The 144,179-nt window shown below is 40.5% G+C and overlaps 2 protein-coding genes across 2 annotated transcripts; both read left to right on the forward strand.

Moving 5' to 3' along the window:
• Window positions 1–53,046: 53,046 nt before the first annotated feature.
• LOC127415857 (heparan sulfate glucosamine 3-O-sulfotransferase 5-like) lies at window positions 53,047–108,861 on the forward strand. Its single transcript, XM_051654859.1, has 3 exons — window positions 53,047–53,547; window positions 103,191–103,325; window positions 107,182–108,861. The coding sequence occupies exons 2-3, from the start codon at window positions 103,219–103,221 to the stop codon at window positions 108,113–108,115; spliced, it is 1,041 nt and encodes a 346-aa protein (XP_051510819.1). The 5' UTR covers window positions 53,047–53,547; window positions 103,191–103,218; the 3' UTR covers window positions 108,116–108,861.
• Window positions 108,862–124,692: 15,831 nt separating this feature from the next.
• LOC127415833 (histone deacetylase 2) lies at window positions 124,693–142,412 on the forward strand. Its single transcript, XM_051654816.1, has 14 exons — window positions 124,693–124,860; window positions 125,823–125,935; window positions 131,187–131,304; window positions 131,494–131,568; window positions 131,859–131,997; window positions 132,892–133,033; window positions 133,647–133,739; window positions 135,715–135,823; window positions 136,130–136,270; window positions 136,396–136,504; window positions 137,568–137,698; window positions 138,261–138,416; window positions 139,658–139,700; window positions 141,966–142,412. The coding sequence occupies exons 1-14, from the start codon at window positions 124,806–124,808 to the stop codon at window positions 141,994–141,996; spliced, it is 1,455 nt and encodes a 484-aa protein (XP_051510776.1). The 5' UTR covers window positions 124,693–124,805; the 3' UTR covers window positions 141,997–142,412.
• Window positions 142,413–144,179: the final 1,767 nt, after the last annotated feature.

A 144,179-nucleotide genomic window follows, 5' to 3' on the forward strand; every position in this document is an offset into this window, starting at 1 on the left:
ATTATCACGAATTTGTTTTGCTGTATTGTGGTCCAACCAAATTGGACTGTTGTGCATTTTCGCCATCGCGGGTGAGACAGCAACTGAGTTCATCCATTAAAGAGTCAAATAACAAGGGACTTTTACGAGCCCCACTCGTAAAACCGCGTCTCTGAGTGATGAACACAGCTGTTTTATCTCCAGCTATCGCAAAATCAGCTTTCGGGCTGTCACTTAATCATCTCTCTCTCTCTCTCTCTCTCTCTCACTAACCACACTGACACACACACACACACACACACACACTGTCACACACACACCTTATGTGTTATAGAATTATTTTTATTTCCATATCTAATCATATCACTGTTTAGTTTGTAGTTGTAAGTCGGAAGTTTATTGACTGCATTGTATTAATTATTAATTGATATTACTGCATAAATAAACTTTGTTTATATTACAAAGAGAAGTGTTTTGGTTTGTTTTGCATACGCCTGTGTCATGCTGACGGGATGTCAGTGCTCGGATTCAAACCTTCATTCATTGTTTTTTTTCCCAAAAATCGATATTCTTCAGATGTCGATTTTCCTAAGAAAACAATCTAATATATATTTAATATTCGGTTATTAGTCCCTGATTTCAGGGTGGTGCCCCGTCAATGTTAATCCTTATTAATATTCTATTGATTTTTGATAATTGATAATTATCTTTGATTGAATTTGAATGATCAATAAGCTAGTGTTAATTTTAATTAATGTTTCATCGACGTTAACAATTAACGATTATCTTTGATAACTGTTGATTTAAAGGATTAAAAAAAGCTAACATTGATTCTCATCAATGTTCTATTGATTTTAATAATTGATAATTATCTTTGATAATTATTAATTATTGCTAATAACCAAACTTGCTCCTTAACGTAGCACACTACATTTACTGGAGTCCCATATGAGGTTTTAATGAGTTAGATACAATTAATTAATTTAAATATTGATTAATAACTACAGAAATAATTATTAATTAATTATTAATTATTAATTATTTCTGATAGTAACACTGATCTAAACAACCAGTAAAGCCCTACACGACCCTACATCAATGTCCTGCAAGACATTACTAACTTCAAGAGACCTTCTCCCAACACTGTAGGGAACCAACAACTGGCTGACGACTTCAAAGTGTTCTACTGTAGATTTGAAAGGCCCAATCTCACACCCCACACCCGCTCTGACCTTCACTTCACACAAACACCAACACCTCTTGCAACCCCCCTCCTCCCCCCTCCTGCTGCTCAACCTGCACTTAAGATCTGTGAAGAAGAGGTATGCCGTGTCTTATGAAAAAAAAGACAAGGAAAGCACAGGGCCCAGATGGCGTTTCACCCGCGTGTCTTAGATCCTGTGCTAACCAGCTGGCCCCCATCTTCACACTGATCTTCAATAGATCGCTGGAGCAATGTGAGGTCCCATGATGCTTCAAATGCTCAATCATCATTCCTGTCCCAAAGAAACCAAAAATCACAGGACTTAATGACTACAGACCCGTCGCCCTGATGTCTGTGGTCATGAAATCATTTGAGAGACTGGTGTTGGCCCACCTGAAGGACATCACTGGACCCCTTCTAGATCCCCTTCAATTTGCTTATCGAGCAAACAGGTCTATGGAGGATGCAGTCAACATGGGATTGCATCATATCCTGCAACATCTGGACAGACCAGGGACATATGCAAGGATGCTTTTTTGGACTTCAGTTCGGATTTCAACACCATCCTCCCAGCTACTCTCCAGACTAAATTACACCAACTCTCTGTTCCCACGTCTATCTGTCAGTGGATTACCAGCTTTCTGACGGACAGGCAGCAGCTTGTGAGACAGGGGAAATTCATTTCCAGCACCTGTACAATCAGCACTGGTGCCCCCCAGGGATTTGTGCTCTTCCCACTACTCTTCTCCCTGTACACAAATGACTGCATTGCCAAGGACACCTCTGTCAAGCTCCTGAAGTTTGCAGATGACACCACTGTCATCGGCTTCATCCAAGATGACAATGAGTCTGCATACAGAAGGGAGTTGAACAGCTGGCTGTCTGGTGCAGTCAAAACAACCTGGAGCGAACACACTCAAAACAGTGGAGATGACTGAGGAACACCAACACTGACCACCCTCACCATTCTTAACAGCACTGTGGCAGCAGTGGACACATTCAGGTTCCTGGGCACTACCATCTCACAGGACCTGAAATGGGAGACCCACATTGACTCAATTGTGAAAAAGGCTCAGCAGAGGTTTTACTTCCTTCACCAGTTGAGGAAGTTCAACCAACCACAGGCACTGCTAATACAGTTGTACTCAGCAGTCATTGAGTCTGTCCTCTTCAATAACTGTCTGGTTTGGTTAAGCTACAAAATCGGATATCAGAAGACTACAAAAGGACTGCTGAGTGGATTATTGGTTGCCCCCTATCCTCCCTTCAAGGACTGTACACTTCCAGAGTGAGGAAAAAGGCTGGAAATATCACTCTGGACCCCACTCACCCTGCCCACTACCTTTTTGAACTGTTGCCTTCTGGCCGATGCTTCAGAGCTCTGAGCACCAGAACCGTCAGGCACAGGAACAGTTTTTTCCCTCAGGCTATCCATCTCATGAACAGTTAAAACTGCCCCATTGAGCAATAATTATGTGCAATTCACAGTTTAGTCTTTTTATATTTATCCAACACATCCTACCTCTTCTGCCATTACATTCCCTTGCACTGTATATAACAGATTTGTATTTAAATTTGCACTACGTATGTGTATGTATATGTATGTATGTGTGTGTGTGTGTGTGTATGTGTGTAGATATATATATATATATATATATATATATATATATATATATATATATATATATATCAGTGGCGAATTATCAGGGCCAGCAAAGCCTTCTCTGCTGGCCTAACATGCCAAATAAATACATATTTTTCATCCTTTCATTCTCAATCACCTTTTTGCCTATGTATTTTTAATCGCTTTCCACTCTTAATTAATCTACAAACAAATAGAGAAAAACGAAAAGTTTATCCAGTTAGTTTATCCAGGTATCCCATTCAGCTGAAACATCTTTTAGCCATATACTCTAGATCTGTCATCATAAACCAAATGTACTACTCTCATTGTGTCCACACAAGACTTTACAATAATTAGATATATTACTGTAAATCAGGTCTGTCTTGTCTCTTACTGGTTATGGATAAATTTGATTTTAGAGAGATTCTATCTGTGATTGTGGTGATATTTAATATCTTATTGATAGTTGATGTGAGGAGGAGCTTGGAGGAGTTTGTTGGGGGTGGTGGGGGGTTGGTGGTGGTCATTAGAGCTTAAGTTGAGATAATAAATTAATCGATCAAATAAAAAAGATTCCTCTTTTTAATCATTTGTTATGAAACACATTTTCATTGCAATTTGTTTTACATATACAGTCAAAATCCTTTTATATAGCCTACTTTTTTCCTCTCACATCCATACAAGTCAAGCAGTTTTTATTTGAATAGCGCTTTTACAAAAATGATAGCCTAAAAAAGAGAAAAAAAGGAAACCTTGAAAGGAGCCAGAATCAGGGGAGCCAGTTCTCCTTTGGCTTTACAGTAAATGACTACGTTTACATGGACACCAGAAAGCGGCTTATTGCGAGAAAACAGCATTCTGGTTTACATGCACTGGATAAGTGGCATACACTTTACTCCCATATACATGTGGCTCAATCAGTAAGCAGCTTTTTCCAAAGCAACGTCTCTGCAACGCTTGTGTGAATAACAAACCTGGGATCTGAGGAAGACTTCCTATTTTATTCTCCGCTGCTTCGCTTTATTTCCAGATATTCCAGAGTTGTTGCTGTGTTTGTTTTCTTAACTTTTTATCAAGATCTGCAGCTGAATTGCAGCAGTAGTTGGGTTTCCATTCTTATGTAAAACTCTAGGATTCTCCCAAAGTACCAGCGCATACGCAAACATGAGGGACAGTCGATATTTTACACTGGCGTGTAGAAATGGGTGTAGTTCACAGTGTATGTGATTTTACCAATGTACTCCCAGAAATGTTGAATTCTTTCCACTGTGTTGACTTGTGGGCTCCATCCTATGACGTTTGTTATCATGGTCTGTTCCACGCACATGCATTCTACAAACACCCATCAGAATGACGCTTATGCATTTATATGACAACAGTCAGCCACATTCTTCAAGAGAAACCTAGGTGTGTTAAACCCTTAATCAGCGTAAGGAAATCAGTGTTCTATTTTACGTGTTTCAGAACGGCGCTTTCTGCAAAAACCCTAGAATAACCGTTTTCTTAAGTGCTTAAGTTAATGTTGTCTTCGCATCTGTAATCACATACATAGATATAATAAAACATCATGCGTGAAAAATAAATTGTTGGCAATCTGAGTAAGTTTGATTCATACGTTGATAGTTTGTTCATCTTGTTAATAATATGAGGCAAAGAGCACTGCTGTAGTTTATTTAAAATCACTCTCCCCTTCAGAATGTTCATTTTTAGCAACAAGAAAGCTCATTTCTTGTCTAATTTGAATGATATCTTGGTTTTACTGGCAATATGTCTCATCTGTGATTAGATTTTCAAAAGATATGTCCAGATGTGTAATCCACTAGTAATGTTAGAGCAGTAGGAGCACTAATTAGCGACATACAGTACAGGGACTAGTGACATCAAGAGATGAAGTCACTGTTTGTGTAAACGGCTTTATTGTATCCACCTGCTTTTCTGTCTTGTCCCTTTTACTGTAATACAGCTTTATTATTTCAGCAGGGGCTAACTGGTCAATGCTAACCAGCCAAATCTTCAACTCTTGACATGTGTGAAAGTGTGCAAGTATGTTATCAGTCTAGATCACAACTGTGTCCCTGTGGCTCATGAATGTTGCGTGACGGTCAGTCCGTGAAACTCAAAGAAGGCTATCCCGGCCGTGTCAGCGTCTCAGGGCAATTCCCGTGAAAGCAAAGTGCTGCAGGTTCACTCCTTCACACAATTCCAAACATCTGTACTGCTACAATTTATTATACATCTAAATCTAAAAACACACAGTAGGCCTATCACAGATAAAGGATGCAATGACAGCGTTTCATCGGACTTGTAATGAAGAAAACTGTAAACTGTAGAATTCACACTGCACTTTTTCCATCAAAATAAAAGCTCCAGGTGAAGGTAAATTAAATATTACAAAAATATATTGTATACAAAAATTTAATCCTCAAAATAATAATTCAGTATTGTATTGTACTAATAAACTTGGCTGTGTCCCACAGTAATAATTCAGTATTATAACAACATTCAACATTCAAGTGAGTACAGTTGTAATTTTTGCACACCCTGTTCTTTTACAAAAAAATAAAATAAAAATGTTTTAGTAAAAATAACAGTCGGTACATAATGATTAAATATCCTTCTCACTTATGTTTATATAGTGCACAGATGCTTCAGATAAGGGACAAAGCATGTTTTAAATCTGAGTTTTTATTTTTCAGTTCTAAATTAATTTGAAATGGATATATTTGTAGACAAAGATCTTAGCTAACAAACCACGTAAGTAAACAGGTTTTTATAAAAATGCTTTTTTTTTTCCTGAAAATTGACATTTATTCACTTCATAACTTAAATCTTAATACAATTTGTGTCAGCTCCATCAGATACACTAAGAAAATTGTACATTAACCATGTGTTGTACACTGAAGCCATTTCCCCCCCCTCAGTTAAAGCTACCTCTATAACCTTAAATAAAATGCCACAATTCTTAATGGAGTTGACATGTTGAAGCTGTGACTGCAGAAACTTAAACATTGTTTGTTGAAAATATACACACACACACACACACAAAAAAAAAAAAAAAAAAAAAATGAAAAAGAAAAAGAAAAAGAAAAAAAGAAAACTTACCAGAACATGAATCCTACTGTTGCATCCACTATGAGCAGGAAGTGGGAAAGGAGTACTCAAAGTTATAGCTAACAATGACATTGCCTGATTTATTCATGACAGAATTGACACAAAGTGAGGACAACTTTGGAACTTTTGTGTCTTTTTAATAGAAAATATAATTTAAAGTTTACTTTGTATATTGGCTGATATCTTACAGATACCTACATTTAATTTGAAATTTATATTTATGAATTTGTTGCATTTTAAAATATTTTGTGTGACAGTTTAACATGTGACCTCTTGCTGAGGACACGTTAAGTTTAATGTGCTTCCAAGTATAATGCATGCATTGTAAAAAATTCTAATGAAATTATTTTAAAAAAATGTGAATAATAAATGCACTGAGTACACAAATTTCCTTAAGATTAAACCTTTTCAGTATTTCTACTATTACAAATTTCTTGATTTTTAACATAAAGAGGACTTTTGTATGTAGGACTCTTTGTTCCTTATCTCAAGAATCAGTGAGTGAAAAACTGGAAAACAAGGGAGATAGATCAGCACCCCCGATAGTGCGGCACCCCCGCTAAGACGTCCAGAGATCGCCCGCGTGCATTACCCACAACAAATACCAGCGCACTACCAGCGCATGTCTTCTTGAGGCAAGATGTTCTTCAACCACCTCTTATTTTTAACATTGAATATAAAACACATCCTGAGTGAATGTTCTCAGTGTTCCTTATTTCCTAGTAGGAAGTGAATTGAAAATGCTATTTTGCCCACAATCTAAAATCAGACTGCGATAAAACTTTACACACAGTTAAAGGAATAGATCACCCCCCTAAATTAATTAACATTAATTAAATAAAAAAAATAAAATAAAAAAATAATATTTACCCTCATGTCGTCCAAACTCGTATGCTGTTATTTGATTCTGTGAAATTCAAAAGTAGCATTTTGAAAAATGTAATCATCTTTACATAGCTGCTTTCACAATAGTTCATACAGTAGTAACAACTTCTGTCAAGCACCAAAAAGGACAACAAAAAAAAACACCATTAAAGCGCCATAAAATTAGTCCAATCAACTTGTGCGCCATATTGCAAGTCTTCTGAAGCATTCATTCCTTCCTTAAGCCATACAGCTTCTGTCAAGCAACAAAAAGGACAAAAAACACCATTAAAGCACCATAAAATTAGTCCAATCAACTTGTGCGCCATATTGCAAGTCTTCTGAAGCATTCATTCCTTCCTTAAGCCATGTGTAAGGAACAGACTGAAATTTAAGTTCATAACTGAAAATCATGTCCTCCGCTGTAACTGAAAGTTAGTAAATAATGGTAGAATTTCCTTTTTTTTTTTTTTTTTGGATGACGTTTTCCTTTAATAGTTTTGCTCAGACAACACCCAACACTTTCATCACCCTTGCTTGCTTTCAGAAATATTGAACTGTGAATATCCAATGCTGCCCTGCAATTTTGTATCCCCTAGGATCATTATACAGATTTGTACATTACATTTCAGCTAACACATATACAGTATAGGCTTTATAACTATAGCAAAGTTATGACATAAGGTTTTCATAGATCCATTTCATAGTTGCTTTCTTTGTTTCTTGCTCTCTCTCTCTTCACTCCACTAGAGATAAAGCTCTCTCTCTTGACACAACAAATTGATTTAACCTCTCAAACATATCCTGTCATGGTCCTGCCACTTTTGTCTTTGTTTATTCTTGTTGTGGCAGGATCATGACAGTCTTCTTGTGTGTGCTTGTTTCTGTGTTTTAACCTCTCCCTCTTATGTTTGCAGGTGCCACGTGGAAAACGCTAGCTCTGTTGCCCTGGTTACTGCTCGTTACTCCACACTGTTCCTTATCTGTGGCACCTGCCTCCTATTACCCTTCCCTGCATAAGCTCTTCTCGTGTTCAGTCTTGTGCCAGATTGTTTTGTGTTATTTCCCTGTCGGTTGGTTCCTGTCTGTCGGTGTTCATGTTTGTTCTTATTGTTTATAGTTTATTATTCTGTTTTCTGTTTTTACCCCCTCATGGGAGTTTTGTGTTTGTATTTTCTTCTTTTCACAAATGCCCTTCAACTTGCCTCCTGCGTTTGGGTCCTCCCTCAACATTCTGTGACATAACAATCTGGCCAATACAGGACCCAGTAGAGGCAACATGGGCATTTTTCTCGACCTAGCTCCAGCCCGGAAGGAATCAGTCGCTTAGGGCACCACCCAGTACAACAATGCTCTGGTCAGCTCTCAGAATGGTCGGCCCTGTCGCATCTACACTTTGGAGCTGGCCAGTGAGCCCCACAGGTGGTGTTTTGAGACCTGTTTGAAACATCTTTTCCTTTTGGGTTTGGACAAACCATTCAGTGCCAAGGAGCTGGGTTAGATTTTTTTTTTTTGCCCATTCTGGGACTTAGTGGGCCATATTGGCCGCCTCGGCAAGATTGAGGCTCTACTCCGTGGCAGAGCTTCCTCACCTGAGCGCTCCTCTCTGCCCGTGCCCTGTCCTTTCCCTGGCTCTTCTCGGGCTTCTTACCACCATAGGAGGAGGAGGCTTGGGGCGGACTGCCAGGAGGCGGAGGAGGCGGTCGCTGGCCACCAGGAGACAACAGGTCTGCTGCTGTTCTCTGGGCAGCCACTAAGGTCCCTTCATCTGTTGCCAATCAAAGAGCCTATCCAGTTCCTCATGGCCGCCAACGAGCCTGTCCAGTCCCCTGTGGCCGTTTCCCACTCTGACCCCTCGCCAGCAGCCACCACTCAGTCTGACTGCACCCAGCCCTCTACAGTTAGCACCCAACCTGTCCAGTCCCCTGTGGCCATTGTCAAAACTGTCCAGTCGGACCCCACACCAGCGGCCACCACCCAGTCAGACTCAAAACAATCAGTTGCCATCCAGTCTGACCCCTGTCCAGCAGTTGACACCCAGAATGCCCCCAGTCCAGTAGCCGGCGCCCAGAATGCCCCCTGTCCAGCGGCCTGCACCCAAATTGACCCTTGTCCAGCGGCCATTGCCAAGTCAGTCCAGTTCCCTGCAGCCACCGATGAGCCTCGCAAGTCCCCAGTGGCCGTCAACGAGCCTGGCCAGCCCCCTGTGACCACCACTGAGGATCCTGTCTAGTCCCCTGACCTGTGTCCGGCGGCTGCCACCTCATTGGATCTCTGTCCAGCAGCTGGTGCCCTGCCTGTCCAGTTCCCTGTGCCTGCTGCTGACCTTACCCTTTGACTGTCATGGTCCTGCAACTTTTGTCTTCATTTATTCATGTTTTTCTGATTTTCCCCTTGTGGGAGTTTTGTGTTTGTATTTTGTTATTTTACAGTTTTTCTCAGTCGCTTTGGTACATTTCTCAGATCACAATTGAAATTCTTACAACTACTTGTTAAACCTCCACATCATCTAGTCACTTAAAATATAAAAGCAATTTCTCATTCTTTTGAACAAATTGCCAATGCTTTGGTACATTCACGCAATTGATTATGTACAATTGTCTACTGTTTCCGCCATTATCAATTGCTTATGCCATGTTGATCAAAGTATACTGTATTATACTGGTTCTTGTTTGAATAGTCTTACCCCCCAAAACATATAGGCATTAGTTCATTGCTTAAGTCATTAAATGCAAAATGGTTTAACCAGTTCATAATCTGTCAAGCATATTTTCTATATATTTCTATTACACTTTTTTTGTAAATGTGTCCTGAATTGATGAATTGCTCTCATGTGAATCTTGACTTCCACTAATGAAGGGGAATGTGTGAAGCGCTAGATCAACCAATGTTCAACTAGTTCAAAAATATACTTTATACAGATACATACTGTAACACACACACACACACACACGTATACATATATACTGTGTATGTATATATATTGTAACACGTCTCAGTATAAGGAGGAGGCAGATACACACTCGCAGGACTATTCCCGTTGTTCAATGAGTCGGTCTAAAAATACACAACTACTTCATAAAACAAAACGCTCAACTTTGCAATAAACTCTTCAGTGTCACAATCGGGTCTCTGATGCCCAGGCTCTCTCTCTCTTCTACCTGCGGTGTGGCTCTATTTATGCCACTCTCCCCATGCTCACTGAAATTAGAGACAGGTGTTAGACATAATTTAACTCAGGTGTAAGCGCCCTTACCGCTTTCTCTCTTTCCGGAGAGATGCTTGACCACGCCCCCGCTGCCACATAGCCCAACCGCCTGACTCAGGCCAGGGCGGCATCTGGCCTGCCTACCACTCCCCCCCCATTCCTGGAAAGGAAGTCGGCGACAGCCATCTGAGCCCCCGGTCTGTGGACCACCTTGAACTTAAATGGCTGAAGAACCAGGTACCAAAGGGTGATCCGGGCATTGGTATCTTTCATGCGGTGGAGCCACTGGAGTGGGGCGTGATCGGAACAGAGGGTGAAGGCCCGCCCCAACAGGTAATATCGGAGAGTGAGGATTGCCCAATTGATGGCGAGACACTCCTTTTCTACGGTACTGTACTTAGTTTCCCTCAAGGAGAGCTTACAACTAATGTACAACACCGGGCGCTCCTCCCTCCACCACCTGCGAGAGTACGGCCCCCAGCCCTCAGTCTGAAGTATCTGTCTGTAAAACAAAAGGGAGAGAGAAGTCAGGTGAATGTAAAAGCGGCCCCCCGCAAAGTGCAGCTTTAACTTGCGTGAACACCCGTTGACACTGCCCCGTCCACTGGACCGGGTCTGGAGCTCCCTTTTTAGTGAGATCAGTCAGTGGGCTGGTGATGTCCGAATAATTAGGCACAAACCTTCTATAATAGCCAGCCAGCCCCAGGAACTGTCTCAGCCCCTTTTTGGTCTTGGGTCTCGGGCAGGTCGCAATCGCCGCTGTCTTGTCAATTTGGGGACGCACCTGCCCGTGGCCCAAGTGGAACCCCAGATACCGTACTTCCACCCGTCCAATCGCGCACTTTTTTGGGTTTGCTGTGAGTCCCGCTCGGCGCAGCGATCTCAGAACCGCCCTCAGATTTTGCATGTGCCGCTGCCAATCATTGCTATAAATGATGATGTCATCTAAATAGGCAGCGGCGTAAGCTGAATGCGGTCTGAGGATTCGGTCCATGAGACGGTGAAACGTAGCCGGGGCTCCAAACAAACCAAATGGAAGTGTCACAAATTGGTGTAATCCAAACGGTGTGGAGAAGGCGGTTTTCTCACGGGAAATTGGTGTCAAGGGGATCTGCCAATAACCCTTCGTCAAATCCAATGTCGAATAAAATCGAGCAGTGCCTAACCGATCGAGCAACTCATCAACGTGACGTATTGGATACGCAAATTTAGACACCGCGTTGACTTTTCTATAATCCACACAGAATCGCACAGACCCATCGCTCTTAGGGACTAGAACAACTGGGCTGGACCAATCACTGTGGGATTCTTCTATTACCTCCATATCGAGCATTGCATCCAATTCTTCCCGAACGATTTTCTTCTTGTGTTTGGGTAATCGATAGGGGCGGCTACGTACCACGACCCCCGGCTCGGTCTCGATGTGGTGATGGATGAGGTTTGTACGTCCCGGTAGAGGGGAGAACACGTCCGCAAACTCCTGTTGCAACCTAGCAACCTCCGTGAGTTGACTCGGTGAGAGGTGGTCCCCGCAAGTGACCGGTGTGAACTGTTTATGTTTTGAACTCACCTCCGGTCCGAGCTCCGCCTTCTCGGGAACTACCGTAGCCAACGTCACGGGAACCGCCTCCCTCCACAATTCAGGAGATTGAGGTGGTATATTTGACGCGTGTCCCCTCTATTGGTTCGTTTAACCTCATAATCGAGATCTCCCACTCGTCGTGTGACCTCAAAGGGTCCTTGCCACTTGGCGAGTAATTTAGAGTTCGATGTGGGAAGCAATACAAGCACTTTATCTCCCGGTGCAAATTCCTTTAGCTGAGTTCCCCTGTCATACAGTTGGTGCTGTCGTTCTTGAGCTTGGAGCAAATTCTCCTGTGTTAGCTGTCCCAAAGTGTGGAGTTTTGCTCTAAGATCAAGAACGTATTGAATTTAATTTTTGCTGTTTGAAGGTCCCTCCTCCCAGGCCTCTCGCAATACATCAAGCATGCCGCGTGGGCGTCGCCCATACAGCAGCTCGAATGGGGAGAAGCCAGTGGAGGCTTGCAGGACTTCTCGTACTGCAAATAACAGGGGGTCGAGCCATTTATCCCAATTTCTAGCATCGTCGTGCATGAACTTACGAATCATGTTCTTGAGGGTTTTATTAAATGGTTCCACCAGGCCATCCATTTGAGGATGGTATATGCTGGTGCGAATCGCTTTAATATTTACCAACTCGTACAGTTCGCGTAGTGTCCATGACATAAACGTTGTGCCCTGATTGGTGAGGATTTCTTTCGGAATCCCCACCCGGGAGATTATTTTGAAGAGTGCCTCCGCAACACTGCGTGCTGAGATGTTACGAAGAGGCACTGCTTCCGGATATCGCGTTGCATAGTCCACTAGGACCAATACAAAGCGACGTCCACGTGCTGACCGTTCTAATGGCCCGACGAGGTCCATTCCAATTCTCTCAAAGGGGATCTTGATCAAAGGGAGAGGGCGCAATGGCGCTTTTGGGCTAGTGGGTTAACCAGTTGGCATTCACGGCATGCCGCACACCACCTGTGGACATCGCCGCCAATGCCCGGCCAATAGAAACGGGCTATTAGACGGGTCAGTGTTTTCCTTTCTCCTAGATGACCCGCCATGGGATTATAATGAGCTGCCTGGAATACCATTTCCCGACGGCTCCTTGGAATAAAAAGTTGGGTTGTATCCTCTTTAGTTTGAGTGTCCTGTGTCACTCTATACAACCGCTCATTTATAATCGAAAAATAGGGGTATGAAAGTGCGATGTCCGGCTGGAGTCGTTGACCATCGATGACTCTCACTTGGTCGAAGGCGTGTTTGAGGGTTTCGTCTCGTGACTGCTCCAAAGGGAAATCCCCCTCAGGGAATTCCCTGAGAAGGGGAGGGGCTGCAGCCTCTCCCCCTCTCTCGTCATTATGATGTGGAGCTGTCGAGGATGGCCCCGGCTCCGCCTCCCCTGCCAGAGCATCGCACATTACACATCTCCCTAACTTCGTACAGGACCCATCCGCGCAAATTCCCTTTAATAAAACTCTAAAATCAGGCCAATCAGTCCCCAAAATCAGCGGATGGGTGAGGCGGGAACTAACCGCGGCCTCCACTCTATGCTTTTCCCCCCAGAATTTAATCGTCAGGGTCACCACTGGATACTTGTGAATATCCCTGTGTACACATTTCACCTTCACCGTTTTAGTTGTGACCAATGCCTCGGGTTGAACCAGGCGTTGGCGGATAGTGGTTTGATTACACCCGGTGTCCACCAACGCTTGGTGAGTACCCCCCTTGACACTTACCGGTATCCGGTCAGAGAGGTCAGAGGTCAGAGACCCGCACCACCATCCCCAGCTCCATCAGAGGGCACTGATCTCGGAAGTGGCCTGGGTCTCCACACCTCCAGCAGGCCGGCCCAGGTGCTACGCCTGCACTTGCGTTGGCAGGCGCCCCCCCCCCCGTGGGGGAGAGTGGCGGGGCATTGGAATAGGGGAAAGTGTCGCCTCCCACACGCGGGGAACTGGTCTCAGGGGCTGAAGTCCTCCTCGTCTGCATGGGGCAGAAACGGGACCTGGAGAGAGAGCAGAACGAGAGGAGAGAGGAGAGGGGGAAGAGACAGAGGGAGGAGAGAAAATGTAGGAGGGCTCTTCCGCCCTCGGGATCGCCGCCATGTGGTCCTCCGCAAGCCAGACAGCTTCCTCCAATGATGCCGGGCGGTGGCACTGGACCCACTCCACCGTCCCTTTTGGCAGTCGATGTGTTAATTGCTCCAGTACCACCTTGTCGTTAATTCCTTCGACGTCGCGGTCCCCCGCTAGCAGCCATCTTTGGCAGGCGTCACGGGTGTCATGGAGCCGCTGGGCAAAGGCAAACGGGTGGTCGGAGCGCTCCAACTTCAAGCTCCGGAAGAGTTGACAACTTTCCTCCGGAGTACGACCAACCCGTTGCAAGATGGCTCTCTTTAAATCTCCATAGGCCAGGAGGCTCGTTGCTGGCAGTTGTTGAGCCATGAGCTGGGCTTCCCCGGACAACAGTGGGATAAGTCGGGCCGCCCATTGGCCGAGCGGCCAGCCCCAGATCTCGGCAGTCCGCTCAAACAAATCCAGGAAGGCCTCGGGGTCGTCCGCCGCCCCCATTTTCTGTAATGCGGGCAGGGGTAACGGCGTGTGAGTGTCCGGGGTCGCGGCTGGGGATGCCTCCTGGCTGAGGAGGCTCCGGATCGCCTGCCGGTCCTCTGCTTGAGCGTGCAGGAGCTCGACAAACCGGCGATCTTGATCTTGTCGGAGCTCAAGCAGTGTCTGCTGGTGGCTCTGATGTAGGCCAGCGAGGGCTTGGAGGATCTCCACCAACTGGGAGGACTCTACGGGGCGACTTCCATCCATCTTCAAGCCAAACTTCAATTCCCGGGTTTCAGCACCAGTGTAACACGTCTCAGTATAAGGAGGAGGTGAGAAGCAGATTTCCTGGTTCAGGTTTGTGGCAGATACACACTCGCAGGACTTTTCCCGTTGTTCAATGAGTCAGTCTAAAAATACACAACTACTTCATAAAACAAAACGCTCAAATTTGCAATAAACTCTTCAGTGTCACAATCGGGTCTCTGATGCCCAGGCTCTCTCTCTCTTCTACCTGCGGTGTGGCTCTATTTATGCCGCTCTCCCTGTGCTCACTGAAATTAGAGACAGGTGTTAGACATAATTTAACTCAGGTGTAAGCGCCCTTACCGCTTTCTTTCTCTCCGGAGAGATGCTTGACCATGCCCCCACTGCCACATATATGTATATTTGCACAGTGACATTATTTTTAAATCTTCCTCAATCTTGGACTCTCATTTATTTGGACTCAAGTTGACGCCGAGTATGGCTGCTGCGTTGCGAGCTCCGAAACAACATTGCAGTTTTTTGTTTGTTTTGTTTACAATTCTTATGTTTTTTTGTCTTGGATGTTGTCTGCCTTATTGTCTACGACAGTCAAACACTTTTGGACATTGGTTCTGCAATTACACACCGTAAACCGGTCTTCAAATTCCTCTTTTGTTTCTGGTTCGGGTAGATCCGTATTGTTCTGGTCGGAACAATGTCCTCTACGCACTTTCTGATGAAACACGTTACGCTTCAGCGGAAAGCTTGATGTCGTCATCAGAGGCGGACCGGAACATCTCCCAGTCCGTGTGATCAAAACAGTCTTGTAGCGTAGAGTCTGATTGGTCCGACCAGCACTGGATCATTCTGAGGGTGGGTGCTTCCTGTTTCGATTTCTGCCTGTAAGCGGGCAGAAGCAGAATGGAAGAGTGGTCCGATTTGCCAAATGGTTGGCGGGGGAGGGATTTGTAGCCATCCCGGAAGGGAGAGTAGCAATGGTCCAAAACCCGGTCCCCTCGTGTGTTAAAACTAATGTGTTGGTGGTATTTTGGTGCGACTGATTTGAAACTGACTTTATTATAGTCCCCAGTCACAATGAACGTGGCCTCAGGGTGCGCGGTTTCCTGCTTGCTTATAATCCCATACAGTTCCTTGAGTGCCCGGTCTGTGTCAGCTTGTGGCGGGATGTACACAGCTGTGATAATGACTGCTGTGAATTCCCTCGGTAGCCAGAATGGTTGACACAGAAGCACGAGAAATTATATATAAAGATAATTCAGCAGTCCCTCGTCTCTCGTTGGAAAGAGATCCGCGCTCTCAGCTCGCAGAGCTTGTTGTCCAGAGACTGAACATTTGCCAGTAGAATACTGTGTAGCGGGGGTCGATTTGCGCGACGTCCTACTCTGATGAGAACGCCGGCTCTGTTTCCCCTTTTCCTTTTGCGTTTCTGCAGCCAGGCAGCCCAGACAAAGGGCTCCGCTGGTGTGTTTGTAAACAGCGGGTCGGCATTGAAAATCAAATGGTACCATGTACCATTTGAGAGGAATGGTGACAGAGTGAAGGAGCTATGGTACCAGTATGTACAAGTAAAGCATCTGTATGTGCATACAGTAACTAATTTACAGTAAACAGTACAACATTTTATAGTGATATACAGTACAGTGTGACCTGTACACATATGCTATGGCTGTAGAAAAGAACATGCAATGTACTGTATACATATCTTACATATCTTGTCCAAAATGAAAATACATGTAATTCATAAAACTAATTTTGTAACTTCTGGAATATAGTGTATATTGGAACTGAAGTTGTGAATAACACAACTTCATATATCTGGATGAGGCTGGCTTCAACCTGGCCAAAAGCAGAAGTCATGGTCGAAATGTCATTGGCCACAGAGCTACTGTCGATGTGCTAGGCCAACGGGGAGGGAACATCAGTATGTGTGCTGCTATTTTAGATCATGGTGTCCTAACTCGTATTCCGCTTATAGGGCCATACAACACACAGCATCTCCTCACCTTCTTACAGACCCTCTACAGGGATCTCATCCCTGATGATGAGAGGGGTCCGTTTCAAGATGATTTACCAAAGTATGTGGTAAATGGGATAATGCGAGTTCATCGCTCAAACACCATCAGGCAATGGTTTGTGACCCACTACAGGATGCTGATGGAATTCCTCCCACCCTATTCCCCATTCCTTAACCCCATTGAGGAGTTCTACTCAGCATGGAGGTGGAAGGTCTATGATCGCCAGCCACATACTCTGATGACTCTGCTGGCTGCCATGGGTGCAGCATGTGAGGGCATCACAGCAGATGCCTGCGGTGGCTGGAAAAGACATTCCAAAAGATTCTTTCTACGCTGCATTGCAAGGGGAAGATATCCATTGTGATGTGGATGAGAATCTGTGGCCCGACATACTGGGATGTCAGGAGGTGTAGAAAGACTGCACTGTGATTCCCCATAGAGCGCTGCATGTACAGTTCTGCCTAAGGCGTGTTTCCTACGTTTACCTTTCTAATTTTTTATTTTTCCCCTTTGTGCTGTAAAACAGTCTTGTCTTTTACTTTTCTGTATCACAATGACATTTACAGTTTTTCTCAATCGCTTTGACACAATTGTCGAATGACTATTAAACTTTGTCAAACTATATGACTAACTATGTGAACATTAGGTAATTTGTTCACATGACTATAGTCATTTATAATTGCTTTGGCACAAAATGCATTAAGTAAGTCTTGCAGATCAAAATAATTTGCATTAATTTGCTATTGAATGATATTACTCTCAAATGCAATTATACACGTTCATTGTGCAAATCCCTACATGCTAAATAGAACAACCAACAATCACAATAACCTGTCACACATATATTAGATACATAATAGTTATGTGGTATTGTTGTAATAGTTTTCAGATGGATAGACTTAGGCTAGATGGGGAACAATTCAATTTCCTCACAATTTAGAGCAACCAAACGCAAATGCTGTCCAATTTAGCTGACAGGTGAAACTCATAACCTGTCAGTTCACAAACACATTTATACTGCAAGGGTAAGACTGAATTTCACAGCTGTGGAATATGGAGCAGGCAGGAGACAGACAGGGGCAAGAAGAGGAAGGGCATTAGAGTGCGGGAGTGAAAGAGGGAGAGGGGGGCACAGAGAACAAGGAAGAGCCAGAGAATGGCAAAGGCACAGAGAAATCTCAAATGAGATACGGGCAACAATTATAGACCATGTCATCAAGCATGGCCTAAGTATGACAGAGGCTGGTCAGAGAGTGTAGCCTAATCTGGGCCGGTCCATGGTGTCATCAATAGTCCAGATATTCAGGAGAGAAAACCGGTGTGTAATCAAATATTGTACTGCAATATTCCTTCACACTGGTATTCCAGTAAACTTAGACAATGCATGTCTCAGAATTTATGTAGAATACATTGACTTTACTGGGCTGTATTTTCTGTCTAGGACTGAGCGTCTGCCCCATGGTGGTGGCAGAAGATCAGTTTTCACTGCTCAACGAGAACTTGAAATTTGTAATATGGTCATAACAAACAATGCTAAAGAAATATTCAAAGTGCAGTCATACAAGATGATGGCATCTTTCAAAATGTCAAAACCATCAGCCTCTCCACAATTGATAGAGTGCTGAAGAGAAATCAGATTGCAATGAAGCAACTCTACAAGGTACCTTTTGAGAGAAATGTTGAGAGAGAGAGAGTGAAGGAGCTGAGGTACCAGTATGTACAGGTAATCATTGTACACTACACAGTGCTGTAATCTTGTCTTTCAGTATTTACAAGTACAGCCTGTATAAGCAGAATATGTTACACAATGTGGGATGTGTCACTGTATGATTTACAATATCTACTGTAAATCATTTCCTGAATTGCAAAATTGCTTTACTATCTTTTATAGAGAGTGATTGAGCTGGAGGCTGAAGAAACCCCACACATTTTTGTGTATGCTGATGAGGCAGGATTCAACTTGACCAAAGTCAGGAGACGTGGCCATAATATTATTTGTCACCGAGCCACTGTTGATGTGCCAGGCCAGCTTGGAGGGAACATTACAATGTGTGCTGCCATACGTGGGAATTGTGTACTCCGCCACATTCCCATCATTGGGCCCTAACACACAAAGTCTCAATTTCCTGGGAACTCTTTACAGGGATCTTATTCCTGAGAATGAGAGGGGGTTGGTAAGAAATGACTTGCCAATGTATGTTATAGTTTGGGACAACGTAAGTTTCCATCATTCAAATACAGTCAGGGAATGGTTTGTTGCCCACCCACGTTTTTTGATGGAGTTTCTCCCACCATACTCCCCATTCCTAAATCCCATTGAGGAGTTATTTTCTGCATGGAGATGGAAGGTCTATGATCACCGTCCTCATGACCAGTTGTCCTTACTGGGTGCAATGGATGCTGGTTGTGAGGATATCGCAGCAGATTGTTGTAGGGGGTGGCTGCGTCATGCCAAAAGATTTTTCACTCATTGCATTGCAAGGGAGGATATCAGGTGTGATGTAGATGAAATGTTGTGGCCAGACAGAGAGGAGAGATTGGAAGACCCATGAGGTTGATGAACTTGCAGCATATTTTCTTTTTTATTGCACATAATGTAGTTCCTGAATTTTGCTGTTGGGTGTGTGTGTGTGTGTGTGTGTGTGTGTGTGTGTGTGTGTGTGTATATATATATATATATATATATATATATATATATATATACACACATATATATATATATATACACACATATATAAATTTCTCTGTACAAGCCTTTACGTATTTTCGGTTGGCTGTAAAGTGTGTAATTACAATGATGAGAAATGTTTGAATAAATGTTTTGTTGAAAGTATAGTGTGTGCCATGACTTTTTGACATCAATACTATTCAGCTGCCTACATATACAATGTTAGCAATTGGACAATATTACATAGTGGGTAACTATCACACTTTCAGAGTACACTGTCATTTGACAAGATGTCTTTGCATTTTGACTGTCTTGGTCTAAGCAGTGATAAAGGAACCTTTTGTTTTGATGACAATGATTTATTTACATTTGAAACATGACTTAATTATTTTGAGTAATCACCTTTTGCAGGTCACAGAGTGGTGTGCTGAATGTACCACATGATGTGAAGATTGTACTTAGAGTTTTGACAACTGTACGTTTGTTTCAGTAAATGTGCCAGATCGATTGAGGAAAAACTAATGTTGGTCTGTCAACAAATTACAGTACAAAGAATAAATGTGAGTCCTGTCCAATCTCTTGCAATCAATATCCCACATATAGTAATGTGTAACTTTGTACTGTTGAAATTGATATATGCCATGCAGCCTTGTGCATTTTCAAACATTATCATCAAAACCGTAGCCATAGTTTACATCAGAGTACACTGTTATATTGACAACATGGCTAAGCATTTTGACTGTCTTGTTTGTGAACAATGACACAAGGACTTGTCATTCTGATGACACTATGTTCATTGACAAATATTTACTTTTGAGGGATTAAGGATTTTGAGCAAGTTACAGGCTTTTGCAGGTAATCCATTGTGTGGTGCTGTTTGTATGAATCATTTCGAGAAATGCACTTACTGGTTTACAAATATTAAGGCTGATTAGAGAAATGTACCAAAGCGACTGAGAAAAACTGTAATAAATGCCCTTCAACATGCCTGCTGCATTTGGGTCCTCCCTCAACATTCCGTGACATATCCTGTCACTCCTATTCCTCCATGGCTGAATTAACTAGTGTAATGTTCCCGATAGGTGAAAAGAAAATTAATTTCCGGCTCTACAATGATCTTAGTAATAACATGGTATAGGTACAGAAAATGGGAAGTCATTCTGGTGCAAAAAAGTTTCCTCATGTTTAATCATCTGCTTCTGTCACAACAGACAGAAAACAAAGGGAACAAAAAGAATTGTGGGCAGAACTCTGAAATGTACGCAATCCTTAATAGCGAAAGGGGAAAGTGGCTGACAAGTGACTTCTTCCTAATGTCACAGGAGAGAAGGGACAAGACGAAAAAAAAAATGTCTTACAGTCATTTCATCTCCTTGGCGAGGGCTTGGCTATTCATGCATGTTATTAAAATCCTTGAAATGTATTCTGTATGGGAAAACATGGCTTATAGATTACACAGAGAAATGTTACTTTGGGTACTCACAGACCCTGGATTAACAAACAACTTTATGGAATGATTGCTATCATTAATCAAAATGACACCTTTAAGCTTCAGTGATGTAAGAATGGCTACACAGATGAGCCTGCAGCAGGCCACCAATATCAAGGACAGCATGAATATCATTCTAACCCACTCATTTTTAAAGACAAAGCCTAGAAATGGATCATCCTTTTCTCCAGCCAATGTGGAAAGTCATGAAGCAGTGATGCAAGTTGGCTCTCTCAAAAACTTACATGGATGAAGCATTACAGGGAGTGATATTTACAATGTTTGACAAAATTTTCTAATGCTGAATTGTTTTAGTTTTGCTTGGAATTAATTTAATAAAGAAATACTTTGTGAAATTACTACATAAAGTGCAAGCAATTGCAACACTATCTGTGTTTCCATCCAACAATTTCTATGCACATTTTGAAATGGCACATAAGAAATCTTGAATGGAAACGCTTGATACGCGAATAAACTTTCTAAATTCACATAAAATTTAATGCGCTAGGAGGAGGTGGATTTTCTAGAGTTTCATATTAGTTAAAATGTGCATTAAGGTGATGGAAACAGTTTATTCGCAAAACGATGACGTGTTTTGACAACTCGTGCATGTGTTATGAGCATGCAGTAGGTTGATGTGACTGGCCCACCGAAAGATCCGACCTTGGCACACAATTCTTTGAACAGAGCCATTGTCATTCGGAAGTGTTTAACCTACAGCTGCTCATCAAAGTGGGTCCTCACAATCCGGCAGAACAGATTTGAGAGCGGGTGCTCCCAGTTATGCGGAGACTGGTGGTGTGGGCATCGCAGCCATTTCAGACCCATTATATCAAATATTATACTTATTCTGCAGTATCTCGTGAAGGAATTTAATAAAATTAGATACTTGATCCAATCTTGCAAATAAAACTCTTCTCGAAGCAGGGAGGTCATTCAGCTGCTCCATCATGACAAGGCGGCTCCCTCATGATAATGCGCATTATGTAGCGGATGGAAATGCGCAACAATTGGTATTTTCTTAATTCAAATTTTTAGAAATGCGCTTAAATGAGAAACATTTCAATGGAAACCCAGCTACAGATATAGATTTAATGACAAATGGTTGCATTTTAAATTGGTTCTCTAAAAAAGAAAATTGTCTGCAAAGCAAATTGAACCTGTGACCTCTTGCACTTACCTCAGAGACCTCTAGATCACATCATCTTATTTTGCAATAGAGGGCTGAGCCCCCGAGACTGAAAACTTAGAATTGCCCCTGTAGACTGCTATAATCATTTAATAGTTATGGCACGAATCACGAGCAGTGAGTTCAAATGAAACTTAAGGCGCAGGCACAAAAGGCACCTTTCATTTCATACAAGTACTGCACATGCCATAAGCAGTCATTCTAGTGGAAACATCAAAGGGGAAGGCTGCGAACTTCTGTGATCTTATGGCACTTTTCCACTGCACATTATGGTTCGACTCAGCTCGCTTTACTTTTCTGAGCTTGCTTTTCAACTGCAGTTTAGTGCAGCTTCAATGTGGGTGGGATTATAGGCTGATCATCATAGTTGCATCGCCCCATCCAGCTCTCGTTGGATCCTCTCCTTGGCTACTAACGAGAGGAATGTCTGCACCTCGTTTACTGACCATGGTGTGGTTTTGCGCACAGCCATTTCTTTTTACAAATTGAAAGTCACGTGAACAAATGATACCGCTATCGCTGTTGCTAACTTTAAAACTTGCAGGTTGATGTCCCGTGTCGCAAATCCAGTGATGCTGGTAGTGACGATTCTCTCTGACCAATCAGTGAACTGCAGGGATTTGACGTCACATTTAGTATCGGACAAAATTATTTTTATACTGTACGAACTAGAGATTCTATCCCCTAACCCTAATCCTACCCCTAAACCTCACAAAAAAAACTCTGCATTTTTACATTTTCCAAAAAACATAATTTAGCATGTTTAAGCGATTTGAATTATGGGGACACTAGAAATGTCCTCATAAACCATATTTATAGCATAATACCCTTATAATCACCAGTTTGTAACCTAAAAAAAAAAAAGTCCTAGTAAACCACTTAAACCTGTTATCAGTCATGTCACAGGAGAAGGGAAACGCACTTGAACCGATACAAAAATGTCTTATGGGAGATGACAATTGTAAGTAACTCCACATAATAGGGCCAAAGTCAGGGTACTGGAACATTGGTAACAACATGCCGACTTCGTGTGATTTTGTTATAGTGATGTCCAGTTCGTGAACTAATTGTTCTTTTGAACCGATTCTTTTTAGTAAACGAATTGAACCAGTTCACCAAATTGGACTGAATCGTTTGAAACATTTCACGTCTCGAGTAAATACTGATCCACAAGTTATCTTAACCTGTCTCTCGGACATGCATGACATACCGACTTGAAATTAGCCGATAGCCGGGAGTAATATGATCCTAGAACTGGTGGTAGCTGCTTTTCCCAACTTTTCTTTGCAATGAACCGCACCAACTAGTTCACAAATCGGACTGAACACTCCGGTTGCAACAGTTCTCGAGTCAAGAGTACACTGAACTGAAAATCGCCTCTTTTGGAGGTGTCCGACATACTGAAAACCGATGAGCTGCTGACATTGAGCATGCATGTAATTAAGGGGCGAAATGTATGTTTCTGGTGTATTTTGCTGAACAGCGAAAGTATAATGTGGTGGTGGGGGCGTGGTTGAGCGCCGGCTTGTGGAGGGAGAGCAAGATCAGGAGATGAGAATGGTAAGGATCATCACCTGGCAATAATTGTCTCTAACAGCTGTTTGTCATTGCAGTGAGAGTGGAGATGGGTTTTAAGGGAGAGCCAGATGCCAGTGAGAGAGCGACCCACCCGCGCACGCACACCGAGAGATGTAAATTAATTTTACTATTAAGTATTGTGCATGCAGATTATATTTGAAGTTGTTATGAGCTGGGTCATGGTTTCTGGATAAAAGGGTGAGTTAAAGATTAGTTTAATCACTTTATATGCTTTAGAAATGTACAGTGCATCTGGAAAGTATTCATAGCGCTTCACTTTTTCCACATTTTGTTATGTTACAGCCTTATTCCAAAATGGATTAAATTCATTATTTTCCTCAAAATTCTACAAACAATACCCCATAATGACAACGTGAAAGAAGTTTGTTTGAAATCTTTGCAAATTTATAAAAAAAATAAATAAAAATAAAAATATATATATAAAAAAAAAATCACATATACATAAGTATTCACAGCCTTTGCCATGACACTCAAAATTGAGCTCAGGTGCATCCTGTTTCCACTGATCATCCTTGATATGTTTCTACAACTTGATTGGAGTCCACCTGTGGTAAATTCAGTTGATTGGACATGATTTGGAAAGGCACACACCTGTCTATATAAGGTCCCACAGTTAACAGTGCATGTCAGAGCACAAACCAAGCCATGAAGTCCAAAGAATTGTCTGTAGACCTCCGAGACAGGATTGTATCGGGGCACAGATCTGGGGAAGGGTACAGAAAAATTTCTGCAGCATTGAAGGTCCCAATGAGCACAGTGGCCTCCATCATCCGTAAATGGAAGAAGTTTGGAACCACCAGGACTCTTCCTAGAGCTGGCCACCCGGCCAAACTGAGCGATCGTGGGAGAAGGGCCTTAGTCAGGGAGGTGACCAAGAACCCGATGGTCACTCTGACAGAGCTCCAGCATTTCTCTGTGGAGAGAGGAGAACCTTCCAGAAGAACAACCATCTCTGCAGCACTCCACCAATCAGGCCTGTATGGTAGAGTGGCCAGACGGAAGCCACTCCTCAGTAAAAGGCACATGACAGCCCGCCTGGAGTTTGCCAAAAGGCACCTGAAGGACATTCAGACCATGAGAAACAAAATTCTCTGGTCTGATGAAACAAAGATTGAACTCTTTGGCCTGAATGGCAAGCGTCATGTCTGGAGGAAACCAGGCACCGCTCATCACCTGGCCAACACCATCCCTACAGTGAAGCATGGTGGTGGCAGCATTATGCTGTGGGGATGTTATTCAGCGGCAGGAACTGGGAGACTAGTCAGGATTGAGGGAAAGATGAATGCAGCAATGTACAGAGACATCCTTGATGAAAACCTGCTCCAGAGCGCTCTGGACCTCAGACTGGGGCGAAGGTTCATCTTCCAACAGGACAGCGACCCTGAGCACACAGCCAAGATATCAAAGGAGTGGCTCCGGGACAACTCTGTGAATGTCCTCAAGTGGCCCAGCCAGAGCCCAGGCTTGAACCCGATTGAACATCTCTGGAGAGATCTGAAAATGGCTGTGCACCGACACTCCCCATCCAACCTGATGGAGCTTGAGAGGTCCTGCAAAGAAGAATGGGAGAAACTGCCCAAAAATAGGTGTGCCAAGCTTGTAGCATCATACTCATAAAAGACTTGAGGCTGTAATTGGTGCCAAAGGTGCTTCAACAAAGTATTGAGCAAAGGCTGTGAATACTTCTGTACATGTGATTTTTTTTTTTTTTCATTTTTTATTTTTAATAAATTTGCAAAGATTTCAAACACACTTCATTCACGTTGTCATTATGGGGTATTGTTTGTAGAATTTTGAGGAAAATAATGAATTTAATCAATTTTGGAATAAGGTTGTAACATAACAAAATGTGGAAAAAGTGAAGCGCTGTGAATATTTTCCGGATGCACTGTATAACATCTGCATTTGTATATCACCAACTACGTTTCCATCCAAGGATTTTTTGCGAAAAGTTTTAGCGCATCATAATAAAGCTGATGGAAATGCAAATTATGTGTTGACATATTTTTCCATTTAACTCTAGTGCATTAACTACGTCGATACGTCAATTGTCGCGAAAAACTGGTTTGGAAACACTTTGTCGAGAAAATTGGCATTAACGCAAAAATGTAGTGTCACATGGCAGAGTTTACCCAATCGTTGGCCTGTGTTAATCATGACCACAAGGTATACATCCTTGAAAGCCAATATATTGTACGTGATTATGGATTGATCTTAACGGCATATAGATCCAATGCTGCAAACATGACACTTCCAGGAGTGCCAACACAAATATCTCGTATCATGCACATCGACAAGTGCACGGAGAATCAATGCATGGCCACTGTTTGTGATTAATCGTGGTAGCCATCCATTTATTTATTAAAGTTGCTTTTCCACACCATTCAGAGTAATAGACGGCAGTCATGGAATTAGCCCATAATACAAAAAAGATCATTTCTGTGCACAAAGATGTTTTAAATTAAAAATAAATACACAATACTAGGAGAAACGCTATAGTGTGCTTTTTTTGGAACACTAACATGTAGCCCAATTCTATAAAATTATTGTTTAGCTTACTTTTGAAAAAATGCCGGCAAAATTCCCTGTGTTAAATTACCAAACGAAAAAAAATAATATTTTTAGACCTATATATGCCTTTTCTTTACACAAATTTAAATTAGCTTTACCCTGTTCTGTAGACAAAATAAGTCAGCATTATGATGCTAAAATTAATTTTAGATGACAATCAAGTTCAGTTGGTCATTAAAAGTTGCTGGACAAATATGCAGGACAAAATGCAGTTGTGATGGCAATGCTTTAGATTAGATGATTGTTCAAAATAGCCTATTGAATATCAGGAATGTATCATATGTAAACCCTGATATTACACCGCATCAATTTTTCTTTAATAGCGGTTCACACAGCATATACACATCAATGGATGGTCCTTATACTAAGACTGAAAGTTTCCCCCACTAATTGGTGCAGGTTGCCAGCTTGAACAGGGCCATGACAATTCGCTTTCAGGTCGAAACCGGTGGCAACTTGCGATAGGCGCAACATCAGGAGGACCAATATTACAGTCCTATCAGAAGGGCAACAGCTCTCTTTTGATTGCAATTCCTCGTCTTCTGATTGCTTTTATTTGTGAAATTAAAATTACAGTAAGCTGGCTAATTTCAATGAATTGTCTCAATATGCTCCCCATTTTACCAAAACTAATTAGGGACATCTGGGAGGCGAATTAGGGATAAACACACATTTCTGTATGGAAATGGCTTAAGGGCAGATTTCTTTTGCGATAAACCAAAACTTGTGCGACAGTGTTTTTAGGCATGACGTCATCACACACACCATTTTTAATCGATAAAAGGCTATTTGAATGAAGTGGCAGAAGATGGTAAATTTAGCAAAATCTGTTTTACGCATTTTCACTTTGTCTAACAAAATAGCGCGAAAAGTGGATTGAAACTAGCCTAGTGTCAGTAGTGGGTGCTTTAGGTGCAAAAATTTGATGTAGGATGTATTGTAAGATCACTGAATGAAACACTGACAATAAACAAACACTCTCATTATTGAACTTGATTAAACAAATGTAATATTCAGCAATATGTGCTTACATATGGCTTTATTGAATGTGTTGGAGCGTATTCTATGCCGGGGTATAAGCATTATGTACAGTGACATCATTATGCGATGTAAAAGAACTGGTGAATCAGTTTTTTTAACCGGTTCATTGAAATGAACCATCCAAAAGAATCGGACTTCCCATCACTATTTTGTTACCTTTGTAAATATTGCATGCCAGCTCAAGGCAATTAATTAACTAGTACCACATGTTTCAAACCGTAAGAGGAACATAGGACTGGCCAAAATGATGGACAGTTATACTGTAGATGCTTGAGTTAAAATGGAGTTTGAATATACCAAATATTCCTACAAAGAATTCCATTCACAGAATTTTCAAAGAGTGTTTATATTCTTTGGATGTTGGTTCTGTGGTTTCCACTAAGTTGATTAGCATAATAATGGGGGCTCATGGGATAGCTGTGGGCAAGGAATTAATATTGGCTGTGTCAGAGTTTAAAAGCTTCCATTGCATGTTGTACGGTGTAAGAAGAAACATTGGATCTAATGTTCCCAAGCAGTGTTGTCTTTGACTGTTTGAATGAAAGTATAGTCACACTATATATCACATTTTACAGTACATATATTTAAAAATTGTCTACCTCTTCTGGAATGAATCTTTTCACCTGTGATTGTCATTCTCATTCTAATGACTACTTATAATTGGTGCTATCTGAGGATAGCATGACTGAGGATAGCTGTTTGACAGATTTGGTCATTCACTTTGATTGCCCTCTTCACTTGAAGCTCCATAATTACCCCCAACACATACAGGCCCTTTACCCTCCACTCACACACATATTCCCTTCCTCTTCTCCCCAATGGGGCCTCATTTGAATTAGAGAAATGCTCCACCACTTTGCAGGAGTAGCCAGGATTTGATTATTTCCCTCTTATTTATGATGAATCCTGATACAGGTGAACAAGAGAAATTCACTTATTTCCTTTGTATATGTCCATACAAACTGATTACCAGCCCCTCACTGACTGTTAATCTAAAAAGAAACAGAATAGTGCTGATGTCTGGATACAAGTACAGAGCATTCTTGAAGGACAGGGGGAGATTTACATGAAATTGGATGAAGCATGTTGTGATGACAGCAAGAAGTGGCAAAGGTGATACCATGGACGCAAACACGTTACAACTAGTGGCTGTAAATGTAAAACCTGAGTATCTTAGTGGTGTTTTTAAAAGTAGACATAAATGTTTTAAAATCACTATCCATCAAACATCTGTTTTTATTTCCACTGTAAGCGATTAATTTTATATGCTTTAAGCTATCTAGTTACTGTAAAATATGAGAGTGTCCCAAGCCCATAAAGCTATGGCTGATACAGCTAATGGGCAGAATGGAAATGGCAGTCCATTAAAAGTCTCGCTGGCAGTGATGAGTGAGTAGATGGATGGTTGCCTTGTACACTGCAATGTTCAAATACACTCTCATATGGTTTATTGCCATTTATGTATTGCTATTTGCACTCAAAGCCTCAAAAAGATGATTATTGATTATTTAGACAGCCTGATCCAATGAAAATTACGTGACTGTGGCAACTATTTTGTAAAATAAAATTATGTGGTTCATTTCACGCATCACTGTAATTTAGGTGAGATGCCTACTGTGTTTAGGGTTAATGCTCTATGGAGATTTAAATAAAGCAAACCTAACCTAAAGCTTTAAACGAAACCCAACCAATAGTGTCATAAAAAACAAATGTGAGATTATAAAGCATTAACTTTAAAAAATCTCATCTGTCTTTCTAGTTTTAAATAAACAAAACAAACATCCCTACAAGGAATGTCATAAAGTATCAATACATTGATTATTGATTGGCACATTACTTTTGATACATTGTTATATTAGCATTAGCTGACATTTAAAGTAATTTGTGTGCTTTTCCAATGCCTTCCGTTTAATGTAGTCTGCTGTAATAGCTTTGAGACCACAAGTGGGTGAAATAACATTTACTGTGAGTGAAAAACACCGATTACAAGCCTAGTACCTACCCTAAATCCTACATCTAAACATAACCGATGCCATAAAAGCAAATGTGAAGTGAACGAAAGTGACCTCTGTACCAGGGATGTTTCTAGACTTGTATCATTACTGGGGCACAGGCCCCCCAAGAATACATAGTTTCACTTTATTTTCTAGGGGGGCGCTGGGGGCATGAAAAAAAAAAAAACACACACACACACACACACACACACACACACACACACACACACACACACACACACACACACACACACACACACACACACACACACACACACACACACACACACACACACACACACACACACACACACACACACACACACACACACACCTGGTGACTTTGTGAGCAGTATTTTTACTTCTTATTTTCCTTTAATACTATTAATATACTGTACTGTAAAATACTATTGTATTGTATTTTAACTATGGGTGACAAATTATTTTACTAGCTCAATTTTACAGTTGAATTTAAAATAAAAGGGCAAAATGGTTACTCTTTGGTTGATGGCAATGACAAACTCCATACTTGAATACCTTGGAACTTATAAACAATGACAAATCATGTTAAAAGCAACTGAATGGGATGCCCTTCCTCAAAGAATTGTAGTTGTCTTGCCACAGTCATCTATGTTCTTAACCTGGAATCTCCTCTCTGTGTAAAGGTTGGATTGGAGAGAGAGAGAGGGCGAGGACTCAAAAGCAGGGTTGGAGAAGGGGAGCCTCAAGGTCCGGGGTCAAAACAGGAATCTCCAGTGAGTGTGTGTGTGTGAGAGAGAGAGAGTGTGGAGACAGAGAGAGTGCTTCACCGTCACGCACACAAAATGCCCCTCTCTCCCCACACACACCCAGATCAACAGTTTCAATTCAGTGCATTCAGGAGTGCCTTTCCCAACTGGAAATGGAAATCACTGAATTCAAAGAAAGCAAACTCTAAGAAACTGACACCTCTCAACATCTAAGGGAGGAGTTAAAGGCTTTTAAAGAAGAATACAGCACCACAATAGGACTGCTGGAGATGAAAATAAAAATAAAATAAACGACAACAATAATTTAAATTAAAAAGTGTCTGAACTGAGAAAAAACCTGATGGAAAAAGACACACTTATTCATAGCATTAATGAAAAGCTGGAAAATGTAAGCAGAACCACAGATAAAGTGCATTTCAGTTGCTGATCCACTGACTCACAGACAGACAATGAGCAACCTGCTACAGAGAACAGTCAGGAGACCAGCGATAACACTGTCACACAGCCAGCTCAGTGCAGTCCTCCTCAAACACAAAACCTTCAAACCCCTCACCATACCCCAAAGCACTTTCGGAAACCTTAAGTCCGGAAACTACAACCACCAAAAACAACAATTCTTATAGACTCAAATGGTAAGTTCTTGCATCATCGAAAGCTCTTCCCTAAACACACGGCTGGCAAATTCTGGTGCCCCACAACAAACAGCGCACTCCAAATCCTCTGTCAGTCCACTCTGCACAACCCCCAGAACATCATCATCCACACAGGAACCAACGACCTCTATACCCAGAGGGAAAGAGTTGCAGACGGTGCCATAAGAGTGGCTAAGACGGCTCACAGGGAATTCCCACAGGCAAACATCACCATCTCAACCCTGCTACACAGGAAGGACTACCCTGCTGACCTGATCAATAGAATCAACCAGAGGATAACAACTGCATGTTCCAGCCTTACGGCCATCATCGTTGCCCACCAAGTCTAATGACTGAGGATTTATATGACCATGTGCACCTAAGCCAGGAGAGTGTAAGAGTCTTTGCTAAAAACCTAAAAGATTCATCACTCTGCAGAAATTCCCAATCTGCACCCTCACAACATCGGCGTACAAGTTCCAACAGTCATCGCAGTAACCAACTTTCAACCACACAAAAGGGCCCACAAACCAGACACAGTCTAGTAAGAAGAGAGCAACCAACCAGACCACAATACACTGAAGCCCAACCAAACACCTCTCAGCCCAGCTCCAGTCAACCTACAAACATTAACCCTCACACACAACAACAGGAAGCACCTGACAGAACAGCACAGCCCTTCCCACATTCACAGCAGGCTCACTTATGCTGACGTAGTGAAGGGCAAAATACACACTGACTCCTCAGACATTACAGAGGTGAGACAGCTTCTACATCTCATCTGTAAAATACTGGGGTAAGCCATCTGGACCACCAAAACACCTCACTTTATTTCACAATGGCTTCTTTCACTATAAGCTCTTGGAATATTCAAGGCCTCTACTCCACAATCTTAGGGGCCAAGACTTTAAAAACAGAGTTTCTGGAAAACATTTATAACCAGGACATCATTATTCTGCAAGAAACATGGTGCAGATCAGACGTGGACAGTCACTGCCCTTTAGGATACAGGGAAATTGTATTGCCATCACTTAAAAACTGTAACATGAAATGCGGAAGAGACTCTGGTGGGGTCATCATTTGGTACAAAGAGATTTTAAAAAACAACCTATCAATCATGAAAAAAAAAAAGACTCAACACATGTTTGGCTTAAACTCAAAAAAAGGCATCATATACTGTGATCAGGACCTTTACATCTGTGCAGCCTACATACCTACATCAGCGTCTCCATACTACAAGCTTCAGACGGAAACCAGCCAATTCCAGGCCCAGGGGAATGCGATGTTATGTGGGGACCTAAATGCACGGACAGGTTCAGAATCGGACATTATAGATACCCATGGGAATAACCACATACTGAAAGCCAACACACATCTAACCCCCACCACTACAACACTGAACAATCCGGACAGTACAGTCAACAAAAACGGTAAGGAGTTGGTGTGTTTCTGTCGAGGCCTGGGTCTGTATATGCTTAATGGTAGGATCCGAGGGGACTCTTTATGGCAATTCACATACTGCTCAGCTCTTGGGGCTAGTGTAGTTGACTATGCCATTACAGACATGGACCCCTCCTACATACGTGCATTCACTGTCAGACCACAGTCTTCCTTATCAGACCACTGTCAAATTAATGTGTTCCTAAAGAAAATCCGACACCATAGAACAGACCAAGGGCCTAGCAACCTGTTCAAACTAAACCCAACATACAAATGGTCCCTAAAACATGAGTCCGAATTCCTTAGTGCAATTAGCTCCAAAGAAATGTCCAACCTAATCAATAGATTTCAAATAACACAGTTTATGGCTAACAAGATTGACATAAATTCCTCAGTACAACAAATAAATTATATTTATCAAAGGTGCACAAAGCAAACCTACTCCGTACAAACAAGAAAACTAAACTAAAAACTGGGGATGAATTTTGGTTTGACAAAGAATGTAAAAAGAAAACTAATCAGACAGCTCTCTAACCAACACAGAGAGCCACACAAAGCTGAAACCAGACAAAATTATTGTGAAGCACTCAAGGGATTATCAAAATACAATATGCCACAAAAAGCAACAACACCTACACCGCACTCTTAATGAAATTGAAGACTCAATAATAATCAGTTCTGGGAAAAATGGAACAGTCTGAATAAACACAGTCAGGACATAGCCATACAAAACGGAGAATTATGGAAAGTGTAACGAGTCAGGAGAGAATGGAGGATCTAAATGCAGCGTCTTTAATAAAACACAAGTAAAACAGGTAACTCAGAACATAAAGAAACAAAACACAGGGAACAAACGTTCAGAGCACAGTGTAATAAATGTGAAGACTGACAAAGGAAACAGGGAAAACAAGGGAACGAGGAACACCTGTGGAAACAATCAGGGGAAACCAATCATAAAATGAAACTACAAAGGACTACAAACTAACAGTAAACAGGAACATGGGAAATAAACAAGGATTTCAACATAAAAGTCAAGGCAAACACAGGGAATACGTGACAGAAAGGCTATTTTAAAAACTTATTAAAATAAATTTCTCCAGAAAATCTCACACCTGACCAGAAAAACATGCAAAATAAGCTGAGTCAATTGGAATCTACAATAAAAAATAACCAAAACCCTTTAGACTATCAGATTATCAGAGAAGAACTGACAGATGCACTTAAGAAACTAAAACCCAGAAAGGCATGTGGTTTAGACGACATTAGAACAGAAATTATGAAGCACAGCCCTGCAGTAATGCAGGAGGCCTTGTTAAAACTGTTCAGTATGGTTCTGCAAACTGGCTACTTTCCTGATACCTGGAGTATGGGCTTAAAACACCCATTATATAAGAGTGGAGACAAATTCGAAACCAATAACTACCGAGGCATTTGTGTGAGCAGTAATCTGGGGAAGACTTTCTGTTGTATCCTGAACGCCCAGATACAGGCCTTCCTTACCAAGCACAATGTCTTGAGTAAGAGACTTGGATTCCTACCAAACCACCGCACCACCGACCACATTCACACGCTACACACATTAGTCAACCAGCACGTTCATCAAAAAAGCAAAGGCAAAATTTATGCAGGTTTTGTTGATTTTAAAAAAGCATTTGATTCCATTTGGCATGATGGTCTATATTATAAAATTCTACAATCTGGCATTGGGGGTAAAATGTACGACACTATCAAATCTATGTATTCGGACAACAGGTGCGGAGTTAAAATTGGCAATAAAAGAACTGAATTCTTCACTCAAGGGCGTGGAGTGAGACAGGGCTGCAGTTTGAGTCCAACTCTGTTCAACTTTTACATTAATGTGTTAAAAGTGCTACTGGAACAATTTGCAACACCCGGTCTTACTCTAAATAATTCTGAAGTTAAATTTCTTCTCTATGCAGATGATCTGGTGCTGCTGTCAGCTACTGCACAAGGGCTACAGCAGCACCTGGACCTGCTGGAGGACTATTGTCAGAACTGGGCCCTGACAATCAATTTGAAAAAAACTAAAATTATGATCTTCCATAAAAAAAGCCAGATTACAGGAAACCAGATACACATTCACTCTGGGAAACACTGCAATAGAACACACCCTACACTACGACTACCTCGGTCTTAAAATCAGTGCTTCAGGGGTTTTTGGTCTGGCAGTGAATGCACTAAAAGAGAAAGCTAGAAGAGCAATCTATGCTATTAAGGGCAAATTTACCCAAATAGACATTCCTGTAACAATTTGGAGTAAAATCTTTGATAATATTGTTATGCCTATTGCTCTGTATGGATGTGAGGTTTGGGGTCCACTCTGTCTGGCAGATTACTCTAGATGGGACAAACACCCCATAGAATCCCTGCATGCAGAATTCTGTAGAAACATTCTAAGAGTTCAGAGAAGAACACCTACGAATGCATGCCGGGCCGAACTAGGCAGATACCCCCTAATTATACATATTGAAAAACGATCCCTCAAATTTTGGACACACCTAAATTCAAGTTCCCCTAACACTCTGCAACATGAAGCCCTTAAAACCCAAGAGCTGAAGCCTAAAACCAGTCCCCTTTGTCAGCTGGCTCTGAAACTCACAAACCCACTAGTGTATATTGTTATTATAGTTTTTATTTTATTTTATTCATTACCTGGCACCTTATTTTAATTCTATTTTTATTGTTATTTGTTACTGTTTTATTATTATTATTATTTGTCTTGTCATTATCTGTTTTGTGTATTAATGCTTTGGCAATATTGTATGTAAACACATTCATGCCATTAAAGTACTTTAAAATTGAATGTGACAATGTGACAGAGTGACAGACAACGAACTAGCACAAGACAAAAAACACACTGGGGTTAAATAGGAAAGAAAACGAGGATGGTAATAAGGAAAGCATGTGAAGCAAATGAACTAATAACGAGGTAACAAGGGGGCGGGGTCAGGACTAGAGACAGGAGAGCACATGGCAAACAACTTAACGAGAACCATGTGCTCACACCAAACACAACAGACCAGACAGAAAGAGCACATGGCAAATTAATCCATCATTGGCCATGTGCTCAAACAAACACCAAGACTGAGACGTTGCCAGACCCTATTACTGGGGCACGAGCCCAAGTAAAGTTCTGCTGTTCCCCACTAAAAATTTCCTGATAAATCGTTGTCTGACGAACGAGAATACCATATTCCAAAATATGCTTTCCTATTAATTGGATTTGATCAGTTTCATAATTTAAATAATTTTAAACACGAAGACTAATTATGACACTCATTGAAGTGAACGCATCCTCAGTAGCGAGCTGTCCAATCACCCCTCGCGCTCCACCGCTGATGTTTGTTTCTTCACCCACGCAACCAAAACTAAGCTGAGGTGACAAAGGATCGAAAGGCACTAAGCAAACTCTTGCTGCTGTGTTAATGAGTTGTTTGAATTTTAATTTAGCTGAATGAGTTGTTCATGGATAACCTGTTTTGCTATTTCTTGGCACGGATACGATTGATAACGTTTACTTGTTAACTGACCTGAGTTATTGTAAGAATGCTTGCTAATCTCAATGTAATTCACCAAGCAAATGCAATTACATTGTGAAGATGTACCCAAACTGGAACATATTCGTCGCAAGGACGTACCAAAATAACATTGCACTGACATAACTTTGTGATTCCCCTATTCGTGGTGGCGACGTTATTGTACTACGTTGTTGGGACGTGGTGTGTATGTTCCATATACCTAACACAGATATGTTGTAAAAAAAGAAACCAGACCGGACTAGATTCGTCTCAGTGACGTACCAAAAAAAGTTGTACTGACGGAACTTTGTGATTTCCATATTCGTCGTGGCGACGTTATTATTGTACATTGCTGGGATGTGGCGAATATGTTCCAATGACCAAAATATATTTTCGTACCAACAACCTCGTTTCTCATTGCATTCTACTCATGTAGTCATGTTTTAAATACCACCTTACCTGCAGATAACCAGGGTTGACCTTCAGTTCATTTCTCGTTTTATAATTTTCCTCTTAATTAAGATTAACTTAATTAATAAATCAGCATTTGTAAACACAGAAAAAAAAGTTTACATTTTCAAACCACAAAACACATTAAGTTATTCACAGTATTTATTCACAAAATATAAATGAATATAAAGAATATAAGTAATATTAAAAGTAAACAGCCAGATGTGGAAAAATGTCACACTCGTACACCTGATGTAAATTAGCAAAGAAATTCTAGCAGATTTAACTATTCTAATCAAAATTATATACTTAAAACATTGAAAGAAATGTTACAGCAAACAAAGAATCAAATAATACATTTTGCTGTTATAACATTGATTATGGGGCTGAATATGTAAAAATACAGAACAAAAGCACAATTTGATCACTTTGGTCAGGCATGTTAATAGGCATGATCATTTAATTTACTAAATTTTGGTCAAGATTGGACAAAATGTGTTGATTCAGGAAATGGCATCCATCAGTTTGCAGTAGTATACTCTTTTCCTTACATTTCTACCAACTGTCCATCACAATAGACATCAAATTAAGAAAATAAATAAGTGTAATAAGAGTTAATTATCTCATTAATATGATATTATGACTTGTCATCAAAATCTCAGCTTTACTTTAAAACTGTCAAATTATTTATATAGTTTTGAGATAAACATATAATAGTTTGATTTATGCCACTATTTTGCCTTGTGTCACAAAGCATCATGCTTTATTTTAAAGGAAGATTTTCTGTTAAAAAGTAACAATGTAAGATACGACACTCATAGTTTGACTTGGCACTTTTCCACTGCACTTTACGGTTCGACTTGACTCTGCTTGCTTTACTTTTCTGAGCTTGCTTTTCCACTGCAGTTTAGTTTCCTTTGCGTTTTTGAAAAGTTTAGCGTACAGACAACAACGTTGTCAAAATGAATAAAAACGCTGTATTATGCATGCCAGGCCAGTAGCTGGCGATGTCACTTTGTAAAGAAACACTACGCGCCTGCGCACATAAGCATTCTACCACAGAGTGGTGAATACAAACAATGAAGATGGCGAAAGCATCGAGCAATTTTGTCTGGAAGGACGATGAGGTTATTACTACAATTACTTTGCTGGAGAAGCGTCAATAAACTCAAAATCTTGAGTAGCATAAACACAGTCCTGTAGTCCGCCATTGTAGTTTTGAATGTCTTGCGCGTTGTTTTGAAGTACTTGTGCGCATGCCTATAGACTGAACTCTCAAGATTATTCAATAAACTCTGCTCATTTTTACCATCACTTCGTCTCCTGCCTTCTTCTGTATTCCCCCTGCTGACTCTTGGGCTGGTAGGAGAATAAGTTAACATAACAAGCTGTTGATGTTGACTGGTTTTGGATATCAGACAGAACTCTGATATATGGATATCTTCTGACCGAGAGAGAGGTCTTGTGTACACTGGATCTAACATGCATTTTCATTGCCTTATGTTTTCATTTTCTAAACATATCATTGAATACTGTACATGGCATCACATCTCTGTCTATAGGCTATATACAGAAGCGGTGGGTGAATGAATTGCAGAGTAAAGGTACATCAAATAAAATAAAGTAAATAAATAAATAACATTTAAAATACAAATACATTTTTCCCATCTGAATCCATACATTAATTTCAAGAATTTCAAATGGCAGGTTCTGCCTACTGTACAATGTTCACACTCCATACAAAACACTCCAAATGAATAAATTGTAGATTATTGTTATTTGCACAGACACCAGTATTCATATTGATAATTATACATCTCAAATTGATGCCTATCAATCTATCATTCTTTATATAACATGTAATACGCGTGCGCGTGACGTCATCATTTTCACAAATTCGCGTTTTTGTATGTTTACATGGAGACGATAATGGCATCATTTTCACAAACTTGCACTTTGAAACCCGTTTTCAAAAGTTTGTGTTTTCAGGCCCCAAAATGCCATTGTCATGTAAACGAACAGCCAAAACGGATAAAAAGTTTTCCGTTTTTAGTGAAAAAGTTGTTGTGTAAACGACCCCTAAAATGTCCTGGTTACTTTTGTAACCTCTGTTCCCTGATGGAGGGAACGAGATGTTGTGTCGATGTAGTGACACTAGGGGTCACTCTTGGGAGCCCCAAAAACCAATGAGAATTGGCGAGTGGAATTTGCATGCCACTCCCCCGGACATACGGGTATAAAAGGAGCTGGTATGCAAACACTCATTCAGGTTTTGTGCTGAGGAGCCGAGACCAGGTCCCGGCCATTTCAGCAGGTAGTTCAGCATTGTGGCAAGATGGACACAACTTCTCGTTCCCTCCATCAGGGAACGGAGGTTACGAAAGTAACCAGGACGTTTCCTATCTGTCACTCACTCGACGTTGTGTTGATGTAGTGACACTAGTGGTCCCTATACAAAACGTCACAACTAGCTGAACTGTGTTATGTGAACTGGCGGTGTGTGACGGGCAGACTGCTGTGTGCCACGTCACATGGTCTTACCGAGTCTTGTCGGAAGTATGTCATGTGGAGAGGTCCCATGGTAGGTTCTACCCGAAGGGGGAGGAGTTTCTACAGAGCATGGCGACCGGGGGCAGAGGGGCCTCTGCCCAAGGAAGATGCAGTTTGCCGTCAGGGAAACAATTTTGTGGAAGATATCACATGGGGTCGCCTTCGGGGAACCAGCACATGTGGAGCACCTACCTCAGTACAAGGGCTCATTAGTGCACGTATTGGGCCGGTCAGCGAGTTTCTCCACAAACTCAACTGCCATAGGGCTAAGGAGGAAAGTCATCAAGGGATCACAGTCTGTGAACACAACTGGGAGTCAAGAGTGCACATCTTCACCTCAAGGGAGGGGAAAGGCACTATGCCTAAGTGGTACACCTGGCCAGTTGTCCCGGAACTTACCTGCTCGTGCCTGCCAATACACGGGACGAGACCGGCTCAACCCGGAGATTGTAGAACCTCGCAAAGTGTCGGGTGTTGCCCAGCCTGCTGCTCTGCAGATGTCTGCCAAAGAGGTGCCATTGGCCAGGGTCCAGGAGGCCACCACATTCCTGGTGGAGTGGGCTCGTAACCTCGCAGGGGGTGGCACGTCCTGAGCCTGATATGCCATCGTGATGGCGTCAATAACCCAGTGGGTGATCCTCTGTTTGGAGACAGCACTTCGTTTCCGCTGCCCAACAAAGCAAACAAAGAACTGCTCAGAGCTTCTAAGGCTCTGCGTGAGATCCAAATAGATGTGTAAAGCTCGCACCAGACACAGCAATGCCAAGGCTGGGTCTGCCTCCTCCTGGGACAGTGCTTGCAGGTTCACCACCTGATCCCTAAAAGGATTCGTGGGAACCTTGGGCACATAGCCCGGTCGGGGTCTCAGGATCACGTGAGAGTAACCCAGACCGAACTCCAGGCACGATTCGCTGACAGAGAACGCCTGCAGGTCCCCTACCCTTTTGATGGAAGTGAGCACAGTCAGGAGGGCAGTCTTCAAAGAGAGTGCCTTAAGCTCAGCTGACTCCAAGGGCTCAAAGGGAGCTTCCTGTAGACCCCGAAGGACTACAGAGAGGTCCCATGAGGGGACGAGGCGCGGTCTGGAGAGATTCAACCTCTTAGCGCCTCTCAGGAACCTGATGATCAAGTCGTGCTTCCCCAAATACTTACCATCTACTGCATCGTGATGAGCCAAAATAGTGGCTACATACACCTTCAGAGTGGAGGGGGACAGCCGCCCCTCCAGCCTCTCCTGCAGGAAGGAAAGCACTAATCCAACTGCACATCTCTGGGGTCTTTGCGTCGGTAAGAACACCACTTAGCGAACAGACGGCACTTCAAGGCATACAGGCACCTCGTAGAGGGAGCCCTCGCCTGAGTGATTGTGTCTACCACCGCGGGTGGTAGGCCACTTAGGTCGTATCCCTTCCAGGGGCCAGACGTGGAGATTCCAGAGTTCTGGACGTGGGTGCCAGTTGGTGCCCCGTCCCTGAGAAAGAAGGTCCTTCCTCAGGGGAATTCGCCAGGGGGGGCTGTCGCGAGGAGCGTAAGATCCGAGAACCGCGTCTGGGTGGGCCAGTAGGGTGCTACTAGGATGATCTGCTCCTCGTCCTCCCTGACCATGCACAGGGTCTGTGCAAGTAGGCTCACTGGGGGAAACACGTATTTGCGTAGTCCAGGGGGCCAGCTGTGTGCCAGCGCATCTAGTGTCAAGGTAAGACCGAGACGTGAAAGTACACGTCCTTCAGGTCTACTTCCGCAAACCAATCTTGATGCCGGACGCTCGCTAGAATGCGTTTTTGCATCAGCATCTTGAACGGGAGTCTGTGCAAAGCCTGGTTCAGTACTCGCAGGTCCAGGATTGGTCACAACCCACCGCTTTTCCTCGGTACGATGAAGTAAGGGCTGTAGAACCCTTTCTTCATCTCGGCTGGAGGGACGGGCTCTATCGCACCCTTGCGCAGAAGGGTAGCGATCTCCGCATGCAAGGTAGCGGCGTTCTCGCCCTTCACCAAGGTGAAGCGGACACTGCTGAACCAGGGCGGGTGCCTGGCGAACTGAATCATGTAGCCGAGTTGGACGGTCCGTGTCAGCCATCGCAACAGGTTGGAAAGCGTGAGCCATGCGCCCAAACTCCGGGCGAGGGGGACCAAGGGAATGATCACGTCAGACATACCGGCAGGTGGGACCTCACAGCGGGGCAGAGCTCAAGGTGCCACGTGAAGGGGACTCGAGCCCCGTGGCTGTGCTGAGTCCAGGGACATTGAAGCACTTACCTGGCTCATGCTGCCCACCATAAGATTGGCCGAGGAGGGGGGAGGAGGAATCTCATCCCCGTAGTCCACTGGAACCAATCCCATGTGGGCGTGTTTGTGCCACAGTTGGGCGCACAGGGGCGGTCTGCCGCTGAAGTGCCATACCTGCCAAAATGGGACGGTGGACAGTGGTCATGACGACGGCCGTGCGCACCGGATATGTGACCTAGGAGACAAGGGAATCATTCTTTTGTCAGGCTTTTGGGTACCGCAGCCTTCTGGACATGCGGCGACAAATATTCTCCTCCCGGCCCTCCACCGGGGGATGGAGTGGTCTGTCGACCAGCCCCAGAGAAGTGGGTCTCCTAGCCCCTGGGTCGCCCATCTCGGGGGCGCTTCGAAGCCTTCCTCGGGTTCTTAGCGGCCAGCCGCGAGACGAGTGGCATCTGCTTCCTGCGGAGGGCTCAACGCCGGAGCCGGGCCACGGGGGCGGGCTGCGGTGGAGCCGGTGTTGTTGCTGCAGGAGGATGGCCTTGGTGACGAGCAGACAGGGTGCAGGGTCTTAAGCCATGCCGGGGCAGGATATGTTGTAAGGCCTCCGTCTGCTTCTTCACCGCCGAGAAATGCTGGGCAAAGTCCTCGATGGCGTCGCCAAACAGGCCAACCTGGGAAATGGGGCCGTCAAGGAACCGTGCCTTGTCCGCCTCTCCCATCTCGACCAAGTTGAGCCAAAGGTGGCGCTCCTGGATCACCTGGGTGGACATCGCCTGCCCGAGAGACTGCATCATGACCTTCATCGCCCGGAGAGCGAGGTTGGTCTCCGAGCGCAGTTCCTGCATCAATCCCGGGTCAGAACTACCCTCGTGCAATTCTTTTAGCGCCTTGGCTTGGTGTACTTGCAGGAGAGCCATGGCATGCAGGGCGGAGGCGGCTTGTCCAGCGGCACCACAGGCCACAGTCATCAGGGATGACGTAAACCTACAGGCCCTGGACGGGAGCCTCGGGTGCCCATGCCAGGTGGCGGTGCTCTGCAGACACAAGTGAACCGCGAGCACCTTATCCACCTGGGGGATCACCGAATACCCCCTGGCCGATCCACCATCGAGGGTATTGAGAGCAGGGGAGTGGAAAGACCGGGACCGGGCAGTAAAAGGTGCCTCCCACGATCTTGTCAGCTCCTCATGCACTTCCAGGAAGAAAGGAACGGGGGCAGGGCGTGGCAGTGGGCGGTGCCCCGTACCCAGGAACCGATCGTCGAGCTGCGAGGGTTCAGGGGAGAGTGGAGGGTTCCACTCTAGTCCGACACTCGCAGCCGCCTGGGAAAGCATGTCCGTCATTCCGCGTTGGCGTGACACTGGACGACCGTTCCTGAAGGAGGAAGCCCACCCGAAGCCTCTGCGTCAGACTGGACGAGCCCGCTCTCCGATGCTGCGCTCGATAACTCATCATCTTCCAGAGCTCCGAACGAGAAGTCGATCTCGCCCTGAGACGAGCCGGCGGTCTCGTGCGAGAGCCCGATCGGGGCAAGCAAGCGTGCTGGGGAATGGGAAGTCCATGGGGGGATACCCAGCAGAGGTTGTCCCATTGATGTCCCCAAATCGCCCCCAGTGCTGACCGATGCGGCCTCAAACCCGTAGGTAGAAGGACCAGTGCGGGGAGCCTTTCTTACGAAAGCAAGCCGCGACCGCAACATTGCCATGGTCATGTTCTCACAATGAGGACATGACTCATCCACGAACGATGTCTCTGCATGGGCAGTGTCCAGACAGAGTGCCCAGACCGCAACCAGGAATAACACACAAACGGAAAGGCACCTTTAAAAAGACTTTTCGTGTGTGCCGCTCTTTTAGAAAGAAAATGTACTCTTTTTAGAATATACTCTTTTAGTTGTTTCTGCCGAAGCGCCCAGGGGCGTTCTCTGCACTCCACGGGTGCAGAGGAGGAGAAGCCGCTGAAATGTTCCGTAGAATCCAGCAGATGAGGTGTATGAACTTTGCGAATGAATTCAGCTTCAATGAATAGAAACACTCAGCTCCGAAGAGAAAATCTGAATGAGCGGTTGCATACCAGCTTGTTTTATACCCGTATGTCCGGGGGAGTGGCATGCAAATTCCACTTGCCAATTGTCATTGGCCTTTTTTTTTAAAAAGCAGAGGTGTTTGGGGCTCCCAAGAGTGACCCCTAGTGTCACTACATCGACACAACGTCGAGTGAGTGACAGATAGGGAACACAAGCTAGTTACACACTTTTAGCTGGTTAGGTGTTTTAAATTCTATACCAGTCATTCTGTTTTCTGGGAGTGACCAGTACTAGGTTAATATATTTTATTTATCCAGATGGACATACAAACTTTTTATAATTTCAGGTTTTGGCCAAGGGAGAGAAGAACAGCAGTCAGTCAGGTGAGGATGAGCGAACAGCAGGGAAGGGAACAGATACTGTCTTTCATAAACTGTCTTTGGATGGTCCTCATTTCATTTCATTAACCTTTAAATGCATCTTTAGCAGCCTGACACTGCACAGATGATCACAAAAAGATCTACAAATGTGAAATCATTTTAATTACACTTAGAAAATAAATTCTATTTTATTCATTTTAGATTATGTCTATATAAACTTGTTTTGCTGTGTTTAGATATTGCCTGATGCCACTATTAAAGCCCATCCTTCATAATTAAGGGATTTCTCATTTTTAATTTGATTTGTTGTATATTGAATAACATTCATACGTAAGCAGAAAATATATAAATTCACATTATAAAGCTTTTTCATTTACTGTAATATTTATTGCATACTAATGTTGCATTGTTATACTATACTAAGAGTAAATTAATGTAAAGTCATGTTTTAGTTTGTTTTTAAATCAGTCGGGTTAAATTTAATCCACACAGGTATTAACGGCTGACATGTCAAATATTTATGCATTTTAGGCTTAATATTTTCTGAATAAATGAGCAAAAAACATAAAAGCATTAGAATTATTTCTGCTCTCTCCTACTAATTTGTATACATTTTATGTAACCTATATAACCTTTTTAAAACCTAAGAATTATAAAGTAATAAACAAACTACAAGATATGATGTGATACTGAACTTATATAGATAGTTACAGTATACTAATACTATTACTGTCTCAGGTCATTAGCAACATATGTATATGTTTTTAAGCAGTTGGAAATTGTATTTCCTTTTCAATTTTGACTTGCTAGACTATTCTTAACAAAGTTCGAGGAAAACTAAAGATGTGGGAGCATATTCCCAAAAATGGATGAGGCAAATATGGAGGAATGTGGTATGCATTTATAGACTACTTTAAGGTCATCTACATAAGTATATTTCTAAACATTGCCAAAATTAATTTTCAGAAAATATAAGGAAATAAGAAAATTAATCAGGAAATTATTGAAAAATGTATGTGTTGCTAATCAGCAGAGTTTTCTGAAATGTTTCATATTTGATTGGAAAAAGAGAAGGGGAAGAGCAGAGTATCAGGATCCTGTCACATTTGTCAGTCTGGTTTATTGTGGTGACAGGATCATGACATGTATGTTCTATGTCTCTGTGTGAGTGCACGGCTTTGGTTGTTTTCCTGGCCATGTGCTGTTCTGTCTAGTCCATGTTTCATGTTCAGAGCATGGTGTTTGGATCTGGTTCGGTCTTGTTTCTGAGTCGGGATCCGGACACTCATGCTCCACGTCTTGTCTTTTTGTTTGAGCACATGGCTAATGATGGCTTCATTGCCATGTGCTCTATTGTCTTCTGTACCCTTAACCCACCTGAACCTAACTGATACCCTGTGTCCGAAACCGCGTACTGTCACAGTATGTACTGTATTGATGAAAGACATACTTATCTGGAGGCAAAACAGTACGTTCTTTTAGGTATTCATGCGAGTAGTATGAAAAGATTTCGGACATACAGGTGCATCTCAATAAATTAGAATGTCATGGAAAAGTTAATTTATTTCAGTAATTCAACTCAAATTGTGAAACTCGTGTATTAAATAAATTCAATGCACACAGACTGAAGTAGTTTAAGTCTTTGGTTCTTTTAATTGTGATGATTTTGGCTCACATTTAACCAAAACCCACCAATTCACTATCTCAAAAAATTAGAATACATCATAAGACCAATAAAAAAAACATTTTTAGTGAATTGTTGGCCCTCTGGAAAGTATGTTCATTTACTGTATATGTACTCAATACTTGGTAGGGGCTCCTTTTGCTTTAATTACTGCCTCAATTCGGCGTGGCATGGAGGTGATCAGTTTGTGGCACTGCTGAGGTGGTATGGAAGCCCAGGTTTCTTTGACAGTGGCCTTCAGCTCATCTGCATTTTTTGGTCTCTTGTTTCTCATTTTCCTCTTGACAATACCCCATAGATTCTCTATGGGGTTCAGGTCTGGTGAGTTTGCTGGCCAGTCAAGCACACCAACACCATGGTCATTTAACCAACTTTTGGTGTTTTTGGCAGTGTGGGCAGGTGCCAAATCCTGCTGGAAAATGAAATCAGCATCTTTAAAAAGCTGGTCAGCAGAAGGAAGCATGAAGTGCTCCAAAATGTCTTGGTAAATGGGTGCAGTGACTTTGGTTTTCAAAAAACACAATGGACCAACACCAGCAGATGACATTGCACCCCAAATCATCACAGACTGTGGAAACTTAACACTGGACTTCAAGCAACTTGGGCTATGAGCTTCTCCACCCTTCCTCCAGACTCTAGGACCTTGGTTTCCAAATGAAATACAAAACTTGCTCTCATCTGAAAAGAGGACTTTGGAACACTGGGCAACAGTCCAGTTCTTCTTCTCCTTAGCCCAGGTAAGACGCCTCTGACGTTGTCTGTGGTTCAGGAGTGGCTTAACAAGAGGAATACGACAACTGTAGCCAAATTCCTTGACATGTCTGTGTGTGGTGGCTCCTGATGCCTTGACCCCAGCCTCAGTCCATTCCTTGTGAAGTTCACCCAAATTCTTGAATCGATTTTGCTAGACAATCATAAGGCTGCGGTTCTCTCGGTTGGTTGTACATCTTTTTCTTCCACACTTTTTCCTTCCACTCAACTTTCTGTTAACATGCTTGGATACAGCACTCTATGAACAGCCAGCTTCTTTGGCAATGAATGTTTGTGGCTTACCCTCCTTGTGAAGGGTGTCAATGATTGTCTTCTGGACAACTGTCAGATCAGCAGTCTTCCCCATGATTGTGTAGCCTAGTGAACCAAACTGAGAGACCATTTTGAAGGCTCAGGAAACCTTTGCAGGTGTTTTGAGTTGATTAGCTGATTGGCATGTCACCATATTCTAATTTTTTGAGATAGTGAATTGGTGGGTTTTTGTTAAATGTGAGCCAAAATCATCACAATTAAAAGAACCAAAGACTTAAACTACTTCAGTCTGTGTGCACTGAATTTATTTAATACACGAGTTTCACAATTTGAGTTGAATTACTGAAATAAATGAACTTTTCCACAACATTCTAATTTATTGAGATGCACCTGTACTTCATCCGGGCATGTGAGCATTGTCTCGTGACCCGCATATATGATGTAAGAATAACTGTTTTGTTAAACAAGCACCACTGAAGCACAAGGAACAATTATCTTGGTATATGGAGCACTTACAGTTGAGAAGAGCCATCTGACTCACGATTCACCGCCGTTCTTTTAAATCCAGCATTTTGAACGTGACATCACCTCAGCTCCCGAGGGATTATGGGACTGTTAAGTGTCCAGTCGATCCGCACTTCAGAATCTCACCAGAAATAGCATGTCATCCGGGAAACTCTCGCTTACTGCTTCATGAATACTGTGGATTCAGACATACTACTATATTGGCATACTGTTTTTGGCATAATATAGTAGGGAAGTATGGATATTCGGACACGGCGATAGTGATATAAAAGCACATCTGAGATGAAAAATGCAATAGCTGAAGCAATCACGTCATTTTGTGGCACTTCTATGACACATTTGGGTCACAAGTCAACTCGCATGCTTCGCTGGTCTTGAATCCTGGTCTTCCACATTCAAAGTTAAACACTCAAGTAGTTGCACCACTGTTGCACCACTGTGCAACTTTGTCCCTACTTAATCGGTCTTCTACGTTCAAAGTTAAATGCTCAAGTAGTTGAACAACTGTTCCACCACTGTGCAACTTTGTCCCTATTTAATTGGTCTTCTACGTTCAAAGTTAAACACTCAAGTAGTTGCACCACTGTGCAATTTTGTCCCTATTTAATACGCTTGTAAATGTGGTTTACAAATGTAATTTATATGATGCAAGTATTCAAATGTATTGTCTTTCAAATCATGCATTATCATAAAAGTGTATTGATGTCATAAGATAGTATTGTGTGAGCAACAGGGCAAAACATAAGTGTTTCTTCTTCTTTCGGCTGCTCCCATTAGTGGTCGCCACAACAGACCATCCGTGATCCGCATATTTGACTTGGCACAGGTTTTACGCCGGATGCCCTTCCTGACGCAACCCCCAGTGGCTGGGGGACTCTCACTCAAAACAAAAAAAAGTGTTTATGAAGTGTTTATCTGTCTATTTACTTATGATTTGTGTGAAAGTGAATAAAACTTGTTGTTGTTGCACCTCTAGAGTTTATTTCACCAGAAAAGTGCAGCAATACATAGAATGAGGCACACAAAACTCGTTTTGCATACATGTTGCTATAGTAACATGGTTCTATGAGACCAGGGCTGCGTTCGAAACCAGGAAAATGCTGCCTCCGGAGGCTGTATACGGAGGTAGGAAGGGACCAAGGCTCGAATCCAGTGTTTGCATCACATTCTTCTACTGAGATACCTTCAACTGATCGATTTTTGAAGGCAGCATAGATGTGTCCTTTGCTGCCTATCAAATACCACAGTCCTGTGCGTGCGGATCTTCAGCGGTTGAGCTGAAGAAAAAAAAAAATGGCGGCTGAAGAGGCAGTTGATAGCCAATTTGTGTATAAATGTATGTTTTTTCCAACTTTTTCCAACTTTTGATTCCATTTCTAGTGAGAAATTTATATATCGTAGTTATGAAACATGAAGTAGAGAGAATCATTGTGCTCAAATAGGACTCGTATATCCTTATAAATCCACAACAGATGCTGTCCACACATTAAATGAAGAGCAGACCAACACACTTACCACTGGTCTGCTCTTCATTTAGTGTGCAGACAGCATCTGTTGTGGATTTTAGTTATGAAATATGCACATGTTTAACACCAAAACTCTTGATTTTGTTCTAGATTATTATATCATTGTGGTTCGGTCAGATGAATGAAGCAGATGTGTTGACTTTAGTGGACACCAGATGGCAATAATCAGTTGCTGGTATCCTAGCAAGGATGTGACGTTATGCTGCCTCAGTAGCTTGTCCAAAACCAGTTTCTGGAGGTACCTTCGTATACAAACGCTGTCTGTTAAGTCGGTAGGGCAGCAAGGCAACAAGACAGCTACCTTTGGTATTGGATGCAGCCCAGGTTGTATTGAGAAAACTCTTCTAAGGTGAGCCTTAGGTGGAACATGAGTAGTTAATATTTTATCAATTATATAACTTCTGTACTATCTTGTGGTAACTTTAGCTTTCATCAGACTTTTTTATCCAATGCCCACAAACTGCAGCTTGTGAGTTGAGGTGTATAACTTCTGCACCCGTTGCGGCACCAAACAGGTTTGCGAAAATAACGAGTGCTTCCTTAACACTGTGCATGTGGTGCCATCAGTAAATCAGCATTTTGAGGATATCATTTTCCTGCTGCTCTAGAGTTATTAGTCACATGCCATTTACAGCTCAGGTGATTGGCTCAAAAAATCGGGGCAGAACTGAGTGCTCATGAGGAAAGATGGCAGCATGCCGAGTGCATTCTTTCAGGGGGTCCTGCACCAGCCGATCAATTGCCATTGAGATGAATAGCAATGGGGACAGACAGCTCTCTCCAGGTAATAAAGATTGACTTGGTCCAGCCACATCAAGCTCATTAGACACTTCTGACCCCCATCAGCTCCAATGTGTGCTTTAGATTGCTTAAAATTACAGAGTGCTGGAAAATGATATGCATTTATTTGCATTAGGAGTTTTAGGGATTTCAACACTAAAAGACATTAAGAAACTGCTATGGTAATAAAATAAAGATTGGTAAAATCTTGAAAGAATTGTTCACCCAAAAATGTGTTCCTCCTCTGCGCTTTCATATTTTTTAGCGCACGCATCAGTTTTTGCGTGAGCATGCCATTGTGCTTTCGTGAAGCGAGAGGCAGTGTGAACTCGTTGTCGCGCATACGAAATCTGGTGAGAAGTGAAGATTAATAGTTTAAAAAAATAACATTTTGATCTGTTTCTGTCATACACCTATTGTATCATTTCAGAGGGCATTAATTAAACCACTTGGGTCGTATGGATTACTTTCATGCTGCCTTTATGTACTTTTTGGAGCTTCAAAGTTTTGGACCCTGATGACTTGCATTGTACTTACCTATAGTGCTGAAATATTCTTCTAAAAATCTTTGTTGGTTTTCTACAGAAGAACGAAAACCATACATATCTGGGATGGCACTGTAACGTGTGTGTGGGGGCGGGGGTGGGGGGGGGTGGGGGTAGAATAACTATATTATTTTGCCCTTGATTTAGTTTAATATTCCTCAGAACTTTTCACAGGACAAAAGAGCTGTCCTCTCAGCTCTGCTGAAAGAGCAAAACCAGACACACAGCCAAGCTTGCGTATGCTTCACACACTTGATCTGCTCTAGAGGAACTGAATAATTGAAATTTCAAACTCAGAACCATCTGGCAGCTGCAGAGACCTGCAGATAGAGGCAAGTCTCCTCAGATGGCCTCGCTATGCATTACCGACTGAGAAAGCTCTTTAGAAGACTTCCAGAATTAAATCCACAAACAGAAGAGACTGAATGCAGGTCTGTTGTAAAATGAACTGAGATGTGAAAATACAGCTAAATGCTGCAAATACTTTTGACTGAAGAACCTGATTAAATTTGTATTAATGATGTTACTGGATTCGTTAGACAATAGTAACTTGTGAGCCAAGTAACAAAAACAATAATGACAATGAAAAACAGGAGACATCTCCACTTAAATCTCTGCGCTCTTAAAGGCACCTCCGCTTAAAAGGGCACCTTTACATTTGTGAACAAAAGGTGCAGGGACTAGCACCCCTGTAGCCTCCGTTCTGTGCACGTCAGTGGTTCGCACAAAAATTTAAATTCTCTCCTTTACTTACCTTCATGCCATTCCAGATGTGTATGAATTTCTTTCTTCTGCAGAACACAAACAAAGATTTTTAGAAGAATATCTCAGCTCTGTAGGTCCATATAATGCAACTGAATGGGTACCAACATTTTTAAGCTCCAAAAACATATAAAGGCAGCATAAAAGTAATCCATACTCCAGTGGTTAAATCCATGTCTTCAGAAATGATATGATAGGTGTGTGTGAGAAACAGATCAACATTTAAGTCCTTTTTTACTATCAATCTCCACATTCACATTCTTCTTTTTTTTTTTTTTTGGCATTTCACTTTCTTCGTGCGTATTGCCACCTACTGGTTGGTGCTGGTCAAAGGTGGAGATTTATAGGAAAAAAGACCCACATGTTGATCTGTTTCTCACCCACACCTACAGTATTATATTGCTTCTGAAGATATAGATTTAACCAACCAATACTCTTCTAAAAATCTTGTTTGTGTTCTGCTGAAGAAAGAAAGTCATACACATCTGGAATGGCATGAGGATGAGTAAATCATGAGAGAATTTAAATTTTTGGGTGAACTATCATTTTAACATATTAATTTAGTACAGTTAGTTATAAAATCAGTAATGAGATAAGAAATAATGCATTTAATCATGTCCCCAGACCCATACGTGAATTCCGTAATAAGCAACATTCTTACCACTGGAACATGACATTTTTTTTTTAAAGTTCTGCAGTCAGCCCAGCCCCTACCGTATGCATCACGCCTCACCAAACCAGGCAGCACAGAAAAATAGCTGTTCACAAAGGTTTCACTAATTTTTTTCCAGAGTTTTCCTTTGTCAGATTGACAAACTTGATTACAAAATTAATTCTGTGAAATCTAGGCAGTGATAGGTTTATTTTCGATTTATTCACAATATGGAAATAAAACAAAAAATACTTTGATTTATAAAGTCCCTTTTTGACAATCCAGTGCTTTTCTCATCTACAACAATATGTCTTTGAATTATCTTCATGATATTTTCATTATAATACTTATTATCTATGAGGTAATTTGTATTACCATACCAAAATGCTATAAAAATCCTGTAAAAGACAGAAATGAGAGTGCGTTTTATGTCTGTTGTCTGCTAAAAAGTACTAGAAGTGATGTCTCAGCTTTGCTGCTTCAAATCTCTGAGGTGTCCCATGATTGGAGCTGATGTGTGGTCTTTGATCTCTTCTGCCTGGGACATTTACTCTATGTTTAATCATGGTAAGCAGGGCCATTTCACTTCAGGTTTTCAGTAAAACAGCCAACTGTCCATTATGTAACATCCTTCTGAAGAGCAAAACCCCTCTCCACTATCCACACTAGCACTTGGTCTATTGACTAGAATAAGATCAAATGCAACAAGACTTTCTATTTTTTCTGTATCTGAGTAGTTGATGCAACATTTCATGCAGTGACAGTAATAGCGTGCTATACTTCATCTAAAACTATTTTTGTAATTATTGTACAAGTATTATATACATGCAGTATTTATGACCTCATATTAATTGAGAGACTACATACATTAAATATTTGAATGTTTAAAAATTTATTTGTCACACCACATGACTGTTTAAAGGGATATTTCACCCTCACCCTCACACTCACGCCATCCCAGTTGGGTTTGACTTCCTTTCTTCTGCTGAACTCAAGCAAAGATTTGTAGAAGAATGTCTTTGTAGGTCCATACAATGCAAGTGAATGGTGGCCAGAATTTTGAAGCTCCAAAAAGCATATAAAGGCAGCATAAAAGTTATCCATTTGACTCAAGTGGTTAAATAATTTCTTCAGAAGTGACATGACAGGTGAGGGTGATAAACAGATCAATAATTAAGTCCATTTTTACTATAAATTCTCCTCCCTGCCCAGTAGGCAGCGATATGCAGAAGAATGTGGATCGCCAAAAACAAAAGAAGAAGAAGAAAGTGAAAGTGGACATTTATAGCATATGGACATCTGGGATGGCATAAGGGTGTGTAAATGATGAGAGAATTTTCATATTTGGGTGAACTATTCCTTTAAATTAACTGATGAAATGTTGAAAATCTTAGGGGCCGTTTACACTACAAAGTTTTCAACTAAAAACGGAAAAAATTTTTATGCGTTTTGACTGTTCGTTTACACAACAATGGTGTTTTGGGGCCTGAAACACAAACTTTTGAAAACGGGTTTCAAAGTGCAAGTTTTTGAAAACGATATAACTATATATAACTCAGTCTATAGGCATGAACTTCGTCCTTACCTCCAGGGCGAACAGACCAACATGAGATCACCAGTTGGAGTCCTTAAAAAGGTGGCGTGCTTTATAGTCCAGGGTCACTTGTAGTAATAAAGCAACCTCATCGTCCGTCCAGACAAAATTGCTCGATGCTTTCGCCATCTTCATTGTTTGTATTCACCGCTCTGTGGAAGAATGCTTACGTTCGCAGGCGCGTAGTGTTTCTTTATAAAGTGACATCGCCAACTACTGGCCTGGCATGCATAATACAGCGTTTTTAGTCGTTTTCGCAGATACGTGTGAACGGGGATCGTTTTGACAACGTTGTCGTCTGTACGCAAAACTTTTCAAAAACGCAAAGGAAAAATTGTTCAGTTTTTAGTACATCGTTGTCGTGTAAAAGTAGTTCATCCAAAATGGAAAATTCTGTCATCATTTAGGTTACTGTCCCTCACGTTCCAAACCTGTATGACTTCTTCTCTGGAACACAAAAGGAGACTTTTTTTTTCTTTAAATTTTTTATACAGAACACGAAAGAAGATGGTAGGCAGAAAGTTAGTCTCAGTCACTGTTCACTTTCATTGTATAGAAAAAAAGATGCAGTGAATGATGACTGAGGCTAACATTCTGTGTAACACCTTTTGTATTCTATACAAATAATGTATACGTGTTTGGAACAACATAAGGGTGAGAAAATTATGACAGAATTTGAATTTTTGGACAGCGATTTTAACCTAAAATCTTAATGTTGCATTAAGAAAATATATAATAATAAAAATGGCCATGTTATTTGTTAACCCTATGTATCATGTCATGCAACCTCAGATCAACCTCAAAATTCAAAAGAGACTTTCTGTTATACTTTGAATGCATATTTTAATTTTGCAGCATTGTCGTTTTTATATTTAAAGCATGGAAAGATCTCACATTTGAAGGCATGGTTGTGATAGAAAACTGCTTTACTAAGACGCATGTCCCCTACTTTCCATCCTCCGCCCTTATTAACGTTGCACCGGTCTGGAGCTCATCCAGTGTGGCGGACACGCCCAGCAGCGGATCATCGCTCCTCTGTTATTAGCTGATGTCCGCGGTGGGCGCACCCAGGGAACAGAAACGAACGCAAAAAAATAAATAAAAAAATCCTCTCCCGCTCAGATACACGCAGCTTTAAAAACTGATCATTAAACGAACACAAGTGAGGCTAATGTGGTGCAATTGAGAGGGTTTTTCATTCTGAGAGTGCACATATTTCCCTCGCACGTCCGGGAGTGACGGAACATGAGATATTCACGTTCACCTGGCGCATGAGAAAGGGCAACGAAAGACTCCCTGTTTCATCTGCTTGTTTAAGGTGCGGGGTGTAAATCTGCTTTTTACGTTTACAAGTTCTTGTGGTCCCGGACTGGTCTCGGTAAGTGACGCTTAACCTGTCCGAAGCGCTCCGAAAGAGGAATTGTGATGCTTATACTTGAGCATCTACTGACCCATCAACACCTGCACACCTGCGCTTTCACAGAATAGCCGTGTCCCACGGAGGATGCCGAACAGGTATGATTGCATGTTTTCTGGGTAGTAAATCAAGTCCATTACTTTTGAACCATTCTCACATAGCAAGACACTAAAGTGTTTTTCCAGAATAATAGAATGTTGTCAGTATGTTTGTGCCTTGGTTGATTAAAAATCAAAATTAGAACATGTGCAGTTAGTAGCCATCCCTAAAGAGCTATTCCAACCGGTATTTTGCCGGTAATTAGGCTGTATTGGTTATAATTTCAACATATATTAATATATACAGTTTATATATATATATATATATATATATATATATATATACTGTACTGTGCAAAAGTTTTAGGCACTTGTGAAAAATGTTGCATAGTGAGGATGTCTTCAAAAATAATGCCATAAATAGTTTTCATTTATCAATTAACATAATATTAAAGTCCAGTAAACATAAAAAAGCTAAATCAATATTCGGCGTGACCACCTTTGCCCTTAAAACAGCCTCAATTCTCCCAGGTACACCTGGACACAGTTTTTCTTGGTTGTTGGCAGATAGGATGTTCTAAGCTTCTTGGAGAATTCGCCACAGTTCTTCTATCTATTTAGGCTGTCTCAATTGCTTCTGTCTCTATATGTAATCTCAGACTGGCTCGATGTTCAGTGGGGGGCTCTGTGGGCAATGCCATCTCTTGCAGAGCACCCTGTTCTTCTATTCTAATCTTTTCTATTTGCAAAATAATGTTTGGGAATCTAAAATGTATATTTCCTATTGACACACTAAAGCTGAGGATATAAATAACCATCTTAAGACAAATGTTTGTGTGAAACATCTTAAGTGCCTAAAAATATATATATATAAACTGCATATATACTGTATATATTAATATCTATCTATCTATCTATCTATATATATATATATATACACACACACACACACACACACACACACACACATTAACATTGGTTAATGCATTATGAACTAACATGAACTAACAATGAACAATTGTATTTTTATTTTTTATAAATTTACATTAACCAAGATATATAAATGGCATTCAAAAATATTGTTCCTTTTTTGTCCAAGATTGCTAATGCATCACTAATGTTAACAAATAGAACCTAATTGTAAAGTTTTACCTTTCCACCTGAACTGACCCTTAAAAATACTTTCGCCATGTAGCCTCAAATGAATTCAAGTTGATTCAATCATATTTATATTCATATTTTTTTTTTTTACTATAGCAATGTATATGACAACACATTATGCATATTTAGAATCACATTATTAAAGTCTCCAAAGAAAATACTGCTGAATATGATTGTGTTTGATATCATGATCATTTTTCTTTGCGTAAGGAGTATGGTACATGATAGAGAATTCAACCTAACCTTCAGTCTGCTTAATTATTTTATTTTACTTTGTATCTGATAAAAAGCTGGCTATACAGGAGCTGTTTAGTCTTTTTAGTATTCTATCATACTTACGAATAGTTTACAGATGAAACTACGTGAGTGCTTGTGAATGTGGTGAGAGTTTATGACAGAAAGCACAAGCACTACTGGAGGTTGGCTGTCCATTTTACTTTTGTGTTCTCCAAGGAGCTCTAACGTCAAGAAGAGAACTCCAGTTGAAAAGCATCAAATATTCTGCTTGCTTATACTCTCCATCCCATATGGGGCTTCCTCTATTCATTCTTGTGTTTGCTGGTGCCTTGATATCTATGTTTGCTCTCTGTGGCGTAGCATGTATTTGATGCTCTCTGTTATTACTGTGTGGGGGCGGTGCAGCTGTGTTAACTTGTTGTTCAATCTGTCATCATTACTTTGTTTTTTCCATAATGGGGATTCTGGGATTGACCTCTTCCTAATTTCAGCTGTAACACTTAGCCAATGCAGATCATTGTAGAATTTGTTATTAGATTATTCAGATGATTAATGCAGTGTAACTGGGCTCCATTGTATAAGTAGGGATCTGGTGTTTTTTTAAGCGAAAAATATAAACACTTAGGTGCTATCGAAACGTTGCTCTTTTTGTTTGAGCATCTTAACCAGCCTGACATCGGCTCTAGTGCTGCAACTAATGATTATTTTGATAATCGACTAATCCAACGATTATTAGAATGTTTATTCGACTATTCAGGCGATTATTGCAACAATTAATCATTAGCTCTTCACTGACTATTCAGCTTGTGCCTTGACTTAAAAGGTTTTATTAAATGTGCTTGCTAACAATAAAGAGGACAAAATCATCTTTTAAAAATACCACTAAATGACATTTACCGAATTAAAGAAAAAAAAACAACTTTTATTTAAGAAAAAAAATCACTGCAAAAAAATCATCTTGTTATCGAGGGACAAGCGTCCCCGTGCCAGAGTATGTATCAGCCGGGTGGAGTTTCAATCTCTCCTGCTTAGATCAGGTCACTTCACGCGACTCGTAGAAGAGGCGCTGACCGCACAGAGAAAAGCCAGTTTTCGGAGTTTGTAATTAATTACACAACCTGCTTCCTTATTATTTGAACTTTAATAAAGGATGCATTAAAGATATAACATTGGGGTTTTTCCTTTAAAGACACTCTGACATGCAAGTTTTGCTTAAGTGGAACGGCAGCTCCGGCTCTGCTTTATTTCACAACAAGAGTGCTCCTGTATGCACTTATTTTGTATTTTTGTATACTTTGTTTGGAAGACATAGGACAATGGTAATCACATTATCACCATAATTTGTATAGTTTTATTTGTGCTTTTCGCAATACACATTGTTCCAAGGCAGCTTTACAGAAAATCAGCTGTAATATCTGTAATGTTTAAAAAACATGAATAACCAACACTCCTGGAAACATAAACAATTTGATAAAAATTATAATTTTTTTTTATTTAAATCTGACTTTCTATAGCTTGATATGATTTAACATTTCAGAACTTAGTCCCACTGTCCACATTTGTGGACAAAAATTTTAAGGAAAATTATTTGCTCTAGATTTTTAAAAAATTATTATTATTATTATTTTGCATGTTTATTAGGTTATACTAGTTACAAATCAAAAAGGGAAATGGAAAATGCACACAGCAGTCACGCTCGGCTCTCAGGAGGTTAAATGTGAGATTCTTGATGCATACAGTAATTTGATGGAATTTTGTTATGAAATTGAAATGTGTTAATCTTAAAATTATTAATTTTATTATGAGTGTAGGGGTAGTTTGTCAGTTTTGCATAATTCATATTGTTCAGGATATAAACTGCATGCCTTTGAATCTGATGGTTTGATGTGCTGACACCCCTTACAGTCCTTCTTAAGTGGGGTAAGAATCAGTTCTACATCAGGATTTTAAATCATTTGAAAGCACCAGTTTTGAAGTGTGGGGGGGTTGTCATCACAACAACATTCCGCAGTCAGATGTGGACAATTTTTACCATACCAGCTCACAAGATTGTCAAAATCATGGTGACTGGCTAGTTATTTATCTACATAAATATTAGTCAAAAACTGTCTCCTTACATAGTTCAAATGTTGATGTAATCTAACTAAAGAGATTAAAATCTGCTTCTGCGCCACCGGCACAGAGAGAGTCTGGCACTTGTCATTATATTCACAGTTTACACATACCTTTGATGAGGCAGCTGTCTTCAGTTTCGGATACTACTGGAACACTTTATGGGTTCAACTGCATGCTCTTGTGTATTGGTCCCTCTTTTTTATGTGTCTGTTAAATCGTTTGGTTGTCTTTTATTGTTTGTGTCTGCTTTCAACAACGTTATGCAAGCACAATATGCCCTGTGTTTTATACCGATTTTAAAGCAGAATATTGCCATCGACATTGTGTGACTTGAAGAGGTAAGAGTTAAAGTTATTTCCTAATCCCCAGTAATAGGATAAAAAGCAATATGTGCCTTTATTACTGATCTTCGATATTAATCTTGTCTTACTGTGAATATTTCTCTCTTGAAAGAAGAATAACATGAAACCCACACAGAATGTTTAACCCTGTTATTTTACTTGGTAAGCTTGATAAAACTGTGCATAACAGTATATGATCATTCTATGACTATCATGTAAATCATATCACCTAATTTATAACTACTTACATAAACATCTGGACTTGTGTATAAGGAAACATCTCCTTATGGTTCTACTACACACGTCTACAAACAACATAGAATGACAGCGACAGCTAGCCAGTGCGTTCTCATCCAGTTTTATTCATGGTCCTAACGGCTCATCTAACGGTTCATCTATTTAAATGAATGTCAGGTGCTAAAATTAAAACAAATTATAGTCCTTACCAGGAATATCCTGTCACATCTGTTGTTGTTTATGCTTGAGGACTTGCTATTGGCTGTTGTCTTTGCATAATTAATGAGATACATCTGTCAAGTCATTTTTATTTGTATAGCGCTTTTCACAACACACATTGTTTCAAAGCAGCTTTACAGAAAATCATGCTTTAACAGACAATGAAACTGTAATATTTATAAATATCATCATTGATATTTATAGTCATCACTGTGTAATTGTATTAAATATGATTGTAAATTGTGTATAAAATTAAATAATTAAATAATAATTGTATTTTGAACCCCAGTGAGCAAGCCGAAGGCGACTGGCAAGGGACACAGAACACCATAAGATGTTGGTTAATGGAGAAAAATAACCTTGGGAGAAACCAGGCTCACTATGGGGGTCAGTTCCCATCTGGCTATACAGCATGAATATAATGCCAATATTAGTTATTTGTGTGCAGTGCAAGTCATGGTTTTAAATTTGTAAATTAAGCGTTAAGGTCCAGTGTTTTTAAAAAAAAAAATAAACATTTTTTAACTTTAAGATTAATGACTAATGTCTTTGAAGTCCATTCTGGATTAACTGCAGAAGTTCATAGAGATGCATTGTCCTTTGTTAGTTGGCTGATGAAGACATGATATCTAGTTGATACAGTCTCTATGTGTTGTAGTTTATGTGAACTTTGTGACGTCTCAAGGCAGCTAGCAGATGTTCAAATTAACCAGTTTGTCTGCTTCCTGACCTGGGCCCCAGTTAGTCAAATACTATCACTATTAAGCCTATGAGCCAATTTACTAGAGAGGAGAGTGGCACCTTCACTGGAGGGATGGAGTCTGTCGTTCTTTAGCAGGTCAGGTCTACCCCAAAAACTCTTCCAATTGTCTATAAATCCTATGCTATTCTCCAGACACCACTCAAACATCCAGCCGTTCAGTGACTCTACTGAATCTACTATGAACCTCGTCACCACGATGAGCAGGGAGGTGGCCAGAGCATATTACATTGTCTGACATCGTTTTTGCAAGTTCACACACCACTTTAACATTATCTTTAGTGATATCCGACTGGCGAAGCCGGACATCGTTAGTTCCAACATGAAAAACAATTTTAGAAAATCTGTTTTTAGCATTAGCCAGCACTTGTAAATTTGAGCTAATGTCAGACGCTCTAGACCCGGAAATGCATTTAACAATGGTGGCTGGAGTCTCTATTTCCACGTTTCTTAGAATAGAATCACCTATGACCAAGGCTCTTTCAAAATGATTCTCAGAGGGTGCATCACTGAGTGGGGAGAATCGATTGGAAACCCTAACAGGAACGGGAGAGTGGTGTCGCTTTGCCGAGTGAGTATACCGCCGAGACGTCACACAGACACCCTGCTGCAGGGGCTCTACACCTGGAAATGTAGACTCTATCATTGGTGGGAAAATAATGATTCTATATTGGTAGTCATTTCTATCCAGTCTCTCTGTATGCTATACTGTGTATATTACGTTTAGTAGATGTGTGCGTGTTTTCATGTTTGCCAAAGTTCAGGTGGGTTGTAAGTGCCCCCAACCCAACCCCAAGGCTGCTGCGTCCCTGTTTGAAAGGCTTTGGTGAATGACTTAGATACTCTAAAAGGATGTCTCTCCCCCTATTATACACTGTATACAAAAATACGCTTTCTAAATGAGGGCAAATTTTGCTAACAGTTTGACAGAAATAGAATGTATAGAGGTGTTCAGTGGTATTTGAGTCAGTAGAGTGTGTACAGCATGTGGTATTTTGTGGTAAATCATCAGCAGAAAAATGCATGTGTAATATTTTGAGCAGTAGAGTGTGTCCAGGCTGTGTAATAACTGAGGGAGCTGTAAATGGGTTTGTTCTCTCATTCACAGCTGAATGCTGGGTGTTGTTTTTGCACTGTTTAAAGGTTAGGTTAATATGAATAGAGGATCACACATGCAACACTATCCCTTGTTTTTGTCATCAATTTAAATATTACAATTACAATTTATTACTATATAAACACTACAAAGGGAACATTTTCATATATCAAAATGAGCAGCAGTTCATGAACATTAGATCATCAGCGTGCATGTCATAAATATCCGGCATTGTTAAAACAGACTTTTTTCACTTTTCTCTAGCAAAACAGTCAAAATCAGCAAGAACTCATCAAGCTTTTTAAAGTTTTTAAAATAATCTTCCAAGTTCTTCCTTAAATTTGTGATATCCATTATGCTTTATAATAATCAATAATGTTTTTAAAACACCATTTATTAATTAAGTTCAAGAAAACTCGGCTGTGAATATATCTTAAATGACATTGTTATATGAACAGTTAATCAGTAATTGGACTGATGTTAATCTAGATTCAACATCAGTCTAATTACTGATTAATTGTAATTAAGTACAAATCACAGTAACGGTTCTCAATTTAAATCAGACATAACTGAAAAAAAAAAAAAAGACTGGCGGTTCAGTGAGAGCCAGTTGTGAACTCACTGACAGCTGATTCACTGTGTGAGTTGCTGAGAAAGTGACTCTGATTCAAACTATCTCACACCTGAGTTCGAAACTTTAAAAAAATGTGAATCTTTTCGGCTGATTCTTTAAAAAGACCAATTTCAAAAGATTAATTCGCGAATCAAACATCATGGCTTGTGCTGTTTGTTGTTGCGTGCAGCAAGCTCATCTCAACTATTGGTGGAGATTTTGATTCATCCCATTGACTCGAGTCTTTTGAATTCATTCACCTAAAAAAAATTGTTCAGATTCATTTATTGATTCTTTCATTGACCATTTCTGCAGATTACACCTTTACGCCAGTACATGGTAACAAATGACCGTCTTTTACATTTTGAACAAATAATTGCATCAAATCAAAAGCACATTCACGACCGGAACAAGTCTAATGATCCTTAATTAAATTTTGTGTCTGCAATTCTACTAAGAGACTTAAGCACTGCAGAGTGTTAAAGCTTCATATGCATTTCCCCACAATAGACAACAAAGCATATCTATCATATTGTAAACTGCTAAGCATGACTTTATGTTAAGCTATACAAAATGACAACAATACTAGCTTAAAAATTAATTATGAGATTCAAGAATGTCCGTATGTCATTGTAATGTGTGGTCATCACTCACTTTTATTCATAATTCATCCAGCCCCTTTTCTTGTTGAATGAGATTACTTAACTCAACGAACAAATAGCCTCCGTTCATGAACGAGATGACTGATTCATTCATTAAGTTCATGAACAAGCAAAACAAAGATTCATTCCGAAAAACAGATTCGTTCACGAACACATCACTAATCTTAACAGAGAGGGTGAAAAGCAGCCGAAGACACACTGCTGCGTGCTCTAAAGATGTAATTCAAGCTCTCAAAGATGATATCTGACGAAACCACATATCACCGCATACAGTGTTCCTGACTGTCACCAATAGTGACTAGATTTTAAATTATTGTCACAATTAATTATTTTTGGTTGTATTTACAACCAGTTTTGTATAAACCTGGAGCCCTGTTTTTACCCAACCCTAGGTGGGAATATCTGTTAGGTGGTGCTAATGGCAGTTACACACAAGCACACTTTTACACACAAGTCGAGGTTCTAGTCACATGATATTGATGTTTTCTAGATGTGGGATATTCACAGTGTTGAATGTGGCTATTTGTCAATTCTCTGAGCTGACAGCTTCTCCTTCACGTCCCTACAGGCAAAGAAAAATGGCTAAGGTGACCATCATAGATACTCAACTACTCGGTTCCAAGGCTAAATCCCTTAGTTGTGTTCCACCTACCCTCTATTACACCAAATGAAGCATGTAGCATGGTTCTACAGGAGCTCTCTATTTAACTAATTCAAAAACTGTGAATTAACAGCTGCTGAACAGGAAAATATCAGCTATGGCCATTTAAACCATTGATTAAACAAACATATTAAATCTGATGTCATACCATTGTAATCAATTAGGTTTGAAGTTGAATAGCTCAACTGATTAGGACCCCTTTACAATCAAATTAAAGCAATTCATGCAAATTAAATTAAAACATGGCTAACAGTAGCAGAAATGATTTTTAAGCGTATATTGTTTATACTGATGAATCAGAGTACTGAATTATTTTTCTATTTTCATGATTCATAATTTGGTTGAACTTTATTTTACAGTACATGTACTTTCAGTATACTTACAGTGTACTTACCCAAGAAAGTACTGAGTAATATTAGGTAACTACATGTACTTAATATGGGTTAAGGCTAGGGTTGGGGTTAGGTTTATGGTTAGGACCTAGAAATTACCGTAGTTGTTGTAATTATGTAGTACGTAAATGTAGAATAGTACTGTAAAATTAAGTGTTTCCCATAATTCCAATTAATTTGATTTGTTCCATGATATTCATCCCTAATGCCCCAAATACTCTCTGTCTTTCATAGTGGTACCATGGCACCAGAGGCATAGATTTAGGTAGAGATGATAGGGACATATCAACTATCAACTATCCCTATCAACTTTCAGAAAATCGAAAATGTCCCGACCAACATTTGGGCAATTTTATCACTTAAAAAACACTTTAACTTTATAATATGTTTTTATTTTCATTTTAATGACTATTAAAAATTCTCAGTATCATTATTCATTATTGCAATATGTCCCTACCAACTTTCAAACCAAACCTATGCCCTTACATGGCACAGTAGTGGTATCAGATAATAATACCATACTTTGATATGCAACATAGTACCTACATGGTATTCCAATTCCATGGTATTACCATGGTATATGTCAAAGTAATAATAATAATAATAAAAAATAAAAAAATAACAATGGAACAATGTCCATCATGGTATCTTTTTAGTACTCTTTGTTACAGACGTTGCTGTTTTTTGTTGCTTAAGGTAAATTGCTTGGCAGTGATGATAACTTCAATGAAACAAGCTATTACATAGCTGATGTTCTAATATTCAACACATAGAATTTTAGCAGTCCTCGTTAGGTTCATAAGCTGCTGCTGTTGGTATATTTGAGCACCGGTGTGGCTGTGAGTTTTAGTGGCGTTCTGTTTGAACTTCATTGCTAAGGGACATTAACATTGATCTCAAACTGCTGATCTCTTTGTAACTCAATAAGGGAACACAGAGATGGCAAAAACTGACACACCTAAGCATTACTTTAGAGTGCACTGTTTCTTTAGGAGAGTGTGTGTATATGTGGCCTGGGAGGTTCCTTTAAAAACAGTCTTTTATAGTACAGTGTGCCACAAAAGTCAGGAATGTCATATAAAAGATTTCTTTCTCATTATCAGACATTGTTAAATGGTATTGTAATGCAGTTTAGGATGGGCAAGGAAGAGGCGGGAACCGGCTGAACAGTCAATGTAAAGTTTAATGATAAAAATGAACTTAAATCAACATAAAACATAAGGACACACAGACACACATGCAGCGCTCTCTCTCTCGAACCGGCATCTCTGGCTGCCCCTTATCTCCCTCTCCCGCTGATCAGCTGATTCAGCGCTGGCCGTGCTCCATCACGGCCCGGCCACGCCCTCCTCCTCGTCACACTCCTGAGACAAGGGGAGGCGTGGGGAGAGGGAAAGGCAAGTGGAGACACAGAGAGAGAGAGAGAGAGGAGATAGAGAGAAGAACTTGCTTGCCAGCTCCTGGATACGCTGTCGCCCGGTCCTCAACTGCTCTTCTGCCCTCTGGCGGATGCCAGCTCGCTCCTCCCCTGGTGGATGGCAGCGAGTCCTCCGACCCCTGGTGGACGGAACCACTCCTCCTCTTCTCGGCAGACGGCCGCGGTTCCTCCGGCTCTCGTCGGCCGGCAGCGACCCCTCCGTCCCCAGGCAGACAGCCGCGGCTGCTCCCCTGGCGGATGGCAGTGGCGAGGACTCCACGACAGCGCATCCCTCGGCACCAATGTAATGTAGTTCAGGATGGGCAAGGAGAAGGCGGGAACCGGTTGAACAGTCAACGTAAATTTAATGATATAAATGAACTTAAAACAACATAAAACATAAGGACACACAGACACACATGCAGCGCGGCTGCATGCGTCTCTCTCTCTCTCGAGCCAGTGTCTCAGGCTGCCCCTTATCTCGCTTCTCCGCTGATTCAGTGCCGGCCATGCTCCATCACGGCCTGGCCACACCCTCCTCCTCGTCACAGGTGTTAACTGAGAACAAATGCTTGTTTTCATTGTTAAGATTTTATTGGTTTAACACAGCATACCTTATTTTTTATAAAGAGCCCTGATCGTTTTTCACTACAATATAAAACGGGTCACACTTAAAAATGAGTTCATGTAAAGGTCATATTAGTTGTGTATCCAATAACGTTTATTGGTGGAGCTGTTGCTATGGCAACTTCTAAGGGTGTCTTCTGCAGACGGAGATGAGAACCAGAGAGAGAGAGAGTATGCAAAAGAGTGTTCATTAGTTTTGCGTTTTCCACACTCGGACCTTTCTCAGTTAAAATATTTACCATTGAGCTCTAACTTGGTTTTACTTATGTAAAAGTTGAGATCAGAAATATACACTCACTGACCACTTTATTAGGTACACCTGTACACCTGCATATTCATGGGATTATCTAATCAGCCAATTGTGTGGCAGCCGTTCAATGCATAAAATCATGCTGATATGGGTCAGGAGCTTCAGTTAATGTTCACGTTAACCATCAGAATGGGGAAAAATGTGATCTCAGTGATTTCAACCGTGGCATAATTGTTGGTGCCAGATGGGATGGTTTGAGTGTTTCTGTAACTGCTGATCTCCTGGGAATTTCATGCACAACAGTCTCTAGAGTGTAAAGAGGATGGTGAGAAAAACAAAAAACATCCAGCGAGCAGTAGTTCTGTGGGCAAAAACGGCTCATTGATGAGAGAGGTCAGAAGTGAATGGCCAGACTGGTCCAAGCTGACAGAAAGTTGACAGTAACCCAAATAACCACACGTTACAACAGTGCTATGCAGAAAATCATTTCTGAACATACAACACGTCGAACACTGAGGCAGATGGGCTACAGAAGAAGAAGATCCCTCCGGTACCACTACTGTCAGCTAAGGACAGGAAACTGAGGCTGCAGTGGCCACAGGCTCACCAAAACTGGACGGTAGATGATTGGGAAAACATCGCCTGGTCTGACAAATCTCGATTTCTGCTGCAACATGCAGAGGGTAGGCCCACTGCAGCCTCAGCTTTCTCTTGGCTGACAGTAGTGGTACCCGATGTGGTCTTCTGCTGTTGTAGCCCATTCGCCTCAATGTTCCACAGGTTTTATGTTCAGAAATGCTTACATTATGTACATTTTTAATGGGGGCGGGTTTGGGTGGTTTAAGAGGACATTTGTTTAGGTTACAAACTGGTAATTACAAGGGTATTATGCTATAAATGTGGTTTATGAGGACATTTCTAGTCTCCCCATAATTCAAATCGATTAAAAAACATACTAAACAATGTTTTTTTGAAAATGTAAAAATGCAGAAAGTTTTTTGTGAGGGTTAGGTTTAGGGGTAGGGTTAGGGGATAGAATCTATAGTTCGTACAATATAAAAATCATTATGTCTATGGAGAGTCCTCATAAGGAAAGCCACACCAACATGTGTGTGTGTGTGTGTGTGTGGGGGGGGGGGGTGTATGTGTGTGTGTGTGTGTAAGCATTAGTGATGCTGATGAGGAGTAATGGAGTAATGTGACCTTATACTCAGAAAAAATTGCCCTCATCCTCTCTCTCTCTCTCTCACTCTCTCGCTCTCTCTCCCTCCCCTCATAAAAGATAGGTGTTCTGTGTCTGATGGAGCACTTAGCAGATGTTTGCATGAGATGAGTCACACCATTAAACACGATGACCTGTGATGGCTTCACTTACACCCGGTTCCCATGACAGTAGTCCTTGGTTTCATATTTAAAGGGGCAATGACATGTAGCCAAACACATTCATTTAGATTATTTCTCCTACCACTTGATCCTGAACAACTCATGTAAAATCTGTGCAGATCTATTCAGCATTATACAGCGTATTTCATGGCTTTCCATCACAGACAGAGATTAATGACATTTAGAAACTGCTGAGATAAAATACTAGCGAGGAAGTGAGAAGATAATAATTTACTTAAATTAATGAGCTGCTTTATTTTACACCGTGTGCAGTTTGTTCTGGATACTTTTTCACTTTGGCCTTTGTATTACACAATGATATTGCATTGAGGAATAGATAGACATGCATGCATTTATATTTCAATGTACCCAATGGGTTCTAGAGCAGTGGTCTTAAACATTTTAGAACAAGTACCACAGTTAGAACGTGAACTATTAAAGCTAATGATTGTGTGCACAAACTAATAAAATTATGAAAAGATAAGAAATCAGATAAATTCCCTTTTTTTTTTTTTTTTATGTGGCAATTTATATGTTTAGTTCAGTATACCTGGTGATATGTGCACCATAGTTTGAGAACCTCTGGTGTAAAGCAGTTAAGTTTGAGGTGTACTGTAGATAACAGAGAGAAGGATACTGGTGTAAATAAAAGAATAAGGAAAAGGGATGGACAGTATATGTATTTTCATACATATATCTATCTATAAGTTTACTATCACAGGATATCTCTTTCTTTGTTTATTACAAGACAAATGAGTACTATATTCATACAAGTGACTGCTAAATCATGTAGATTTTCTATGCAACAGTAGTATATTATCAGTATCCCATTTGTGTGAACACATACACATTATACAGGTTATTTGTTAATAAAGTTGGCGCTGTTGTTTCAGTGATTAACTTGATTTAAATTTAACATTGCTATTTGATGAGGAAAAGGAAGTAAACTATAGCAAGTGTAACACATGAACAGTATGATTTGGCTCTTGTCATTTGGGTGTACTACTGAAATTATGAAAGTTGTGCGTCTATTTAGACTCAAAAGGTGCCTGAGAAAATACATATTTGTAGCTTAGATCCATTTATGATAGATATACGTGCTGGGTCTCTAAAGACCAGAGTATGTAATAATGTTTGGTGATACCCATGCTTTTAAGGGTTAAGGGAAGAGATGAACTCTAAGTTATACAATGAGGTGGTAATTTATATGAATTACCACAATGCCACAATGCCACAATGCATGTGCTGGAATACAGAGTCCACCATCCAGCAAACCAGTAATCAATATATGATGGGGTATAATGTGGCACAGTAATTACTGTAACAAGAAAAAAATTAAATCACACATCTTGTCAAAAAGGATACTGACCCCTGGTATAGTATAAAGAGGGCTCTGCTAGGGATGCCATTTAGCTTCATCCTTATGTGCTAAAAAAGTGCTTCTTTATCAAAAAAGAAAAATCTGCTCAAAAGTTTGTGGAACCTTTAGTTTTCATTCTGATGATCATTAGTTAGAGTAAAGACTTCATGCTCAGCACTTGGTGACATATCCTTTGTGTGTTAAAACTTTGCTGTCTGTTTTAAAGATCATTAAAAGCAAAACACATTGCTGCTGAGCTGTCCTCAGGTAAGAGCCCTGTCTTAGCTTTAATGACAGGGGTACCACAGAAGTGTGTTGTTGATGATCGTTAGCTGTTGTTGTTTTAGTCAGCCTTGTCAGTTATAGGAAATACAGACTGCACTTTAAAACTAACTCTTGGTACAACAGTTTTTATCTACAGGCCATAATACTGAACAGCATTTAATCATTGTAACACACGTTAAAGGTTCGGGTATGGAAGGAGGAGACGGGGGAGCAGTGGCACGCTTCAGGTAGGCTTTTATTTTCTGCCTTCAGTATATTTGAGTGCAGCCTTCTCAGTGCTCTTCTTATTTCAGTCAGTTCAATGTAACAAAAACTCTTAATTGACAAACTTCTCGAAATCTTCAGCTTCACAATAAAACACACAATAAGGCATGCCAGTCGCTGCACTCTCGTGTTGTTCTCTCTCCACTCTCTGGCGTTTTGGCTGCTTTTGAGGTCTCTCCCCGCTATCACTGTAACAAGAAACAGCTGTTAGAAATCACGTCAACCAGTTTGACAAGCCACACCACTCCCTCTCTCCCGCAAACAGACACACGACCACGCCCCCATCACCACAATCATCTTATCATTAGATCACTTTACTGCAATGTCAGTGTACTGTCAACTCCGGTATGCTACTCTATTGCCAAAATTTCAAATACATGCTGTTATATTGTCTGCAATGTCACTTTACTGCTAATCTAGATATGCTTCTATAGGCCTTTATCATACTTCTGCATTTGCAAAGCGGAAGCTTCAAATTGTAGCATAAAAGAACTTCTGCCGCAGTCTGTATCAACGGCAGTGCCTATAGTGTGGAATTATTATGGCCTATGTAAAATTTATCTAAAATGCTGAGATCAACCTCACCTCCATTTATTACTCAGGGATGATGAAACAAAGAAAATCTTTTTATAAATCAAATGTTATTTGATGCATGTTATGACTTTAAAGGGGAGCATGTATGTGTGTAGGCAGTGTAACTACTTTTTTTATGCAAGAATATAGTACAAACAAGAGTTCCTAAAGCATATTAAAAATCATTAGAACAAGACAGGGGTATATGACTCACACACACACACACCCACACCCACACACGTTGGTACTCCTATCATTACGAGGACTCTCCATAGACATAATGATTTTTATACTGTACAAACTATATATTCTATCCCCTATCCCTACCCCTAAACCTAACCCTCATAGAAACCTTTTGTTATTTGTACATTTTCAAAAAAAAAATATTGTATAGTGTGTTTTTTAAGCCGTTTGAATTACAGGGACTAGGGGTGTCCTCATAAACCATATTTATAGCATAATACCCTCGAAATTACTAGTGTGTAACCTAAAAAATCCCCGTAACCCACAACCCCCCCCCCCCCCCACACACACAACTTACCAGTAAAGGTTGTACAGAGTATGAACAACAATAATATGTTTATTTTGTAATTTTTCTGTATGTAGCCTTGAATAGGTTTAATTTCATTGTCTGCTTATCGATACATGAAAAAGATCCCAAGCCTAAACACTACTAATCTGATGTGTTTATTTAGAAAACTGTTTTAAACAAATTCATGGATTTAATACATTTCAGTGTTTGAGTTTAGGGTCACCAATTGATGTCCAATGTAAACTCTGGGTCTTGAAGCAAAACCAGTTGAGAGCCACTGCTTAAGATAAAACATAGACAGAGGTACGCTTAGCTCTACTTTCCCTTCCCTTTTTTTTCCCCCCTTCAGTTGTCTTACCACAGTTACTTGACGAGAGTGTGAGAGGCTTCCTCAGAGAGGCATATTAAATGCTCTCATTGGATCAAAGCTGCCACCATGGAGACAAGAGCCAGAGAGAGAATAAAAAGTATTAAGTCATTTTATCTATGTGGATTTGACTCATCTTCTCTCTCTTTCTTGAATAGATGCTTTGTAAACACATTTGTGTAGGTTTTGAATAGTCTGTATGTGTGAGTTTGTGTGTGTGTGTGTGTGTGTGAGTTCACTGTCATTCAGTGTCTCTCTGTCTCTGTGACATGTGGTTGTGTAAACTCTTCAAGGTCTTAGACCACATTTACACCTGGTATTAAGATGCATTTCGGTGATCCAATCACAAGTGTTTAGCAGTATATTCAGGTGTAAACTGGGACTAAAACATTTTGTCATCATAAAACTAAAACCACCAGCGGAGGTAGTCAAAAACGCATGTGACCACATTGCATTTGAACTGTAGACGCTAATCCATCCTGATGCATGCTAGACAGCAGCGAAGCACCACCCTCACCTGTCAATCAACCACTGTGCTAAACAAGAGTTTTAAGCTTTGCCACCATCATGCAACTTTAAAAGAAAATAACCATCCGATCTAAAATGTTCACTACGTGCATACATTTACATGCACAAGAGTTCACAAAACTTCTTCAGTGTGCCTGATGTCAACATGCGGTGACACAGATGAGTGCCATGAATTAGAGATTAATTATTTATTAGGTATGAGTGAACTGTTCATTATAGCAGATACTGTCAGGAAACTCTTACCTCACAGGTAAACTAATGGATTTACCTCCCCCTCTGCAAAAGCCATGGCTCAGCATCCTTCATGTCCTGTGTTTACATGTACTGTATATTGAATGGAGGTCACACAGACAAAAGAATAGACAGACGCCTAGATATGTTGATGGTTTGTGGACATGAGTGTTTCTAATAAATTATAATTGTGATGAACCAGGCGGAGGTTGTGTGCTGGAATCCATGTGCAGATATTTATTAAGCCAAACAACAGAGGTAATCCAGAGAATGGTAAAAAACCGACGAGGATCAAACATCAAGTAGTCAGAAAGAGAGGCAAAACAATACACTTGGAAAATCCAAGAACAAAATCCAAAGGGCACAAAATCAACAGAGGAATTATATAGTGAACGCTCAGAATTGCAGTGTAAAACAAAACAATACTTTGCACAGAGTTAGTGTGCAGTCATTGCTTAAATAGACCACACTGATTAGGCTGATGAGAAACACCTGAGAATCATCACAGTCAGGATTCAAGTGATTCTGACCTCTGGTGGTGAGGTTGGGAAATTGCAGAGGATGTGACAATAATGAATTGCGACCAAAGTTCAAAATTAACTTTCTGAACTGAGAAAGTATACAGATGATAAATGTTTATTACTAGCCGTAAAATTGCATTTTGCACTTTTTATTATTATAAAAAAAAAATTTATTGTGTCTCTGTGTAATGTGTTTGTGGCGAGCAGGGCGTGGCCGAGCGATAAGGATGGACGGCTGGGGGAGAATATGAAGTTCGTGTACGTATGTGTGTAAATGCTGCTCACACGCAAACTCCCACAGACGTAATATTTTAAGAGGAAAGAATAATAATTAAACTAGGATCCAGATGGATCCCAAACGTCAATGGCAACACATGCAATACAGAAATTACTCTATTTCCCGCAGAACTAGAGTACTGTAGACATCAGACTTTTGTCACAATAAACGTGTCCTTGAGAGGTATAGGGACCATCTTAAACTCCCTGTGCCAGTTTCATGATGCGGACGATGCCCCTATAATTCTGAAGGATCAACAATCTAAGCCTGAGTAATCTGAGTAAAAAAGTCTGTTTCCATCCACTGTAAAAAATTTCTGTAATTTTAACGGTAAAAGACTGTAAAAATGCTACTGTAAAAAACCCTTAATTGGTAAACGTGTAGTCACCTTAAAATATATGGTACAAAATTGTAATATATTTAAAAAGACAATACATGTAGTTTTACAGAAACAATTTGTAAAAAAACTAATTTTTTAGATGTAAAAATTATTTTCCCATATAATTAACGGTAGAAATGTATATCATGTTTAACAAGAGAGTACATGTACTTTTTATGGTAAATTATTGTTAAAATTACAGTAAAAACCAATAATCGGGCGTTCCCAGACTTCCCTGTGTGACCCATGGGAATAGTTATGTTTCTTCTTATTTTTAATATCAGTTATGTACTTTGGAGTGTTCTGTGTTATATTTGATGTCTCTACACCGTTATTGGTCATTGCTCCTGGAAGAGCCACTATTGATGAACTTCATGTCATCATGCCCTTCTGTAATTACTACGGTCATTATCAAGTAAAAAGCAGATTTTTATAGTTTCAGAAGGTTAATGTATGAAGTTATAATATAACTGACGGTAATGCATCGTAAAATATACAGGCATCAAAATTACATCCCGTAAAGCCTGAAACGTGGTTACCGTATTTTTGACAGTGAATTTCTGGCAAACACAGCTGCCGGTTTTTTTCCCCTAAATTTAACAGGGTTTTTTTTTTTTTTACAGTATAGTGTCCTGTTGATATGTAGTACATCCTTGCCCTTGATCAAGACAAAAATAGATTTTATTTTCAAATAGGAGATCTGCAGTCTGTTGATAACAGTGCTACGGTGGTACATAAACTGAAAAACACTGAAAAAAAAAAAAAAGACTTCTTGGACTACTGCTGCCTGCAAAAGAAATAATAAGTCCAACCGAGAAAATCCCAATTAAAAATTCCAATTTAACCCCTGATTGTACTACACATAAATTTTAGAGGTGAAACTCGTGATATAGCTGATATGTGTTCAATTCAAGACACTACATTTTTACATTACAATCCACAGCCTGAGTGGACAATGCAAGTGAACCATAATACTACAACAGTAGGCCTATGCACTGCACACAATAAAACTGTAAACTAAAAACACTAATAGAGAATTCAGCAATGATGGGGATGAAATATACTTTATTAAACATAAAAAATAGTATGAAGAAATGTGCAGTGTAACAGTATAAACAGTTTCCTCAATCTTTTCTTTGAAAGTAAAATTGCTAAACAAATTAATATACATTACTGTGTAATGAAATTGGCATATTATAAACAACTTGAGATGAGTATACATTCATGGGGAACTACCTTGTACTTACCTTGTACCTGTAGTGTCTTTTAGATGCAATTTTTTAATTAGTAAATTGTGGAGTTTGACAAAGACAGGGTTTTAAATAAAGACTTTTTATGTACTCGCTCAGTAATGGACTGTTGTAAATTTTAAACAAAATAATCTTCCGTTGTGCAGCTATAAATCTATTTGATGTGTGCCTTTTCATCTTGAAGTTTTCATTTTTAGAGCGTTTGCTCATCTGCAATATGGCTCCAATAAAATGTTCCTTGATAGTTTTTATAATGACATTTAGCAAGAACACAACTCTTGCCAAAGAGTTAAAATGAATGGGTGAAACTGGAATACCCAGTATGGTTAATAAGGAAGTCCCGACTTACAGATAAAATAGCAAAACACTTTTCAGATACAGACATCGCCTGTCGGTTAACTTGAGGGCGCGCAAGCACATTAGTTGGACCAGCCTGAAAAATGTTTTTTAGTGTTATCTGAGCTAAAGAAGCTAAATCTATGATACCACTGTTGTCAGATTTTACTGCTGATTTGAAGTATGTTATTTGATCTGAATCTTGACCAACCATTTCACTCGGACTAACCATTCAGGTTGATAGGAGCTGTACTTTTATGCCACTTGTATCTATAGTAAATAGCTGCTCGAAAGTATTCCCAAGATGGCCGCTGAGTGGACTGACTTGCCCAAAAAGGGACTTTAGTGGAAAACCTCTACAGAAATAACTTTTCTTCTCAAAGAGCAGCTGTATGGATGCAAACTTGAACTCATTCTGCTTCACTTGATGATAAATATTTTGGGAACAGAAGTGTTTGCAATTCTGTAGTTGTAACTCTGGTTTCTGTACGTCAAGCTGTGCATCAGAGGAACATCAAGGGACCCTCTGAGTCATACTGAAGCTGAAAAGCAATGCAAATGGAAGCAGAGCAAGGCTTGTACAGTTTGCTGTCAGACAAACACTAACGTGCACAACACTTGGCAATTATGTTGTTATAATGACTGCCTTATCTTGAAGCTGCACACACTGGAACAATAAGAATTCGTACACTTTATTGTTTTGAGCTGGGTAGGTGATTTATCATGTCACAAATTAAGTGTAGAAGAGCCTTTTGCCTTTAAGGTTAAGGGCTACTTATGAAATAATGCCACATTTTGTCAAGAGCAGGCTTAAACCTTTTTTTAGGCCATTGACCCCTTGGTGCATAGGCGTTAAAGGAATAGTTCACCCTAAAAAGAAAGTTTTCTCATTGTTCACTGTGACAGACTCTGCCTTCCCTACCAAGGAGGAAGCAAGAACCGGAGTGAACAATCAACAGAACTTCAATTTGACGCTGAACTGAAACATAACGACACACACAGGCACGTGCATCTCTCTCTCTCCCTCATTGGCGTCCCCGGCTCCTCTTTATCCCTCTCCCGGCTGATTGAGCTGATTCAGCACTGGGCACGCACCCTCACGGCCCGGCCATGCCCTCCTCCTCATCACATTCACTTACCCTGATGCCATCCCAGATGTGTATGACTGTTTTACTTCAGCAGAACACAAATTAAGATATTTAAAAAAGATAGAGCTCTGTCAGGTCCTTATAATGCAAGTAAACAGGTGCCAGCACTTTGACTGTCCAGAAGTCACATTTAGGCAGCATAAAAGTAATCCACACGACTCCAGTCAATCAATGAATGTCTTCTAAAGTGAATCGATAGGTTTATGTAAGAAACAAGGCAATAATTAAAACATTTTTAACTTTAAATCAGCGCTTCCGTCCAGGGCTCTGATGCTGTTTGAAATGGCCGAACTCTCATGTGAAGTGCGTTATTCTGTTGTAAATAAACGTCGCTTCCGAATTCTCGCATGAACTCGCTGACGCGCTTACGTCACGCGATAGCTACGTGATGCGCCAGCTGCTGGCAAGAAGCGCTTTTTAAAAGTTAATAACGTTTTAATTCTCTATTTATTTTTCACACAAACGTATCAATTTGCTTCAGAAGACTGCCTTTATGCTGCCTTAATGTGGCTTTTGGACCCATTTACTTGCATTATAAGGACCTGACAGAGCGCTATCTTCTTCAAAAATCTTCATTTGTGTTCTGCTGAAGAAAGACAGTCATACACATCTGGGATGTCATCAGAGTATGTGAATAATGAGAGAATATTTTCATTTTTGGGTGAACTATTCCTTTAAGGGTGGGACATCTTTTTTTGGCATGGCCAATTTTGTCTCCACCACTTTCTAAGTGTCTAATACAAAGAAGACATCTCCTGTTCTTGATTAGGAGATTCCAATTTTGTATGTGTTTGTTATAACAAGTGGAGATCCGACACTGGAATTTGTTGTTTTTTAGGTTATGATGAGTGCTCGTTATAAGTGGCTTTGAGTGACAGCAGGCGGTAATGTTCTCTTGTGCACACAGACGAGCGCTCTACTCGCTTCGCTGTCTGCAGCTTGCGTTGTTTTCCAGTGATCGTAAAGCAAAATGCACTCAAATGTGTCCCCACTCATGAAATACTGTGCATCCAGTGCAGATGCAATAATGGTCAATTAAAATAAAAAGTTATTTTAGGGCTGTTTAGAATCTGGAACCTCTCGTTCTCAAAGCAAACTACTAAACCAACTGGTCACCCATACAAGTTGTGGCTGATCCAAGAGTGGCATCTGTTTTCCATACCTTTGTGAGTCAGTTCAGCACAGTGGTTTTCATTCAGGAATGTGTGCTGTTACCATAGTGATTTGTAAAAGAGCTGATGCCAGGTTATCCTCCGACTGGCTGTCAGTAAGCATTTCTTCACTGTCTGCTTGTGTGAGTGTGTGTGTGTGTGTGTGTGTGTGTGTGTGTGTGTGTGTGTGTTTGGCCAGCTCTGTTCAAGGATGACAGGATTTGCTACAGTACTGTTCCCTCTGACGTGATTTGATTTGTTAAGTGCGACTCTGTAGCTGAGCAGGATAATAATACATATAGCAGTATTGGGGAACATACCTTGAAACCATAACTTCTCAAGAAACAAGCTATGGATATTTTAAAGTAGTTAAACTACTGTACAATCAAAAAAAAATGTGATTAGCTACACTATAAGTTACATAAAGTAGCTAATTACTGTACATTGAAGCTATTTAAGAGGGTAATATATTTTAAGTTATATAACTGTAAGATAATATAATTAATTTTTGCAATCAAAGCAGAATTGATCAATAAGGGTCTTAATTAGGATACAAAATTTATGTTTTTTTAACCCAATATGGACTTTTATTTAATCTTTATTATTTGTCAGGTAATATTCGGCCCATTATATTTTGCTTTGCAAATTCACCACTTAAATTTCAGTGGTTCAAATTCGGTTGGAAATTCAACTTTGTACATCCTGGCATTGCAGGAAAAGCAGTACCAATGTAAGAGTGCTGATGCACGATATCACAAACCCAATAGGCTTCACCACTAGATCAACAGCGAGAGCAACAGGGAGAGGACCTAAACAATTGCCAGTTTTGATAAACCAATTACGTAAACTAACTTGACCATAAATAATAGGCTTGCCACTTTACTCTGTGTGTCGTCTTCTGTTTAAATGTACAACAGTATCTAAATGAGGCAGTTGTCAGGGCAAATTGTTCCTGGTTTATGAGAAATAATGTGGAGCTGCAAGCAATTTAGGCTTATGGTTATAATGTCAGGAATGGACTGGCCATCGATCTGAAGCTTTTGCTTAAATGTTTGAATTTAGTTTCGTGGACAAATATAAACTGTTCCTTCGCATGATTTTTATTAAGCAAAAGTATTATTTTTATTTTTAAATTATAGTTTTTTTATTGGATGTCTTGAACTGGAGAGTGAAGGACAAGCATCAAAGAGAGCACTTGAGAGAATACTGATTAAGACTGTTTTAAATTGTTTAGCATTTTTTTCTCACTGTATAATTCCCAGATTTGTGTTATTTCATAGTTGATGACTTAACTATTATTCTAAAATTTGGAAAATAGTAATAATAAAGAATGAGTAGGTATGTCTAAGCATTTAACTTGTAGTGAAGCTATATATTTCAGAATTCTCGTTTTCCTTTAGAAATTAGGTTGAGCTGTAAAGCTCCTCAATTCAGCTACAGTTTAGCAGAATAGCCTCTAAAATACCCAACTATCATTTTCATTATACATTTGTGATTTTGCGTTTACTTACAATTCTGCAAGGATTAGCAGTTTATTAGCATAAATCATGATGGCTCAGTCATAAAGCTTCATGGGATAGAAAAGAGAGGAAATGAAGTGTGAATGATGAGTGAATGAGAGGAATTTAGAAAAGTGTTTAGTGAGAAAACAGAAAATAAGAATGACAGAAAATGATAAAAGGCATCCTAACAGCAGCCATGCATCAGAGGAGGTGGTTAAGTGCAGTTCTGCTGTTTACATGAAAAATCTTTAAAAATGGTTCCTCAGCAGTGGTATAGCCAAGGGTGGGCCGGGGTGGGCCTGGTCACACCCAAATTAGACCCAGGCCAACCCAGAATATTAGAGATTATTCTTTGACTTCAAATATATATTCATAAAATAGTTGCATGAATAAAAAATGCATGAATTCTGATTTCTGAAATTGCAAAAGAACTGTTTGAATGCACCGCTTCTCTGTTGTTAAGGAAATCTCGGTTAAAAAAATTGGGCAAAAACTTGGCCCATCCATTTTTTGGAGGCCCACCCAAAATGTATTTCACGGCTTCGCCTTTGTTACTTGGTCCTCCAAAATATCACTCAAGTCAAGTCATTTTTATTTGTATAGTGGTTTTCACAACACATCGTTTCAAAGCAGCTTTACAGAAAAGGATGCTGTAATGTCTGTATTTGAGCAGATTAAATGAAGAAACATCATTAAAAATTCATGCATCCAAGATGGCGCCAGTGTGTTTGTCAGCAGGCTGCAGTTTTGTGTTTACGTTTCATGTATTGTTTATAGTCGCTCTGTTACTTTGCCTGTCTGCACAAGGAATTATCTCGCTCTTAGTCTACGATCGCGAGTTCCTTCTCAATATTCGACACTCTACGGCAGATCTCTGCAGTTGGAATCCCGGAGGCCAAAATGCTTCTGATCCTCCTGTTTTGGCATTACTGCTGGCGGATATCTGCTGCATTCCGGACTGCTCGTTGCATAAGAGGAAATGCAATAGGTGACGAGGGAAGCGTGGTGGTGTCTTGGTTTGTTTGAGGAGATCGCACCGCGCTTTTGCTGCGAGGAATGTTTGTCTTGTTCCTGTTTTTCCAGAGCATTCTGACTTTATCAAAGTCCGAATCAGAGAGATTTTACAGTCGTAGTAGGAGAGGGGTGAATTTCGCCAATCACCGTTCCCTGGGTTATGTCCTGCTGTTGTCATCTCAACCTCGCGGTTTTCCTTCAAACGATTCTATCACTCTGAAGATGGCTTTATTAAATGTAAAATCTCTCCTTAACAAGACTTTCTTAATCAGTGATTATTTCAGCCCATAAGCTGGACTTTCTCTTTATGACTGAGACTTGGTTAAGTGTTGGCGAGTTTGAGTCCTTTAGCAGAAGCATCCCCTGGTCACTGTGAATTTATGAGCTCTCCAAGGACCACGGGTCGAGGTGGAGGGGTAGTCTCAATTATTTCAACTGCCGTTTGTTATCGGCAGAACAATATTCTACTTTTTAGGTTCAGCTGTTTAAAGTGGACCTGTGTAGTCCTGTTTTTGTGCTCTTATATATAGACCTCTTAAGTATACTAAGGATTGTATTGCTGAATTTTCAGAATTTTTATCTTGTATCGAATCCTTGGTGATTTTAATATTCATCTTTGTTGCCCAAGTAGGCCCTTGGTTAAAGAATTTTTATATCTCATTGAGTCGTTTAATTTTACTCAGTCTGTTTTAAGTTCCACACATAGGCAAGGTCACACATTGGATCTGATTTTGTCATTAGGCTTTTCAGTTTCAAATGTGGTTATTGAAAACGTCTGTCTTTCAGACCACAATCCTATCATGTTTGATATTACTGTTTCTGGTATTGTCTCTAATCATAAACCATCAGGTTGCTGTGTTCGTTCTATCAATTCTACCACAGCTAGCCATTTTTCAACTGCTTATGGCTCTTCTCCTTTCCTTTGCAACATTGAGTCTCCACCTCCAGGCCTGGGCATAGAAGAATTGGTCTCCTCGTTCAACTCTGTATGCACTGAGATTCTGGACGCTGTAGCGCCTTATAAATGTCACACTCCTAAACCCAGGGTACAGCCCTGGTTAAACGAACATACTCAGGTGCTCAAACAGAAATGGAGGAAAGCAGAAAGAAAGTGGAAAAAAGATAGGCTTCAAGTGTCGTATGAAATTTTGAGAGACTGCATGATTGAATTTCAATGTTCTGTCAAGGCATCTAAACATAAGTGTTTCTCTGATTTAATTTCAAGAAATTCACATAACCCTAAAGTTTTATTTAGTGCAATTAATGCAGTATTAAAACCTACAGCTACCACATTTCCTGAAGCTACTTCAGGAGTTTATGATAGTTTTCTGCAGTTTTTCATTTCTAAGATTGATGCCATTAAATCTGGCATCACTACTCCTGATTTAGTTCCTTTAATTTCTGTACCGTGTTTGGTTCACCTTTCAATGTTTGAATCTGTATCTCTTTCTTATTTAGTAAATATGATTCGGCACATGAAGCCTGCTGGCTGTTCACTGGATGTTGTTCCCGCTCGCATTTTATAGAGAGGTTTTAGACATTTTGGGACCTAGCCTCTTGTCAATTATAAATAGCAGTCATAATCATGGTGTTGTTCCATCCTGTTTTAAACATGCTGTTGTGCAACCTCTGCTTAAAAAGTCGAGTCTTGATTCTTCAGATTAAAAATATTATTGCCCTATCTCCAAACTGTCGTTTTTATCTAAAGTCCTGGAAAAGGTTGTTTTCAATCAACTTTCAGGATTCTTGCAGAGAAATGGTATTTTAGAAAAATATCAGTCGGGTTTTAAAGTCAAACATAGCACAGAGTCTGCTCTTATCAAAGTGTCAAATGATCTGTGGCTGGTGGTTGATTCAGGTAAAAGTGCCATTCTAATTCTCCTGGATCTCAGCGCAGCCTTTGACACCACTGATCACGATATTCTTTTAGACTTAAGAAATTGGGTGGGCCTTCAAGACACTGCCCTTGAGTGGTTCTCAACTTATCTTAAGGGGAGAACATTTTCTTTTGAGATTGGGAATCATTATTCTGCCTCTGCTTTCATCACCTGTGGAGTACCTCAAGGCTCGATTTTGGGACCACTCTTCTCGTTATACATATTACCATTACAGTCTATCTTTCAGAACTACAAAATCGATTATCATTGTTATGCAGATGATATTCAGTGCTATCTTCCTTTAAAATCCACTGATAATTCTGCAATAGAATCTTTGCTGGGTTGTCTTAAAGATATTAAAAGATGGATGGCGGCTGATTCTCTCCAGGTCAATGATTTTAAGGCAGAAGTTTTATTTTTTGGCAAAGCTGATCCTTTTAATAATTTAACTAAACATTTAGGGCCTTTGGCCTCTAATCTTCATACAGAGGCACGCAACCTGGGTGTCATCTTTGACTCTCAATTAAAATTCGATAAACAAATAAAGGCTGTGTTTAAAGTTGGTTTTTTCCAACTCCAGCAAATATCAAAATTAAAACCTTTTTTGTCTTTAAAGGATCTGGAGATTGTAATCCATGCTTTTATCTCTTCTAGACTTGATTATTGTAATGCACTATATTTAGGTGTATCTCAAGCATAACTATCTTATCTTCAGACTTTGCAAAATGCAGCTGCAAGACTCCTGACTGGAACTAGGAAATATGACAGTGTTTCTCCGGTCCTGGCTTCTTTGCATTGGTTACCTGTCTCATACAGAATTCAGTTTAAGGTTTTATTGTTGGTATATAAGGGCCTCCATGGGCTGGCACCACTTTATATTTCTGAACTTCTCCATCAATATCAGACTCCAAGGTCTTTAAGATCATCTCAGAGTCTACTGTTGTGTGTTCCAAGGACTCATCTTAAAACTATGGGTGATCGTTCTTTTTCTGTCATGGGCCCTCGCTTGTGGAATGCTTTGCCACTATTGATTAGGTCTTGTACAACCTTAGATCTTTTTTAAGTCTAATCTAAAGACCCACCTGTTCTCCCTTGCTTATGAGTCATTGTAACATATTGTGCAGTATCAACTTATGGTGTTATTTTATTTTATTCTTATTTTGTTTTAATATTTATTATATGTTGGTCAGTTTTGTACAGCACTTTGGTCAACATTTGTTGTTTTTAAGTGTGCTATAAAAATACATTTTGATTTGATTTGATAAAAATCATACTTTAAATAAGGCTCTTTATCAGAAATGTATGTAATTCCAGGTGATTACATTACCTGTAGCTGATGCTCCTGGAATTATCTTGCTCTCACTGTATTATGATGAGATCAGAGTTAAGGAAAGATTCTGGGTTTCCATGGAGACTAAGATGGTCTTAACAAATCGCAGCCTTCGCCTTTCCATGTTTGAGTGCTGTCAGTTTTACATCTGACCTTGAGCATAGTTGGGTTGGCTGATTTATGCCAGAGAACGTTCACAGGACAACCATCCACCGTCATTCTGGCCTAAACGATCCCTCAGACTCCAGAGACAATCTCTGCTCCTGACAAGGTGATGCTATGAAAAATACTGGTGGCCACCCACTTGTCTTATCCAATTATACAGAGTAGAAATTAATACTTTTAAAAGATACTAGTTTTTGAAAGGTTAGTCCAATTTATTCTAGCCATTTTCCAGGACATATTATGATATACTGGCTGGCAGTGGTGTTAGTTTTTGTTTAAGCGCTTTATTGATATGTCAATTATTCTGGAATTTTCACAGAAAGCCAATCAGTCAATCCCTTTCATACTCTACTCACTCTCTCGTTCTATCTCTATCACTCTGTTCCCCTAAAAGCACTTTACACGATAACATAAACACTCAAAAGTTCCATTTACAGTTCATTATGTCATTTTTACATATGGCATTTATGGTTGGGAAGGTTGGGCATGTTAGTGTGGCTGTGTTGCATAACATTTGTATCTTAAAGCTGTTAAAAACACTTTGACAAGCACAGTTTTCTTTCTTGTGTTGATACAGTATATCTACTATTGAAGCAGGACATTGGGGCACATATCAAAGCACTTTTCCCTTTTTTCTCCCCAATTTGGAATGCCCAATTCCCAATGCACTCTAAGTCCTTGTGGTGGCGTAGTGACTCGCCTCAATCCGGGTGGTGGAGGACGAATCTCAGTTGCCTCCGCGTCTGAGACTGTCAACCGGCGCATCTTATCACGTGGCTTGTTGAGCGCGTTACCACAGAGACATAGCGCGTGTGGAAGCTTCACGCCATTCTCCACGGCATCCACACACAACTCACCACGCGCCCCACCGAGAGCAAGAACCACATTATAGTGACCACGAGGAGGTTACCGCATGTGACTCTACCCTCCCTAGCAACAGAGCCAATTTGGTTGCTTAGGAGACCTGGCTGGAGTCACACAGCACGCCCTGGGATTCGAACTCGCGAACTCCAGGGGTGGTAGTCAACGTCTTTACTCACTGAGCTACCCAGGCCCCCCTTTTCCCTTTTTTAATATAATTTTGATTTCATCTGATCTTAAAAGCTAGACAAAAACATAACTTTTCTTATCCATTTTTTATTTTTTATTAATATTATTTCTTTAAACCATCTGGTGTCAAGGTGATTTTTAGTGGATGTATGAAGTCAGTAACCAAAGGTGGAGTTCATCACATTAACTATGGACATGCTCCACAAAGTTTGAGATCCAGCAAGTGTCACTATACTTTTTTGTATTAATTTATACAGAATATAGCCTAAATACTGTTTTAGAATTTGAAACCTAACAAACTTCTTTTTATGAAATGTTTTGCTTAAAAGTGTGTTGGTACTATATTTCTTTACAATAAATATCATCGGTTTGATATTTTCTTGTCATAATGCAAAGATAACTGATTATGAAAATTAGCTGGTGATGTATTTCAGCTGGTACCTGTGCCCTACATGCAAAAATTACATCCCCTCAGAGTTTCTCTGTCCTTCAAGGGTGGGGTGCTCATGAGTGTTTCTTTGTCTGGGTGACAGTACCGCCATCACAGAAGAGCTGCCAGTACTGTGACGCAATTTTGTTACCATTGCCGGTACTGTGTACCAGCTCAATTTGAGCACTGGTTATTACTATGGTATCATATTAAAACTAGTAGTAAAATTTTTTTACCTTTATGAAAGCATTTTTAGGCCATTTTCGCTAACCATACACTGAAAACCTTAGTAAGTTGACTTTACTCAATTGATTGAGTAAATTCATTCCTCAATTTAATTGAGTAATGGTGTCTCTAAAATTTGTGTAATTAAGTTCACTTAACTTGGTGATCATATCGAATGAACTTAACTGTTTAAGTTAAGGTAATTAGATGGTAGTAGACTTAACTCAGATTTGCTATTTAAATGTTGCTTCTACTTGATCATTTTAATTGAATTTAATACAATTTTGGTCATACAATAACACAATAGAGAAGATTAGAGCTGATTCTAGATCATTTATTAAATAAACTTAATTCTCCAAAAAATTGCACCTGTATTTGTGTTTCACATGGAGAACTGAAATAGTGTGAACAAGGTCCAACTTGACCAAAGGGGAAACAGATCACCTAAATGGTGACATCATTTGCAACAAAACAACATAAATAATACAACAAAAGAGCTAAAACCTCTATGAATTCTTCATAACAACTTTTTAAATGCCCCCATATGTTCCATTGACCAAGGAACCATTATTCAATGATTCAAGCGAAAGGCATTATGGGTATTCCCCATGACCTCAACTTGTACTCTATCTTTTGAGTTAACACTTAAAATCTTAAGTCTATGGATTTTTAAGAAAACTAAGTGCAATGAACATAGATATTTGAGTTATGAGCCCAAAACTTGACATTTTAAAGTAATGTTTAATTAAGACACCTTGATTTTTCCAGTAATGATAACATTAGGGTTTACAAAATATGACATAGCATGACATCATTGTTTTATGATAAATACCTTAATTAAATCAGTTCATTAAAATACATGTTCAGTTTGAATAATCAGATAAGCAGATACCTGTAAATTTAAACGAAAATCTAATGACAGTATTTCATGCGAAAATTAGCATACCTGGCCTAGAATAGAATATTAAAGGAATAGTTTACCCAAAAATGAAAATTCTCTCATCATTTACTCTCCCTCATGCCATCCCAGATGGGTATGACGTTATTTCTTCTGCAGAACACAAATTATGATTTTTAGAAAAATATCTCAGCTCTGTAGGTGCATACAAGGCAAGTAGATTGTGATTAACACTCTAAAGCTCTAAAAAGCACAGAGAGTCATAGTAAAAGTAATTATTTAATTATGAATGTCTTCTATAGCCACAATAAGATCACTTTGGGTGAGAAACAGATCAATATTTAAACCATTTTCACTATAATTGTTTATTTTCGGTCGCTCTCCAATGCGTCCATGAGGGGAATCAGTTCACGCTGCCTCCTGCACGTTGGCATTTTCAAATGAAAGCAAAACCAATGAAGCTTGTGAACAGTGTTCTGTTGTAAACAAATTGAGCTGCACTTCCACTTGTATCCCGTCAGTTCTCACGTGAACATGTCAACGCACTTATGTCACACAAGAGGCATCAGGAACTGATTCCCCTCATGGACGCACATTGGAGAGCGACCGGAAGTAAACAATTATAGTGAAAAGGACTTAAATATTGATCTGTTTCTCACCCATATCGCTTTAGAAGACATTCATTTAACCACTGGAGTCGACTGGATTACTTTTACTATGACTGTCTGTGCTTTTTAGAGCTTTAAATGTGCTGCTGATCACCATCCACTTGCATTGTCTGGACCTACAGAGCTGAGATATTCTTCTAAAAATCTTTGTTTGTGTTCAGCAGAAGAAAGAAAGTCATACACATCTGGGATGGAATGAGGGTGAGTAAATAATGAGAGAATTTTCATGTTTGGGTGAACTATCCCTTAAAGGAGTATATCCGATGTTACAAAAATTGATACATTTGTTAGGGGGGCTTTTTTGTCTGTAGCAATTAGAGTCCTTTTGCCCTAATTTCTGACCCTGGTAAATAAGTACCATTGTACCTAACAGTACTTATTGTACTTACCCTTGTACCAAAATAGTAGTACCATTGTCCTTTTTTATTTTTGATTGTGGGTGCCCTTGCAAGCAAATAGCACTCTATCTAATCAGACCTGGCAGGGTAAAGTAAATTTACTCACATGAAACGTCTTGGTATTTATTTATTTATTTTAAATGCCCTTGTATTCTTTACCAGACTAGAAACAAACTGCATGACCACTCACAATAATTGTTGAGGAGTTATGCACAGCGTCTCATCAATATTGAATAAAATATTTATGGTAGTAGAATATTGTAGGCTTAGAAATAAATTTACCATGTTATTGTTGGGTAGGGAGTTACAGTATGTGTAACCAGCTGTTGTCTGGCCCCTTAGAGACCACTGTGGACTCACGTCTGACTCCATGGCTTCTTCTGTAAATGGGCTGCTGACCAACAGACAAGACATTGTGAGGACAAGACATTCATCCTGCATCCAAAATTTGTCGTTTTTAATAAATAACAGTTTGATATTCAGTCTGTTTAAAAAAAACAATTGATGTAGTATTCTGCCATGAAAAAGCATAATGCAGTAATTACACATCTTGTCAACATTGAGTTATGACCGAAACCAGGACTTTTAGACTATGGATGGGTGGATCGATTCTAAAGTATCGATACTTACGGTACTGATGTGGTATCAAGAATATCGATCCTCACATCAAAATATCGATTCTGAAGTTGTTGTTTTTTTAACTAGTGATCTTATTATTTAGATAACATGAATGTTAATGCATCTCATAAGCTTCGAAGTGGAAAAAAATATTTTTTATTAGCGAATAGTTGCATGGCACCGGAACTATTTTTTCTTCCACTCATCTTGACATGCCAGAGATGCTAAAATACACTAGCAGTCACACACAGCGCTCATCCTTTCAGTCATAGCTCTCGTTCAAAGAGGGAGCAGTGCTTTCCTGAGGTAATGAAAAAGTGTCGCGGGGATTACGTTGCAACGGGGATGCTGCTTTCTGACGAGCTACACATATACGAGAGTAAAGTGTACACCACTTATCCAGTACATTTAAACAGGAACCCAGCTTTCTCGCAGTAAGCAACATTCTCACAATAACCTGCTTTTTTGGTGTCCACCTGAACGTACTGACAGAATGGTTATCAAATGTGATCAACTTGTGTCCACACTCAACAGCACCACCCAGTGCATTCTGTTATAACTGCCAGTTTTAGTTTGTGTGTTCAGGATTTAACATGCATATGACTGCATTTTTTGGCGGCAAAGCAAAACTTTGCGTAATTCGAATAGCATTTTTAGTATTCGAATAATTATTGCAGAACGAATACTCGAGTATTCGATTACTCGTGCACATCCCTAGTAATGATATCTATGGTTAATTTTATATATATAGTTTTATATGTGGCTTATATTGATTAATTTTTAAAGGGTAAACAAAGCAGCCTAATAATTTTCTGTTTAGGCCTATAAATATCTAAAAAAAAAAAAATTAAGTTACTAATTTTTTCCAAAGAATTCGTAAAAATTCAATTTAATAGAGGTTATCTGTATTGGTATCGATATTGGCAATATTGGCCTAAAAGTACTTGGTATTGGATCGAAAAGAAAATAAGTGGTATCGCCCATCCCTATCTTAGACTATGATCTGTCCTGTGACAGATGAGTGTGGCTCAACTATGCTATGAGTGTGAAAATAACAGTAACTACAAAATCCACTACGAAAAACAAACAAAACTTTGAAACCATTTTCTTATTCTTGAGCTGTTTATGGCCTTACACGATAAAGGAAAACCACTTAATGTATTTACATGACCACACATTGTTGGCTTATTAAGCATAATCAGTGGAGGAATGTGCATGTAAACATGCTCAGTGTCAGCTAACCCTTAAATCTGATTGAATAATAGAAATTACGTTTTTAGGACCAGCAAGGATCGTCATGGTTACTGGTGTAACCTCCGTTCCCTGATGGAGGGAACGAGACGTTGGTGTCGATGTAGTGACACTAGGGGTCACTCTTGGGAGCCCGAGACACCTCTGGTCTTTGATAAAAGGCCAATGAAAATGGCGAGTGGTATTTTCATGCCACTCCCCCGAACATACGGGTATAAAAGGAGCTGGTATGCAACCACTCATTCAGGTTTTACGCTGAGGAGCCGATATAAGGTCCGGCCATTTCAGCGGGTAGTTCAGCGTTGTGGCAGGAGGGACCAACGTCTCGTTCCCTCCATCAGGGGAGTACACCAGTAACCATGACGTTCCCCTGTCCTCACTCGACATTGGTGTCGATGTAGTGACACTAGGTCTACAAAACGCCACAGGCTGAATGGTGTTACGTGAACTGCGGGTGCGGTGGGCAGACTTGCTGTGTGCCTCGCCAGCACACCAGGTTGACACGTAACCTCCCCAACACAGTTATGAGTGTCGAACGGCCCTTTTTGGGGACAAGTCGACTACCCAAAGATAGAGACAGGCTTAACCCAGTCGTGGCCTCTTTCCCCTTCTCTTTTTCCACTCCCTAAAAAAGAAGGGGGATTATCCGACTGGGCCGCCAGGTCTAGTCGGGGGGTGTCCCTCCCAAGGGGAGGACACCGCGGAGACCACACCTCGCCCCAAGAGAGGGGGGGATATTTAAGTGGAAGAATACATCACATGGTCTTTCCAATTATGTGGCGAGCCTTCAAGGTAGATCCTGCCCAATGGGGGAGGAGTTACTACAACATGGAGACTGGGACAGAGGGGCTCTGCCCAAGGAAGACGCAGTTTGCCAGCAGGGAAATGAATTAGCAGAAGATATAGATCGCATGGGGTTAGCCTTACAGGGAACCGCCACATGCGGAGCACCTACCCCAGAACCGGGCTCTTAGTTAGCGCGTGTACTGGGCCGGCAGCGAGTCTCTCCGAAAACTCGACTGCCACAGGGCTCAGAGGAAGTCAACCAGGGAACAACTTTTGTGAACACTACTGGGAATTAACAGTGCACGTCTTCAGCTCAAAAGGAGGTGGAAGGCGCTATGTGCAAGCGATACACCCAGCCAGCTATCCCGGGCTTATCCGCTTGTGTTGCGTGCCACTACCTGGGACGAAACCGGTTCCACCCGTAGGTTGTAGAACCTTGCAAAGGTGTTGGGTGTTGCCCAGCCCGCTGCTCTACAAATGTCTGTTAGAGAGGCACCTCTGGCCAGGGCCCAAGAAGCCGCTACACCACGGGTAGAATGGGCTCGTAGCCCTACCGGGGGCGGCATGTTTTGGGCGAGATATGCCATAGTAATGGCGTCAACGAGCCAGTGGGCGATCCTCTGCTTGAAGACAGCACTTCCTTTCCGCTGTGCACTAAAGCAGACAAAGAGCTGCTCAGAGACTCTAAAGTTCTGCGTGCGATCCAAAGATGCGTAAAGCGCGCACCGGACACAGCAATGACAGGGCTGGGTCTGCCTCCTGGGGAAGTGCTTGCAGGTTCACCACCTGGTCCCTAAAAGGAGTGGTGGGAACTTTGGGCACATAGCCCGGTCGGGGTCTCAGGATCACGTGAGAATAGCCCGGACTGAACTCCAGGCATGTTTCGCTGACAGAGAACACTTGCACATCACCTACCCTCTTGATGGAAGTGAGCGCAGTCAGGAGGGCAGTCTTCAAGGAGAGTGCCTTAAGCTCGGCTGACTGCAAAGCTCAAAGGGGGCTCTCTGTAGACCCTGAAGAACTACAGAGGTCCGGTGAGGGAACAAGGCGCAGCCTGATGATCAGATCATGCTTCCCTAAGGACTTACCATCGACTGAGTCGTGGTGTGCTGCTATGGCAGCAATGTACACCTTCAAGGTGGAAGGGGACAGCCTCCCTTCCAACCTCTCTTGCAGGAAGGAAAGCACTGATCTGACTGCGCATCTCTGGGGTCTTCCCGACGGGAAGAACACCACTTAGCGAACAAACGCCACTTAAAGGCATACAGGCGCCTCGTAGAGGGAGCCCTAGCCTGAGTGAATGTGTCTACCATCGCAGGTGGGAGAAAGCTTAGGTCTTTCGCGTCCCGTCCGGGGGCCAGACATGGAGATTCCAGAGGTCTGGGCGCGGGTGCTGGATGGTGCCCCTTCCCTGAGAAAGAAGGTCCTTCCTCAGGGGAATTTGACCGGGGGGAGCTGTCGCGAGGAGCGTGAGGTCCGAGCACCACGTCTGGGCGGGCCAGTAGGGTGCTTACCAGGATGACCTTCTCCTCGTCCTCCCTGACCTTGCACAGGGTCTGTGCAAGCAGGCTCACTGGGGGAAAACGCATATTTGCAAATGCCAGGGGACCAGCTGTGTACCAGCGCGTCTGTGCCGAGGAAGGCCTCGGTCAGGGCGTACCAGAGCGGGCAGTGGGGAGGATTCTTGGGAGGCGAACAGGTGCACCTGTGCCTGTCGAATCGACTCCAAATCAGCTGGACCACCTGAAGGTGGAGTCTCCACTCTCCCTTGAGGGTAACCTGTTGTGACAGCGCATCTGCCGTAGTGTTGAGGTTGCCCGGGATGTGAGTGGCTCGCAGCGACTTGAGGTGCTGCTGACTCCGTTGGAGGAGACGGCGGGCGAGTTGTGACATACAGCGGGAGCGCAGACCGCCTTGGCGGTTGACATATGCTACCGCTGCCATGCTGTCCATCCGAACTAGCACTTGCTTGCCCTGGATCAACGGCTGGGACCTGTTTTGGAGGCGTCTGTCGTGACCACGACGTGCCTGGAGACCAGTTCTAGGGGAACACCTGCTCATAAAAACGAGAGGTCGGTCCAAGGGCTGAAAAGACGGTGACAGACCGACGTAATGGCCACGCGGTATCCCGTGGCGCCATGCCCGTCTCGGGACTCAAGTCTGGAGCCAGTGCTGAAGCGGCCTCATATGCATTAACCTGAGCGGGGTGGCCACCGCTGAGGATGCCATATACCCCAGGAGCCTCTGAAAAAGTTTCAGTGGAACCGCTGTTTTCTGTTCGAACGCCTTCAAACAGGCCAGCACCGACTGGGCGCGATCGTTCGTAAGGCGCGCCGTCAAGGAGACTGAGTCCAACTCCAAACCGAGAAAAGAGATGCTCTGAACCGGGAGGAGCTTGCTCTTTTCCCAGTCGACCCGAAGCCCTAGTCGGCTGAGGTGTGAGAGCACCAGGTCCCTGTGTGCGCACAACACGTCTCGAGAGTGAGCTAAGATTAGCCAGTCGTCGAGATAGTTGAGAATGCGAATGCCCACCTCCCTTAATGGGGCAAGGGCAGCCTCTGTGATCTTCGTAAAGACACGAGGAGACAGGGACAGGCCGAAAGGGAGGACTTTGTACTGATACGCCTGACCCTCGAACGCGAACCGCAGGAAGGGTCTGTGTTGAGGAAGAATCGAGACATGAAAGTACGCATCCTAAAGGTCTACCGCCGCGAACCAATCTTGATGCCGGACGCTCGCTAGAATGCATCTTTGCGTCAGCATCTTGAACGGGAGTCTGTGTAAAGCCCGGTTCAGTACTCGCAGGTCCAAGATTGGCCGCAACCCACCGCCTTTTTTCAGTACAATGAAGTAGGGGCTGTAAAACCCTTTCTTCATCTCGGCTGGAGGGACAGGTTCTATCGCGTCCTTCCATAGGAGGGTAGCGATCTCCGCACAAGGTAGCAGCGTTTTCGTCTTTCACCAAGGTGAAGTGGACACCGCTGGACCTGGGCGGATGCCCGGCGAAGTGAATCGCGCAGCCGAGTCGGAAGGTCCGGACCAGCCCTCGTGACGGATTGGAATGCGCAAGCCATGCGTCCAATTTCCGCGCAAGGGGGACCAAAGGGACAACATCATCGGATGTACCGGCAGGTGGGGCCTCGCGGCGGGGCGAAGCTCGAGGTGCTACACCACGTCATGGCCGTGCTGAGAATAGGCCCGCCTGGGAAATGGGGGCAGCAAGGAATCGTGTCTTGTCAGCCTCACCCATCTCGACCAGGTTGAGCCAAAGGTGGCGCTCCTGGACCACTAGTGTGGCCATCTTCCGCCCGAGAGACCGCGCCATGACCTCCGTCGCTCGGAGAGCGAGGTCAGTCGCCGAGCGCAGTTCCTGCATCAATCCCGGGGCGGAACTACCCTCGTGCAGTTCTTTTAGCGCCTTGGCAGACTTGCAGGAGAGCCATGGCGTGCAGGGCGGAGGCGGCTTGTCCAGCGGCACCATAGGCCTTGGCTGTCAGAGACGACGTAAACCTACAGGCCTTGGTCGGGGGCTTTGGGCACCCGCGCCAGGTGGCGGCGCTCTGCGGGCATAGGTGCACCGCGAGCGCCTTTATCCACTGGGGGATTGCCGAATAACCCTTGGCCACCCCACCATCGAGGGTAGTGAGAGCAGGGAAGCTGAAAAGATCGGGACCGGGCAGTAAAAAGTGCCTCCCGTGACCTTGTCAGCTCTTCATGCACTTCCGGGAAGAAAGGAACGGGGGCGGGGTGTGGCTTTGAGCGGCGCCGCGAGCCCAGGAACCAATCGCCGAGCCGCAAGGGTTCAGGGAAGAGCGGTGAATCCACTCTAACCGACGCTCGCGGCTGCCCGGGAAAGCATGTCATCATCTCCGCGTCAGCCTGTGACTGGGCGATCGACCCCGAAGGGAGGAGCCCAGCTGAGGCTTCCGACTGGACGAGCCCGCTCTCCGATGCTGCGCTTGAGAGCTCATCACTTTCGCGGGCTCCGAATAAGAGGTCGAACTCGCCATGAGACGAGCCGGCGGACTCACTCGGAAGCCCGATCGGGGCAGACGAGCGTGCTGGGGAATGGGAGGTCCGCGGGGGGATACCCAGCGGAGGCGGTCCCATTGGGGTCCCCAAATCGCCCCCAGTGCTAGACGCGCTGGCCTCAAACCCGTGGGTAAAAGGACCGAGGTGGGAGCCTCTGGGGTGGCTCGCTTTCTTACGAAGGCGAGCCGCGACCGCAACGTTGCCATGGACATATTCTCGTAATGAGAACATGACCATCCACGAACACTGTCTCCAGACACGAAAGACAGTGATCGTGACCGTTAGAAGGCGAGAGATAACGAGCACAACCAGGAATAACACACAATCGGAAAAGCATCTTTAAAAAGACACGTCTTTAAAAAGACGTTCCGTGTGTGCCGCTCTTTTAGAGAAATATATACTCTTTTAGAGGGGAAAAATGCTCTTTCAGAAAATATACTCTCTAGTTTTTCTGCCGAAGCGCCCAGGGGCGTTCTCTGCTGTGCACCAGTGCAGAGGAGGGAGAAGCCGCTGAAATGCGCCGTCAGATCCAGCAGAGGTGAATGAACAGTGATATTCAGCTCAATGAGCATGACCGTTCGGCTCCGAAGAGAAAATCTGAATGAGTGGTTGCATACCAGCTCCTTTTATACCCGTATGTTCGGGGGAGTGGCATGCAAATACCACTCGCCAATTTTCATTGGCCTTTTATCAAAGACCAGAGGTGTCTCGGGCTCCCAAGAGTGACCCCTAGTGTCACTACATCGACACCAACGTCGAGTGAGTGACAGATAGGGAACACTGCTTTTGCCTTTGTATGGCACTATTGTTGTCTGGTCTTCCCACTTGATCTTTGTTATTAGAGACTACACATGATTAACAACAATAACAGACAATAAGGCAAAGTGCTTAATGCTCTTAAGTTTTTTTACGTGGTATAGAAAATATCTGTCAGGACAAGAGGAGGGTTTACTACACTGCCTTCTCTCTGGCTCTTCATGCTAATAGTATTATTTCCAGCTGGTCTACACTGTTGGTTAGTGCTGCTGTCAGGTTTCCGACACTCTGGTCAAGTTTTTGCTCAGTGTCGGGACCTTGTCACCTGTTTTTCTGTTTTGGTTTTCCTGTGTAGCACATGGCTTTTTTTTATATCCTGTCACCATGAGCTCTGTCTTGTTTCTAGACCCGCCCCCTCATTTGTCTCATTATTGATTAATCTGTTTCACCTGTTCTCCTTGTTTGCCCTTCTGATTTTCCTACCTATATATTTTGTCTGTTCCCTTATTGTGTTTGTCAGTTCCTTTCATCATTAAACATGTGGATTTTCCCTTTGGTTTCTAGATTTTGTGAATTATCCCTTGGTCTGTGTTTGTTCTTGTACCTGCACTTGCCTTTGCCTGTTTGATTTTTCCCCTGCACTGCATGTGTTTCCAGTGGCCAGAATTTTGGTTTAGATTTATATATTTTCTGATTATTGACCTGTTTGTACTTTTTGTAATAAACCTTATTTTTATCTGTTCCTGTCTGCAATTGAGTCCTATTCCTCCCCCAAACCCTGACAGCTGCTTTGGTGCTGGTCTAGCTGGTGGACCAGCATAATGATGTTCACCAGCAAAACTTGAGATGATTAGGCTCATTATGGTCCTTTATGGCAGTGGTTCTGAATTGGTGTTTAAAAAATTTATCCAACACATCCAGCCTCTTCTGCCATTTCATTCCTCTGGGGAAAAAACATAAAATAAATTTGCACTGTACATAACAGATTTGTATTTATACTGTACATAACAGATTGTATTAGATTTGCACTACCCATGTGTATGTGTGTGTCTGTACGTATGTGTATAATTATTTTTTATTTTTTATTATTATCTATGTCTTGCTGCTGTTTTTGTATGGTTGTACACTGGAAGCTCTTGTCACCAAGACAAATTCCTTGTATGTGTAAGCATACTTGGCAATAAAGCTCATTCTGATTCTGAAAATTGGTGTTTCGGTCCCTTACCACACCCTAATCGGTTTTAGCACAATGTGGAAACTTTTCTGGTGGTCCCTTACCATAGGCAATATTTCTAACAAATATCAAGGTTAAATTAACTATCTTGGACTATTTCACTGTGACGCCATTGGACCAGCTTAAATACTGGACAAACCGAGTCCCATATTGAATCGATACAGGACACACCATTAAATAATTTATATAAAGGATGATCCCGTAATTTACAGGATGGGTGGCACCCCTAAGCATAATGCAGGGGTCTCCAGACATGTTCTTTAAAGTTTCAAACTATATTATAACTCGATGCAGCACCCTAAAAACATTTATGGCTTGAGATGCTGAAAATAAGTGAAATGTGACGCAACCACACTGAGACGCACCAGAAGTGTCTGTCTAATATATGTGTACAGATGGAATGCAAGAACACATCATGAGAGAACATCCTCGGACAGATTATTAAATTCAGTTGTTAAGCATTAACGCACAGGCTTACCGGGGCTTCCCGCAAACCCCCTTTGTTTGACTTTCTTTCTTCTGCAGAACACAAACAATGATTTTTAGGAAAATATCTCAGCTTTTTAGGTTCATACAATGCAAGTGATTGGTGAATGATTTGTAGCTCCAAAAAATCACATCAAGAAATCATAGAAGTAATCCATAAGACTCGGTGGTTAATCCAGTGGTTAAATCCATATCTTCAGAAGCGATTATATAATAGTTGTGGGTGAGGAACAGATCCCTCTGAGAAACAGATCTTTTTTTACTCTAAATCTCCACTTTCACTTTTACATCTGAAAGTCACATGTGGAGCCTGTATAGTTTCACTTTCACATCTGAAAGTGAAAGCTAAAGTTGAGATTTAGAGTAAAAAAGGAATAAATATTGATCTGTTTCTCACCCACACCTATTTTGCTTCGGAATATATGGATTTAACCACTGGAGTCTTATGGATTAATTTTATGTTTTCTTTATGTGATTTTTGGAGCTACAAAGGACTGTTTACCATTCAGTTGCATTGTATGGACCTACAGAGCTGAGATATTTTTCTAAAAATCATCATTTGTGTTCTACAGAAGAAAGTCAGTCACACCTGGCATGAAGGTGAGTAAATGAAAAGAGAATTTTCATTTTTGGGTGAGCCATCCCTTTAAATCATTGCCTTCTAAAAATATTTTTTTGACCTTAATCTACGCTTCAAAACCCCAGACAAAACGGAAAGAAAGCATACACATACAGTGGCTCCAAAAAGTATTTTGGCACTTAAGCCTCACTTAAGTCTAAGTCTTAAGCCTCACTCATCCTCCAGCTTAATGTTCAGGTACAAGCACCCCCCCCCCCCCCCCCCAAACAAAGCATTATGGGCCCTGTCTGAGAATCAACTGACACTTCTACACTGAAATATAATCAAATTAATGTCGATGCCATGTGTAAATAACAACAGCTACAAAACAAGACCATATATCATAAATAATGTTGATGCAAGATGAGACAGTGTGTCAGTACTTCATCCCCCTGTGGAGTCTCTGAGCTCACACGCTAAGATCATTTACACCCACAACAATATCTTTAAAGGACTATTCCAGGTTAAAACAACTTAAGCTCTCAAAAAAGAAAAAAGCCAGCCAAGATAGTTTGTTGGTCAGCTAGCTTGGTCTGACTGGTCTGATGGCTGGTTTTAGAGAGTTCTGACCATTTTTCAGGTGACCAGCTGGCCGCCTAGCTAAACCAGCTGAGTACCAACCTTGCCAGGCTGGGAGACCATATTACTGTGAGCCAAGTAGGACCAACTTAAACCAGCTTTGACCAGAAAACTAGCTTAGGCTGGTTTAAGCTGTTAGTGCTATCAACAGCATTATTGTTACACAGTCGATTACCACAGGATGCCAACTCATTGTTCAAACAAATGCCACAGATGCTATCAAAAAAGCTGTATTTAACCATGCAGCTGCTCATCTTACTGCCAAATAAAACACACTCATCTCCTTTAAAGAACAAATGTAATAACATTTTCATAAAAAGCAATAGGATATGGATTCTGAACTTTTTCTGCTAAATGAAGCACCCCTTCATCAACATGCCAAGCTTGCTTTATTCCCTTTAAGTTCTAAAGTTTTGAATGACTTTATTAGACTTTAGAGACAAGGCAACAATTTGAAGAGAGATGACAGATTCTGTCTAGTAGAGTTTTACCACTGTAGCCCATTGGATTCTTTGGAGGACATCAGAGAGATCATGCAACACATTTGTAAGCCAGAAGGAATATACTTTAGTCATACTGTGTAACAAGAAGTAATATGCTGTACACTGCACCAGGGCTGTAGCAAGGAATTCTGGGCCCTGTGAATATATATTGCTCTGGGCCCCTTACCTATTAAAATTATATTAAAATCAAATTTGTTGTGGGCCCCCCTGGACCTTTGGGCCCCTAGAATCATTACCACCTTTCACCCGACTGGCTACGGCCCTGCACTGCTCACCAAAGCAGACAACAGCACTGTCAGTGCTTTTGTTGTATAAAAGTTGCAGCTCTGTATAGAAAATAGATTTATTTCTAGGTATCTACATTGATTATTCACATTAATAACATCCATAAGTCATAAATATTTAGGAGGGAGTCACTGAGAAATATTACAAAGTTGTCATTAAATCTAATGTGCATGAGGAGGTGGACCGCATTGACATCCAAATGGGTATTAATGTGCATGGAATGGAACCTTAATCTGAAATTGCAGAATATAAATAAGCATATACATGCTTCCAAGGGCAGTTCTAGGGTCAGTGGATATTCAGGGCTTAGCCCAGACCTCTGTGGATACAAATGGGGCCATGATGAAATATCAGAATATAATACACTTTATAATAAAAGCTTTAATTTAGTTTAGGAGATAGCAGGCTGTAAGTAGGCTAAAACAGGTACTTGTGAGGGAAAAAAATAGCTGCTAGATTTGCCAAAGTTTTCAAGGTTTATTCGTGTCTTAATTAAAGAGTTTTGCAAAAAAAACGTACCAATGTCCTGGCTCGTGACTTTAAGTTTGCAAATTCCTCAAGGACATTTAAAAATATTACTCTTTGTTTTCACTGTTATAGATCTATATGTGTATATATATATTTACACAGTATATATGGTACTTACTACATCTAGGTGGACCAACTCTCAACACACTTTCCAATATCTCCCCAAGACAGGAATGTTGACCAGACACAGGGCATTTTCCAAACAGCATTTTTGCACCCTTGATGGGATCTTTGAGAAGGGGACGCCACTCAAAGGGTCATTCCAAACAAAAGTAAGAAAGTAAATATTTCACAAAGGGCCCCGTCACAAGACTTTTAGTGATGGCTACATTCAAACTGTAATGCCATGCTCCCTTCAGAGTGCCCACATCAAGAGCTCTGTAGTAAGTAGGGCATAGGGATGATCATTTTCGATTGGAATTCGCCCACAGCCTCAATTCCGTGTTGCGAGCGCTTTTCTTGCATGTGCGCACAACCAGTACTTGAAAGCAGCTGCCCAGCACGTGTGTACTGAATTGAGTCTGTCTTTATTGTTATCACTGCTCTAGAAAGACAGCTGTCATTAATTTATATAAATATAACTTAATATTAAAGTGTTAGTATCAGCTTGACACTGAAGCACTAGTTCTTCTCACATAACTGCAAGATGATAAAAACATTTGGGTCTTTATGGAAAACATTTGTGGCTTAAAGGGATAGTTCACCCAAAAATGAAAATTACGTTGGGCTTCTCATTGTACAACATCACTGAGCACAATTTATTTTCACAATATTTCCCTGTGAAAAGAAAAAAGTCATATAGACGCTACTGACCTGGGAGCACTTTCAGTATCATTACCATACCCTTTAAATAAGGCTCTGAGTTCAAAGAAATTCTCAAGAACATCAATTGTTTACCTGAAGTGACTTATACAGACGGGTTGTTGATACTGAGCGTCTATGCGAGAGAGGCGATGAAATTGTATCGTAGTTTAGATGCTCACAATTATTTCCTTAGAGGAGAGATCAGGAATATTGGATCGCTCCTATTATAATCAATGAAGCCGTTCAGTGAAGCTGTCTGCATGACCTGCGGACATGTAAAGATTTATTTTTTTGTGTTCGTAATTTGTAAATTGTTTTGGATAAAAGTGTCTGCTAAATGGCTTAATGTAACAGTCAGTTACTTGCGCAGCTTCATTTAGTATAATGAGAGCGATCTATAGGGACTTTTAGAGTTTTACCTATCAAATTTACAATTAGTTGGCAAAAATGTTATTCACCTACCAGAGATAAGATGTGTGCTAGAGTTGCTAGTACAGCACGTACCCAGCCTTCTCGCTTCACTGCAGCGTTTCATGTGTCCATTTGCTTTTTTGGAGATCTAAACACTTTAATTTGCATTAGTTTCAGGCATCCAGGGAGCATCCAGCCACCTAACAACATGGTCCACATTTTAATAATTACATTTTATGACAATCGTGTTAACGTTAGTAGCATTAATCGTGTTAAAATCACTATGAATGAAGCGCCTCCTGCTGTTGTTTTGAATGAGTTTGACAACCAGCAGGAAATGTTCAAGGAACAAAGACATCACTTCCTTAAACTGACAAAAAGTCTTTGAAATGGTCTGTATTGACCTTTTTCCTGTGACGTCACTGTATGACTGGGTTGCCATGTTTGTGACCAAAATTCCATATACCTTCAGTGTGCTGCGCTGTGGGATGCGACAAAAGCCTTCTTCAGGAGTTAAATGCAGTTCTCACATTCATATAGATGGGATCATCATAGACATTTTGTAATATTGTGACCAAATCAGACCTGAAAACAACACAAACTTTTGGGCATGTGCACTCGCTGGTCACACGTCGGACTCGCCGGCATACAGAGATGAATCGTGGATAAAATATATTTAAATGTCCATAATAGCCCAATTTGGCAATATTTGTGCTGTCTTCAAACCTGTATACACTTTTCCTGGGATTGGCATGGATTAAAAGCAATTTTTGATGTTGTTCTTGATATCGTTTCATGGGTGTTTTTCCATGCAATGCTATTGTTTTCTCCCGCTGATGGTCACAAATATGGCGGCTGCAAGGAAAATGTGACATCACTGAAACAGGTCAATAGGGTTCTAAAAACACAGGGGTGAGTAAACAATGTCTAAATTTTTATTTTTGGGTGAACTACTCCTTTAAGTCCCTTTAGCCCAGCCCTAGCTCTGCCTATGCAAGCTGCAACCTCTGGATTCAGTCAGGTTTATTAAAGGAATATTCCGTGTTCAATACAAGTTAAGATCAATCAACAGCATTTGTGGCATAATATTGTTTATCACAAAAATTAATTTTGACTTGCCCTCCTTTTCTTTAAATATAAAATAAAAAATCTGGGTTACAGTGAGGCACTTACAATGGAAGTGAATGGGGACCATCAAATGTTAAAATACTCACTGTTTCAAAAGTATAGCCACATGACATAAACAGTATGTGTGTAAACATGATTTTAGTGTGATGAAATCACTTACTAACCTTTTCTGTGTAAAGTTATAGCCAATTTTCCAACTTCGTTCCCATGATGATGTAATGTCAACAAACCCTAATACGACTGTAAATACCATGATTTAAACAACTTTACAGCTCAAATAATACATGAGTTTTAACATAAGTATTAATGTAAGTGCTTTTATACAATTATAAGCTTCACATTTCTGCCTTTAAACCCTCCAAAAATTGGCCCCATTGACTTCCATTGTAAGTGCCTCACTGTAACCTCAATTTTTGCTTTTTCTTTAAGAAAAGGAGAGATGAGTTGAAATAAATTTTTGTGGTAATTGATATTGTGCCACAAATGCTGTCGATTGAGCTTAACTTGTCTTGAACCCAGAATATTCCTTTAAATAGAAACTTTTTGTGTACTGTCACTGCATGTTAAACATGCATGAAGCCCAACGGATGTCTTTTTTCAACCAGTGGATTAGTAACTCCATCATTTTGTGGGATGGATGGATGGATGGATGGATGGATGGATAGATAGATAGATCTCTATTGGTGTTCTTTCTGCTTCTCTCTCTCTCTCCTGCTGGGTGATAAAATATCCATAGCGGAATGATGAGAGGTGTGCTAAGCCAATCTTCAGGATCATTGCCCTTTGGTTGGCTTCGTGTACGGCCCCATTGTCTAGTGCCAGATACACAGCAGAGCAAGGTTAACATCGCACCACAACTATAGGGCAAGGGAAAAAGACCACGAGAGAGAGAATGAGATGGGAGAGAGAAAACAGTGAAATAAAGGATGCTGAGCTGTACAGAAAAAGAGTGTAAGATTTGTTTCCTGACCTTAGATTTCCCTGTACTGCTTCCTCATGTGTTTCCCTTAAGTTGTGCCTCTTTACTCAGCATTTATCTTTGATACAGCATTTACGTACAGTAAGTTCTCTCTCTCTCTCTCTCTTCTGTACCTCCCCTGTGTATAGTTATTGAAGGAATAGTTCACTAAAACTAAAAGTTTCAAACCAGGATGACCTTGTTTCTTCTATGAAACACAAAAGGTGAATTTTCAAATATCTACTGTAACTCTGAAATCAAATATGGCATGTGTAGATGTGTTGCATCAGGTTTGATATCGATAACATCAAACATTATTGGCTATTGCATGCCTTGTGACCAAAACATTATTGATGTTAAAACCGTGAAGACATGACATGTATAAGACACCATTTGATTTGAGAGCTACAGTGGAGGGAAGATTTTCCAGGGAATAATGACTTAAATTTTGGTCTTTTTAACAACATAAACTATAATTTAGCTTCAGAAGGCTCAGAATATAGCACATCACATAGACTACTTTTATGGTAGTTAAATGGTTCTTGTTTGTTATTTTGGATCCCGACAGTCCCAGTCCCCTGTCACTTTTATTACTAGAAAAGAGTGGCCATAATATATATATATATATATATACTGTATACAGTATACAGTTTACATACTGTACATACTGTAACCTCAACACTGCATAATCCATATCTTTCGTACCCCATACCAATATTCTCTATGTACTCCATAACAATACCTTATAGGCATCTCTACAGACCATTCCTTACTGTTTTTCCAGCCTCCATCAGTAGATACAATGGATAATTTCATTCTTGTTCTTAGAGCTCACTCTCTCACACACACATACAGACACATACGCGCTGTAATATGGGATATTGGCTTTCCTGTATTGTATCAAGAAAGATATTAACCATCTGCTGTGGCTTTTATAAGGATTCATACAGATATTAAAACTCAGGGGGAAGGCTTGGCCTCTTAACCCAACCTCAGGCTAGTCTTTGTGTTTGTGCATTTCTCCGCTCTTGATATTATATGCTGTGTGGGTACATCAATGTAATTTGAGTTAAAAATAGTATTGCATAGAGCAGAAAGACTCAGTAACATCTTTCCTGAAAGGCTATTTAGACCAAACATTCATTACCTCATCAGCATGCCAGCAGTATATGAATATTCAGACCTTAAGTCAGTCTGAAAATGTGTTAAGACACTTTTCAAATCTAATCAATTGTCTATGATCTCTTGAATCTATCAGCCGTCATTGTTAGTTTTTGGATCCTGCAGAAATCAACCTGAATCAAGGACAATCTCCAAATTGAATGTGTTAGCGCAGCCATTGAAAATATAAACACACAGCACCACCTCCTGGGAAGAGAGAAACATTCTTGTAGTTGACTGCTGTGTCAAGTCATAATGTAGACTAGTGTTTCCCAACCACTGTGCCACAAAAGATTGTCAGGTGTGCCATGGAAAATTATCAAATTCCACAAAATAAATAAATGCATGAAAAAAATAATAATCATTTCAGGGATCCAAACTCCTCACCTTTCGGAGAAATTCGCCGTTTTGAAACCATAATCGGTCACTTTTGTGATTGTGAAGAGCAATGATTAATGTGCAAATGTGACTAAAATTGATATGCAATAAGGGTCTTTCACATGACTCGTGTCAGCGCTGCAGAATACATTGAAGTCTATGAAGTGACGCCACTTTACACCAAAGTGTTTTCACACACATTATTTTTGCTTCACCAATAATGTCTTTGAGAGTACTAAGCAACAAGAAATATTTAAAAACTGTCTAAATTTTTGAAGAGACATTGAATGTCTCATAATTTCTTTTAATTAAATATTACCTTATCGTTTATGAATATCAGAGGCCCCAGTTATTGAACTAATTTAAATTCACCAAGAAAATGCTTAGACCTAAACATAAACGAGTCCTTTTATTACTTTCTGCTATCAAAGCAACTGCAAGATTTTTCTCTCTTCCAAATACATGTTTTCAATGTTTATTGTGCACACCTCCTGCTTTTTTATGTGGCAAACTCGTAAAATCGCCCCTCTGTGACACTTTCTGCAACTTTGTCATGTGGAGGGCAATGCGGCGCTTGACACTGGCCTTGAATGGAGCGTTGACGCCTCGACTTAACTCAAGTGAAATGCGCTTTACAATGATGAAAGAACATTATTGAAACTCAAAATTATTATTATTTGTCTATTATTGTGGTCTTTTCTGATAAAAGCCATGCTCAGCAGTTTAAATAGGCTACTGTAGGAAAATGATACCGTAGATCTGCTTTGTGTTTATAATTCTTGTACTGAAGTCAGAAGATTTGTAGCCATGCAAGTTTTAATAAAAGAGAAGATAAGGACGTTATTGAAACTCACTATTATTAGACTATTATTGTTGTCTTTTTGGATGAAAAATAATGCTCAAACTGAAGGAAGACTATAGATCTGCTTTGTTCTTTTAATCCTTAAACACTATAAAGTCTCTTGGTAGATTTCGGTCATGAACGACTCAAAATGATTCACTGACTCACTCATAGCACATAAGACGCTCAATTGTCGCCACCTAGTGACATTTCCAGAAGGGGTCACTGAACTTATCAGTTAATAAAATTGAACAAATTTGTGAAACAGAAGCAAGCCTCACCAAAATACTCTTTATTTTGCAGCTAATTCTGCACAATTGTGAACTTGAATAAACTTGAAATCACTAAAATAGCTGGAATTGATGCTTTTAGCTTATTCTTTAAAAAAAATATCCCCAGAAAAAATGTTCATGGACCAGTGATTGTCTTACCTTTTTCGCCCCTCATGAGTTTGCATCCCTGTAATTTGTTGTGGCATTGCAAGAACAAATCTACAAATTAGAAAAGAAGCAAAATTGTTGTTTTTTCATTACCCATTTAGCGCTCTTGCCACCTGTGACCTCACACAGCGTAGCTTACCTATGTGACTTGTTTTTTTTTTTCACATTTCAAACATTACAAGTAAACATGCTACTAAGACGGACAGAAAACATGGACAAGTTCTTGAAAAGGAAAAATATTGACGATGGTTAGCCTATGTGTGATAGTGGTGTGCCGTAGAGCTTTTTAGTCGTAAAAAGCGTGCCGTGGCAGAAAAAAGGTTGGGAAACACTGCTATAAACTGTCCTTGTATGGAAATGAGATACATAAAGATTCTTCTAAATTTCTCCTTTTATGTTTTTCAGAACAAAATAATGGCATACAGGTTTGGAACGATATGAGGGCGAGTAAATAAAGACAGCTTTTTTTTATTTATTTTTTTATTCTGATTGTTTGTTAAGAAATATAGAGTTTCAATAGCCGTTTCTCAAAAATTTACATTGGGTCACCCCAATATTGAATATTATTTCATATGATATTATGAATATTATTATATATTATTTACATCCTTGCCTTCAGTCACATAGCAAACAATTGTTCATTATACTGTACGTTCAGTCAGTTTGACTGCTGACATGCATGTGTGAATGAATTAGCTCAGCGTGCGCGCGTGTGTGTGTGTGTGTCCTCCGTAATGGCACTGCAGCACTCCTCAGGCTTAATGACTTGTAAGACATGATTTGGTGTGCATTAAAAAACATGGGCTCTCTCCCAGGTGCTGTGTTGATTAGTGATGTACTGTTTGTGTATGTGTGTGTATAAACTGAGAAAGATGCATACTTTAGTTTGATGGAAGCAGGCTATAAATCAATGTGTAAATGAGAGGATGTGTGTTGATTATTCATGTTTATATGTATATGTGTGTCTCTGTACAGGCTGAGGAAGACTGTTTGATGGAGGGCGATGCTTCTTTCACAGCAGCAGTGGCTGAGGCAGAGGCTCTTTGTTCTGGGTAGTCTGGCCCTTGGGAGCCTCCTCTATCTGGTGGCCAGAGTGGGCACTTTAGATCGGTATTGTTGCATCCATTCACAGAGAAACTCAAGCCCCAACTATACAAAGGGCAAAAAGACAACATTGGGTGTGACATTTCAGTCTGGCTTTCAGCTCCAATTTAAACTGTATTTGGAAGCTATCCTAATATAATAGGAACAAAAGGAGAATAAAATTTAAGAATGTACAGTAGGAATAAATTCTTAATCACTTAGTGTTGAGGAGTAACTCAACACTGAGTTCATGTCATATCAGAATTTCAGCTGTTCACATCCTCATACTCAAAAATAATTTGTTTCTATGATAACGCTCAGCAAAATTGTAATCACTACTTTATTTCATTCATTCACCTTTATATTTTCTTGCTAAATGTTTAAGAACATAGAAAGTGTGCCAGGTAACACTAACTATGCTAAAATGGCATATCAAATGGAAATATGTGTACTTTGCTGAGACCACCTGTCATGTTGGTTCTTTATATGTGGCGTCACGACTATCAAGTTGAAACTTTCATAAAATTCTACGTTTACAACTTTGCAAGTTCTACGAAGGCATTTTTTACAAGTCGGACTCTCGTAATGATGGTTCAGCTATTGTCAATATAGTGTAGCTTTTCCAGTAACAAGCAACTTTATACAATTATCATCGGTGTAGTTAGACAAAATGCTACGTTTTTTTTGTTTTTGTTTTTTTTTTCACATTGTATTGCGTACATGTAAACTAAAGCAATAATCAAAAACATGCTCTTCTAATCTGTCTTCTCTCTCATATATAATGTTTAAAAAGTCTCATTTTGACGTTTCTTATAAATGAACCAATTCAAAACGATTCACTTATTTGAGTCCCCGTGCAGAAGACCAAGCGCTGTGTTTTAGGTCTTCGTTTTGATATTGAAATGTTCAATGTTGCTAATGTTTTTGACTCAGTTATATGAAATAGGGAGCATTCTATGTTTTCAAGGTAGTCTTTAGGTTAAGTTTAATTCTGTCACCCTTATTGAGATGTTCATTCATTCAAAAACACGAATTATTTTTGAGGCACACAAAAAATAAATAAATACTGCTCTGATTATATTATAACTTACGTGTATATGCATATCATTGGACAGATAAACTGTATATTTAAAAGATATTGCCTCTTAAAGGTCCACTCAGTAATTCTTTCCCCATTAAAAAATATTTACTCCTAAAGAAATTAATTGTAATTTTGAAACATATGTATAAAATCATGACCACTCACATGAGATGAGGACTCTAATCATATCAGTAACCTTATAAAAACTGTTTTATTTTACATGGGGCAGGGCACCCTCATGGGGGCTGCCATTTTAGAATCACATGACCAGCTGAATACTACTCGCTTAATCTTAGTAACCGTCTTGTTATTGGAAACTTTCACTCATGGATTAAACTAATCATGGCTGATAGGGAATTTCTACAATGGCATCTGTAACTGAAAACTCTTGATTTTGAATGATGCTGCATCCACACCACTAGATATCACTGTAAGTCCAAGATGACATGAGGACAAAGTTACTGAGTGCACCTTTAAAGGGATATTTCACCGAAAAACTGAAAATTCTCTCAATATTTACTCACCCTCATGCCATCCCAGATGTGTATGACTTTCTTTCTTCTCCCGAACACAAATTAGGGTTTTTAGAACAATATCTCAGGTCTGTTGGTCTATACAGTGCAAGTGAAAGGGTGCCACAATTTTTACGCTCCAAAAAGCACATAAAGGCATCATAAAAGTAATCCATACAACTCCAGTGTTTTAATCCATGTCTTCAGAAGTGATATGATAGGTATGGGTGAGAAACAGATAAGTCCCTTTTTGCCTGAAATTCTCCTCCCTGCCCAGTAGGGGGCAATATGCATGAAGAATGTGAATAACCAAAAACACAAGAAGAAGAATGTGAAAGTGAAATTTAAAGTGGAGATTGACTGAGGTTGCATTCCACTTCACTTTTAACATCCACTTGCTAACTCCTCTAAGCACTTTCCCTCAAGGAATCCCCGCCACCATTTTGGAAGTCTTTTCCACTTCGTTCAGTGAGTGAGGGAAGTTTCTGCTGACACACCCTCAACCCCTCGATTTTGACCGAGTGAGTGAGCCTACTCTGATGTATGTTTCAGGCAACTCCATATCCCACAATGCAACTCGATTTTGATGTGACAGCAGATCGCGCTTCATCATCCCCCTCACAACTCTAATGTATGATGGAAGTGAAGTAAATAAGCAGTTTAGAATTGTTATATTGAGAAAGTTATATTGAGATTTAACAGCATAATACTTGTAGCTACCTTAAACTGTTTATCACACAGTTATAGCCTATGTGTTCATTGTTATGTTACCATTTTCTTTTTTGTAAAGCTTGCTTAATCCTTTCTAACAATTAATTCTAATGGACAAATATTTTTAAACATATTACATAAGCCTCTGAAATTACAACCAAATTTTACCTGAACCTGTAGTTGCATCAATCTCCGAAAATATTGTTTTCTCAGGTGCAAAAATCACAAGATAATTCCACAAATTGACATCAGCAATCAACATGCTCCATAAGTGATCAAGGGTTTAGTGTGTTCCAGTTAAACCCATTGCACGGGTTCTGCCAGTAGTGGGCGCTCGAGCAACGTAAGCAATGACACACATCTGAACCGATGAGACGGAGGGAAGTTAGCGAGGGAAGGACATAAAAATTTGAAGTGAAATGCAGCCTGATAAGGGAGGAGAATTTATAGTAAAAAAAAAGGACTTAAAATTTGATCTGTTTCTCACCCACACCTATCATATAACTTTTGAAGACATTAATTTAACCACTGGAGTCTTATGGATTACTTTATGCTGACTAATGTGATTTTTGGAGCTTCAAAATTTTGGCACCTATTCACAAATCTTAATTTGAGTTCAGCAGATGAAAGAAAGTCATACACATCTGATGAGAGAATTTTAATTTTTGGGTGAACTATTCCTTTAAAGTGAAAGTTCATCGAAAAATTAAAATTCTCTCATCATTTACTCAAACCATCCCAGATGTGTATGACTTTCTTTCTTCTGCAGAACACAAATAAAGATTTTAAGAAGAATATCTCAGCTCTGTATTTCCATACAATGCAAGTGAATGGTGGCCAGAACTTTGAAGGACCAAATAGCACATAAAGGCAGCATAAAAGTAATCCATACGACTCCAGTGTTTTAATCCATGTCTACAGAAGTGATGTGATAGGTGTGGGTGAGAAACAGATCAAAGTCCTTTTTTACAATAAATCTCCACTTTCACTTTCATTCCATTATTCTTCTTTTGTTTATGATGATTCACATTCTTCATGTATATCGCCGCCTACTGGGCAGGGCGGAGAATATATAGTAAAAAGGGACTTAAATATCGATCTGTTTCTCACCCACATCTATCATATCCCTTCAGAAGATACTGTATAGATTTAACCACTGGGGTTGTATGGATTACTTTTATGCTGCCTTTATGTCCTTTTTGGAGCTTCAAAGTTCTTCTAAAATCTTCTTTTGTGTTCTGCAGAAGAAAGTAAGTCATAAACATCTAAGATGGCATGAGGGTGAGTAAATCATGAGAAAATTTTCATTTTTGGTTGAACTGTCCCTTTAAGTGGCTTCAATGATGTTATCTACTTTTTTAAAAGGGTAGCTTAAGTGTAGTTTAACAGTTTTAACCTATAAGTAGCTTGTAGCTTCAGAACAGCTTTCCCAACACTGTAATCATTCTCACTGTCTACATTAATTACAAGTATTATTATTAATATATCAATATCATGTATTTTTTCATTAAAAAAAATGTTATCTATTCCTTTATTTACTAAGTGGTTATTTATGGAAATTTTCTACACTCCTATGCAGGCTGCGCCCGATCTGCCCCATTGAGAGCAGACCGCCCCCTGCTAGTGTGCCAGGGCAGATTCCTTTACGAACACTGCAGCACAAGCAAGCTCTTCGCCACGAGCTGCGCAGGAGCAACAGCACGAGGGAGCAGCTGCGCATGTACCACCTCGTTCAACAGCTGCCCAAAGCCATCATCATCGGGGTAAGGAAGGGCGGAACACGTGCTTTGCTGGAAATGCTCAATCTGCACCCTGCTGTTGTCAAGGCCTCCCAGGAGATCCACTTTTTTGACAATGACAAGAACTACGATCGCGGCATTGACTGGTACCGTGAAAAGATGCCCTACTCCTTCCCTCATCAAATCACTATTGAGAAGAGTCCTGCATACTTCATCACAGAGGAGGTTCCAGAGAGGATCTTTAAGATGAATTCTTCAATTAAACTTCTTGTGATCGTGCGTGAGCCCACTACTCGTGCTGTTTCCGACTACGCACAGGTCCTAGAGGGGAAGGAGCGCAAGAACAAAACGTACCACAAGTTTGAGGAACTTGCAATTGATGCCAACACTTGTGAAGTGAACACAAAGTACAAGGCAGTACGAACAAGCATCTACACCAAGCACTTAGAACGCTGGTTAAAGTTCTTTCCGGTGGAGCAGTTTCACATAGTTGATGGAGACCGCCTGATCACAGACCCATTGCCAGAGCTAAAGCTGGTGGAGCGTTTCTTAAACCTTCCCTCATGGGTCAGCCAGTATAATCTGTACTTTAATGGCACACGTGGATTCTTCTGCCTGCGTTTCAACTTTATGTTCAGCAAGTGCCTGGCAGGCAGTAAGGGCCGGATCCATCCAGATGTGGACCCCTCAGTCAAGGAAAAACTGAGACGCTTTTTCCATCCGTTTAACCAGAAGTTTTACCAGATCACTGGCAGAACATTCAGCTGGCCCTGAGGATTCCAATTGCACTTGACTTGTCAAGACTTATGAAGCAGCAGGATTTTTTTATGTAATGATTCTTTTGGAAATGTGACCAAATACAGTATGTCAAAGATCTGTGATTGAAATAAAATCTGTTTTGAGAGTCCTTGGAGCGTAAAAAAAAGTACACAATCTTTTGTGAACCCCACATTTAAAGGTAACAAATGGACAGTTTAGGGAAGCACTGATTAATTTTACTTCGTTACTCTCTGGAACACTCTATTCTGACTGGTCAATCATGGTGGTCAAACATTTTTATAATGACCGCTAAACTGTATTTTTGACCATTGTCCCTTACAACAAGTTTCCGTGTCTCTCATAGCACTTTCTTATAATTTTTTCTCTTGTAATCAAATAATTTCAACTCAAGTCAATTTCTCATGTCCATTTACTTATTTTTCAAGTAGCTGTGTAATCAGAAGGTTAATCTATAGTCAGCCAGTTATTATCGCAAAATAAACACCTTTGGGATGATACAAGACCCACAAATCCTAATAACCCTGCTGGATTGTTTTTGCAAAAATGACCAACAGACATGATCCCTGGCTTACATATACCTACCCTTAAATGTGTTTCTGTGCCTTGACGGAAAGTTTTGGATGTGTATACTGCATAAGAGAGTTGTGGACAGTAAAATGGAGCTTGTTGATATGTTAGCGTGATATATGTTAACCATTCCTTTCCTGGTCTGTATGTAATCAGTGTCGAAGTGTCAAGAAACCCCAAAAATAAAACATTAAATCTGTTACAGAAAGCTTTAAAAAAAAATTGATTGTGTATTTGTTGTAGTTTTTCTATTTCAATGTCACAGTAATCAGATCAGATAATTACAGAATCTATGATTTACAGTATAGAAGCCTGAAACATTTACTAAACCAGTGTTTGTTTCCCAACCCCATTCCTGAGAACCTTAAAACTGTGCCCCAAAATTAACATATTTGCACTGTGCCATAAAATATGCACTTTGCTGGTGAGGCCTATTTTGAGTGAGCATTAAGACAGTATGCCAGTATTGGGGACATCCTACCACATTATACAATTGTGTTTTGATTCCTTAGAGCTAGGGTGACCATACATCCTCTTTTTCCAGGACATGTCCTCTTTTTCGGACCTTAAAAAGCATCCGGCCGGGATTTCTAAATCTGCGAAAATGTCCGGGATTCGGCTTTAGTTGCATTATGATGTGCATCTGGTCTAATACTTCATTGTGTTTGAGTGCATATTTGCATTGCTTTAACCCCTCTTTGTAAGTCCCGCCTTCTCGCACACCAACTGGTCGATTATAAGAATCTTGCAACAACTATTGGCCAAATTCCTGCCTGTCAACCTCTCCGCGAACGCGTGAGGCGCTGTTGTGTTCGGCATCAAACAGTTGCTTGACAGCACCAGCAAATGTCAGCTGAGTGGAAACAATGCCCGAACAAAAGTGCAAATTTACAGAAGATTTGCACAAAAAAATTCCCATGCTTTCGTCCAGGTCGTGATCCGTGGGAAGCAGAATGTATGACATGTAAAGCTGGCACTTATGTGTCAGTTGCTAATAAAGGTGCAAGTGATTAAGAAGCACACAATAGCTCTGCGAAGCATAAAGAGTCAGCAAAAGGTGAAAGTTCATCAGGTAAATTAACAGACTACTTTTGCGACCAGGTAAAATTATCATCACATTGCTTCATTTTCCATGGCCATTCAGAATAATAGTAATAGTAAATGAAGATAAACTCATGGCATCAAATAATTTATTTTAGTACATGGACATTCAAAAGAATGTTGGACATTTGTATTTATTTATATATATTTATGTTATGCTAATAGAATGTCTTTTTCACTGTATTAAAGTTTGCATTCATAGTAACACTGTTTTGAACCCTATTATTCCACCCCAATTAGAAGCATTAGTGTCTAGCTAAATTAATTATCTTAAAATGCATTACTTTAATGAATAATAACATAATGAATTGAATCAGATATGTTAGATAATTAAGATGTCCAAAATGTGTGGTGTTTGGGGATGACAGAAACAGAGTTGGGAAACCCAGCAAATAAACAAGTGAAATGCAAATGCTAATTTAGTGTTTTTCAGTTCAAAGCAGCTTTATTGTGATGTTATGTTGTCCATTCAGTATAAACGCACTCGTAAATCTGTGATCAATAATACATGTTTATCTCAGAATTCAAGCATTTCTTGTTACTTCTGAATAACTTTTTCAACAGAACCTTCATGTTTGAAAAGGGGTTTGATAAATGTTGAAAAGTTAAATGTCTCAAATGGACAGTGCCTGTTGGATGTTTTCTTAAATTTCTTACATTTTCAATGAGATATGGTATACCTTTAATTGTAATACTATTGACAAAATGTGAAAGCATTTAAATAATATAATAATTAAAAAAAAAAAAATGTTTTTAGCAAAAACTCATTTATTACATTTCTATTCCAAGACTGATCAATTAATTTGCACATTTAACTGTTTGAATACAGACAACCTGTATTATTCATGTGTGTCTTCCTGTGTCGAAATATTAGAGTTTACTACCATTAAAACAGTTATAGCCTACTATTAATCAGCATTACATTAAATCACAAATATTTTAATATTGTTCATATTGACAGAAAGTAATGGACTGTCCTATAGAGCTGCTCAGGTTGTAGTCCAAAAACCCAGAAGAGAATTTGCTCTGGGTTTCCTCTGGATTTACCTATTGGTTTTGTTTTTTTAATGGCAGTTTTGGATTTATGAGTAAAATAAAAACTGTAAAATAGTAAAACTGTGTGTAATTTATGTTGAAAGAACAAAATGTCCAAGTATGTTCAAGGAATGTTTGCAACAGACCTTATTTTACTCATAAATCCTAAACGTCCTGGTTACTGTCGATGTAGTGACACTAGGGGTCACTCTTGGGAGCCCGAAACACCTCTGGTCTTTGATAAAGGCCAATGAAAATTGGCGAGTGGTATTTGCATACCACTCCCCCGGACATACGGGTATAAAAGGAGCTGGTATGCAACCACTCATTCAGGTTTTGTGCTGAGGAGCCGAGACAAGGTCCCGGCCATTTCAGCGGGTAGTTCAGCGTTGTGGCAGGAGGGACACAACTTCTCGTTCCCTCCATCAGGGAACGGAGGTTACAAGTAACCAGGACGTACCCTATCTGTCACTCACTTGACGTTGTGTCGATGTAGTGACACTAGGGATCTCTATACGAAACGCCATAACTGGCTGAACTGTGTTATGTGAACTGGCGGTGTGTGACGGGCAGACCGCTGTGTGCCTCGTAGCCAGCGCACCAGGCTGACACATAACCTCCCCCAACGCTGTTATGAGTGTCGAACGGTTCTTTGGGGACAAGTCGACTGCCCAAAAGATAGAGACAGGCTAGCCCAGTCATGGCCTCTTATCCCCCGGGGGGGGGATTTTGAGTGGAAATACGTCACATGGTCTTGCCGAGCTTTGTCGGAAGTATGTCATGTGGAAGAGTCCCATAATAGGTCCTACCCTACGGGGGAGGAGTTTCTACAAACATGATGACTGGGGCAGAGGGGCCTCTGCCCAAGGAAGACGCAGTTTACCAACAGGGAAAGAAATTAGCGGAATATATACGTTGCATGGGGTTACCTATGGGGAACCAACACATGCGGAGCACCTACCCCAGTACAGGGCTTAGTTAGCACATGTACTAAGCCAGTAGCGAGTTTCTCCATGAACTCTGCCACAGGGCTCGGAGGAAATCATCCAGGGAACATAGTTTGTGAACACTACTGGGAGTCAACAGCGCACGTCTTCAGCTCAGGGTAGGTGAAAGGTGCTATGCGCAAGCGATACACCCGGCCAGCTGTCCTGGACTTACCTGCTTGTGCCTGCCACTACACGGGACGAAACCGGTTCCACCCGGAGATTGTAGAACCTCGCAAAAGTGTTGGGTGTTGCCCAGCCCGCTGCTCTGCAAATGTCTATTAGAGAGGCGCCACTGGTCAAGGCCCAGGAGGCCGCTACACCCCTGGTAGAATGGGCTTGTAGCCCTGCCAGGGGCGGCACATCCTGGGCATGATATGCCATTGTTATGGCGTCGATCAGCCAGTGGGCGATCCTCTGCTTGGAGACAGCGCTTCCTTTCCGGTGGGGCAGCGCTTGCTGGTTCACCACCTGGTCCCTAAAAGGGGTCATGGAAACCTTGGGCACATAGCTCAGTCGGGATCTCAGGATCATGTGAGAGTAGCCCGGACCGAACTCCAGGCACGTTTCGCTGACAGAGAACACTTGCAAGTCTCCTGCCCTCTTGATGGAAGTGAGTGCAGTCAGGAGGGCAGTCTTCAAAGAGAGTGCCTTAAGCTCAGCTGACTGCAAGGGCTCAAAGGGGGCTCTCCATAGACCCTGAAGAACTACAGAGAGGTCCCATGAGGGAACAAGGCATGGTCTGAAGGGATTCAACCTCCTGGCGCCTCTCAGGAACCTGATGATCAGGTCGTGCTTCCCTAAGGGCTTACCGTCCAGTTGTGTCATGGTGTGCCGCTATAGCGGCTACATACACCTTCAAGGTGGAGGGGGACGGCCGCCCTTCCAACCTCTCCTGCAAGAAGGAAAGCACCGATCCAACTGCGCATCTCTGGGGGTCTTCACATCGGGAAGAACACCACTTAGCAAACAGACACCACTTCAAGGCATACAGGCGCCTCGTAGAGGGGGTCCTAGCCTGAGTGATCGTGTCTACCACCGCGAGTGTTAGGCTACTTAAGTCTTCCACATCCCATCCAGGGGCCAGACATGGAGATTCCAGAGGTCTGGTTGCGGGTGAAAGAAGGTCCTTCCTCAGGGGAATTCGCCAGGGGGGAGCTGTCGTGAGGAGCATGAGGTCCGAGAAGAACCGTGTCTGGGTGGGCCAGTAGGGTGCTACCAGGATGACCTGCTCCTCATCCTCCCTGACCTTGCACAGGGTCTGTGCAAGTAGGCTTACTGGGCCAGCTGTGTGCCGGTGCGTCTATACCGAGAGGTGCCTCGGTCAGGGCATACCAGAGCAGGCAGTGGGAGGATTCTTGGGAAGCGAACAGGTCTACCTGTGCCTGCCCAAATTGACTCCAAATCAGCTGGACCACCTGAGGGTGGAGTCTCCACTCTCCCCTGAGGGTAACGCTCACGGCTGCCTGGGAAAGCATGTCCATCATTTCCACGTCAGCCTGTGACAGGGCGACCGTACCCGAGGGGGGGAGCCCAGCTGAGGCTTCCGCGTCCGACTGGACGAGCCCACTCTCCTGTGCTGCGCTCAAGAGCTCATCACCTTCACGTGCTCCGAACAAGATGTCGAACTCGCCATGAGACGAGCCGGTGGACTCATCCGGAAGCCCGATCGGGGCAGACAAGCGTGCTGGGGAATGGGAGGTCCGTGGGGGGATACCCGGCAGAAGTGGTCCCATTGGGGTCCCCAAATACCCGTAGGTAGAAGGACCAAGACGGGGAGCCACTGGGGTGGCTTGCTTTCTTACGAAGGCAAGCCGCAACTGCAAAGTTGCCATGGTCATGTTCTCGCAATGAGTACACGATCCATCCACAAATGCTGTCTCTGCGTGGGTCGTGCCCAGACACGAAAGACAGCGATCGTGACCATCAGAAGGCGAGAGATAATGACCGCAACCAGGAATAACACACAAACGGAAAGGTATATTTAAAAAGACACATCTTTAAAAAGACGTTCCGTGTGTGCCGCTCTTTTAGAGAAATATACTCTTTTATTTCTGCTGAAGCACAAAGGGGCATTCTCTGCAGTGCACCAGTGCAGAGGAGGGAGAAGCCATCAGATCCAGCAGAGGTGAATGAACAGCCGTGAAATTCAGCTCAGTGAACATCGACCGTTCAGCTGAATCTGAATGAGTGGTTGCATACCAGCTCCTTTTATACCCGAATCTCTGGTGGAGTGGTATGCAAATACCACTCGCCAATTTTCATTGGCCTTTTATCAAAGACCAGTGGTGTTTCAGGCTCCCAAGAGTGAGCCCTAGTGTCACTACATCGACACAACTTCGAGTGTGTGACAGATAGGGAACTGCCATTATATAAACCCCTAGGAAATTACTAAGGGAGCCCATGGCATATTGGCAAAAAGTTAAATAAGAAAAGTAAACTGTCATGCATTGACCCCTGAGCAGAACCTCGCACCACTCTGAAGATACAGAGCCTAGATCAAAATACATGCTCTGGCAGTTTTAGCCTCGCATTCCATGCAAGTACTGTACATCTCTTATCGACTTAAATAGGAAAAGACTGAAATCTCCAAAACTGTTTTTAAGTCCACTTTTCAATAGCATATGTAAGATCACTAATAAAATCTGACAACAATGTTATGATTAACTTTGCTGCTTTAGCTGAAACTAGTTTTAAAAAGAAAAACTGTATTTCTCAGGTCGGTCCAGCTAATACGCATGCATGTTGTAAAGCAATAATGCTGTATGCCGTTCAACTCATAAAGTCAGAACTTCCTAATTCCTACTTGGAAAAGTGCAAAAGAATGTCACATGCAGATGGCCTTCCAACTTAAAACCTCATACAGAAATCCACAATTTCTCCAACATCTCATCTGACTTGTAATATAATGCAGCAAAAGAGCAGGTGATGCATCTTTCAAGAAGGTTATTGTCCACAGTTTTGTTGAGCAACCACACGCCATAATGATTCTAATCGCCTGTTTTCTGTTTCTGGTCTCGAGACACAATGTAAAACTAAAGTCTTTGGGTGCTTCTTGTTTCTCATTTCATCATGGAGGAAACTTATTGAGGACGCTTGAGTGAGGAAACACTGGCGCATACTATGTGGAAGAATTTATGGTTGAAGCACCTGATACACATATAAATTCTCCTCCCCTTCACATCTCGCACAACAGTTTTAATTCATGTTTTACCTTTGCAGTTTAAATAAACAATAATTACGACCACCCCTGGAGTCATGAGTTCGAATCCAGGGCATGCTGAGTGACTCCAGCCAGGTCTCCTAAGCAACCAAATTGGCCCGGTTGCTAGGGAGGGTAGAGTCACACGTGGTAACCTCCTCGTGGTCGCTATAATGTGGTTCGCTCTCGATGGGGTGCGTGTTGAGTTGTGCATCGATGCCTCAGAGAATAGAGTGAAGCCTCCACACGCGCTATGTCTCCGCAGTAACGTGCTCAACAAGCCACATGATAAGATGTGCGGATTGACAGTCTCAGACGCGGAGGCAACTGAGATTCATTCTCCGCCACCTGGATTGAGGTGAGTCACTACGCCACCACGAGGACTTAGAGCACATTGAGAATTGGCCATTCCAAATTGGGGAGAAAATTATTGTATAAAAAGCAATAATTGTCACATACTTCAACAGTGCAACTTGAATTATTTGGATTTATTATGAATATATTAATAAATAAAGTTTCAATTACATAAAGGCTGTCATGGTCCTGTCACTCTGTCAGTCTGGGTTTTTGTCTGACAGGACCATGGCATCATCGTCCCATCTCGGTCTTGTGTTTCATTGTCTGTCTTTCTGTGACCGCACGGTTTCGGTTGTATTCCCTGCCATGCACTCTTCGATCTGTCCTTGTTTTCCCATTATTAGTTTATTAGTCACACCTGCCCTGTCTTGTTAACCTGTTGATTTCTCTCCCTATTTTAGTCTCCTCGTGTTTGCTGTCCAGTGCCAGTTCGTCTTGTTTCTAGTCTTGTTTGTTCTCCCTTGTCGGTCCTGCCAGTCGGTCTTGTTGCTTTTTCCCTGGTTCCTGTTTTCCAGTCCGGTCAGTTCTGTTCCTTGTTTTACCTGCCCAGTCTGGATTATTTACTTTGTGTTTTTCCCCTTTGGGGTAGTTTATGTTGTTTTTTCCCCCTTGTGGGAGTTTTGGTTTGTATTTTCACCCTTTTTGTATTAAATAAATTATTTTTCAACTCTGCGCCTGGGTCCTGTCTCTGTCATTCCGTGACAAAGGCAAGCACGCTGAGGTACTGCAGCTGTGCAAAAAAGCGCTCTGAATTGGCTTGCAAGTGAGCAAGGATATTTCATTTTACAAACACATCTTGCTTCGATTCTTCTATCCTTGTTTCTTTTCCTTCCATTCTTTCCTCGTTTCTTAAGAGGGTGGAGTTAGGAAGCGAAGAAAGGAAGCAAATAAAGGAAACGAGGATGCAGAATTTCAGAAATGAGAAGCACCTTTTTTAGCAAGTCAGGTCACTCGGCAGCCATCTTTGCAATGCTCCCCAGTGGCAATTTTTCTATGTAAACAAGCAGCATTCAAGTGCAGCTCTTATCTACTTGAATGGGGAAAGACTGAAATCTCAAAAATGGTTGGTAAAATAACATATTTCAAATCAGCAGTCAAATCTGACAACACTGGTATCATAAATTGTGCTATTTTACCTCAGATTACACTAAAAAACAAAATGTTCCCGGCTTGTATAGCCAATGCGCATGCACGTGCACGTTCTCGAGTTGATTGACAGCCAATGTCTGTATCTAAAAGGTGATTGGGTCTTTTACCTGTAAGACGGGAGTTCCTTTCTAGATTTATTGACCGTTGGACATTCGGGTGAGGCACTGTCAAAAAAACATAAACACCGTGACGTATCAGCACTATAAAGCCACATGTTTTTTGACAATTTTTGCAAATGTAATATACTTTAAACATCACATTACCTGCAAAGAATATATGCTGGAGACCGGAAACTGAAAACTCTTCCGAGCTGCCATGGCCACAAAGGTTTTTACAGCTGCTACCTTTTCTTTCCAAAGAAAGGTGGTGGGCTTTGGATTTTTGGGATCTGAGACACTTGAACAGTGCACTTGCAAAATGCCCGTTCAAATATTAACTCACAAACAGATCTTATCACATATCTGCCCACAGGACTGGTTTGCGTCAATAGAGCTAAAGGATGCCTACTTTCTTATCCGAATTGTACCACATCACAGGCTCTTCTTGAGATTCGCGTTCGATGGGATGACATATCAGTTCAAAGTCCTTCCCTTCGGTTTATCTCTGGCCCCGTGCACGTTCACGAAATGTGTCAATGCAGCCCTTTTGAAGATGAACGGCGTGCGCATTCTGAATTACCCTGAAATAACGATTGGCTATTACTGGCCCGATCAGAGGCTCTGCTATGCGAGCACATGTACATGATACTTCACCTTTTGAACAACCTGGGTTGTCAATGTCAGCTGGGTGAAAAGCACACTTTCTCCCAGCCAACAAATCTCCTTTTTGGGGGTTCGACTCGACTACATGAGCATGCATGCGTACCTCACAAGCGAGTGCATCCAGATCATTCACCAATGTCTGTCTCAGTTCAAACTGGGGAAAGCATTTCCACTGAAGTCTTTTCAGAAAATGCTGGGTTTTATGGCGGCAGCATCCGCTTTCATAATGTTAGGTCTTTAACACTCTCCAGTGCTGGCTCAAACACCTTGTACCGAGTCACGCCTGGCGACGGGGGGAATCATCCTCAGACGGTTCTGAGGATTTGAAAAAATTTTGGCAAAGTGAAAGTCGATATACAGTATTTGCCTCCGCAGAGACGGCCCACTGCCCTCTTTGGTACTCCATGTCCCAAGCTCTACTGGGAGTGGACGGTACGTCTCCTCCACTCTGTCATCAGCAAAGTCCAAGAGGACAAGGAAATGGTTCTGTTGGTTGCGCCAAAATGGCCCAACCAGCCATGGTTTCTGGAAATTATAGAGATATTAGGCGGCCCTCCATGGGAAATACCACTGAGGAGGGATCTGCTCTCTCAAGCGCAGGGCACAATTTGGCATCCCCAGCCAGAGCTGTGGAACCTACACATATGGCCCCTGAACAGAGCACAGCGCACGAGCCGGAATTGGCTCAGTCTATAAGGAACATTATTTTGCAAGCTAGAGCACCGTCTATGAGACGCCTCTATGCACTAAAATGGTGTGCATTTGCAGATTGTTGCTCTTCACACAACAAAGACACAGTGAATTGCTCCATAATAGAGATCCTTACATTCCTTCAAGAGCGGTTGGATGCAAGTCTTACTCCATCAACGCCTAAGGTCTATGTAGCGACCATATCGGCATTTAAAGGCTGGTTCCTCTATAGGCAGACATGATCTGATCATAATGTTCCGACGCCCTGCTACGGTTCCAACTTAAATCTGGTGCTGAGGGCGCTCACGAGCCCCCCGTTCCAACTATTGGAATCCGTTGAGTTGCGTGTGCTCGCTTTAAAGACTGCACTGCTGTTGGCTCTGGCCTCAGTAAAATGGCTTGGTGATATACAGGTGCTGTCGGTTGACAGTTCATGTCTGGAATTCAGTCCGGGGCTTTCAAAAGCCACCATCAAACCCAAAAAAGGCCATGTGCCTAAGGTTCTTTCCACACCCTTCAGGTCTCAGTAGTGCACCTACAAGCTTTCTCTTCTCCACCATCTGATTCGGATGACGAGCAGTTAGCACATTTATTATGCCCCGTGCGGGCATTGCACACATATGTGGAGCGCACTCGCCAGTTTAGACTGTCAGATCAGCTCTTTGTTTGTTATGGAGGATGCACAAAAGGCATTAGATGCCTTATTGGCATAAAGATGCATTCAACTAGAAGCATGGCTTCCTCATGGGCATGAACAAATGGTATATCCCTACAGGATATATGCCTTGCAGCAGGATGGTCTTCGCAGAACACGTTAGTGTGGTTTGATATTAGTGGTGCCCATCACTTTGCGAGTCCTCTCTGTCTAGAGCGCTACTGTTCCTTCACTCAGCAGGTGAGCACGAGCTCCTTCTTCAGGCAGGCTACCTGTTATAATTTTAATATTATCCAATTTACACCCACTAGAAGTCACAAGCACTTCCAATAGAATAAAACCTCCCTCCCTACCTTTGTTTATGAAGGGGTTAATTATTCTATGTGTATTATATGACTCATATAGATCCTCAGATTATGATTAATTTTCCATCTTGTTTTCACCATGTGAGGTTATTCATTTTCAAACACACTTGAAGACATATAAGTCACTGCCCGAAAGGCTGTGACTACATATACACATTCTTCTAAGTGTTTCTACCCTGGTACATCTAGGGTATGATGCTACGTAGTGTGGCGTGATGGGACTCTGTTCCCCATAGCGTTCAAATGCAATGTCGAGTGAACTGAATCGATAGGTAATGACTCCGGTTACTCATGTAACCTTGGTTCCCTGAGATGAAGGGAATGATACATTGCAAAACTCAGCCACACTACTATGTCAGAATTTTGAGGAACGAGCAATGCGTTCTTGTCCCTCAGTCAGAAATGTTTACATTTTACATTTATATTTATGCATTTGGCAGACGCTTTTATCCAAAGCGACTTACAGTGCCCTTATTACAGGGACAATCCCCCTGGAACAACCTGGAGTTAAGTGCCTTGTTCAAGGACACAATGGTGGCTGTGGGGATTGAACCAACAACCTTCCGCTTACCAGTTCAGTGCTTTAGTCCACTACATCACCACCACTCCAGCATCCAAACATCATTGCCAAACACAAGATTGCCGTTATGATACAAGGGTTTCAACTAGGTTGTGGAAAAGGGATTTTCCCCATAGCATTCAAATGCAATGTCTCGTTCCCTTCATCTCAGGGAACCGAGGTTACGCGAGTAACCACAGACGATTTCTCCCATTCGTTCTTCAAGTGGTCAGTCTCCGCCTCCTATACTGTCTCTGATAATATTAGCCGAAAAGCATCCACAGATGCACAGTTCACAAATCCACCAGAAATATTATTTCACATTTTGATTACTATTTTCAAAGAAGTATGATTTTGAAAATTAATTCAAAGATTATTTATACATTATTTAGAATGAAAAGAAAGAATTTGACACAAGAAGTAGTAAAAGTAGCTATTGTAATAAATTGGGGGACACTTCAACTGTTCCAAAATCCCATTACGTAATTCATATCTGATAAAACATAAAATAAAATGTAAAAAAAGTTTCAAATCATGCGAAGATATATATATATATATATATATAAGTGGAGTGGTTTATAGTATAGTTTCATATTAAAAACTATACTTTGCTAATATGAAATCTGTGGAGTTGTTAAAAAATTAGTTTTAATGACTCCTACCTGTATGGGACCATGCAGCCATCATACCGCACAGGAAGGAGAAGCATTCTGTCTCCTAGAGATGAATGTAGTTTTGTGCGAAAAGTGCAAATCAATCCCAGAACAACAGCAAACGACTTGTGAAGATACTGGAGGAAACAGGTAGAAAATTATCTATATCCACAGTAAAACGAGTCCTATATCGACATAACCTGAAAGGCTGTTCAGCAAGGAAAAAGCCAATGCTCCAAACCGCCATAAAAAATCCAGACTACAGTTTGCAAGTGCACATGGGGACAAAGATCTTACTTTTTGGAGAAATTTCCTCTGGTCTGATGAAACAAAAATGTAACTTTTTGGCCATAATGACCATCGTTATGATTGGAGGAAAAAGGGTGAGGCTTGCAAGCCGAAGAACACCATCCCAGTCGTGAAGCATGGGGGTGGCAGCATCATGTTGTGGGGGTGTTTTGCTGCAGGAGGGACTGGTGCACTTCACAAAATACATGACATCATGAGGAAGGAAAATTATGTGGATATATTGAAGCAACATCTCAAGACATCAGCCGTGAAGTTAAAGCTCGGTTGCAAATGGGTCTTCCAAATGGACAATTACCCCAAGCATACCTCCAAAGTTGTGGCAAAGGGGCTTAAGGACAACTAAGTCAAGGTATTGGAGTGGCCATCACAAAGCCCTGACCTCAATCTGACAGAAAATTTGTGGGCAGAACTCAAAAAGCGTATGCGAGCAAGGAGGCCTTCAAACCTGACCCAGTTACACCAGTTCTGTCTGTAGGAATGGGCCAAAATTCCAGCAACTTAGTGTGAGAAGCTTGTGGAAGGCTACCCAAAAGGTTTGACCAAAGTTAAACAATTTAAATGCAATTCTACCAAATACTTACAAATTATATGTAAACTTTTGACCCACTGGGACTGTGATATGTATATTGTTTTGGTGATAGGAGAAACAAGTGCAAACAGAACATTACAGTGAGACACAGAATATAAAACAAGGTAAGAGTATAAATAGACATACAAATAATAGGACATATAACAGAATGGCGTATGTACATGTGCAAGGTAGGGGTATGTACAGTTGTTGAATTAAATATGTGAATTTACATATGTACATAAGTATTTTGTATAAGTACATATGTATTTACATTATTTCACTATGGGGGAGTCCTGAGGCAGTTTAATTATTTATGTGGAAAATGACATGAGGGTAAAAACTGTTTTTTGCCTGGATGTCCTGGCGCTCAGTGCTCTGTAGTGCCGGCCAGAGGGCAACAGTTCAAAGAGGGAGTGGGCGGGGTGTGTGGGGTCCAGAGTGATTCTACCTGCATGTTTCCTCACTCTGGAGACGTACAGGTCTTGGAGGGTGGGCAGGGGGGCACCAATAATTCTCTCACAGTCCTGACTGTCCTTTGTAGTTTCATTCTGTCTGATTTGTTGGCTGAACCAAACCTTCTGTAGTCTTTCTTCTGAAGTCCACTATCATCTCCACTGTTTTGAGCATGTTCAGCTCAAGGTTGTTGTGAGCGCACCAGACAGCCAGCCGTTCAACCTCCCATCTGCATGCAGACTCATCACCGTGGCGGATGAGACCGATGACCATGGTGTCATCTGCAAACTTCAGGAGCTTGACAGTGGGGTCTTTTGCAGTGCAGTCATTCGTGTACAGGGAGAAGAGCAGTGGAGAGAGAACGCATCCCTGAGGAGCACTAGTGCTAATATTGAGAGTCCTGGATGTGAGTTTCCCCAGTCTCACTAGCTGCTGCCTATCTGTCAGAAAGCTGGTGATCCATAAACAGATTTTGGTGGGCACGGACAGCTGGGTCAGTTTGGTTGAGAGAAGATCAGGCATGATGGTATTGAAGGCTGAACTTCAGTCCACAAACAGAATCCTTGCATAAATCCCAGGTATGTTGAGGTGTTGCAGGAAAATATTATATATAAAATACAAAATATTAGTGACTGTATTCCACTACAGTTACAATTTAAATCAGTGGTAATTAGAATACAGTTACTTTCAAAAAGTATTTTGATTACTGAAGAGATTACTTTGTATTTTATTGTCATTTGTTTTATTTAATATTTAGCCCTTTCAGATGGAAAAATGTATACATATAAATGATGCGATCCAAAGTGCATCTGAACAGCGGTGAAACACTTTCATATGATGTGTTACATTTATACGAGCAGATAGAGAAGTAAGTTTGAAGTAAGTTTGGAGCAGAAGAAATAGAAATAAACCTTGTGTAAATTGTCAGCTTTACGCAAAGCTAAAATGCTATTTCTAGCCATTTTACATGCACGTTACCAGGCACGATCATATTTTTTATCAAGAAAATTCACGTTGGATCATAATTTCTTTTTTTCTATTAAGACCTTTGATATTAGGGCAAAAATTGTATTCTTGATAATAATTTTATATTATTTTCCTGTAAAAATATCTAAAAATCCTTAAAACAATGTTGTTTTAGAAACAACACTGCATAAGATATTTAGGTTTTTCAGAGAATGTATTTTTAACATGTGTATTTTGTCTTACTGTACTGGCAGAGTTTTTATAGTCAAAACAAGTCAAAAAATCTACCAGTGCTGAAGAAGTAATCCAAAGTATTTAGAATACGTTACTGACCTTGAGTAATCTAACGGAATACATTACAAATTACATTTTACAGCATGTATTCTGTAATCTGTAGTGGAATACATTTCAAAAGTAACCCTCCCAACCCTGTGTATATATATATATATATATACACACACACACACACACACACACACACACACACACACACTGGCAGCCAAAAGTTTGGAATAATGTACAGATTTTGCTCTTATAGTAAGAAATTGGTACTTTTATTCACCAAAGTGGCATTTAACTAATCACAATGTATAGGACATTAATAATGTGAAAAATTACTATTACAATTTGAAAAAAAATGTTCAGAACTTCTTAAACTACTTCAAAGTGTTCTCATCAAAAAATCCTCCACGTGCAGCAATGACAGCTTTGCAGATCCTTGGCATTCTAGCTGTCAGTTTGTCCAGATACTCAGGTGACATTTCACCCCACGCTTCCTGTAGCACTTGCCATAGATGTGGCTGTCTCGTCGGGCACTTCTCACACCTCTTACAGTCTAGCTGATCCCACAAAAGCTCAATGGGGTTAAGATCCATAACACACTTTTCCAATAATCTGTTTTCCAATGTCTGTGTTTCTTTGCCCACTCTAACCGTTTCTTTTTGTTTTTCTGTTTCAAAAGTGGCTTTTTCTTTGCAATTCTTCCCATAAGGCCTGCACCCCTGAGTCTTCTCTTTACTGTTGTACATGAAACTGGTGTTGAGCAGGTAGAATTCAATGAAGCTTTCAGCTGAGGACATGTGAGGTGTCTATTTCTCAATCTAGAGACTCTGATGTACTTATCCTCTTGTTTAGTTGTACATTTGGCCTTCCACATCTCTTTATGTCGTTGTTAGAGCCAGTTGTCCTTTGTCTTTGAAGACTGTAGTGTACACCTTTGTATGAAATCTTCAGTTTTTTGGCAATTTCAAGCACTGTTAAGCTTTCATTCCTCAAAACAATGATTGACTGATGAGTTTCTAGAGAAAGCTGTTTCTTTTTTGCCATTTTTGAGCTAATATTGACCTTAAGACATTCCAGTCTATTGCATACTGTGGCAACCCAAAAACAAACACAAAGACAATGTTAAGCTTCATTTAACGAATCAAATAGCTTTCAGCTGTGTTTAGGGTTGCCACTTCTGAAGTTTTAAAATAAGGGACACTTAAATGGGGGATCACGGCCCCTAACCACATCCTCCACAGTTTTAGCAAAAAATGCGTTGTTAATATGTGTTATTAATAAAAAAAAAAAAAAAATGATACCCTCTCTTATATGCTGAAATTAGAACTTTCCTGACCCCTGACTTGTAAAAAAAAAATCTTTTATATGTTACAAATAAATGTATTTGTATCTTTCCGATTATTTGTCTCCTTTATCTTATGTATACATTTTGGTTGGTTTATACCTATTTTTTTCCCTTCACCTGTACTTGTCTTTATGACTCAGTGATTGTATTCATACATTGTTTGATCTTATTGAACATTTATATAGAAAAAAATCCACAGTTGTACTACCATTTGTGGACTTTTCCATAGGCACATTTTCCAACTTATATCGATGTTAAATTAGCAATCTGGAACGATTTCACCCTGACGCTATCTGACCAGCAATACGGGACATAACTCATAATTTTATCTTTAAATACGGGACGATCCTGTATTTTACCGGACGGGTAAGATCTGTACATTATTTCAAACTTTTGGTCGCCAGTGTGTGTGTGTGTGTGTGTGTGTGTGTGTGTGTGTGTATGTGTATATATATATATATATATATATATATATATAGCCTATAATTAATGAGATTCAGAAAAATTACAATATCTTGAATCTCCAGCACCATCCGCCCCCATTTCTGCAGTTACTCCTCCCACTTTACCCCATTTCTTTCTGTCTCTTTTATTACGGGCATTATCTTCTGTTGCCCACGCTATTTTCTGTTGCACTTGTCTTTTTATACGGGTGTGTGATTATTCTTCATAGCGATCATGGCGTACACCCTGCAGAGCGGCACTAAGAAGAAAGTTTGTTATTATTATGACGGTAAGACGCTTCGGTTCCGTTTAATAATCCAAATGAGCTCATTCCCGTCAACATTTAACCCAACGCTTTCCAAACGAACACTGTCTACAATATAGCCGGATGAAATGTGATCTAATCTGTCTTATTTTACATGTCTGCTGAGTACTGGTCCAGTAGAGTTTATCATGCGAGTTTATGAATGAAGTTGTTGCTCGGTTAGCACGTATGCTAGCGGAGCTGCTTTGTGTCTCCGGCATCTTAATAAGACAGTAAATTAAGGCTCTGGAAAACTTAGATCTGTCTCCATATGATTGCACACTGTTATGGGTTACTACACTTAGTGAACGCGTGGGGTTTTAAAATCTTTATGAACAGGCGTGATAAGTGTGAAAGTGTACAAATAAGTTTAAATCATATTGCCGCCAGGGCCTGCGCAGTGATACGGGTATTGCGCATGCGCAGACTCAATTATTCGTGAATTACATCACTGATCAACTGGATTGTCTTGTTTATAGTGATTTGCGATATACGTGTTTTAATTTGTTTCCTTAATAATTATGGCTCAGCGTTTTAGGAAAAGGAAAACCTGATGGCTTTATTGGCTATGGATTTAAAGAAAGAAAGCCCAAGTTTAACTTAAGAGTTCACTCACTGAAAGAAAATAGAGCATTGTATAATTCTAATTTATGTTGTGTATGGAAATTGGTAAGATCTTATTTAATAGATGTTTCTGTTATCAGTATAAGCCTACATTTAGTAGTTACGCTTGGCTTTGAACGGATCCTTCAGCTATTGATCTCTGTGTGCAATATATATATATATATATATATATATATAAGTATTTTTGAAACCACTCATCCAGTAATTGTGGAGAAGTACTGGAGGTTGGACTATTCGTAAAAAGGTGTGGGAACTGGGAACCCTATGGGATCTGTTTGTTTTCTGATGCACTGTATAAAATATCTATATTCTTCCATCTCCAGGGGATATTGGGAATTATTACTATGGACAGGGTCATCCAATGAAGCCCCACAGAATCCGCATGACTCATAACCTCCTGCTGAACTATGGCCTGTACAGGAAGATGGAGATTTATGTGAGTTAAAGAAGCCAGTGTGATTCCTTGAGATGAATAATTAAAAGGAAAAATGTGTGTACGGTAATGCATTTTCAGTGGATGCCTACAGGGCAAGGATCAGCTTTACCGTGAGTGTGTTTACATGCACTTTAAAAGTTCGATTTCAGTTGGGCTAAAGCAATAATTCCTCTGTTTAAAATGTCATGTAAACGTGTAGGAATGGGCGATATGACGAGGTTATATATATATATATATATATATATATATATATATATATATATATATATATATGTGACGATATAATGTGTCAATCGATAGAGATTTTGTTTTAGTAGTTTACATACACCTTAGCCAAATACATTTAAACTAGATTTTTAACAATTCCTATTTTTCATTTAATCGTAGAAAAAATTCCCTGTCTTAGATCAGGTAGGATTTATTTTAACAATGTGAAATGTCAGAATAATAGTAGAGAGAATGATTTCTTTCGTTCATCACATTCTCAGTGGGTCAGAAGTTTACATACACTTTCTTAGTATTTAGTAGCATTGCCTTTAAATAGTTTAACTTGGGTCAATTGTTTTGAGTAGCCTTCCACAAGCTTCTCACAATACATTTCTGGAATTTTGACCCATTCCTCCATACAGAACTGGTGTAACTGAGTCAGGTTTGTTACCTGAGTCCTTGCTCGCACACGCTTTTTCAGTTCTGCCCACAGATTTTTTTATCGGATTGAGGTCATGTCTTTGTGATGGCCACTCCAATACCTTGATTTGTTGTCCTTAAGCCATTTTGCCACAACTTTGGAGGTATACTTGTGTATGTATGTACCTCCATTTCAGTACATCTCCTATCAGAAGCTAATTGGCTAACTGTCTAAAGGCTTGACATCATTTTCTGGAATTTTCCAAGCTGCTTAAAGGCAGAGTTAACTTATTGTATGTAAACTTCTGTCCCACTGGAATTGTGATATAGTCAATTAAAAGTGAAAATCGGTCTGTAAACAATTGTTGGAAAAATTACTCGTGTCATGCACACAGTAGATGTCCTAAACGACTTGCCAAAACCATACTTTGCTAATATGAAATCTGTGGAGTGGTTAAAAAATTAGTTTTAATGACTTCAACCTAAGTGTATGTAAACTTCTGACTTCAACTCTATATTGTGTATATCGCGATATGTAAATATCCATGTGTACAGCGTGGACTTATCTATCAGTGGGTAGGGCTTCACATGAGACTGAGAGAATTTAAGAAACATTGAGTTTTTATGGCATTAAAACATTTTCGGTGGCCACCCAATCAAATTCAGTAACATTCATCTCGCGTTCGGCGCTTCATCTGACACACTCATCTGTGTTTCATGAGAGTGTTGCGTGCGCTTTCTCTGGAGCACACAAGTGTGCGTGAGTCCAGCGGGATTCTCGATGTTTACAGGAGAGCAGCACAGAGCAGGATCACTCATGCTACTCAATCATTTTTGACCTAGGAAAACCCTGAGAGAAAAAAACATCTAAATAGAATGGGACGACTCCCAAATAAGTTTTCTTGTTATTAAAACAGGTGCAATATCTGTGGTGTTGGTTCACAAAAGCCAACACGGAGCAGAAAAATGTAATCTGCAAACTGTCAAAATACAAGCAATTTGTTTTACCTCCTCAAAATGAAGCACGCAAAAGGATACTATGAAAGCTAAAAAAATGTGCTTTGCATTAATTCAGTCTTTTTTTTTCTTCAAGAAGTGTTTATATTTATTTAATATTTATTTTCTGCAAAAAGTGTTTATTGGATTTAAAAAAAAAAAAAAAAAAAATATATATATATATTTATGCATTATTTTCTTTGTTTCATTGCTTTGGAATGATCTTGAGTCTCTTGAGAAAAGTTTATAATAATAAAAATATTGATCAACAACATATCAGGCTAAAATGTGGCATAATGTGATATTTAGTATTATGAGAAGAATGATTTAAACCAAGTTGAGTTTTTTATTTTTATACATGGACTATTATCAATTTCCAAATAAAAAGAAAATTACATAAGAGGAAGTATTTAATTCACTGACAGGATTGTCCAACAATAGGCATCACAATATGGTTATTCAATGTAGGGGTGGGTGGGTAAAAATATTGTTTTTCCGATGCATCGCGATCTTCATTTGAAAGATATTGATTCTTAAATCCCAAGATCGATCTTTCAACTAATGTGCAACCCTCTACTACAATGAGAGGAAATCACTTGCATTTGCAACCAAATTTCGCACTATGCGACTAAAGTGAATTTATGTGGCAGCTGGCTGGTAAATGTTTACATTTCACTCACCAGTAATTGTGTAGTTTAGTCGTGAAGTGTTCAGCAGCGAGATCCTTTCACAGTGTGTTGAGAGTAAAAGTTGTTCCGTGTAATGTGTGTTCAAGGACGAGATCCATGCGACCCATTTGTCTCTTTTAATACCCTTTCTGTTCTTAACAGTCAGTTGTTGATCAAAAACAACTACAAAAAAACATTTAATCCTAATGCATTGCACATTCAAGTCCTCTTGCGCTCATTTAAAGGCGCTGTTTAGAGAAATGCAGTTTTTTGTTAAAGAGACAGTACCGGTTTTACCCACGCATTGAACAAATCTATGTAAATACTTATAAATAGCGCAATTTAATGATAAATTTATTTGTTCATTTTTAAAAATCCAAAATGTGACCAAAATGATGAAAAAGTAATAAAATATTAGTTAATAATTATGCAAAATCGAATTAAAGGACCTAAATAATACGACTGTCGCTCGACTCCGTCCAGCATGCACATGCTTACATTTTAGGTCATTAATTACTACACAAATACAAGTATATTTCTGCCTTACTTTGCTCTGTTGCATTTGAATGTATTGTTCTATTGTTTGTTCCAGCTGATAAGGCCTGTGTCCCAGTGAGTCCTGCCTTGTGTTCCGTCTAATGATGTCATTGCAGGGCTTGTTTGTAGTTTTGATAACCATGTGACTTAAGTCAGAGGATCTGGACACCAGTTTATCTAAAGAGGAGACTCACCCTTGACCCATTTCTGCTTACTAACTTGACTCGGTGTCTTAAAAATATAATCTTTTGAATGATTGCATTCACGTAGTGAATACATATACAGTGCATCCGGAAAGTATTCACAGCACTTCACTTTCTCCACATTTTGTTATGTTACAGCCTTATTCCAAAATGGATTAAATTAATTATTTTCCTCAATTCTACAAACAATTCCCCATAATGACAACGTGAAAGAAGTTTGATTAAAATCTTTGCAAATTTATTAAAAAGAAAAAAAAAAAAAAAAAACAACACTTGAACATAACTATTCACAGCCTTTGCTCAATACTTTGTTGAAGCACCTTTGGCACCAATTACAGCCTCAAGTCTTTTTGAGTATGATGCTACAAGCTTGGCACACCTATTTTTGGGCAGTTTCTCCCATTCTTCTTTGCAGGACCTCTCAAGCTCCATCAGGTTGGATGGGGAGCGTCGGTGCACAGCCATTTTCAGATCTCTCCAGAGATGTTCAATCGGGTTCAAGTCTGGGCTCTGGCTGGGCCACTCAAGGACATTCACAGAGTTGTCCCGGAGCCACTCCTTTGTCATCTTGGCTGTGTGCTCAGGGTCGTTGTCCTGTTGGAAGATGTTCCTTCGCCCCAGTCTGAGGTCCAGAGTGCTCTGGAGCAGGTTTTCATCAAGGATGTCACTGTACACTGCTGCATTCATCTTTCCCTCGATCCTGACTAGTCTCCCAGTTCCTGCCGCTGAAAAAAATCCCCACAGCATGATGCTGCCACCACCATGCTTCACTGTAGGGATGGTATTGGCCAGGTGATGAGCGGTGCCTGGTTTCCTCCGGACATGACTCTTGCCATTCAGGCCAAAGAGACCAGAGAATTTTGTTTCTTATGGTCTGAGAGTCCTTTAGGTGCCTTTTGGCAAACTCCAGGCAGGCTGTCATGTGCCTTTTACTGAGGAGTGGCTTCCGTCTGGCCACTCTACCATACAGGCCTGATTGGTGGAGTGCTGCAGAGATGGTTGTTCTTCTGCAAGGTTCTCCTCTCTCCACAGAGAAACGCTGGAGCTCTGTCAGAGTGACCATCGGGTTCTTGGTCACCTCCCTGACTAAGGCCCTTCTCCCCCGATCACTCAGTTTGGCTGGGCGGCCAGCTCTAGGAAGAGTCCTGGTGGTTCCAAACTTCTTCCATTTACGGATGATGGAGGCCACTGTGCTCATTGGGACCTTCAATGCTGCAGAAGTTTTTCTGTACCCTTCCCCAGATCTGTGCCCCGATACAATCCTGTCTCAGAGGTCTACAGACAATTCCTTGGACTTCATGGCTTGGTTTGTGCTCTGACATGCACTGTTAACTGTGGGACCTTATGTAGACAGTGGGACCTTTCCAAATCATGTCCAATCAACTGAATTTATCACAGGTGGACTCCAGTCAAGTTGTAGAAACATCTCAAGGATGATCAGTGGAAACAGGATGCACCTGAGCTCAATTTTGAGTGTCATGGCAAAGGCTGTGAATACTTACGTACATGTGATTTTTTTTTAATTTTTTATAAATTTGTAAAGATTTCAAACAAACTTCTTTCATGTTGTCATTATGCGGTATTGTTAGTAGAATTTTGAGGAAAATAATGAATTAAATCCATTTTGGAATAAGGCTGTAACATAACAAAATGTGGAAAAAGTGAAGCGCTGTGAATACTTTCCGGATGCACAGTACATATGTATGTATATACATATATATCATCATTATTATTATTATTATTATTTATTTATTTTCACAAAATGGCTACCTACATGTTGGTTACACCACATGATTTTGATTTGGTGGACAAACATTTTTAAAATTTGTATCATATTTTAAAGTAAAAAAATTTCACTGCTATTTTTTAGGATATATAAATAAAAGAATATTCTGCATTACTCGTGCCAACATTCCTTTTTGAATTTGTATTGAACCCAGAACATTTGTGTCTTTCTGTGTGTAAATGCACAATGCATATTATGTCTATTTTACTTTTAACACAGTTTGCATGTGAACCTTAACCCTTGTCTTTGTGTATAATTTCATGAATAATAATAATAACCCACATTATTTAATTCTACACACTAAATGCTTAAATGAATGTCCTTTTCCTACACCTTCTTTGGTGGATCACTCACTTTTATTGTGTGACTTGTAAGAACACAAGAGAAATAGGTGACCTGTCTTTAATCCGATAATGTGCTTTGTGACCTTCCAGAGACCCCATAAAGCCATTGCAGAAGAAATGACCAAGTACCACAGCGATGACTACATCAAGTTTCTGCGCTCCATCCGTCCAGACAACATGTCAGAGTTTAGCAAGCAGATGCAACGTTGTAAGTCTGTTACAAAAAAAACTGTACTGTAATATTCACAACATGCATGAGGATTAAAATTCTCTGCAATATTTATCATAGAATTAGAATTGTCTAGAATTTAGGAATATCAGTCTCTTGTGTATGTGCTAAGTTTGCTCATGTGGATATGTCTGATTAATATTAGTAATTTGATGTGTGTTTGTTTAGTTAATGTTGGAGAGGATTGCCCAGTCTTTGACGGTCTATTTGAGTTCTGCCAGCTCTCCACTGGAGGTTCTGCAGGTGAGTGACTGCTATTGTGGTACATTCTTTTTAATGACTGTCTGTGTCCATGCACATTTTCTTAGTGGTAGTAGTTGACTGAAATAAAATATCATAAAAAATAGCAACACTGTTGAATATCAGCTGATGCTGATATTCTAAAAGGGCTAAAAATCAGTATAGATCACTAGTCCATGTACCTGATTTTGTGAGGGCTCATTGAAAATAAGAATACGAGTGTTGCAAGTTCTCTAATGGAGTAGTCTCTTTTTAATCACCTTTTTCTCTCCTTCACGCTCCTATATATACAGCTGGTGCTGTGAAGTTGAACAGGCAGCAGACTGACATTGCAGTAAACTGGGCCGGTGGTCTTCATCATGCTAAGAAATCAGAAGCATCAGGATTCTGCTACGTCAATGACATTGTTCTCGCCATTCTGGAACTGCTCAAGTGAGCTATCTGTCAAACTGTCACCTTTTTCTTTTAGATTCTGGTTAATTTTAAAGGGGTACAGTAGTTCACACAAAAAATAAAAATTCTGTCATCATTTACTCACCCTCATGCCATCCCAGATGTGTATGACTTACTTCTGCAGAACACAAATATTTTTAGAAGAATACCTCAGCTCTGTAAGCCCTTTCAATGCAAATGAATGGTGCCCAGAACTTTGAAGCTCCAAAAAGCATATAAAGGCAGCATAAAAGTAATCCTTCATAGGATTTGATTGTAAAAGCAAGACTCCAATGGTTTAGTCTGTCTCTTCTGAAGCGATATGATAGATGTGGGTGAGAAACAAATCAATATTTGAGTTTTTTTTCTATAAATCGCCACTTTATCTTCCATACTCTTTTTGTGATTTGAATTCTTTGTGCATAACAACTGTTCCTTTAAAGGTTATAGTTCACACAAAAATTAAATTGTGTCATTTACTCAACCCTCACATATCGTTACAAACCCGTTTCACTTTGGTTCTTCTGTGGATCACAAAATGAGATGTTTGTCTCAGTCACCATTCACTTTTACTGCATCTTTTTCCAGTGCAATTAAAGTGAATGGTGACTGAAGCTGTCAGCCCATAACATTCTGCATATCATTTGCTTTGTGCTCCACAGTAAAAATACAATCATACAGATTTGGGGCAACATGAGGCACGAGTAAATGATGACAGAATTTTCATTTCTAGGTAAACTATTCCTTTTAACAGCGTTACTAACTAGCACAGACTTCTAAACATTATTATACTTTACAGGCAGTGTTTATAAAGCTTTTTTGTTTTTTTGGTTTGGATCCCTGTTGTCGGTTAAAACTTCCTCCTCATTCCTCCCAATCATGTGTTTCTCACAGGTACCACCAGAGGGTGCTGTATATCGACATTGATATTCATCATGGTGATGGCGTGGAGGAGGCGTTTTACACCACTGACCGAGTGATGACGGTGTCCTTCCACAAATATGGAGAATATTTTCCTGGCACAGGAGACCTGCGGGTGCGAGGCAGTCTCTCATGATACAGTACTGTCAGGGTGGAAAGAGCAGTCTTAAGGGAAAAAACAGCTAGGGAGACATTTTAAAATAGTCAGCAATCAGAAGTCATCTTTTTCATTGCTTTTGTACGTAATGATCATTGTTTCTCTTTTTATCCATATCAGACTTCTAAATGTGAAGATTAGAAAAGATTCCTGTGGCTGCAGTGTTTATGTTAAAGAATTAGTTGAAAAAAATTTTTTTCTGTCATTTACTTACCCTCACATTATGCTAAACCCATATGACTTTCTTCAGTGGAATGCAAAGGGAGATGTTTGGCAGAATGTTCAGTCTCAGTCATCATTCACTGTCATTGAAAGGAAATCAAATGCAATTATAGTGAATGGTAACTGAGGCTATCAGTAACTAAAATTCTGCCTAACATCTCATTTTTTGCTCCACGGAAGAAAGCAAGTCATACCGTTTTGGAATAACATGACGGCAAGTAAGTGATTAAAGAATTTTCATTTTTGGGGTGAACTATCAATTTAATTTATTATGAATGACATAAAAAAAACCTCTGGAGTTTACAATGTTTTTCTGCTGTTTATTGAGTGTTTGTTCTATGTTTTGCAGGATATTGGTGCAGGAAAAGGAAAATACTATGCAGTAAACTTCCCTCTGAGAGATGGAATTGATGATGAGTCATATGAACAGATATTTAAACCTGTGAGTGTGAGCTTCTGGTGTTCTGTGTGTGTAATCTAAATTCAGCCAGGTCTGTATGTGTGCTTCATCTTACATCAGACCAATAGATGTTTGCATTAGGGTTGTTACTATACCAAAAATTATATTACAAAATTTCCAATAGCAATTTTCACAGCAAAAAGGAATATACTATGGAACACCCTTTATTTAAAGAGTAAATTATTATAAATGTTAACTAATTTTGGTTTCTCAAAGTCCCAATATATCTCAAAGGTGCTGAAATTTTGGTTTGTTTGTTTTTCATTATTAAAGTAAACAGCCAGTATAAAAATGAAACTATGGATTATTCAAAAGAATGAAGATACATTTATTCATTTAGCTGAGGAATACAGCAAAAAGCGATTCATCCTAAAGAGGCAGTTATATGAAAAGTGCGGCAATACAAAGTTTCGGTTTGCTCAAATTACAAGTAGAGGAAGATGAGAGATAGTGGTGAAAGAAGAATAGATTTTTTTTTTTTTTTATCCTTGTGTAGTATAGATTTGGGTAATGTGTTTATATTTCCCCTCAATATGGGAGAAAACGCATGTTAGGGCATAAAGATAGGGGATACATTTGTTATAAGTTGACAGTTTCATGGGAGAAATTCAGCAAGAAAAGGTAAGACAGAAGAGTAAAAGAATCTGTATATAAAGCTGTATATTTTTCCAGGTTGCTTACCATAAAAGAGGATGGGGTCAAAATGAACCTACACATCACCGATATAGTCAAAATGTATACAGGAATATTGAAAACTCTGTTACTTCTGAAGTACTTATTTATGTGTTCTTCTAATAAATCAAGGAATAGTCAGTAAAATAAAATTAGCGTATTTTTAAGAGATGGCAAAGTTGCTGTGGGGTCAATTTGAACCCAAACATAACAGAAGGGTTAAGAAGCAGAAAGACAGTTAGTTAGTGCATTAATAGGATTGGGTCAAGTGCTTACGGCTAGCTAGAGAATCTGCTGCTCTGGTGGAGTTCGAAAGGTCATTTTACCAGTGAGGAACAGTGAAAGTCCGGGAAAGCTTTTTTTTTTTTTTTTTTTGCCTCTGAGATGGCACCACGAGGCACCGCTCACCCACTGATCACAAGCTTCTGTAACGCAAATAGAGTTGAATTTGTGAGTGTAGATCGTGGGTGCAAAGCTAGTGGCTGATTTAAATGCGAGCATCAATGCCTTGAATTTGCAGCCAGTGCAGTTTAATGAGGAGAAGCGTGAGGTGCGCTTTCTTGGGCTAGTTCAAGGCCACATGCGCCGCCGCGTACTGGATCAGTTACAGAGGTTTGACTGTTCATGCAGGAAGGCCTGCCAGAGGAGCATTGCAGTAGTCCAGTCTTGAGATAACAAGAGCCTGGCAAGGAGTTGTGTAGAATGCTCTGATAGGAAAGGTCTGATCTTCCTACTGTTGTTCAGTACAAATCTGCATGATTGGGCTGTCTTTGCGATGTGGTCTGTGAAGTTCAGCTGATCGTCAAACACAACCCCAAGATTTCTGGCTGTCCTGGATGGTACAATTGTTGATGAGTCTTTGCTAGGTTCAGTTGGAGGTGATGTTCTTTCATCCAACATGAGATGTCTACCAGGTACAAACAGATACGAAACAGTTACAAATTACAATACAAATTAAGTAAACCATGCTTGGGTTTTTTCAGGTAGCTGACAGCAGAATCAAGGATTTAAATGTCACAAACATTAAAAAAGGAAAAAAGTCAAATGTAAAATAAAACTACTTAAATAATGAGATATTAAAAAAGATAACAGCTTGTGTTTATAGCCTATAGACTAGGCTTTCTCAATAAAAAACTCAATGAAGGACATTCCTAGTATGCATGTTTGACATCCCCAGTGGTGAACGTTTGTGAACATGTAATGTCTAAAGTGACTGGCAGCGCCTGGCCAGTGCAGTAGTTCTGCAGTGGTGTTTTGATAAAACTGGTTGTATCTGTGTGTGCAGGTGATGTCTAAAGTGATGGAAATGTACCAGCCCAGTGCAGTGGTGTTACAGTGTGGTGCAGACTCTCTCTCTGGAGACAGATTGGGCTGCTTCAACCTCACCATCCGCGGTAAGCAGCCTGATATCTCTCGAGTGTCCAGCAATATTCTGCTGTGTTTAGGATTGGGAATCGAGAACTAGTTTCCCAGGATGTTAGTTGTTTTCCTCAAAAGTACTAAAATAATTGTTAAAGAATCAGAATCATGAAGTGGAATCAGAACTAGAACTACTACCATTGAAGGATAATTATTGAGTTTGATCATTTGAATAGGTCGATATTCCTAAATTTCTCTGTTTTAATGACACATTTCATTTATTATCACTTTTATGCAGCGCGTTCTCATTTCTGAGTTTATACAATCTGAATTCTTCTCAGGCCATGCGAAATGTGTGGAGTACATAAAGACGTTTAACCTGCCGTTGCTGATGTTGGGTGGTGGGGGCTATACCATCCGTAACGTTGCTCGCTGTTGGACATACGAGACAGCCGTGGCTTTGGACACAGACATACCTGATGGTACAAACATGGTTGTGCTTCTGTCTTGTTCAGTAGATCTCTGTATACTCTTTTCTGGGTATAAATGTATTTACTTTATTTGTGTCTGTTTGTAAATAATGGATTCTCTCTGTCTCACTCTATAGAGCTGCCATATAATGACTATTTTGAGTATTTTGGTCCTGACTTCAAACTGCACATCAATCCGTCCAACATGACCAATCAGAACACACATGAGTACATGGACAAGATCAAGTATGTATTGCTTTTAAACATGAATCCAAAAGGATGTTAGAACCAGAGGTTGTGCTACAAATCATCTTTACACGTTAATTTGACTGACTGCAAGTCTACAAGTGCGCAATTGTACGGGGCCTTTGCCGTATTTTCCGCATCATAATGTTCCACACATACTGCGTAGGGGGATGCAGTAACGTAGAGCTACAGTGGGATAATAAGCAGTTTTTATTGGCTGCCACGGATCCCTTACCCTCGGTCAAACAGGAGAAATGATGCAAAGGCATTTTTCTATAAAAATGAAAAAGCATTCTTTTTCTCCCAATTTGAAATGCCCAATTCCCAAAGTGCTCTTAAGTCCACGTGGTCGCGTAGTGATTCGCCTCAATCCGAGTGGCGGAGGACGAATCCCAGTTGCCTCCGCGTCTGAGACCGTCAACCTGTGCATCTCATCTGTGCAGCTTGTTGAGTGCGTTGACACGGATACACAGCGCGTGTGGAGGCTTCACAGCATCCACGCTCAACTCACCACGTGCCCCACCGAGAACGAACCACATTATAGTGGCCACGAGGAGGTTACCCCATGTGACTCTACCCTCCCTAGAAACCGGGCCAATTTGGTTGCTTAGGAGACCTGGCTGGAGTCACTCAGCACACCCTGGGATTCGAACTAGTGAACTCCAGGGGTGGTAGCCAGCGTCTTTTACCACTGAGCTACCCAGGCCCCGAAAAAGTATTCTTAATTATCAGTCAATGTTTTAAAAATTCGGTAAATGGCGGACATTTTTTCAATTAATGCAACCTGGTTAGAACAGATCTAGAGTTACACTTATTCATATAAATGAGTAATCAATTAAAAAAAGCAACTATTTATGTAAATTGTGGCATACACAGCTCAACATACTCAGTATGCCTGTTTAAAACAACAAAAAACACAGATGCCACAGTTTTTTGTTTTGGTCATTTCATATTCGTTAAGAATTCTTTCAGTTAGAGACATAATATTAAGGGTGGCTATTGCTATTTTTATAGTAGTTGATTATTGTCCAGTGCCTGAGCGTGTTTGCTCCGTTTGTGACAGGCAGCGTTTGTTTGAGAATCTACGAATGCTTCCTCACGCTCCTGGTGTCCAGATGCAGGCTATTCCAGAAGACAGCATTCCAGACGACACCGTAGACGAAGACACGGAGGACCCAGATAAACGCCTTTCCAGTAAGATACAGACACAGTCCACTCTCTTAGCAGCTGTCCCATCTAGGAGCAACTTAAAAAAAAAAAAAAAAAAATGTCTTTTGTCGCTCACATTGTTTCTAATTCTGTCATGTTGCAAGATTCCGCTCACTATGAAATCTTATTAGTCCAAAATCAATCTCCACATAGCTGTAAATTTAAGCAGTATCTCACTAGCAAGAGTGCTGCTGTGTCAGCGCCTCTGTAATTTGGTCATTAGCACAAGCAAAACATCTTGTGCTGTGCTTTTTATGACAAAAACTCATTCACTTGAACAAGATGTGTTTTTTACAACAGTTCTATAAACTGTTAATGTTGAGTTAAAAATTTGGCCAGTTAGTATGTATATTTTTTTTTTTTCCGCCACCACGAACAGTTAGTGGACCAGATTTAACTTCAACTTAATCTAAAATGCTCTGATTGACTGATTTTAACCACATAGCAGCAGTATTTAGATTTCAGTGAGAACTGAAACATGTCTTGGATGCAGCTAATACATGCCGGCTTACTCTGAAAGTTTCTCCTTTTATGTGTCCGCATCTAGTCCGTGCTTCTGATAAGAGAATTGCCTGTGATGAGGAGTTCTCTGACTCTGAAGATGAAGGAGAGGGCGGTCGCAGGAATGTAGCCAATCACAAGAAGGGAGCCAAAAGGGCACGTATAGAGGAGGAGAAGAAAGAGGCAGAAGAGAAGAAAGCTGGTAAGAGTTTGATAGAGTTGTGTGTCTGTGAATAGGTTATCTGTTTATACGCAGGGGTTGAATTGGGCCAAAACGGTCCGGAACGGCGTATTGTATTCTCCGATGCAGTTTTTGTTTGATCCATTTCACACATTCCGTCTCTAATTAGCAAGTGCACTTGTTCGAAAATATTTCTAGTTCTTTATGCTTTGCTCTTGTCACTTGCGGACGCTGGTAGAGGGATTCACCAGTGAAAATGCTTCTTCACGCCACATTGAAGAATTTTAAACTCTTTTATAATTTAATTTCATTACAAATAATATTATCAGAATACCATATAGAGTAAAAGGTAGTTGTATAGAAGGTGTCTGATTCCTCTGTTAAGAACAATGTGCATTTACTTTTAAATTGTAACATTATTAGGGGCCTGGGTAGCTCAGTGAGTATTGTCGCTGACTACCGCCCCTGGAGTCGAGTGACTCCAGCCAGGTCTTCTAAGCAATCAAATTTGCCCGGTTGCTAGGGAGGGTAGAGTCACATGGGGTAACCTCCTCGTGGTCGCAATTAGTGGTTCTTGCTCTCATTGGGGCGCATGGTAAGTTGTGTATGTCTCGCGGAGAGTAGCATGAGCCTCCACATGCTGGGAGTCTCCACGGTGTCATGCACAACGAGCCACGTGATAAGTTGTGTGGATTGACGGTCTCAAAAGCGGAGGCAGCTGAGACTTGTCCTCCGCCACGCGGTTACTCACCTCAATCCGGGTCACCACGAGGACCTACTAAGTAGTGGTAATTGGGCATTCCAAATTGGGGATGCAATTTTTTTTTTTTACATAATTAGATTTCAATTTAGCATGTTCTATAAGATGACCCCCAACCTGGAGTAAGAAGAAGGAAACTTGTCCCAGCTGTCATTAGATTTGACAAACTCATTCACGTTTTTTGTCAACTAATGTAAAACACTAAACAAAATATTAATTGTAATGTATTTCCCAATTAATTTGAATAAGGACATGCATAAATAATGACAGACAAATCATTATCCTAGTAAAAATGAATTCCAGTAAAATGTATTCATCTGAAACAAAAAAACTTCAGTGAATTACATACCACACAGGCCTATTACTAAACCCATATTTTGACGACATCACCAATTTGAGGGTTCCCACACCTCCGAAATCGCAATGAACATGTATCCTAGAAGAGATACCACACTTTATTGCAGTTTGTAATGTATACTTTTTTTCCTTTTTCCCAATTCAGAGGAGAAAGAAGAGGAAAACTCAGAAAAGGTTGATGCAAAAAGGTAAGGAAAGCGCACAAAGAATGCAAAAAGGTCAAAAATAAGGCACATGTTCAAATTAAATTGTGCATCCATGTGTTGTGATGACTAGTAAGACTGGTGGGCTTCTGGGGTTTATGCGCCCCTGGTAACCGAAGCAGTCCCATTCATTTTCTCCATAGAGATTTTATAAATTTCTTTTGTAACACTTTACAATAAGGTTCCATTCATTAAAATTAGTTAATGCATTAGGTATCATGAACTATTAACAATATATTTTTACAGCATTTATTCATCTTAATTTATGTTAATAAAAATACAGTTGTTTAGTGTTAGTTCATAGTGCGCTAACTAATACAACTTTGGATTGAAAAAAATTATTAGTAAAGGTTTTCATTAACTTTAAGATTAATAAATGCTTTAAAAGTATTGTTCATTGTCAGTTCATGCTAACTAATGTTAAGTAATGTTAACTGTGAAGTTTTACCAATTCTTCTATTAAGGGTTATGCAATGAACCAAACCAAGTAGCTCCAAGATCAGTCGTATTACAGCATTTGATTATAAGTAAAAATGTGCTTGAAAATCTGAAAACTGGATATTTTAGGAGTGACCGAACTGCTCGTTCCATTGAGGATTGCAAATGGCGTAATCAAATCAGAAACGGTGGTATAATACAAAACAATTGACCTATTGTCAGTGATTAGAAGTCTACCATACTATATATATATATATATATATATATATATGAAGTTTATTGCAAAATATAGTCATACTATGTTGTAAATTCCCCTGCTTGAGCTCCAAGAGCTGAACACCTGTACTATAAACTTTACTAAAGGGTGAATTACATCCACTGTATGTAAGATTAATCAGCTTTATCCACAACGTAAACATTATATTACAACTTACAGTACGTCTGAACAGACAATAAAGCAAATGTGCAAGTTGCAAAGAGGAATTCACAACAGAGTTACTTCTAAAATGGAACAAATACCTTAGTATAATTATTAAATGCTGTCCTTTCAGGAGCTTAGATTTTCAGGACAGTTTTCTCATTGTTTCATCTTACATATTACACATTGATCTTTCACATGTTTGATACGTGTTTAAATAATTTGTAAGTAGTTTATACATTTTTCAGAATATTTGAATGTTTGGGGTAAAGTTTTATCTGTTACAGTTGATACATGGTTTTGTCATTTTGCACATCGTCAACAAATGTTATTTTTTGTTGACTAAAATTATATGCCATTTTAGTGTAAGTGTGAGTAAAAAATGACTAACATTAATAATATGACATGCTAAAATATTTATTGAATTTAAAGGACATTTTCGTCAAAAGAAATTCTGAATCAAAATTAACATGTACAAGAATATATGTAGTCTGGGAGCGTCGGGCGACTAACTCGGTTACGTTATTCACAATGCTTTATGGGGCTGAATGGTCACATATTTTGCCACGATTCTCGTTTCCATTGGTGGTTCTCTATTCAGGATTATGGGTAGTGTAGTTCTTTACTAAATTTGGCAGTTAACCCATTTTCTTAAAAAAAAAAAAAAAAATTAAATCATGCTTGACTTGTGGCTTTTACAGAAGCATAGGATCTGAGAGAAAGAAATGCTTGCCAAGCTTTGATACACACTGAATGAGTGTTTGTGCATTTCATTTTTAATATATTTTTTCACTGATTAAAAACCCTGAGGTATACATGGAAAAACTAACTCAAATCTGTTCCAAAACCTAGCATTTGGTCAGGTCCCGTTAGAAGCGGTTGACCGATATATACCAGAGGCTGATAAGTCGTCCGATATTCAGAATTTTTTCATTATTTGCCGATAAATTTCTGTGTTTGGCCAATTAATCTCATGCCGTAAGTGTGCAGAGAATCGCCTGCTTGCATGTTTAGTAGCCACAACAGACATGTAAACGACCACAGTTCGTTTTGTTATGTGCCACCATGTTACTACAATAATAGACCAGCGTATAACAACGTCTCATTTAACCTATCCTGCCTATCAGAGCTGCAACAGACGCCTAGGAGCTCATGATGTTTAAAGTGCTTGCGTATTTCATTATCCCTCTCCCTCCTCAGCAGTTCCCTCTAACTTGTAAATGCTTTTTGGCAGTTAAACGTAACTAGTGACTTTTTGGCCTATCGGCCATTCTGCTCTCTGAATATCGGCATCGACTTAAAAAGGTAAAAAGATAAGTAAAGGAGATTTTGTCATTCAGGTGGATTAAAGAAGTACCTGAGTGCTGTATGTTTAACCATTGTTCATTTTCCAGTGTGAAGACTGAACAGACGAGCAGTGCCTGAGACAGCCCAAGAGGATGAATGCACTCTATGGCTCCTAGAGCAGAGAGCATTCGGTCACCCTTTTTTGGACTTTACTCTTAAGCAGAACATATTTATTACTCTGTGTAGACGAGTGTCTGTCAGTAAAGTTCCCTTTGTATTATTGTTACCTATAGGATCTTGAAGCAGCTGACAACATTTAGAGCTCTCACTCTGTCTGTCTCCCTCTTTTTCACCTATTATTCCTTCCTCTGAGAAACCTGTTTTTGTCACACTAGGCCACCGGGGGTTATTTTTTTGGAATAAAGTTTGGAATCTGTTTTGTAATGAGAAGTTTTATTAGAGAGCATAATGTGGATGTCCTGATGACATTTTGATTTCATATTTGTTTAAATTTGATATTTTGTATTTGAATAATAAAACATTTTATAATATGTGGTAAAGTCTGTTACTTTGATAACCATGCAAAATCATATTAGGAATACATTCATTCAATTAAAAACAGTGGTGGTAAGTAAACCAAATTAGCATTAACTGTGAGATTTGTTTGGTGAGCCTGACAAGATAATGTAAGAAAAAAATAAAATGCATATATATATATACAGGTGCATCTCAATAAATTAGAATGTCGTGGAAAAGTTCATTTATTTCAATAATTCAACTCAAATTGTGAAACTCATGTATTAAATAAATTCAGTGCACACAGACTGAAGTAGTTTAAGTCTTTGGTTCTTTTAATTGTGATGATTTTGGCTCACATTTAACAAAAACCCACCAATTCACTATCTCAAAAAATTAGAATATGGTGACATGCCAATCAGCTAATCAACTCAAAACACCTGCAAAGGTTTCCTGAGCCTTCAAAATGGTCTCTCAGTTTGGTTCACTAGGCTACACAATCATGGGGAAGACTGCTGATCTGACAGTTGTCCAGAAGACAATCCTTCACAAGGAGGGTAAGCCACAAACATTCATTGCCAAAGAAGCTGGCTGTTCACAGAGTGCTGTATCCAAGCATGTTAACAGAAAGTTGAGTGGAAGGAAAAAGTGTGGAAGAAAAAGGTGCACAACCAACCGAGAGAACCGCAGCCTTATGAGGATTGTCAAGCAAAATCGATTCAAGAATTTGGGTGAACTTCACAAGGAATGGACTGAGGCTGGGGTCAAGGCATCACACACAGACATGTCAAGGAATTTGGCTACAGTTGTCGTATTCCTCTTGTTAAGCCACTCCTGAAACACAGACAACATCAAAGGCGTCTTACCTGGGCTAAGGAGAAGAAGAACTGGACTGTTGCCCAGTGGTCCAAAGTCCTCTTTTCAGATGAGAGCAAGTTTTGCATTTCATTTGGAAACCAAGGTCCTAGAGTCTGGAGGAAGGGTGGAGAAGCTCATAGCCCAAGTTGCTTGAAGTCCAGTGTTAAGTTTCCACAGTCTGTGATGATTTGGGGTGCAATGTCATCTGCTGGTGTTGGTCCATTGTGTTTTTTGAAAACCAAAGTCACTGCACCCGTTTACCAAGAAAATTTGGAGCACTTCATGCTTCCTTCTGCTGACCAGCTTTTTAAAGATGCTGATTTCATTTTCCAGCAGGATTTGGCACCTGCCCACACTGCCAAAAGCACCAAAAGTTGGTTAAATGACCATGGTGTTGGTGTGCTTGACTGGCCAGCAAACCCACCAGACCTGAACCCCATAGAGAATCTATGGGGTATTGTCAAGAGGAAAATGAGAAACAAGAGACCAAAAAATGCAGATGAGCTGAAAGCCACTGTCAAAGAAACCTGGGCTTCCATACCACCTCAGCAGTGCCACAAACTAATCACCTCCATGCCACGCCGAATTGAGGCAGTAATTAAAGCAAAAGGAGCCCCTACCAAATATTGAGTACATATACAGTAAATGAACATACTTTCCAGAAGGCCAACAATTCACTAAAAATGTTTTTTTTTTATTGGTCTTATGATGTATTCTAATTTTTTGAGATAGTGAATTGGTGGGTTTTTGTTAAATGTGAGCCAAAATCATCACAATTAAAAGAACCAAAGACTTAAACTACTTCAGTCTGTGTGCACTGAATTTATTTAATACATGAGTTTCACAATTTGAGTTGAATTATTGAAATAAATGAACTTTTCCACGACATTCTAATTTATTGAGATGCACCTGTATATATATATTATATATGTGTGTGTGTGTGTGTG

The sequence above is a fragment of the Myxocyprinus asiaticus genome, chromosome 25 (genome assembly GCF_019703515.2).
Source record: "Myxocyprinus asiaticus isolate MX2 ecotype Aquarium Trade chromosome 25, UBuf_Myxa_2, whole genome shotgun sequence".
NCBI lineage: Eukaryota > Metazoa > Chordata > Actinopteri > Cypriniformes > Catostomidae > Myxocyprinus > Myxocyprinus asiaticus.

Coding starts and splice junctions, on each gene's coding strand:
- LOC127415833 (XM_051654816.1), top strand. CDS start 124,806: ATGGCGTACACCCTGCAGAGCGGCACTAAGAAGAAAGTTTGTTATTAT. Junction 124,861..125,822: donor AGTTTGTTATTATTATGACG/GTAAGACGCTTC, acceptor TTCCATCTCCAG/GGGATATTGGGAATTATTAC. Junction 139,701..141,965: donor GAAAAGGTTGATGCAAAAAG/GTAAGGAAAGCG, acceptor TTCATTTTCCAG/TGTGAAGACTGAACAGACGA.
- LOC127415857 (XM_051654859.1), top strand. CDS start 103,219: ATGCTTCTTTCACAGCAGCAGTGGCTGAGGCAGAGGCTCTTTGTTCTG. Junction 103,326..107,181: donor AGAGTGGGCACTTTAGATCG/GTATTGTTGCAT, acceptor ACTCCTATGCAG/GCTGCGCCCGATCTGCCCCA.